The sequence below is a fragment of the Pituophis catenifer genome, unplaced genomic scaffold, assembly GCF_029215685.1.
Source record: "Pituophis catenifer annectens isolate HBS135680 unplaced genomic scaffold, rPitCat1.0.hap2 SCAF_3, whole genome shotgun sequence".
Lineage (NCBI taxonomy): Eukaryota > Metazoa > Chordata > Lepidosauria > Squamata > Colubridae > Pituophis > Pituophis catenifer.
Window position 1 is genome coordinate 43,342,768 of NW_027256883.1, and position 144,179 is coordinate 43,486,946.

Genomic DNA, 144,179 nt, shown 5'->3' on the forward strand with positions numbered 1-144,179 from the left:
TGCTTGCTTCTTTATGTCATTAGTTTTATCGTCTAAAGTGAAGGAGCCTTAATGGTTTGTACCTAGTTGTATGCAGGCTTCTGTAAGATAAGGTGTTCTAATGTACTATAGATTTCAATAGAGTAGAAGAGTAGTTGCCATATTAGAAACTGGGATTCTGGAGTCACTATAGTCAGAGCATTTGCTTTGGAAGTGCCAGAGTCCTCTACAGTTCTCTAGAACTTGTAATATACCGTGTCTTCTCTTTTAAAATGGCTTATATAGAAAAAAATAGTTTTAAAGAAAAATAGGTGAATGCGCCTTCATCAGTGGTGAAATCTAAAATTTGTTACTACCGGTTCCGTCGGCGTGGCTTGGTGGGGAGGTAATGTGACTGGGTGGGCGTGGCCAACTTTTTTTTTTTTACTTTTAAAACCATTTTTTCTACAACCTCTTTGGCTGAAGAGGTTGTAAAAAAAATGCTTTTAAAAGCCTCTGACGATTCCAGCTGAGTTGCCTGATCGTCAGAGGCTTTTAAAAGAAAAAAGCCTCTGCCGATCAGGCAACAAAGATGGGATCGTCAGAGGTTTTTAAAAGCATTTTTTCTACAACCTCTTCGGCTGAATAAGTTGTAGAAAGAAATGCCTTTAAAAGCCTCTGACAATCCCAGCTGAGCCGCGCGATCATCAGAGGCTTTTTTTTTTTTACTTTTAAAAGCATTTTTTCGGCCAAAGAGGTGGTAGAAAAAATGCTTTTATTTTTTTTAAAAAAGCCTCTGATAATTGCGTGGCTCAGCTGGGCATGGGGGGGGGGCAGGGATTTTTCTCCGAACCATCTGCCTCCATCGCTACCGGATCGGGTGATCCGGTCCAAACCAGGAGCATTTCAGTCCTGTCCTTCATGACTACATACTTTGATGACTTCGTTAAATATTAATCCCATTCCTTCCCTTGCTATCTTCATCTTTTTCAGTTAGGAAGTTTAGCATCTTAAATACCAATTTCTTTTACATCTGAGTACTCTGAGCTATTTTAAACTCTCTCTCTCTCTCTCTGTTTGTGTGTGTATGTGTCAGTTTTCAATTTTCAAATCAGTTTTTGAGTTAGTTCCTGCAGTTTTCTTGTCAAGATATTTTTGGGGGGGAAGTTTGCTATTGCGTCTTTTTTAGGGCTGAAAGAGAGTAACTGCCCCATGGACCCCTAGCTGACATTGTGCTTAAGGAGTGACTGAAACTCGGTCTCCTAATATCACCATTAAATAATGCTACCTATACTATGTAACCTATGCATCCTCCTCATTATCTGAAGCTCTGAAAATTTCAAAAAAAATATGGTTTAAAAGTGCCTATTGAAACAATTAATCTTAAATCTTCATATTAAAATAAACAATATTTGCTCTATGTTGTAGCTTTAAAAATAGAAAGGTGACATTTCATTTAAATATACTCTTTTCAAAATAACTCATATATTGCAACCTTAAGCTATCGTTTTCGGTTACCATTACTCTATTACTGGGATCCAGGGTCTTCAAATTTACTATGGGTTTTCTGTCTCGTGCTTTTTCACCCAGGAGCTACCTCGGAGGACTGGAGGCGCCACTGAAACAATATCATAGATACTTCTTCTCTGCCTTGTATAAGTTCTTTAGAACAATGTTTCTAAACCTCAATTACTTTAAGATGTGTGGACTTCAAATATTCATTTTAAATGATAATGCTATATTTTTCAAACATTCTCCATATCAACAAATTATATAATCATTAAATAAATGAAGTAGGACTACATAATTAATCTCTTAATTACATATAACCAGGTATACTGGTCACAACTATAAGAAATTAATATATTACAATTATAATTGTGTAGCATGTAAAGAGTGGCATTTTTAAGGCACAATCAAGATAATTTCCATTAATGAATATTCATTGTTACATGAATTACAAGTTGAATAATAAATGTAACTGTTTTATATGTAATACTTGACTTTTCACTATTTCTATTAAAGTCAATATATTTATTTGTTCTAATTATAAGTATTTAGATTGTTTTCTCCCAAAGATAGCAGTTGTGAATTTATATAATGAGTCAAATTTATATATTGATTCCTTGATTTAGATAATTCACAAAATGGACAAATCCAATGACTTATGGGTCATTCTGTCAGATGTTATCATGAATTCGTAATTCTAAACAATATGGAATAATTTCACTAAATGCTTTGATATACTTCCTACAAATGGCTGTGTTTGCATCAAATGGTAGATGCTAGTGAATCTTGGCTTTGTTTTCCCATATCATAGGCCATCTCTCTTTGTGTTAATATGCTACGTGTACAAGGAGAATATTTTGATATATCACACGTTACATTGCTAAGTAACATCCTGGCAAAATATTATAATATTCCGATTTCACAGAATTTGTATTCTACTATTCAGCATATACAAGAACCATGATACAGTTTCCTGATTATAACATATATTATTTTGTTTAGATAATATCGATAACTCAATCTTTAAACTTTATGCTTTAAAGTATTTTCTTCATTTTGTCCTGTTTTTATATATTTCATGGAGCAGAATAGGAGATTCACCTTGGAAATCTTTCTTCTTGGCTTTACAAAATGTACTGTATCTTTCATGATATGTGGAAATTGTGTAAATGTTGTACACTAGGGTCACTACTAAATAATTTTCCCAATTTTTGAAAAGCAGGCAGATCAGTGCCATTGTGCAAGTGTACCAATTTCATTTGCTATCTCTATTATACAATATAAATTGAAACACAAAAGAAAATTTTCTTTTCTTTGAAAATGGGGAAATGTGGGGTATAGATCCCCTCTAAATTACTGCTATAAATTTCAAACCAAGATATGCTTGTCTAGCTATAATATGAAATGTTGGTGACATTAGGAGTTAAAATATATTTCTTCCTTCCAAATTTAATGATAGCTAGAAATAGTTGGAATGTAAATAACTAATAATAGAATAAAACTTTTTAAAAATAGGCTATTATTTTACATTATAATATATTTGTGCTATGTTTTTACATTTGATCAAAATTCAGAGAGGCAATTTTCTAGGTAGCTGATTTTGTAAAGTGAACTCATTTAAACTGTTTTTGTCCATGCATACTAATATGTTTATTAATCTAAATAACTACTGTGGCTTTGTACAGAATGTGGCACACAGTTTGTGGAAAATCACATCCCATTTTTTGTAGGAAAATATGATGGGGCAAAAGAAGTAGGAGATGAACCACCTTTGGTGGAAAATAAAATAATAAAAAACTTAAGAATGCTCTCGAGAGAACTAAGGTTTTTTTGTGCATTTTTTGATTAATGGCAATAGAGAATTGTACATAAAATTTGGTTACACTGATTTAAATCTTGTTTATGCACCCTAAATTTGTGCATGATGATGCCCAGTGAAAAACTAAGTTATTCAATGAAAAGAAAATCATAATTGTTCGTTGGAACCCTAGCATATTATTGACTCATATAATAGTTCAAAATTTACAATTCCATCTCAGCATTCATCATAAAATAATTTAAAAGGCATGCTTATAACTCCTTTTAGGTATTTTGTGTGTGTGCACATAGTACACAGAAAAGGTTATATCACAGTGGCTGGCTCTTCTAATGCATTTAGGATGATTGCTTTATTGTCAGAGAACTCTCTTCTTATTCATATTATTCAAATGTGTGGAAATACTGTAAGCACTTTCAAATATGAGAGTTGAAGGAGATTTCTCCCTCCCTCCCTCCCTCTCTCTCTCTCTCTCTCTCTCTCTCTCTCACATACACACACACACTCATTAGAGCAGTCATGTCTCTTTTTTCAGATTGACATGCCTGCTCCCTAAACTGCTCTTAGCTACCTCTGAATGTATGAAGAGCCACTTGGCGATGCCTTTTCCTACCATGAATTATGAAACACCTCTTTTGAAGGACCTGCCCAGTCCTTACATTATGAGCAAAAAGGGTTCTTATTGACATACTCAGAAACGTGTTTTTCTAAACACTTAATATTTCACATATAAGGAGTATATTAAAATCAGTCTATAAATATTATAGTTGAAGATGATACTTATTAAAGAACATATCTAGAAAGGGATTATTATATATTTAGGATTAGAATGATAAGAATTCCATCTTAGGTTTTTCTTTTTAGAACTTTTCAATTCTTTTCTTAACTACTGTGAGAATAAAAAAAACCTTGTTTATTGTAGGGTGCTTTTTTAATAATTGTTAGTTAAGCTACAAAAGTGTAAATAAGTTCCTTATGAGAATAAGGGACTTATTTCTTAGTTGCTTTTTGGTAGACAATATGAAAATTGCATTTAAAAATTAAACTTTGTACAAGATTTTATTGTAAATCAGTGAGTTTGGGAATTAAGAACCAAATTTGGCAGATTATAAGAATTTTTTTTATAAAATGTAATAACAGGAGGCATAATGTAACATTATCTTCTAATTAAGTCATATTAAAACCACTCTGAATACTAGATTTCATCAATAAATCAAATCTGTATCTAGAAATACAATACTTTATGGATTTAAGGCAACCTTTCCAAAAGTAATGAACCCAAATGTACTGAGATAGAAACTTTTGGAATTTTTCTACAGAATGCTGTTGGAAGCAGGTGTGCACACAGGAAGGCAAGAGATAGCACAGGTTTTAGGAAGTTGTTATACAAGTCACATGCATTATGTACTTTGCATCAGTATGACCCATGTCATTGGCACAATGATGCATGTCATGTCAGTGTGTCTTAGAATGGACACCTGCATCTGGAAGCTGCTGTCCTTGTATATTAAGAGTTGCCAGGTCAAAGCAATCTGATTTAAAGCTAAGACTTTTAACTATTCTTAATTTAAATTTAAGCTACGGTTTCATTCTAATGCTTCAGTTTCAATATTCTACTCCAGAATAAAATGTTAAGTTTGAGAAAATGTAGATGTTGTAAAAGCTCATATTTTTTAGATTGAATGAGAGGGGACACAATAATTTGCTATAGTAGGAAAAGAGTTCCCATACAGCAGGATTTGCAAACTGTTAGGCCTGAGCTCTTCCAGTTGTGATCATTAAAAAGAGGCAATAGGAAACACTTAAAATGAAACCAGAAAGAAGAAGAAAAGTCTAACCTTTATAAATCCAGGGAAAACCAGAAAATGACACTTCCCATTCCATTGTTTGTAATCCAACATTTTATACAGACAAAAATAAAATATATTGGGGCATTCTGACAAATGCTACAAACATTCAAACGTTTTGTTTTTTTACAACAACTATGTAAGAGGAACACACAATTATGTTAAGTTCCTCCTATCCCCCCATAAGCCCTTTTCTGCTCTCTGTGAACACAAAGTCTAACTGGCTTATATTGTAGGTTTCAACTGTGAATGGCTTCAATATATTTATATTTAATTTTAAAACTGTTGGCCTAATATGGCTATACGTTGATCATTACAATAATGGCTTGAAAGCAAAATAAAAATGAACAAATGAACAAAATTGCAATGATATTTAAGGTGCTTTCTTTTTCTTTTGTTAAGGAGTTATCATTTTTCATGGCCAGTTCATGGGTCTTACACACTCTATGCCTTTTGCTTGTCATTCTTTCATATATAGTCTATCAAGAGAATGTTACTTCAAATAGAGAGCTGAGTAAATTGTCATATAAAAACATTTGGAAACAAGGAAATGATACTGCTCTATTATTATTGAGATTTGAAAATTGTATTAAATGCTTAAGCATGGTGATGTATCAGTTATTTTTGTTTCTTTTTCTTTGAGTGCTGTCAAAGCACAATAAAATTATAGTAAAAAGATATTGTTCCACAATGGGATTTTCCAACTTCATTGTGTACTGCTGCTTTGTAAAATTGAGATTTAATTTATGATCCCATATGACCATATTCTGTAGAAAGATGCCACATGCCTTGAGTCGGTTCTAATGCTTGCTGTTCTTCAAGGAATAAGCTGATAAATATTTATACAGCAGTCTTACATACTTGTGGAAGGATAGAAGTACAGGACTGGGAGTTATCAAGTCATATATTTTAATTTGCAGCTGCCAGATGATGTGGCAGTAGTAGTAGCAGAAGAAGAAGAAGAAGAAGAAGCAACAGAAGCAGAAGTAGGGGCAGTTGTGGCTTGACTGCCAACATAGAGTGGGTCCAAGCATGCCACTTTAGCTGCAAAGAATGAGTGGATGCAATGCAGAACTGCAAATAAATTTGAAAATTCCAATTCCTGAAAGTGAAAGCAAAATGATCAGGTATGAATGACAAGCCCATTTATTTATTTATCTTATATTGTGATAAAAGCACCAAGTAGCGGTTACAGAGACACAAACAGAAAGGCTTAGGAAAATCAAATATATTCATAACACACCCAGTTCTATTATTCATTGTGAAACTAAATGTTTTTCTCTTACTACAAAATTACTTTCTTTGCACCCAGATTACAAAACTCACAGTTTTTATGATTTTAAAATATAAATTTGTAACTATATTTTATATTTTCAAATAATTGGGAAAAGGTAGTTAAATAAAAAAGATACTATGTGATGGGTATAATCCTTGTGGTTTGCTCTTTTAAGAAGTCTAAAATAAATTTTAGTTTACATACATTTTTAATCAATGCAGAAACTCAGAATATTTCTGATCATAAAATTGTAAAAATTTTTAAAATCTCTGTGTTTGTGTATATCAGAAGTACAAAATATCAGAATATTGTATATAAAGAGCCTTTTACCCATTTCTTTGCCAGGCTATTCCTCAAGCACATCCTGATTTTGGTCATTAGAAGTTGAAACAGGAGACCTTACAACATAACCCACTATGACATTACTAATTTTTTGAAATGTAGATTTTATCTTATGTATCCCTACTGAATAGGAAAAATTAGGAAAGAATAAAATTGAGCTTTATGGGATTTTTCCTCCAAGTCTCCAATCTCCAACTTTTCAGCAGCAGAAGTTACTGCCTATATGATGTGATGACACAATGAATGTATCATTATTGGCCCCTATCAGTCCTGATATTTTAAAAGAGAAATAAGTGATTTTTCTACTTTTGTCTGCTACTCCTACTTTGGGTGTGTGTGAGAGAGAAAGCTAACTTAACATCATTGAGTTAGCTTTCACTCCCAGTGACAGTATGGTCAAGTCCCTGCAGTTTTCTTGGAAACATTTTTGAAAGTGGTTGCCCTTGCCTCATTCCTAGGGTTGAGAGAGAGTGACGTCCCATCCAGCTGGTTTCAGGCTGAATATAGGAATAGAATTTATGGTCCATTAGTTACTATCCTGATGCTTTAACCACTACACCAAACTGCTTTGTCTTCTTTTAGTTAACCACAGTCATATTGCTGTGCCAATTCAGTTCTGAACTCAATACGCAATGCTCTGGCTATGCCAGTTTTGGACTCAGACAAATTGGTTAGAAAAGGGTGACAGTAAGTACATCCTGTTACTTAGTTATCAATAATTTGATAATAGGAAAGGAATTTTGTTCTTCTCTTTACCTTTGCTTCAATCTGCTTAGTGTCGGGATTTTGAAATAAAAATTTAATTTTGCTCTTGCCATCATCTGAAGACCCTTTAAGCTGGGAAAACTTGTACCGCCATAGTACAGCCTAAAGGAAACAAACAACAAAAACACATATATACATTAATGTACAAAACTGCTACAGAAGAAAATGCATATCTGAGAAATTTTCAACCTGCCAATATTAGCAAATAAATATATTTTCTCTCATCTGAAGTGAACTTTTTAACTCCAGTGATCCTATTTAATAACAGAAGAGAGACATCGGGAAGAAAAAAAGTTATTTAGTTACATTTTATTAAACAAATGGCCAGTGTAGTAATCTAGCTCTATTTTCTAGTCATCTTTATTACTAAAACAAGGTATCGGTTTCCCATTGTGCAATCAATGATTTGGTAACTACTTCATTTATAGCTGTTGGCAATATAAACTGAGATAATAGGAATGCCATCTACAGGCAATCTGAAGCTATATTAAGAAACTGTAAGTGACTCTTGCTGCTTTTAACTAATAAATGGAAATTTTGAATGAGCATTAAGATGTATAGACCATTTGAAACTAAAATATCATCTATAATGCAAATCTGCACTATGGAACAATTCATCCTTTCTTTTAAACCAAGATTGATGAAGTACTATAAGCGCCATATACCAAACACATATCTTGGATGTCAGGGCGCTGATTAATCCCATTCTGCTTTTGGGATAATTGCACCTTGATTACGAGGGGTGGATCGAGACTTTTCTTTGCAAGCATACTTTAAGAAAACAAAACCCGAAGATATTTCTTCTAAGAAAACTCATTTATTTGTTATAAAGAAAATAAAACATCTCACTAACTAAGAAAATTAATTGTTACATTTTTGCAAAAGTTCGTGCCGGCTATTTCTCAGCCAGACCTTTCTTGGCAAGAGAACAAAGGAAAAAAGTGTGTGAAGGAATGTGGGTGGACATGCGCAGTTTAGCTTACTGATAAGGATTCTTGGCAAGCTACGGAAAGTCTGATAGTCCAGAAATAATGAGCTCAGCTGGTAAATAAAAAAATGCAGTGACATTGGATATATCAAGATATTTACAACTAGATATGCACAGAGTTTTCAATATGCTAAAGTCAGACTGGAACTTATCATGTTTCATACTCCACATGCACTCAATGTACATGTATATGTGTTGAATGTCATTCCCATATAACATAGTTTTGGAATCCTTCTCTGAGATTTAATATTATCCTATGTTAAGCATAGTTTTAGCTTAATACTGCATTTTTTAAAATTGGGGGAATATTGTGGAATGTTCTGTATCTCAATTTGGTTGAGATCACAAAGTATCGAACGTCCTTAAGGGACACAACATAAGAGAAACCATGGATTGACAGGGCTTGTTTCTGTCTTGGAAAAATACAGATTAAGAGCCTTAAACAAAGAGAAAACACTCCTGTTAATTAGATATATAATCCTTTGTGTAGTATACTAGTATACATATTATGAATATACTTGCCCCTGAAGAAAGGCAAAGCAAAATTTAGGATACAACAAAAGTAAAACAGGTATTGTATGTCCATTAATATGGGAAAACAGTAATCAAAATGGTATTGTTTTCTTCAGCAATAATGATAGATATTAAAACTCAGCTATAAAGTCATAACTTAGCCACACTGAGACAATCTATGTTGGCCAATATTCTGTCTATAGTAATATAAAAATGAAAACTTAAGAGGCAGGATAAGATACAGATATCTATCTCCTAGTGTTAATCCTTGAGCTAATATCATATTTCTTCTCTTCCTCACATTCTCCCTCCTGCCTTCCCTCTCTCCTATCTATCTATCTATCTATCTATCTATCTATCTATCTATCTATCCATCCAATCTATATTTCCCCCCACAAGCATACCAAGAAAATAATTACATAAATAATAAAAAGAAAGGGTAATTATGTATATATTGATGTACACACAGATATACCACGTTTCCCCAAAAGTAAGACCCTGTCTTCTATTTTTTTGAACCCTGAAATAAGTGCTTGGCCCAGGGGTGAAATGCTCCCGGTTCGGACCAGATCGCCTGATCCGGTAGTGATGGCGGCAGGTGGTTCAGAGAACCGGTAGCAAAAATCCCTGCTGCCCCCCCGCATGCCCAGCTGAGCCGCGTGATCATCAGAGGCTGGTTTTTTTTACTTTTAAAAGCATTTTTTCTACAACCTCTTCGGCCCAAAGAAGTTGTAGGGAAAAAAATGCCTTTAAAAGCCTCTAACGATACTAGCCTGATCGTCAGAGGCTTCTAAAAGCATTTTTTTCTACAACCTCTGGCTTGGCCTTATTGCCATGCGCTCAAAAGTCCGATTGGGCTTATTATCAGGGAATGTTTTATTTTGGGGGAAAAAGGGTACATGGACAAATTCTATGCTATAGAACTGAGTTCCCCAATCTTTCCGGCTTTGTGAACCAGTGGAGGAGGAGACAATGGTTCAGCGCAAGCAGTGGGCAAGTGCATGCACATGCAGCTGCATTTGCATGAGCAGCGGGCACATGCGCCTGCCACTCATGCAAATGGAGCCTGCACGCATACCTGATGCTCAGGCGAGTGGGGATGCACATGTGCACTTACCCGCCACTTCTGTGGCTCGGTTCCAAAAGGCTCAAGGCCCGGTAGTAGGCCAGGGCCTGAGAATTGTGGACCCCTGCTATAGAAACTCTCTGCCATACATTTTGTTATCACATCTATAAAAAAACAGTTATATCTTTGGTTACACCCACAGTTTTTATGCCATTGGTGGCACCCGTGGAGATCCCTCAGTTTAGATGGGCATTTGGTGGTCAAAAATGTTGGTCTCAGTAACAGGAATAACACATAACACACACATCACAAAACCATGAGATATAAGACTAAAGAAATAGTAATATGAGCAATCTGGGAGTGTTCAACATATGTATGTTGAGGAAAATTTGGAAATATCTGAAAATCTTTAGAAATAAATTTTTGGAAATGAATATGCAATTTCAGTCAAACCAGTTGAATATGTGAATTGTATAAATTTTGGCATATATTAGATTTCTACTAATTTTAAAATAAGTAGTTGCCTTTAAATATAATTATAAATCAACATTAATTAGTGAATGATTATTAAATCAATTGTTATTTCAGAAGGGTTTTCAGAGACAGAACACGGATGCCTTCTCTATACTTCAATATTCCTTCGTTAAACTTTTGGAGCAATACTGCTCCATTAAACTAAAAAGGAGAGACAGAAATAACTTTAGGAGCAAATGTCAAAAGATTGAAAACTCCATCCATTAAAGAATGTTCCTTGCCCCAGTGATCCAACGGAAATTACAGCTTTCATTTCCAGTTTAGCACCACCTGACTTGCTGATATGTTTTCTGCTGCTGTCTTTTTGCTGTGAAGTAGAGATGGGAAATTTGTCTGGTTACTTACAACTTCCAACAAACCTCACTATTGGCTCTGGTGGCTAGAGATTGAGACTTCTGGTGGCTGAGTGAGAGGTGGGACAAAAATGGCTTCCCTGTAGTAAATAGGCTTGAATTTGGTAGAAACTAAGCATTTACAATCCATTTGATTCAAAACTTTTGATATTTTGACATTGAGAAAAAAACACTAATAAATCCATAACTGGGAAAAAAAAATAGGCTTGAATTGGATTTTCAAAGTACGTGTATGACTAAGGAATTATCTACAAGCAATTGCTCAATAGCATTTTTTTTTTTTTGGACAACCCTTTGGTAACTGTTCTGTTGCAACCAAAAGTCCCTGAAAGGGGTAAAAATGGTCAATATGGGCACAGGATCCAAATAAAAGGAATGAATATACACAATGCTGGTCCCAAAATGTTTATATAAACTTTTAGCAAACTTGGAGCAGTAAGGATGCAATTTGACTAAGCTTCCCAGTGTTTGGAATAAGATGTTGGCAAGTTATCCTTTTCTGTGCATGCTGGTGGATATTCTTATGCATTGCTTTATACTTATAAGAAGCATGAAGACCAGAAGATGTGTCGAGTGTCAGCCATTCCCTCGACACATGAGCCCAGGGACTGTGACAAGCCAGAAGAACAGAGACACGGTGAAGGGGGGTGTTGTAGCGTTTAGCAGGGCACGGTGATATCAGGTGGTGGATGGTATAGGGAATCTGGGGACAGGGTCAATAAAATGATGTCAAAGGAAACAAACGCCCTTCAATACGAGGGACAGCGAGATCCGGAAGTAACTGAAGGATTAAATAGCGCGGTCACTTTAAATGCACAATTGAGCAAGGGAGGGGCGCTTGGGGGCGTTCTATAAAGCCAGATAAGCGGAGGGGTCGGGCGTCTCCGACTTTGTTTTTCATCAGAAAACTTCAGCGCTTACTGTATGACCACCGTGTAAGCTACGATTAAACCGGATAGCTTCACCTTTGAGTGTGTGCGTGTGGTGTTTGTTCGGCGGAGCACAGGTGGTTCCAGAGGAGGCTGACAAGATGATGCTAACATGAAGCATATTCTAAATGTAAAAGGATCTGCAACTGTTCAGATTTTAAGATCTTCATATAAGATATTTCTGGGCGGTTCAGTATGGAGATTGTAAAATCTTTGCTCCAAAGGACTTCACCTATTGCTTATTCTGATATCTTTGTGATGCCAATTGACAGTTTCCTTTTTTTTTTTAAGAAAGGGTTTAAATTTGAATATTTTTAAACAGCAGATTATGCATTTTCACAACTTTAAAAAATGACTTTGTTTTATATCTTGCTTACATAAGATGCACAGGAACCATACTTGAAGAACAGAGTGACTTAAAATAAATGAAGTAAACCACTTAATATTCATGAATAAATGCAGACTGCCTGAAGGAAGGAGCCAAAATAAATAAACAAAACACAGAAGTGCTATAACTGCATAACTGAGCAAGATTTGCTAACTTGACTCTATATTAGCATGTAGAAATTGTGCTTATTGATTTATTTGATTCATATCCTACCTTTGCTTTGTACAATTTTGTATATAACACTTCCTCCTATTCTTTTCCCCACAGTTAACCTATGAGGCGGGTTGGGCTGACAGAGAGTAGCTGGCTCAAATTCATTTGGTAGCTTCTGTGCCTAAAGGACGCACATAATTCTTGGTCTCCAGACTTCTACTCTAGCACCTTAATTGCTATTCCATGTGACTTTCCATATAATAATAGCCTAACAAATGCTCCAGTCTTTCTATTATCAGACTGATTTAATGTATCAAGTGTGGCAAATGTTAAGTATGGTAGCAGATAACCTTCCCTTCTAAATAAATTACATTGTAAGAGGAGTTATCATTTGTGAGGCCAGATCCCACAGAATAAAGTAGAAGGAAGTTTGTCCATTGTGGTGTAGGGAAATAATGAAGAATGGAAATGGTTTCTTCTGCATGCTGTTTAACTATTCGCAAGGCATTTTTTCCCCTATTTTTTGTTTTGTTTTGTTTTTACTGCAAATGATCTCATGACAAGTTTCAAAAGAACCCCATTCTTATTCTTTTTTACTGCATCAAATGGGTTTTCTCAGTATGAAAACATTTAAAAAGAAAAAAAAGTAGCTTCAAACATGTGTATTATAAAGCCGTTCTATTTAGTTATGCCTTGAATTACCATCCTTGCATCAGCCACACTTCCTGCAATTTTATACTCATCATGAATAAAAATAGCCTGCAGTATGCTGGATGCTGGGTTTGGCATGGTGAAAAGCTGTAATTATTTCTAGGGCCCTTTTCCTTGCTTGGCACACACATTATTTAATTTTAATTGGAAGCTGCACAATTAGCTTCAATGCCTATTAATAAGACCCAATTTCAGAAAATATGGAACTGCTAAAGCTATTTGAATTCTAGACCCAGCAATATTGAGAAAATAAGACCCATTTAGTGCAGTAATACTTTAGCAGTGGACAGCCCAATGTCTTGCGGAGTCCAAAAAATACAACATGAAAACAAGTGTCTATGTTTGTTTACTGCACAACAAGTGATATTCAGAAGCAAGCTGGTTCTGAATTAAAATAAATTGTGTGACCTGTGGGTGCCCCTTTTCTATATTCAGGATGAAACTTCCTCTAAGCAGTATTCTAGGAGTTTCCTCTGTTGCTTCCTCTCTCCAAATTCCTCAGAGAACCAGGAAGCTGCAGTGGGCCAGTGATTGAAAGATGACCATTCAAGTGTTAGTTACCCCAGCTGCCCTTTATTCCTATGGACAATTAGCCAAAATCCCTACCAGACTCTTGGATAACTCTACAGGAACCATTAGAATAGAATAGAATAGAATAGAATAGAATAGAATAGAATAGAATAGAATAGAATAGAATAGAATAGAATAGAATAGAATAGAATAACAGAATTGGAAGGGACCTTGGAGGTCTTCTAATCCAGCCCCCTGCCCAGGAAGGAAACCCTACACCAGACAAATGGTTATCCAGTATCTTCTTAAAAATTTCCAGTGTTGGAGCATTCACAACTTTGCAGGCAAGTTGTTCCACATCTTAATTGTTCTGTCAGGAAAGTTCTCCTTAGTTCTAAGTTGCTTCTCTCCTTGATTAGTTTCCACCCATTGCTTCTTGTCCTACCCTCAGGTGCTTTGGAGAATAGTTTGACTCCCTCTTCTTTGTGGCAACCCCTGAGATATTGGAACACTGCTATCATGTCTCCCCTAGTCCTTTTCATTAAACTAGACAGATCCAGTTCCTGCAACTGTTCTTCTGCATTAACTGCCTGGTTGGAGTGATCTAATAGGATCTTTTTTTCTGTGGGAGATCATGCTGTATCTATCCTGGGGGAGGGAACAAATCTAGTGCATGACTTCTTTTGTCCAGTACCAACTATTCTAGTTAATCATAAAAGGGATGGATGTTTTAATATGGTATTCGTTGTTCTCTTCTATGTTCTCACCTGTTAGTTATGGGTGAATTTTTACTAATGTGTTTGTATTGGGAGTTTCAGCAGATTAAAAAAATCAAGATGGAAGCTATGACCAATGCAAAACATATAAAAAAGAGTGAGGTATAATTTTCCAGTTGTGCCTATGATTCTATTAAAGAATTATAGATGCCCCTGGTTTTGGGAATCTGTGTGTCTGTGTATTCTATCTCTATTTTACCAAATACATTTGGATATAATAAAGTAATGTCTTTCTAACTTCGTATATTGCATCTAGTTTTGGTTGCTACGATACAAAAAATGTTGAGACTCTAGAAAGAATGCAGAGAAGAGTAAAGAAGATGATTAGGGGACTGGAAGCCAAACATATGAAGAACAGTTGCAGGAATTGGGTATGTCTGGTTTAATGAAAAGAATTACTAGGAGTGACATGATAGTAGTGCTCTAATATCTATGGGGCTGCCACAAAGAAGAGGGCCCACCTATTCTCCAAAGCACCTGAAGGCAGAACAAGAAGCTAATCAAGGATGGAAACTAATCAAGGAGAGAATCAATCTAAAACTAAGGAGAAATTCCATGAAAGAACAATTAATCAGTGGAACAACTTGCCATCAGAAGTTGTGGGTGCGCCAACACTTGAGATTTTTAAGAACAGATTGGACAACCATTTGTCTGAAATTCCTGCTTGAACAGTGGGTTGGACTAGAAAACTCTAAATTTCTTTTCAGCTTTGTTATCCCATTTGTTATCCCTTTGTTATTCTAGTCCAAATTACCTTTCTTGGCTGAGGACTACCTATACTATTTGCAAGGAACTAAATGGCAATTTGTAATTAATCAAGAAGAAATTTTGTTGATGTATTATATTAAGAGAAACAACTTATACTCAATATTATCTGTTCTGATAATATTATTGTAAAATAAAGCTTTTTTTAATAGTATTTTTATTTATATATAAATATTTTGAAAACAGTGTATTGTCCAGTCATTTCATTTTACCAAAAAAGCAACAGATATAGTAATAATGACAACAATAATAATATACATAGTAATTATAGCAATATTGTTATATTAGCTTATTTACGGTCATGTTCATTATACTAGCATACTTATAGTCATAGACAACGTTCATCTTTTACACGCACATAACAATAATCTTTCTTCATCTAACCTCTACCTCTTATATCTAACCATTGATAAAACCTATCCCATGTTAAGTAGTACTCTGTATCTCCTTTATCTTTTATTTTCAATGTCAGTCTATCCATCTCTGCACAATCCAATATTTTCTGAATTATGCTTTCATCTGATGGGGTGTTCTCATAAAGCTTTAATCAATTAAATTGATCATAATCAACCTGTCCTTTGAATGATACCAGAAAGATAATCTATAAATTAGAAGATAAGTGTAAGATCAAGCTTCAGTTTAAGAACATTATTATTTGGGGGAGACTAAGCAATGAGATTTCAAAGTACCCCATAACATGTTCTATAGAAGTAGAAACTCATACATTATTTATTATTTTTATTGCTATGTACATGACTGCACAACTCAGGTTGCTCAGACAACTGAAAATAATTTATATGTACTGGCTAATATCTAGGGTTCAGTAATAAATAAAACTCAGATGCTTGAAATCTGAATGTCCCAAATATTAATAATGATGAAATATCTGGGGGTTTTCAGTGAAAATGCCATAGAAAATAATAACTGATGTACTGTGTTCATGTCAGATTATGAAGATATTGAGTGACACACAGTATTTCTACCTCCAAATTAATATTGGAGGTAGTAATAGTGAGTAAGAAATAATTCTCACATTTATGACGGTTGCAGTGTCCCATGGTCATGTGATCCCCTTTTGCAATCTTCTGACAAGCAAAATCAATGGGGAAGCCAGATTCACTTAACAACCATGTTATTAATTTAACAACTGCAGTGATTTACTTAACAAATGTGGCAAGAAAAGTCGTAAAATGGGGCAAAACTGATTTAACAAATTTCTCACTTAGCAACATAAATTTTGGGCTCAATTGTGGTCGTAAGTTGAGGATTACTCATATTGGTCTGTGACAGCAGACTAGTGAATACAGATCTATATTCTTCCTACACAATTATAGTATTAGATGTATAGAATGGGAGTTCATAAGCTGTGAACTACTTACATTTGAACAAGACCTTTAATTAGCTTTTTTTATTCTTGAAATATAATAATTTAAACCAAAGTGCCTGGAAATTGATTAAAGCTCACTAATAATTAGTATGTTGAAACCCATTAAATAGCTAGTTGAAAATTAATTGAAAGACAATTTTTAAATAATTTGTTGAGCTACTTGTAAGTAATTATGAGATAAATGAAATGATTTGTAAGTAATTGACTTAATTTGATTTAGCGTATAATATGTTAACAGTGAATAATTATTTTTTTCTAATGACTGGGGAAAATACGTAGGAATACAAATATTAAGAAAAATGATGGGTTTAATGTCTAATACATTTACAAGTGGAATAAAGCCATGTTCATTAGAAAAATTGGTCAAAGAGATTTATTATGTTAAACTTGTACTTTGGGAAAAAGTTAATATTGTTTAGATGGAAATGCATGAAAAAATAGAACAGAGGGAAATGAATGAAAAATAAATTGATAATGGCTTTTTACAAATCAAAAGAAAAAAGAAATATATAACAAAAATATGTCATGAGAGAACAGCAATAAATACAATATAAAAATTAACAAATAAGAGTAATATTGCATGGTTAAAATTATTAAACTAGATTAAATAAAATACAAAGAACTCAGTCTGAATACAGATCTAAATCATAACTACTATAATGAAAATGAAACATATGTACAATAAATCATAAATTTTGGACCCTGTAGACAGGATTTATACCAAAATTATAGTAAAAATTGGGAAAACTTTGAATTCAATAAACAGAGTTCCAAATGCAAAAAAGGCTACACCTGCAATTTTTTTAATGAACAGTGTTTTCTAACAAAGATTATACTATTATTATTATACATACACCAAAAAGTAAAATACAAAACATAAATAGCAACATTATATAATATTTTACAACTCTCTGCATTGACAATTATCTTTACTTTTAAATTCAATCTTCCTAATAATTCTCTTATTCTTATATTATTCTTATTCTTATTAAAGTGTAACGCTAGTTTACCTCTTATGGTGCACTGTGGATAGCGCGACAGTGTGAACTAGCCAGACTACTCTGTAGACTTTCCTGGCTCTCAAAATATATGTCCATGTATGTCCATAAAATAAGTCCATGTATAATTAATTAATTAATTAATAGCTTCAAACATAAAATAAAATTTAAAACAAGAATTTTCATATCTATTTTTGAATACTTATTAACTGAATTAACTGAAAAGAATTCTAGCAGTTAGAGAAATGCATTCCTGCTATGGTTGTGTTATTTGTGGGTTGTGTAAAAGAAAATACATTACTGTTGATTGCGTTCTGTTCTCATTCAGCTGTAAATACTTAGCTCTGTTTATAAAGTTTAAATGTTACTAAAATTATAGATCACACTAGCCATTTTTTCTGGGCTGGCTGCTAGGTAGTATTTAGTAGTCTGGTAGATAGTACTTAGGCCTATTTCTGGCACTTGTTTCAAGTGTCCATTGTCTTCTGGGAAAGAAGAATTGAACGATTTTTGAGTTTTATTTCTTTAGAAAAATGTTCAACAATTTGAGTGAAAAATACTTTGCTGAGTGATTTGACAGAAGCACTTACCAAATATGCAGTTTCAGTATTGAAACTGAAATTCTTAAAACTCTTAAGAAAAACTTAATCTGACACAAATGCACACACATGTGTTGTAATGGAATACAGGATGTGCCCCGTGGATAGTTCCAAACCAAATTTAGTCTTCTGATCAGGTAAGTAGTTTGGAAGAATTAGTAGTATTGCCTGACAAGACCTGAAGCATGTTTCTGGACTGGCAAAATCAGCGGAAAAGCACTGATCACCCTTGCAGTAATCATGGTAATGTGAGAATTGAGAGTATGTCATGAACTTGTCAAAACAAATTACTTGCTTCAGGTGAGTAAGCAAAGTATGTTGCCATAAGGCTAGAAAAAATATTTCAAGGACTGAATCTGAATCTAATGGTTATTGTCTGCTAGGGCCTCTGGTATTTCTCTTTGATCAATACGTTGTACCAGTGGGGTATTATGATTAATTCAGTTGTGTTAAGTTTTCTCTGCTACAAAGATATACTTATGAACCCATAATTACATTAATATCCTCTGTTCCTATAGTTTCATATCAGCTGGATTTCATCAAAGAAAACAGTTTCTCTAGGTGGATATTGGTTTACATTTTATAGGAAAGAAGCACAAGAAGACACAAAATATAAGCTGCAGGATCCAATTTGGGTTAGTCACCAGTACCAGAGATTTAATCTTCTGAGTTTTAGGACTCATGCTGGAACCTATCCTTAGGTTAATTTTTCTCTTGCCAGAATGTGACATTTTGGTGAGAGAGAAGTTCCCTGAGGATGAACTCCAGTATGGAAGCTTGGAAGACTACACCTCTGGTCCCGATGATCAGATTGGATCCTACAACATTAACTTGGGACATGTATACTTGCCTTCATTTGTAAAATATAAGCTCTTCCTTGCTTTGCTATTACCATTGCAGAACTACAACCTGATTTATGAGTAATGTGGAAAGTGCAATTTTTTTTTTTGCTATAATAACTAGATCAGAACAATATCATCTAATCCTGAGAGCAATCTATAAATAGAAAGCTATTTCAGCTTGTGTCATTTGTTCTAAGTTGGGGTAGGGAGATGGAACTATTCTAGGCACCTTAGTCTAAAATCCTTAGAAGTTATAACTGTTGTCAGAATAATTAATTGTTAAGGGAAGGCATCTGCTCTGGTTTTGTTTCCCTGGGCAAGTATAGTCTCTACTTAACAAACTTTTGAGTTGCATTTTTTTCCCAATATGAACAAACCTGTCTGTAACTCCAACCTAGAGGGTCTTGGCAGTCAGGAAAAAGCAGGACAGGATTAGTTTATGGTGCACCGCATATATACATTTGGCAGCACAACCGCACAGGTCTCATATCGATGGCTGCATCCTACACCTGAAGACAGTGGAGATAGGTACAGAACCACATGAAAGAGGATCCAAACTCCTCAGGAAGGAAGAGGATTGCCAAAGGCAAACATGAACAGCAATCTGGGAGAGTTAGCCTATGGAGTCTGTGATTAATTGGATGGAGAAGAAAAAAAGTTGAGTCACACCACGTGAGACCATCCAGGATAGTCCAAACCCACATGTACCCTGAACTCCCCAGAGGGGCTCATGGTAGGGGAACTGGGCAGAATGGTCAACAGGACCTGGAGCTATGAGTCTCTGTGCTGTTGAGAAGCCCCCACCAAATTAACCCCTGTTTATCCCCATGGAGAATGGTGTAGTGTGAGCTGTCCACCATTGTTCAAAACTAACCAGTGTACACCTCATCTCTCTGCCTGTGAGTTGTGTTGGGTGGTGGCACCTCATTGTCTTGTTGGTAGGCCTTAGTAAGAGTTCCAATGGCCTGTGGGATGACCAGTACACTCTGGTGCCAGTGGCCAAAGCTGCAGTGGATCAATGTCAGAGAGGTCTTCCAGAACCAAAGCCAGGCTCCTCTACCACTGAAAAAATGTCAACCTTGACCAGTGATGATTAACCTTTTCTGGACCGAGTGCCTAAAGCGTGCATGTGAGCATTTGAACCCCCAAAATGCAATGCATGTATGGCCCCACACACATGCACATGTGGCCCCCCTGCATGCCCCCACCTCTGCACATGCACTCATGCCCCCACATGCTCCCTGCCCCCTTGGCAGAGGCCCAAAGACCAGCTGGTTGGTGGGAGGCGCGCATGCATGCACAGTGGAGCTGAACTGGGGCGATGTCTTGCGTGCCATCAGAGACGGCACTGCGTGCCAATTCTGGCAGGCATGCCATAGGTTCCCCATCATGGACCTAGACCATTCCCCAAGAGCAAGGATTGAGAAGAAGCTGCGGCGCTCACTACTACTTTGAGGGTATGAGGGTTATTCTGCATGTTTTTTTTAAAATGTTGGTTGGATCTATGAAGAAAATGGACTTACAAATAGCTTCTTGAAATGTAGCCTGTTTGTAAGTAGAGCACTGTAATTCAAAAATATTATCTTTTCATGCAGTAGTTTTCATCCCATTACTATATTACAATTTTATAGCAAAGAGTAAACGTGACTGTATGATATATTTGCAACTGATCTTGGTAAACTGCAATAATCAGCAAGATGAGAAATGTAGCTCAATTTAGTTTGACCAAATTACAAACCAAAACCGGTCCATCTCAGACTCCTGGTGATTCAACATGAATGCAATCTTCTATGTTTTTCCTCTTAAATTCATCTTAGGGTCACCAGTACTATGATTAGGAGGCAGTATCCATTCTTTCAGCATAGGAATTTTATATTACTCAGATCCATTGGGTTATGGAGAATGTGGCAGTAGGATTACGGATATAGTCAGTAGTCCAGAAAGAATGGGGAGAAGACCAGAGAAGAGTAGATGTGTACATCAGATACTTTATAGTACAAATACTTTTAGCTATGATCACTTTTTGCATTGTTACCTCTTGTTTTCTACTTATTCAAATATTCTGCTATGGCAGAAGAAAATAAAATCCAGTGCTTCTTTTTAAAAAATTCAGACATGAGAGAAGTCTATAAGTCATAGTCTCAGAAGGCCTATTTTTACTAGAACAAGTTAGATGCTGACATTACAAAAACATAATTTCACAATTCTATTTTTTTCAAAAAAGATCTGCATATGATTTTATAATCTTTTTTTTTCAATCAATCAATTTTTTTGATTTTTTTTCTCCCTGACACATGATTCTCTCACCAGAAGTACTTTCGCCAACATGTTTTACCTTCTTCAGGTACAAATGACCATAGCATCACATGCTGACTATTCACCATTTTCTTATTTATTTTCATTCATCAATCACTGAAATAACTCCATCATGTGATTCTTGGAATTGGAGCACTGATACAAATCTCTTGTCCTTACCTTTGTTGCAGCATCGAAGCATACAAAGCCCATGCCAAAGTCTATGGTAAGCCCCATAAGATGACTTTCCAAAACACAGGCATATGTCTTACACTGGAAAAAAATCAAAACAATACAACAGATTAAATGGCATTTTACAGGCTATATTCAATTTGTAAAATTGTGGTTAAAAGGAAAAATCTGAACATTAGTATACATCTTACAAATGAGTCCAATAAAATGCTTGCAACCATATGTAGTGCAATGTGAGAAATCTCATTTTCCCCCCCCAGAAAGGGTGAAGGAGTCCATCTCCTTGTCGGCTATTGTTCTTAGCTGCAATCATTGGCTTTGCAAAACATGAAACCATCTTTAATGTGCTATTTCATCCAGAGCAACCCCACACTAATCTGAGGGACTTTGTCTGCCAGATAGCATGAACATTTCTCAGGATTCAATTTGAGTCGGTCACCGGAACCAGAGATTTAGTCTTCAAAGCTTTTAGACTCATACTGGAGCTCATCCTCAGGGTACTTCTCAAACCCATTTTGGTAGAGAGAAGATCCCTGAGGATGGGCTCCAGCATGAGTCCAAAAGCTCAGAAGCCAAAACCTCTGGTCCCAGTGACCAAACCAGACTGGATCCTGCAACATTATCTTGGGACACATATATTTGTCTTCATTCATGAACAGTCCTTACCATGGCCAGGAAGATGATCCTGTGCCCTCTCCCCCAAAAGTGAGCAAGTCATTCTATAAACGGATCACACAGTTTTATTAGCAACAATATGAAACAATCCATTGCTGTATTCTGTAATTTTTGTTGTTGTTTTTTTTTACTTTCCAATCATGCTTATCTTCTGAGTCAAGAAAGAAGTTAAGAGAGGAATGCAGAGGATGTCATTCACTTTTTATAAGAACTCTGTTGACCAATGCATAGGATGGGATTATTTCACAGCTGGCCTCACAGTAATTGCTTGTAAATGACCAAAGATGCTTTTTCAAAAGACAACAGGACTTTGTTTTTCCTTGAAGACATTTTGCTTCTCATCCAAAAAGCTTCTTCAGTTCTGATAGTAAATGAACGTCTTCAAAGAAATACAAAGTCCAGTTGCCTTTTGAAAAAGCACCTTTGGGACAACCATAACCTGGATGATTTGAGAGTCTGCATAGACATTTTGCTTGAAAAGGGTCTTCCAAGATATGTACCACTATATCTGTTACTGAGCAAGATAAAGAATAAGATTTAACTCAGATGTTAAGGACTGTGTATAATTCATGCACTTGGCATGTCTCTATAAATGGTGACCACAGGTTTGTATTTTAAAAAACTATGCCTTGTCTCACTGGACGTCTAGCAGTGTTTTCATTTCAGGCCCTTGTGTATCTCCAAAAGTGAAGCCTTGTTGTTTGCAGACCTGCTTCTTTGTAATAGTTTATTTCTGACAACTGACCGAGTTTTTAAAGAAAGTCCTGGAAGTGAATTGGGTATAAGCAAGCACCTTGGCTTGTACTTGAGTTATATGTAGAAAAATATATGCCTTTTACTAAAAGATAACTTGGAACATGCTAAACTAATATCAAAAAGATTGTAGATTTACAAGGCATAGTATTCACATTAAATCACTAACACATTTCTATAACGAGGCTACAATAATTGCTAATAAAGTCTGCATAAAACATATACCAAATTGCTTAAGAGGAAAGGGAGGTTGAAATTGCTTCCACATGAATTCTTTTTTATTCTTCTTAATCAAATTGATTATAGATTCATGTCTTAGTTTGGCAGATATTTATAGAACAAATAGATAATCTGAGACAATCCTATAGTCTTTTCCCAACTTGTAAAATATTTTCTTGGCATTCACCTTTTCAATATGTGCTTTCTTAAGGTAAATTACATAGCCAAGTAATACATTTAGTATCCGGAATATCTTCACTTTGCAACATACCATTATTTCCAAAAGTTTGCTTATATAAGAAACAGACAATGGATTTATCACTTGCACTCTCAACATTTTATGGCTCCTTCTAAACCTGATTTAAACTGATACAATGCCACAGATGCCAGAAAAGAAATTTAAGTTGCTTTCAATCAAAATAGTTGTCATCTTATCTTCCCAGTATTCTTCTTTAATTTGACAAGTGCCTTTTTCCTTAGAGATTTTGTATAGGTGATACATTTGTATTGTCATCTAAATTATGTATTGAAGGTGATGCTTTTTCTATCCTATCCTTAATAAATGAGAAAGTTTTTTCTAAACACACTGGCTACCCACCTCAATTATGCAATATAGTATTTCTGTGAGTACATTCTTCACCTACAAGTCTATCAATGCCAAGCACAATTCCTACCAGGAAACATTGAAAGGTTAAATATTATAATGGCTTTGAGCAATTATTACAAATTGGTAGAAAGAATTTAACGTACATCATAGCTCAAATGGCAAAAGGTCAGTTTTCAGCCTCTTACTTTATGGCTTTTAATCTTAGGCTGCATTTCAAATACAGTCCTCTGCTTATGTTAATTAATCTTTTGCAAAATTAAAATAAGAATGCTGCCAAGACAGTACATAATACCAGAGGTCTTTTCAATATCAGAATCCAATTCAAGGTGATGGCTACCCCCTTTAAGCACTTATATGGTGTGCATGGAAGCAGGTTAACTGATGGACAACCTCTACTGAAAGTATTTGCCCATCCCACCAGAATGGAGAGAGTTCCCTTAAACATTGCCACTTTGTAGGTCCTTAGAAGTGAGCCTTTTCTGTTGTAGCCCCTGGAACAGATAGCCAAATATCCACCCTTTTAATCTTCCACAGAGAATGTAGGATGAAGGATGAGCATGTAATGAGCTGCATCAGTGAAGTGTAGTTGCAGCACCAAGTTTTTCTGTTTTGGATTTTATTGTTTTTGTTTTAGCTGTATATATTGCTTTTATTCCTCGGTTGTAAGCTACCCAAAGTTTGGTTTTAAGATGGGTAGCTAAACAAATGCCATTAATTAGTTAATTTACAATAAACCTTCTGCCATACAGAATGATTTTTTTTTTGCTTTTAATTTATTTATTTATTTATTTATTTATTTATTTATTTATTTATTTATTTATTTATTTATTTTATTTTATTTTATTTTATTTTATTTTATTTTATTTTATTTTATTTTATTTCTATATCGCCCTTCTCCCGAAGGACTCAGGGCGGTGTACAGCCTAATTAAAAACACAAAGACAGACAATATTTAAAATAATTAAAATTATTAAATAATAGGCCTAATTTATAAAACCCCGAATTTAAAAACCCAATTTAAAACCAATTAAAATCATTATATTGATAGCCCAGCCTGGCGGAACAACATGATTTTGAGGGCACAGCGAAATACACGGAGATCAGAGATTTTGCGAATTTCTAGGGGGAGTTCATTCCAAAGGGCAGGGGCTCCCACAGAGAAGGCCTTCCCCCTGGGTGTTGCCAGCCGACATAGTTTGGCCGATGGCTCCCTGAGGAGACCCTCTCTGTGGGAGCGGACTGGCCGGTGGGAGGCTACTGGTGGCAGAAGACGGTCTTGAAGGTACCCAGGTCCAATGCCATGAAGCACTTTAAAGGTGGTAACCAACACCTTGAATCGCACCTGGAAGACCACTGGTAGCCAGTGCAGCTCGCGCAGGAGGGGTGTTACGTGGACACAATGAGTTGTGCCCATAACCACCCGCACGGCCGCATTCTGGACCAGCTGGAGCCTCCGGGTGCTTTTCAAGGGGAGCCCCATGTAGAGAGCATTGCAGTAGTCCAGTCGGGAGGTGACAAGGGTGTGAGTGACTGTGCGTAAGGCGTTGCGATCCAGAAAGGGCCGCAAACGGATCAGGCAAACCTGATAAAAAGCCCCCCTGGCCATGGCCGTCATATGTTCTTTTAAAGACAGCCGTGCGTCCAGGAGGATGCCCAGATTGCGGGCCCTCTCTGTGTGGGGTAAAGACTCACCCCCAATAGTCAGCGATGGTACCAGCTGACTGTATCCCGGCGCCGGAAACCACAGCCACTTGGTCTTGGAGGGGTTGAGTCTGAGCCTATTTCTCCCCATCCAGACCCACACGGCCTCCAGGCAGCGAGACATCACATCAAGGGCATCGTTGGGGTGGTCTGGGGTGGAGATGTACAGCTGAGTATCATCAGCATACAGATGGACTCTCACCCCAAAACCACGGATGATCTCACCCAGCAGCTTCACATAAATGTTGCACAGAAGGGGCGAGAGGACCGACCCCTGCAGCACTCCCCATGCAAGGCACCTAGAAGTCGACCTCTGCCCCCCTGTCAACACGAACTGCGAGCGGTCGGAGAGAAAGGAGGAGAACCACCGCAAAATGGTCCCCCCTATTCCTAACCCCCTCAACCGCTGCAGCATGATACCATGGTCGATGGTATCAAAAGCCGCTGAGAGATCTAATAGGACCAGGACAGAGGAGCAACCCCTATCCCGAGCCCTCCAGAGATCATCCACCAACGCGACCAATACTGTTTCTGTGCTGTACCCTGCCTGAAGCCCGACTGGTACAGGTCCAGATAGATAGCTTCATCCAGGTGCCCGGGCAGTTGTCGTGCCACCACACTCTCAACAACCTTCGCCACAAAACGAAAGTTGGAGACCGGACGGTAGTTGGCTAATTCAGCCGGGTCCAGGGAAGGCTTCTTGAGGAGGGGCCTCACCATCGCCTCTTTCAAGGCAGCGGGAAAGGCACCCTCACTCAGAGAAGCACTTATAATCCCCTGGAGCCAGCCTCGTGTAACCTCCCGGGAGGCCAGTACCAACCAGGAGGGACACGGGTCCAATAAACACGTGGCAGCACTATCCTACCCAGAACCCTGTCCACATCTTCAGGAGCCACAGGATCAAATTCCTCCCAGATAATGTTCTCAAGATCTGCCCTCGTCTCCTCCCCTGGACTCACCCAGTCGGAGTCCAAGCCTTCCCGAATCCGAGTGACTTTATCATGCAGGAATTGCACAAAATCCTCAGCTCGACCCTGTAAGGGATCTTCCCGCACTCCCCCCCCCCCGAAGAAGGGAGTGGGTCACCCTAAACAAAGCGGCTGGGCGGTTCTCTGCAGATGAGATAAGAGCGGAAAAATAGTTAGATTTCGCCGCTTTTATCGCCACTAGGTAGGTCTTGATATAAGACCTCACCAGTGTCCGGTTGGAATCGGAAAGTCCTCCAAATGCTCTCTAGGCGTCTTTTCCAACGCTTCATCTCTCTCAGCTCCTCGGAGAACCAAGGAGCCAATTGTTATTTGACACACTGCAAAACCATAAAAAATTCAACAAAGTGATTATCTGTATGACAGGTAGCATATTTTCTCACTTGTACTCATTATCAAAAATATAGAGTCTTAAAATTGGGTCTCTGAATTGTTCTGCTTGAAGACCAGAGCCTAAAGCATGATTTTTATGGTCAGGATTTGCAATTTGAATTGATTTAGTAAGAAATGTGAAAATTTGAAATAATAATGTATTATACTGCTCAATGAACCTCTTTTCTGAAATTAAAAAATGTAGAGACACTATTAAAAAGCGATCAATGTGAATTAAAAGAAACATGTAATTTGTAATTTGTAATGTGTAATGTGTAAAAAGTCAGGTAATTTGAATATTAAAAGTGTGTAAAGGTCTACAGGGTAAATGAAAACAAGTTTTTCAAAAGTTCCTGGTCAGAATACAAAATAGGGAGTCATAACAGGAATGCATTATGGATTAGAATGATATATTATTTAAAAATGCAATACTATGAACTATATTGATTTCATTGTATGCTGGTCTTTGACCATAATAATAGTTTGATTTGATGGTTTCATTGCCTTTTTGCAATGACTATAATGACTTAGCTAGAAGAACGTTGAGATATTTTTTCATATTTGAGATACACAGAACTATTATAGCTATTTATATCTGAATTCATACAAAAACATTCTAACTTTGCACTTTGTCGATGATTCTTCATTTATTTATTTATTTTAGACACACACATATACACATTTTTTTTTGCAAATTGTAATGTGGAGAGAAAAAAAGGTAAGATATTTTACTAATCAAACAATTCTCTTATTCATTCTGTTTATGTAACCCAGTAGGATTGTATCCATGGAAACCATCCTTCAGTTACTCATGGTTATTTATGGCTTTAATGATCTGCCAGATGCGTAGTTTACCAAGAAGAATCAGTTCAGTAGGAGCCATACCCCTCCCTACTTTTCAAAAAAGAAAAGCAAATCCACATATATATAGTCAAAATTAAATACACACATACCATAAAAAATGATCATCGAATGTAGGTGAGGCATATATGACATAACATTGACTGAATGCATATTAAACAAAAATGTCTATGGAATATATTGATCAGATGGGGCAAAATTTTCTTAGTGATGTTTCCAGATATGATTTGACAATACTCTTATGTAGAGTATTGACCACACAAATACATCCTCTATCCTTGGAGCATATGCTATACTTCTCCAAAGTTTAGGTAAAGAGGAGGTCATTATTCTGTAATTGAAAAAAAAATTTTTTTAAAGGGGTTTCTGTGGGCCCCAGTAGGCTTTTTTACTTGCCATTTCAAAAATGGTCTCTTTAAGTTTATTTGCCCTCTTACACTAAAATCAATTCAATTAAATGATTTCTGTTTCCCAGAAGTCTGTTCTTTTTATTCATTTTTATTGTCTTGAGTTTTATCTGTTACATAATGAGTTCAGAGCAATTACTGTGTTCAAGAACAATCTTGTGAGGTAAGTTATCCTTATAATATCTTGCCCAAGGTCATTCAGTAAGCTTTCAGTAAGTTTCCGAGATTTAAATCTATCACATAATACTTTCCTGAAAATAAAAAGCCTTGATGAATAGTCTGTTTTCCCGTTCTCAATAAAATCTAATAAAACGAACAAAACCCATCATCTCTGCTAGTACCACAACTTGTTGTTTGGTTTGCTTGAGTGTATCAAATAGCCCAATGTCTCTCATTCATCATCTGAAGGCTTGGGATGCAAGAACTAGCTAATGCATATTTGATTTAAACCTTTTTTAACACAAAGCTCATTAATATAACATTAACAATTTAGAGATTTGAAAGAGTTATTTAAATCATCAAGCCCAATTCCCTTACTTAGTGCAGTAATCCAACTTAAAACAACCATGCTCACTTTCTGCCTGAATATATCCAGTGAAGGGGAAACTCACCACCTTCCTTTTAATTTTTTCCCCTATAGATTTCTTACATTTAAGAATGTTTTTACAACTTACTAATTGCCCTGCAGTAACCTAAATAATTATGCTATATCTGGCACTCTGAGATAAAAGGGTACCTTCTACTATGTATTTTCCCTTTCAGGATATTTGAAAAGTATTATCATATCTTCCTTTGTTAGCTATTTTCGAGAGTAAACTTTTCTAATTCCCTCAGTGTCTCCTTATTGAGTTTATATTCTCTTGAACCTATATTGCCTTTTTCTGTACCAGGACTGTGGTCTGAGTACATGAGGTGAGGTCTGACCAACGCAGAATGAAATCTGTGTTGATTTCTGTTTTTCCCCTAATTTCCCAATCTAGTTTACAGCCCTGGAATTCGCTTAGCTGCTTAGTTTTTTGGGATCAGCTAAGGTCAACCAGGTGTGGAATGAGTATTCCCTATTATTTATAAGCTCACTTTTATTGTGTCAATCTATTTTCTCTTTCTTTCATTTTATCTGATTCCCAGAAACTGCTTGGACAAGTCCCTGTAGTTTTCTTGGCATGGTTTTGCAGATGTGGTTTGCCCATTTCCACCTTTCTAGGACTGAGAAAAAGTGACTGGCCCAAGATCTAGCTGGCTTTCTGCCAAGGCAAAATTAGAATTAGCAATCCCTCTAGTTTATAGCCTGATAATTTAGCAACTACACCAAACTGGCTCTCAATCTAAACTTGCATTTGCCTTTTTAACAGCCATGTCACAGTGCCAAATTTTAGTCAATTTGTGATTTCTACAAAGTTTTTATGTGCCACTAGAAAGTTAAGTAGCTCCCATTGTACAGCTTTGCATTTGATTTTTTCCTTTATAAATAACTTCTTAACTATTAAATTAAATTCTGCTGTTTTCAGCCACTTATCTAACCCATGAAGTTCCTTCTAATTCACTGTTTTCTAGAGTTTTCTCTAATTCACTTAGTTCTGTATCATCTGCAAGTTTTATAAACCTTCTATCTACCTTATACAAGTCATGAATGAAAATGTTGAAAAATACAAGGCCAATTACTAATTCCAAAGGCATTCCCTCTAATGACTTATTTCAATTGATGATTAAACTGTCAGTGGACACCCTTTGAATACAAATCCATCTAACAGATATGTAGATCGATCAAACAAATATTTCATCCAGTTCATATTCAACTAGCTTGCTAATCAGAAGGCCATTTTATTAAAGCTTTATGATTACAATATTCCAAAGCTAGTTTTAAGAACAAAACAAAACAAAACCCTATCACAATTGTACTAGCACAGTCACCAATCACATAAGGACATAGTTTTAAAAAATTCTAAATTGAGCATCCTGTATGTCTTACCTGTATTCTCTCCACTTCTAAAAAAGTTGCTGATTGGAAGGCCTTTTCCCATAGTATGAGATCACATTCTAATTCCACAGAGAAGTAGAGATCCTCTCCCATTTCAGATTGTACTCCAAAGCAGTGTTTTCGCCGATCCAGTATATCACTGTCCTGATGAAAACCTGGAGTTATATAATCTTGCATACATCAATTAAAATTTCTTCTAGTATTGATGCACATGTTAGATGCAGAACAAAGTACCTACACAGAGTAATGTACCATGTAAATTAAATGCCTTTATTTTAATTATCTGGGTCTATATAAATTAAATTAAGAATATACTGACTAAAACATATATGGTTCTCTTACACAGCTGAATTTACACTAATAAAATTTAAACATTATATGTTCCAGTTTCAAAGGCAAGTTGTGATGTTCAATTTAGGAATTGTTTCCCAGTCCAAAGAAATGTGGGTATAAATTGTCACTCCTCTCAAAGTTCTGTATCAAATCATGTTCTTCAGTATCAATGCACGTTCTCTCCTAAAAAAATATGAAGGCTCATTTCTTTACTCAAGATGACTTGATCCTTGATTAAATTCCACACATAGATTTCTTACGTTAGATTCCAGCTTCAAGATAATTTTTATACTCTATTCTAATATTGCCTCATTAAGGTTTGTATTTCTTGTTGTTTTGTCCTTTTATTTTGATTACCACTTTGAAATATGTGTGAAAATCTTAGAGGTAACTGTATATCTGTAAGAATTCATTTAAACAGGCAATCTTGCTATGATTCTTTTTTTAAGACAAATTATTATTTAATTGCTAGTCTGAAAAAATTAAAAATTAAAAAGGTCCTCCCTTAAAAAAGGGAGGTTATTAATTAACATTTCTGTGGCTAAAAGTTGTCACCTTGAAAATAACAAAGTGGAAAGAAAGAGATTGAGTAGATTAGATTAGAGTAGATTAGATTAGATTAGATTAGATTAGATTAGATTAGATTAGATTAGATTAGATTCTACTACTATGTATACCTAGACTGGTAAATTCATGTGTTAATTAGAAAAAATGTAATTTGCTTTTGCCTTGGCTGATTGGAGATAATCATAGCCATATTTGAATACATATTATAATAATCAGCCTGTGAATCAAATTAGGAATCAGGAGGAATTAAGAGTAGAAAAAGTCTCAGCTTGTTTAACAGAAATTACTATTGAACCTCAGTCTGTGATCTGTAAATGTTACTGAGCTGCACTTTGCAAGTAAAATGCATACATACTGTACATAAAACTTCTGTTAAAACATTATTAAAAACTTTAATAACAAAACCAGCAATAGTTAAGTACTGTCTGATGCTGGAAAGTAAGGAAATAAACAATCCACATTTATTCACACACAAGGCATTCTCAGTACAAATTTGAAGGTATAGCTACATTGTATAATGTATCTATTATATTTGTTAATAGTCTTAAAATGGGGAACTTCATTCCTCAGCTGTTGGCTAAATTATTCTCATTGCTCAGCAGTTTATTCTTTTACAAAAAATATCATCTCACTGAATTGGATGTGACCTCAAAAGTCACCTGGTGGCTCAGCAGACTGATAGCATTGTGATTAACACCAGCTGTCTGCAATTACTGTAAGTTCGAATCTCATCAGGCTCAAGGTTGACTCCGCCTTCCATCCTTTCTAAGGAAGGAAAATTCTCCGGAGAAGGGCGGCATATAAATCAAATTTTTAAAAAAAGTCATCAAATCCAATCCTCTGTTTGATGCAGGATCCACTGAAGCATTTTGGACAAATATAAAATATTGGACAGATATCCAGCCCCTGTGAAGATCTTTAGTGATGGGCAATTTACCACTTAGGAAGCAAGCTATTCCACTGCCCAATATCAGCTATTATGAAGAAACTTTTCTTAACAACTAACCTGAATCTACTTCCCTGTAGTTTCTCTCCAGGCAATAAAGAGCAAGTCTATTCCTTTCTCTCTCTGACAACACTTTAGATACCCAAAGACTGCTTCATATCTGTCTTCAGTCTTCCCTTGTGCAAGCTGCACATATACAATTCCTTGCAATGTTCCTCAGAGGACTTGGTTTCCAGTCCCCCCCACCTCTGAGATTATTCTCATTTTTTCAATAAACTTGTCAATATCATATTCAATAGTGTTAGCCTCACTGCTGATTCCTAACTTGCCGTTCTTTGAAATCACAGCAGTACTCTGATTTTGTTCCAAGGTAAAGGTTGACAAAAGCGAACTTATTTTTGTTGCATCCGTAGCCACGCCATTGTCCAGCAACAAGGAAACGTTACCTATTGGCTGAGACATGACAGCTCAGCCGGTGGGAAAATAAACGCGTGCCATTAGTTACCCATTTGACAGGTGCTGTATAAATAGCAGCAGCGACAGAAAGTTGCCTGTTGCTGTTCTTGCTGTTCTAGTTGCCTTTTAGTTGTTTGCCCTAATAAAGTGAATTGTCTTAAAGCCGTCTCGCCTCAGTTCCTGGCCTCATTCTCCTGAATAGAAGAATTTTTATACACCTTCAGACTGTCTTTGGATCACATCAGAATAAAGGCAATAACTGCAAATTTAACATCAAAACAGCTAAGAATGATACAGGCCTGCCATTCATGGATTCATCATCGATTCAGGATGAGATGAAGGAATGTGATGGAAACATGGTAAAAAAAATGATACCAAAGCATTTTAATGTTATAATTAAGGCCAATTCCTATCATTTTGACACCCTAGGCAGTCATATTCTGATGTTCCATTATCCATTTTCTGGATATAAATTTGAAAAGCTGATAATCATACAACTCGCTTGATCATTACTTTCCTATTAGCCTTCATCTTGCTTTGGTAATATTATCAGCTTCCTGAAGTACATAGCTGCAATAATAATTTCTTTTTCCTGACTTGCAAATCCTGATTGCGATGCTGTTCACATTCATTCAATTGATTTGGTGGATAGGTGTTTAGAAAAGCATAGAAAGTTCTACAGCAACAAGAAAAGTTTATCAAATTTTATAGTCAAGACGTACATATATTTTTATTGCTGGTACCCCTTAAAGGCAAAAGCTTATATTGTTTTTGTCTAGAATCTTTGGCCAATTCTGGCTAAATGCATGTGAACAACATAACAAGATTTTTCATCTGAATTTTTATTACATACAATTCATCTGGACTTTTTGTTCAATTTTTTAATCTCTGGTTTGAGCTGTAATTCTAAGTAAATTAGCTTTCACTGTCACTGTATAGCCTTCGCTGTTAATTATTTATCCTACCAAAGATAATTTAACAGTTGAAATTCTTTTAAAAAAAGGCAGGATACGTGAGGAAAAAGCTAAAATTCCATGATTAATTTAGCTACCAAAACTCCCCATAGTAGCAGCAGTGTAAGAGAATGAGTGACAAAACCTGAGGATGGAATCAAAAGAGGAATAAGCCTAGAGTCTCTATGTAGCCACAAACATACCAAGTCCAACCCCTCTTGAATTCTATTGACCCTTAACTAACACCAAGATAATGCTTCAGTAGTTTCGTGTACATAGGCGTAATTAGTAATAACTCAGTTTAACTGGAATTTCATGTGTGATCCAGATTTTTCATACCTGACAAGTAGATATGAATGATATTTTCATCAAATGAAATAGTGTAATGCTTGTACTTGTAATATTCTAGAATAATAATATCAATACTTGTCTTCTATTACAAGAACCTTTTGTCAATCTCACATTTGTGAAATATAGATTGAACAGATTGTGAAAGGGAAGGGATAAAATGTTCAAGAATGTTTCTAAACAAAAACATTTAGTAACTACAACCACACAATGTCAAATCTGATAGGTTTAAATTCAACCAGTTAAGATTGCCCACATTTTAAGGCAATGTTTCATTTGTTCCAAAGGCTGCAGCTTTATAATGACTAAGATAATTGATTCCTTCTGTCTAGTGTGGTATCTTTTTAGCTCTTCTAGCAGATAGTAGTTACACAATTAATTAGTATGTGTGTACTCCCACTAAATCTTTTCCATAACTTCATCCCCATGGCAGAAAAAGCTAAAAGCTATCTAAATCAGTCCTAAAATTCAAATTGAACAAAATGCCAAGCAAAGCATTTCATTGAATTGAAAGAGAGAAATCTGTCAGTTGTTGCTCTCTCATTTTTTTAAATTTTTTTTTATTTTTTAATTTGATTTATATGCCGCCCTTCTCCAGAGACTCAGGGCAGCTTACAATGTGTTAAGCAATAGCCTTCATACTTTTGTATATTTTATACAAAGTCAGCTTATTGCCCCCACAAACTGGGTCCTCATTTCACCTACCTTAGAAAGGATGGAAGGCTGAGTCAACCTTGAGCCTCGGAGAGATTCGAACCAGCAGAAATTGCAGGCAGCTGTGTTAATAACAGGGTGCGTATACCACTGTACTATCAAGGCTTTTTCTCTGCTTACAGTTTATTCTGATTTATGTATTGCTACCAAATTCTAATCCTCCCAAATCCATAACCTACATACTGTTAATTCTAAGTCAAATCCTTCTGGTTGTTTTGTATTTGAAGACTTGGTTATGTTGGTTGATGATACCAATGCCATTGCAAATATGTTTGATATTTCCACTTACAATATTCCACCTGCAATTTGGGAGGTTTATGCTATAATAAGAATATTCTTACTCTCAACTCTGATTCTAAGATCAGATATACCAATAGAAGATGCCACTTTCACCCAGTGCTTAGTGATAAATGGACAAACTTAATATTTTAGAGGATCAGATGGGTCAAAGGTAAAGAGTATAATGTGAACAAAACTAAAAATACTATTTATTTCTTCAAGGGATGGGTCACAAAGCTGATTCACACACATATCAGTCTAGATGATATCATGGACACTCTAGGAACGTTATTGACTAAAGCAGTAACAAATTCAGCCACCAAGATATTTGAATAAAAATGCAAAAGAAACATCAGCATATACAATATAAAAATACATATACAAAAACTACAGAAAATATTTTGAATATGATTTAGATTATAACTTTTCTTGATTGAATGTTATCTGTAGGTGTTGTGGAATGCGTTACAATAAAATGGTACACATTGCAAGAGAGGGATACAATATGAGGACAAAATGCATGATGCTTCCAGAATAAGAACCACATCCCCTTTTTTTGAAAAAATAAATTTCTCCGTCTACCATAACCTAAGCTTTAATCTGAGAAGTAACTGAAAAAGGCCTTCTGGGCAAGAGGCCATAGTTATCATCTTGGTTTCTCTGACTCCCTCCAATCCAGATGCTTTTAACCCACACTATAAAAGAGCTATTTGCAAAGACTATATTTATCAGACAAATACTATTTTAAGGTTATACAAAAGGCATACTATATGAATGGTAGTAAGTGATAAAGCCTCTCTGTGTAATTTTTTTACAGAGAGGTTTTATGCACAAATGCATAGTCATAATAAAATAGAGCTTAGAGAAATAAGAAATTAAGAGCTATTAAAATTGAAAGCTTCATTCTATCTTGTTTGTTCATTCTACATTCACTACTACTTTTTAATTTAGCAAAGAAAGTGCTGCTATGTGGGTGATTAGGAGTAAATGTTGATGATCGCAGTGTATACAAGTTCACAAATAAAAACAGCTTTAATTTAAGAAAATAAACTATTCTCCAATCTTAGACCTACATTGGCTTTCCAATTCCAAAACCAATATACATTTTCTCATTTTCATTAAAAATAAGCTTCATTTTTCAAGTTAACAGAGAGTCCTAAAAACACACTTACATCATGAAGGAATAAACTTGGCCTGGGAATTGGAAAAGAATGAGTGAATTGTTAAAGGGTGGGGGTGGGAGTCAGAAAAGATTGCTTAGCTCCTGAGGTAGAGTAAAATACTGTAGAAGGTAAAGGTAAAGGTTTTCCCTGTCTAGTCATTTCCAACTCTAGGAGGTCATGCTCATCTCCATTTATCCACTCGCATTTTCATGCTTTCAAATTGCTAGGTGGGCAGGAGCTGGGGCAAGTAATAGGAGCTCACTTCATCACCTGGTGCTTGGGTCTCAAACCTGGGCTATTAGTTTTCCAGCTGACAAGCTCAGAATCTTTAACCACTGAGCTATTGCGCCCCTACTGTAGAAGATAAAGTCCAACTATCCCAACTTAACGTTGTCTGGTATAAAAAAAATCCAAAATTTAGCCCGGTATTTTTTTTCCTGTTCCAAATCCACAGCAATATTCATTGTATGCTTTCTCTGTATTGTTGTTGTTGTTGTAGTTGTTAGTTGCGAAGTCATGTCCGACCCATCGCGACCCCATGGACAACGTTCCTCCAGGCTTTCCTCTATATTCCTTCTCTGTATTAGATTTCAGTAACTCTCGCATCTGCTCTAAACTAAAAATGGCCAATTCCTGTATTAGGTCAGTTTTCTAAATTAAATAATCAATATTCTGGCCTTTAATTATTTGGGTGAGTTTTTCACAACCCTCCCCAGTACTGGAATATTTATTTTGAAATGTGACTGTTAGGTTCATCTTGTAGCTTACTCCTAACTTGTTGGTCAGGCAATATATCTGTTTCTTTAAGAAACAACTGAGCCACATAATCAGGGTTTGCTGAACCCTGTAATTAGGCTACAGTGCATAAATAAGCAGCGCAGAGAAGCGTTCTTTGTTTCTGATTGATCCTGTTCCTGTTGCTTCCTGCGTCTTTCTGCTGATTGGTGTTAGACTGAATTGTTATATGGTACTGTATATTTTTCTCACACGAGCTGCACGTTTATCTCCTTCCCTGTGTGTTTCTGCTCTGCTCATTGCACAAGCAACAAATACTTTTTACACACACCGTAACAGTGACAATTGAGTTTTAACAGTATTCAAAACATTTACAATAGCATACTTTTGTATAGTTGAGTGAAATTATTATGATCTTGGGTTAATGATGAGAGAATGGCCTCAGTTTTGTACAAGATTTCTTCTATGGCTTTATTTCACTGATCAAAATCACTGGATAGATAGAACCAAGAATTTATAGAATTCCATAGGTTGACTGAATTTTATATTCTTCATTATATGAATAGTTTTGTAATCACTCTTCAAAATGAGATGACATCAGTCTGATAATTTTTAGTTGTAACTTCCATTCCATTTTTCTATATTGGTAATTACATGCAAACTCCAGAACAGAACTGATATATTTTTTTAAGTCATCAATATAAAATTTGACTTGACAGAAGTTACAATGTTCAGTGAAGCAGAGAAATAATGCCATCAGTACAGCTGACTGTGGCTCAAATGGCTATTACCAAGAGGCATCATTAGGGAAAGAAAGACAGATTGTCAAAAAAAGAAAGGACTTGAAAAAGAAAAGACTATCTTTGGAAAGTATGCTAGGGCGTGCAACAAGAAAGCCAAAAGCAGAAACAAAGGAGCAGATTTAGGATATAAGGCACTTATGTCTTCTCCAATAAATTGACATAATTCAAAGGGATTGGATTGGTACTAATTATAGCTTTCATACAACTTTTTATGTGAAAAATATTCTAATGCACACAGTATACCCAGGATCATATCTCATGTTTAAATGACACTCACTAGACACTATTTATAAGATTGGAAAGAATATTAAATTAAGTTTAAAGAAATATGTTGCTGACAAGTAACTTCAGAGCTGAATGACTAATTACCAGGATCCAACTACTCACAAAGATATCTAGCAAAGATATCTATCTTTGTGTAAAGATATCATAACTTGCTATCATGAAGTGACATTTAGCAAAATATTATTCTGAATTCAGCTTTTAGTAAAAGCCATTAGCCAAACAGCAGTTTCTGCATATATAATTCCAGAGATAATATATTGTGAAGCACAGTTGTACTTCAGCATAAACAAATTCCAGAAATATTGTATATGGAAGTACTCTTGCATACGTACACATAAATACTGGCTAATAGTTTAATATCTTCCAAATAAGTTATTATTATTTATTTGCTTGATATATGTCTGTACATTTAACAGTGTAGTTAAATTCTAGTTTACAATGTTTTCACAAAATGCAAAAGCACAGATGGCAAAATATCAAATGAGAATAGTTGAACTTCACAGTTGATACTATTAAAACTTCTTTCACCCACACTATAAGTCAGTTGAACTTCACAGTCAGGGGTGTCAGACTTGCAGCCCGCAGGCTGGATGCATCCATCACATGCTGGCCACTCCCACCCCCATTTTAGCGAAGGGGAGAAAAGTTGTGATACATCCAGTGGTGGGATTCAAATCATTTAACAACCAGTTCTCTGCCCTAATGATTTCTTCCAACAACCAGTTCACCAAACTATTCAGAAAGTTAACAACCAGTTTTCCCGAAGTGGTGCAAGCTGGCTGAATCCCACCACTGGATACATCACATGATGATGTGTCATCACGAGTTTGACACCCCTGCTATAAGTAGTCCTCAACTTACAACCATTCGTTTATTAGCTCTTCAAAGTTACAATGGCAGAGAAAAAGTGATTTATGACCATTTTTCACACTTACGACTGTTGCAGCCTCTTCCTGGTCACATAATCAAAATTTGGGCACTCGGCAACTGGCATTTATTTATGATAGTTGCAATGTCCCTGGGTCAAATGATCATCCTTTGTGAACAAGCAAAGTAAATGGGCAAGCCAGATTCACTTAACAACTGTGTTACTAACTTAAAAACTGCAGTGATTCACTTAACAACTGTGACAAGAAAGGTCATGAAATGGGATAAAACTCACATAACTGTCTTGTTTAGCAATGGAAATTTTTGGCTTAATTGTGGTCAAGGACTACCTGTATGGTACTTTTGAATATTATTAATATGAAAAGCCACCCCTGACCACATACTTAAAAAACTGCTGCTTTGATAGCCTTGAGGAGCAAAAAGTTGGATGGTATGTAGAAATGAGCTACCTACTACCCTGACTTTTGTAACCTTAGGATAAAAATAAAGGAGTAAAAGATTTGCTTTGATTTTTCATTATCCCTCATGGCCATTATCCCTTCAAGGTACTCTAGACAAGAAGCATCAACTATGAATACTAGCTCCGTCTTTATTGTGAAGTTACTTTAACAGGATCTTGCAAGTCTGAAAATATTTCTCCCCTCCTTTTTACTCTCCAGAAAACCAGGGAGGGTCACTTCTGAAATGCTTCCCAGGTCCCCTCTTCTTTTGTGGGATGAAATAGCTCTTTCATGATGATTGTCTGGTCTGTGTTCTTCCTCTGGTTTCCAAAAATCATTCCCACATACCATTACAATGGCAGAGTGCTCAAAATAGTTTTAGGGCCCTCCTCCCCTTGAACTAAGGGTATTTTGCCATGATCTTAAAGAAATTAAGATATTGCATATTGCAATAATTTCTACCCAGTGTTCATTTCTGTGGAAATTCAGCTATGCTTTATATCTAGGCTATTCTTCTTTTTAATTATGTAAATGAAATTTATTTTTATTCTTCGTACCTTGAATATTTTGTACATGATCTCATATACAGAAAATGTTCTTTCAGCCCGGGTCCAGTCCCACGTTGTAACCTTGAATAAAAATGTACACAAAAACTAATTACACTTATTTCCCATACAATTTTGAAAAGCAATTCCACCAACCCACCTACACCTGCATATGCAATGAGATGGCAAGAAGGCATGCTATGATTTATAGAAAAAAAATGGTGATTTTTTTAAAGCTATCTAATTTGAATTATTTCTGGCTTTGAATGTACCCTTCTTGGAAGTTGGTATATAGAAAGAAAGCTATTTTTAAGTTGTTCCTGATGAAAACGGAAGAACTGCAAAAGGAGGAAGACTTTCTTTTAATTTATGAATATAAATTAAATGAGGATCTATTTTCAGATCAGTTTTCCATTAAAGTTGTACTTATAAATCATTTCTCATTACTGCTATCATTATTGACTTTTCACCATTATTATCTTTTCTCTGTCATCCTTTCATACTTTTTTTCCTGATACAATATTGAATGAAAATCTCTGAATTAACATAAAACCTCCAAATCAATGTACCTCCCCCTCCTGATCTCTACATTTAATTATAAAGCAAGATACAGAATGATACTTACTGGAGGTGCTAAAAATTTATAAAATGAAGAACCCCTTAGTGCAAGAAACTTTGGTGTGTACATTCGGTCCTGAAGAGAATCTTGTTCCCGTTCCTCAGTCCAGCCCATGTAGACTATCTGGCATAAAAAACAGCATATTTTTACTTTCTACAGATTATCATTTACAGTAGTGGCCAAAATTGTGGAAACCTTTTGGGAAAAGTGTATTTTTGAGGTTTGATGGGTAATAACACCACTTTTGGGGGGAAGTTTCAAAATAATCATATTCCACTGCTGGAATGGCCTGGGAATAGCCCAGACCTTAACCCAATTGAAAATCTATAGAGTCTACTAAAGAAATTTGTTAGTCAGAAGCAATAAAACCCAGTTAATAGAATCAATCATTCAATCTTGGTTTCACATTATAACAGCTGCAGAACTAAAAGACTTGATTCACTCCATGGGAAGATATTTTAAGGCCGTAATTCATGCTAAAGGTTACCCAATTAAGTATTAACTGACATGGTGATAATTTTTGTATATCTCATTTTTTCTACGTGTTTCACTTTTCTTCTTTATACTGTAACTGCTATTCTAATAGCAAATCCTTTATAAAAGTTATTGCATTACATTCTTGATTAAAGTAACTTTCCACTGATATATAATTTTATGGTACTAATCCAAAAAAAAGTGGTGTTATTAGCTAGTTTTGGAAAATACACTTTTCCTAAAAGGTTTCCACAACTTTGGCCATTACTATATATAAAACACACACACATTGAATATTCAAGAAGACTATAACCCTAACAGACGATTTACATAATCATACAGAAATTGGAGATTCACTGGATAAAATCACATCTTGTGAAAATCCCCAACTGTGCATACAATATTTGATTATGAATATACAGACTCATGCTATATCAGTAAGTAATCACCTTCTGAATTTGCATCAGCTTTGTTTGTAACTATACAGAGATTAGTAGGCATTTTCACCAGAAGAAAAGAAAGAAAAAAGAAAATAAATAAGTATGCTTGGTTTTATGGTATGATGCCATGAGGATGGAGTTGCAATAAATATGCTTAGATAGGATTTAAATTACCGCTTATGTGATTCTTGCAAAGATGACAACTTTGTTATAGGAAACTGATATTGAATCGTTTATATTTGTCATTCATCAAGTTGTTAAATGATAATAATCCTTAAGTACCTATTAACCTTGTAATGAAAACTGAATCTGCTTCTCAATCTTGAGCAAGGCATTTTGAACCATTATATACAAGTAAAATTAACCATGAATGATTAAAATGATTAAAGAGGCTATTTAATACAGTAGTAAGAAATGTTGTTCATTTAAATATGTTTTCTTGAAATAGGTTTATGATACTTGATAAAGATTCTAATACTGTCCAAACAGAACAAAGCAATTTATTCTGTATAAATTCAATGATATTTTGTACAGGATCTAGTACTAAAGCATTCATGAAACTTAACAGCAATTGCCTTTGAAACATTATCCCCTTCTCTGTCTATATGAAATTAGAGTGATTTTACACACAACCCATTCTTTGGTTAAAAATTTATAAACATAAAAAGGCACTTCTGATTCAGACTGCATAACAGCAGTCAAATTATTAATGCAAAATACCAGAAACAGTATTCATTTGCTTCCTCCTAAAGCAAGAGTTCAAATGAGGAATTTAATCCTATACATTTGGTTTAGCTTCTGCTGCTATTCCATAATAACATTCATATTGTTGCCACTCAAGGCAAAGTTTCTGTAAAATTACTTCAAAATGATGAAGCATGATTTTTACAAATCAGTAGGATGTTTTTACAATACTAAAATATAATCTGAGAGGATTATAAATCAGATTGTAAAATGAATGTGGAATATTGAACACAGGCATAGTTATTACTCCATCAATAATATTAAGGTTCAGGTCATTAACCCTTCCATCCTCCATCAAAATAGTCTTTCTTCTATTTTTTTTTTTATTTTTCCATTCTGAATCATCCAAAAAAAATGTTTATGCTGGCAACTTCCATCATAGAATAATTCCATGTCTAAAAATGTATACATTACAGTTCAAAAAGCCATCTTGTGAAACTTCTGGTTTGATGTTTTGATCCTTGTATTTGTGATTCACATTAATTTTGACTTTTATTAAAATGATGAATTTCATTTACTCAGTGATGTATCATGTTATACCAAGAAATTAATGGTAGTACTGAATATTTTGGTCAATGAACAAAATAAATAATGATGATAGCCAGGTATATGTATTAATACAGTTGGTCACACAGTCAGCCAAATGTTTAGACTGGCTTTGTCAAGTCTTTCCCAAGGACCTGAACTAAGCAGATGTTATTGTTTAATAATATTGAAGGTACCACCACAGGATATAAAGTGTTCCAAGTAAGGCTATCTTTTGCAATTAACTGATGTGATTTTGTGACAATGCCAATGGTGTTCAAGTGGTGCTCCAGATGTTTTGGAATTATACTCAAGGGTTTTTTTACTATTGGGACTAACTTTTTTTGCTACAATCATTCTACTTCTATTTACATATCTTTATACTTTGTGATTTTTCTCCAGTTCTTTCTCTTCTATTCTGCTGTCCCCAGATACTGCCATGACCACTATCCATACTTTTTTGTTTTATCAACAATTACTAGGTCTGGACTGTCATGTGGCAGATGCTTGTCTGTTTGAATTTTAAAATCCCAGAGTAGATAAAGATAAGGAGATCTCCTTCTTCTTCTTTGTTTTCTATTGCTTTCTATGTTTTGTGGTCCCAACAGTTCTTATTTGCAGGCAAATAGTATTTCTTGCAGTTATTTCAATGCACCATTGTTGCTGCTTTGTCATGCCATTGTTTGTAGTCAGTCTCTTGCAGCAGCTAATTAGATGGTCCAACTAGGTATTTCTTCAGCTTCTTTGCAGAGAAAGCATTTCCTGTCGCTGTCTTCTCAATGCTGGTTTTGTATGCATTTGTTTGTAAGGCTCTTTTAATGCAGACAGAATTATTTCTTTCTTGCTTTCCTGCTCTTAGCCATTGCCAGGTCTTGTAGTTATCTGCATGGCAGCTAGTATAGTTACTTGCCATGTAATACTTTGCCTTGATATACTTCTCTTTTATTCTTGTTTGGTTTTTCTCATATCTAGTGTAGCCTCTTTATATTCAGTAAGCCTTCACGGCAAAATAGCTTTAGTGCCTCTTCTTCACTATCCTTCAGATAGTGAAGGGTATTCTGCCAATGCCCTTTTTTCTTCTTCAACTGTTGGTGTTCTTGCAAAATTTCATGCCCATCTTATGGTCTTTGGTTGCGTGGATGAAATACATGATTCACTGTCATTATTCTTCTGAACTACCTACCCAAGGCTTTTATTTCTGCTTGAGTCCAATCCACTTATATCTAATGCATATCTGCATATCTAATGACTGGAGTTGTCCAGATGTTAATCAACTCAATGGTATTTCTGCCATTGAGTTTAGATTTTAAGATTTCATTTTTCTGATGTGTCCACTATTAACCTTTTCTGTGATTTCAGTGTGCTTGATTTTGCCTGGGTATTTGTATCTTCATCTAGAGTCTTGATATCATTTTCGTAGGACATCTTGACTTCTTCAGTTTTCACTATTTTTCTCTTGTTAATGGTATGGGTGCACATTGGTCAAGTCCAAACTCAATTGCGATCTTGACTCTATATTTAAACAACGTTAAGAAGCAATTCTATTTCAGATTATGTATTATCTATTCATCTTCAGATTTATTATTTATTTATTTATTTATTTATTTATTTATTTATTTATTTATTTATTTATTTATTTATTTCAATTTATATGCTGCCCTTCTCTGGAGACTCAGGGCGGCTTACAATGCGTTAAGCAATAGCCTTCATACTTTTGTATATACCTGCTTAGTAGGGCTTTTGTCCCCCAAGCAGTGCTCTTTTTTTATACAAAGTCAGCTTATTGCCCCCACAATCTGGGTCCTCATTTTACCTACCTCGAAAGGATGGAAGGCTGAGTCAACTTTGAGCCTGGTGAGATTCGATTTGCCAAACTGCTGGCAGCCAGCAGCCAGTCAGTCAGAAGTAGCCTGCAGTACTGCATTCTAACCACTGAGCTGCCATGGGTCCTGTTGGTAAGCAGGTAATAATTGCTTAGTGCTGCTCCTTTGGATCTTTCATTATCAGGTAGCTTTTACCTGAGGTTAACCAATCTTCAATTTCACCTTCTTGCAGTATGTTACTAAAGTCCTTAGCAATTGTGGATATAGACCAGTCAGATGGTTCAACCAAAAACCATGCAGTTCATCTTCATGTGGTGTTGACCAATTCTTGATCTTCCTTGCCCTTTTCTCGACTGCTGTTAATACAAGTTTTAAATTTCAGCTTCCCTTCCCCCCCCTCCCCCGTTTACCTCCTTTATCCATGATACATTGTTGTTATATTTCTTTGGGTTGTCCCATAGCTTCTCTCAGAACTGTACTGTTTCTTTTTTATCAGGTATTCACTGGTTCCCTGTAGCCTCTTCCTTGATGGATTGGTCAAAATATTTCTGATTTCAGTGAAATTGGAGTGTCTGCGTATAGTATGCAATTCGAGCTTCATAACTACTCATTTTCTTGGCTATCTTTGTCATTTGCTGGTTTATTATTTCCAGTGCTTTTATAAATTTGTACACAATACCTTTTCCCTATCTGATATCTTATTACATGACATAACCCTCAATTTATCTATTTTCTTGTCAGAGACTTTTTCTTCATGACTCATGATTTGCCACTGCTTTAAGGTATCTGAGGGGCCATCTTAGCCAATGTATAATTATCTTTGTCTTGAAGGATTTCACCAGCTGCCTCTTATGAAGGCAGGAATAGGATTGAACATGAGTGCTTTCTGTCACTCCCACTAAAGATCCTTGAGCTTCAGAATTACTGGATGGCAGTATATTCTCACCCCACTAGCTATTGTTGGTGGCAGGAAAACTTTTATGCTTTTCTGGCTGCACAGTTATTTTCTCCAATCATTTGCAGAAGATGAGGGAGGGAGGAGGAGAGAGAGATGAAGAAACTTTACTGAAAAACAGTATCTCCCTTTTGATACTTTTTCTCTTTCTTTCTTTCTTTCTTTCTTTCTTTCTTTCTTTCTTTCTTTCTTTCTTTCTTTCTTTCTTTCTCTGTAGTTCCAAATACACACACACACACACACACACACACATAAACAAACCACCCAAACAATATGAACAGTATACACTATTTATATTTAAACAATGTTCTTATGCTGTACTTGTTATTATCTTCATAAGTTAATATGTGTCTAATTTTAAGCCATCCAACTTTTTTGAAAATGAAATATTTCTCAATTACCTGTCACATGATTTATTTCTAATAAGTAGAAATGTTATCATTCATTTACCACTAGTAGAATTTTATTATGTTTCTTTCAAAATAATTCTATATTTTGTTCAAGGACATAGAACCTTCTTTATCAATCTCAATAGAGTCATTTTACACAGGCCTTTGCTTTGTACTTCTTTAAGTTTTTACTCCAGGATTTATCATATATTAGTGTGTTGCATGCTCCTCTCATTCTCCATTGAGGGTGGAGACAGCAGCCAGACGTGGGTTGTGCTCATTGGTCAGAGGTTGGACTGAGCCTGTAAAATCTTCTTAAATCCTCCCTTGTTGCTAGGGCACCCAGCTTTTTGCTCAGTCGTCAGACTGGACAGTTGTGTGGAAAGTTTGCTCTGTTTGCCTTTTATTGCTGTTAACTTTTGCTATCTGATTCATTAGGTTCCTTTGACTTTGGATTACCTGTGACTATTCTCTAGCCTGCTGGATTGGATTTGGGTAAATTATATCTTGTCAGCTCCTTGTGAGCTGCTGAGTTTTCTCTCCCTCAGCTCCTTCACTCCCGATTAAATTGAGTAATCTTTCCCTCCTTTCATGGAGCTATTCGCTCCCTTTTGGGGAGGAGAGTATTGGTTTGCCTTACTTTCCTTATTAACCAGGCCTTTAAACTGTTTGTGGAGCCTCGCGCCCCCCCCCCCCATAGGCTTCTCCTGGTTGCCTGGGTTTATATTTCATTTTAGTTGCGGAGTCTCGCGCTTCCTTGTATTAACCGCTTGTCGGCTGGCGCTAGGCTTCTCTTTGAAGGAGGTTTGAAGCCCGTTTGTCTCCCCTCGCTGGTGCTAGTCGCCTCAGCTTATTAGCGCCGTTTGTCCTGTCCTCCTCTCGCCGATTCAGAGCTCAGACAATAAACGGAGTTTTCGGCTGCTAATTGGTCTGCCCCTCAGCTGTTCAGCACAAGGAGCGGAGCACCGCGCTCCTAACTGTAGCCGCTTGTCGGCTCTTCTGAAGGGATCCTCATGTCCCTAGCTATACCATCAGGGGCATTTTACCATCAGGGGCATTATTTGAGCTGCTTACCTTTCTGAGCGTCCCTTTGCCTATGTAGAGCCTCATGCTCTCCCTGCAGCTTGCTCGGGTGCCATTTTGTAGCGCCGAGCTTTTTACCTTACTTAATAGAGCTTCGCGCTCTCCTTGCAGTTTGCTCGGGCGCCATTTTGTTGCTCGGTGTTTTTGGCGCCGAGCAGTTTGAACATTACAAGGAGCTGCGCGCCCCTTCTGCACATTCCTGAGCTCCAATTTGAATCACTCCTCTAAGTGAGGGTGCTATCGGCAGTACATAAAAACAAGGAGTTTTTCCTTCCTTGGCTCTTTAAAACATTGAGTTTGGCCATCCTAATTACTGTATTAGATTGCAGTTTACGTTATCTTACCTGGTTGATTGTTGTCTTCAATAATGCCTAAAGCACAGGCCAAGTCCAGACATGGCCGCAAGGCCACAGTGCGCGAACAGTCTGAGGCCTCCCTCCGGGAGAGCCAGGCTCAGGCTCCAAATGAAGGGGTGAGGGCCCCTGCTCCTGCCACCAAGCGTCCCTCGCTTTCCTCCAAAGTGCCTAGGGGTCAGGGTAAGCTTCCCAATGACACTTCTAAGAGGCAGGTTGGCAATGGAACACCTAATTGCAGGACGGCCAGGCTTCCTTCTGGAAATCAGCTGCGGGACATATCTTTGACTCCTGATCAAAGATCTTTACAGGATTTTCCAATATCAGTTCCTTCCACAGAGGTTTGGGGATCAGCTCCCTTAGTGGGGACTCATTCTACGGTGGAGTCTAACGCTCCCAGTCTTCCGATGGTTCATCCTCCTATCTCCTCTGTTCCGGTCCGAGCATCTATGGAAGCCGACCCGGCCCCGGGTCCACCTCCGGTCAATTGGCAGCCGGAAGACATTCAACGAATGATTGCTGTAGCAGTTCATCATTCCTTGTCTACTCATTTCAATCCTGCTCCAGGTCCGGCTCCTACTCGCTTGGTCCTTTCAGAACCTCCAGATTCTCCGAGCAGGTTTGATATGGAGGATGCCATTTCTCTGGCAGGTTCGGATTCTCCATCCATTTCAGGGGTTAGTGATCACTCCAAGGAGGTGTACACGGAATCCCAGGAACCAGAGCTTTCAGAGGATGAGGGATTGCCCCTGACCAACCATCCTTCACGGGCCTTTTTCCCCAGTCTCTCTTTAAGTCACTGCTCTTTAAGGCGGTAAATGCAGCTCAGCTGGGTCCTACTTCTCCGTCAGACCCACCAGCTGCGACCTCCTTGAATCCGTTGTTTGCAGAGCAACCAAAGGCTGTGACAGCCATTCCCACACCTCCACTTTTTATGGAAGTTATCCAGAAGCAGTGGTCTAGCCCCTCTTCTGTTCCAGTTCCTTCTTCCACGGACAAGAGGAACTTCATTGTTTCGTCAGACCTGGAGTCTTTGCTCCAGGTTCCCTCGGTCGACTCCCCTGTGGCGGCGTTGCTCTCTTCTTCCTCCATCCCTGGAGATCCGGAGGAAGGCCTGAGACCTGAGGAACGCAGATCTGAACAGGTTCTTCAGAGGGCTCACCTGGGTGCGGCATGGGCCATTAAATCTGCAACCACCGCATCTTTCTTTAATCGGACAACAATTTTGTGGCTTAAACAATTGCAGGAAAAGATGTCTTCTGAGGACTCTAGAGTGAGGCAGGACTTGAATAAAATTATAGCGGCGGTTCAGTTTTCCGCAGATGCCACATTGCATGCCACACGGTTTGCAGCTAAGTCTCTGGCCTCCTCTATCGCAGCTCGCCGCTTAGTGTGGCTTCGCCATTGGCAGGCCGACGCGAGGCATAAATGGCGTCTGGCTTCGGTGCCTTTCTCAGGAACTAAGTTGTTTTGGCGAAAAACTTGGACAAGTTCCTCATAGAGACCAAGAAAAATCCTGCTGGTTGTCTTCTGTAGGGGGGAACCTCGGGTCTTCCCTTATCCTCCTCGTTCTCATTTTTGTCCGGAGGGGGGAATAGGTCCCCACAGAAACACGGGTAATTTCTACACGGGGTCCCTGAATTCTAGGCAGAGGGCACCACAGGAGAGACCAGCTAGGGGGAGGAATTTTGGTCCCCGACGGCCCTTTTGAGGGGGAGGGGGTCGTTTCATCTGTCGCCGTCGTTAGTAGTACCAGGGATCCTCCCATTGGTGGACGATTGGGCCTTTTTGCCAAAGCTTGGGAGGGTACTACTTCAGATTGCTGGGTCCGGGCCTCTATTTCATCTGGACTGGCCATTGAATTCGTTTCCACCCCTCCTTTGTCTTTTATCTGATGTCCCCTGTCCCACATAGCCGAACGTCGATCCCGCATGGAGTCGGCTATCAACCATCTGCTAGCCATTGAAGCTATTCAACGAGTGCCTCTTGACCAGGTGGGACAGGGGTTCTATTCTAGGGTCTTTTTAGTCCCTAAGTCATCGGGTGGGTGAAGACCTATTCTGGACCTTAAACGTTTGAACCAGTTTGTAGTCTATAGAAGGTTCAAAATGCAATCTTTGTCTTCTATCCTGGACGGCGTACGGAGGGGCGATTTCCTCTGTTCAATAGATCTCACGGAGGCTTATCTCCATATCCCCATTCGTTCTTCTCATAGGCAATTCCTTCGCTTTTGCTATGCTGGGGTTCACTACCAGTATAGGGCCTTGCCCTTCGGTCTTTCCTCTGCTCCCCGTAGTTTCACCAAGATTCTGGCGGCCTTGGCGGCCCACCTCAGGCTTAAGGCAGTTCGTCTCCAGTGCTACCTGGATGACATTCTTATTATGTCATCTTCCCATCAACAGGCCATGTCTGATCTCCGGCTTACTATTCAGACACTGGCATCACACGGCTTCTCCGTTAACTTAGAGAAAAGCCACCTGGAACCCTCTACTAGAATTCTTCACTTGGGGGCTACTATTGATTCAGTACAAGGTAGAGTTTTTCTCTCCCCGGATCGCCAGGCTGGGTTGCGATCTATGGTAGCTAGGGTCCTTAGAGATAAGAGGGCTTCCCCCCTTCTCCTTTCCAAACTGCTAGGGAAGATGGTCTCGGCCATCTCTATTGTTCCATGGGCCAGGTTACACCTTAGAGACCTTCAATGGTTTCTCTTGCCTTTCCAGAGAACAGGCAAGGGATCCTCCTCGACCAAGGTGGCCGTTCCACAGGCGGTACTTTCATCCCTTCGCTGGTGGCTCTCTCCTGCGCTCTCCAAGGGTTGCCTGTTCCTGGAACCCCTGTGGATAACTGTGACTACCGACGCCAGCAAGTCCGGCTGGGGGGCTCACTGCGGTGCCCAATTTGCGCAGGGGACCTGGTCCACTATGGAGGCGGCCCGCAGCATCAATTGGCTGGAGCTGCGGGCGATTTTCCTGGCTCTTCGGGCTTTTCTATGGCTGGTGTCTGGCAAGCACATGTTGGTATTAACCGACAACACCTCGGCCAAGGCGCACATCAATCGCCAAGGCGGCATCCGATCTCCATCGCTAATGCGGGAAGCAAAGAAACTAGGCCTTTGGGCGGAGAGGCATCTGGCCTCCTTGAAAGCGGACCACATATCGGGGGTCTCAAACGTGATGGCAGACTGGCTGAGTCGCCAGCAATTGGACCACGGAGAATGGAGCCTCCATCCTCTCCTCTTTCGGCAGATAACGGCCCATTTCGGAACGCCAGAAGTAGACCTCTTTGCTTCCCCTCAGAACAACAGGTTGCCTCGTTTCTTCTCCCGCTTCCCTTCTCTTCAGGCGGAGGCTGTGGATGCTCTGCGCTCCCCTTGGCCTCAGGGCCTGCTGTACGCCTTTCCCCCGTTTCCCCTCATCCCGAGGGTAATTCGGAAACTGTTACTGGAACGAGCGGAGGTTATTCTTGTGGCCCCACATTGGCCAAGGAGGTCATGGTTCGCAGACCTCATTCATCTGTCAGTGTCCCCTCCTTGGAGGATTCCATGTGCTCCAGATTGCCTCAACCAAGGGACGATTGTACATCCAGAGCCTCAGTGGCTCCAGCTGACCGCTTGGCGGTTGAGTGGGAAGCTCTGCAGCGGGACCACATCCCTTCTGACGTGATCCATACCATCCAGGCATCCCGACGGTCATCTATGGAACGGATTTATTCCGCTACCTGGCGGTCCTTTTCCTCTTGGTGTGAAACCCAGGGGTTTTCCCCCCTTCGAGCGTCAATCTTGCAGGTCCTCCGGTTTTTACAGTCTGGTCTCGTCAAAGGGCTGTCTCCAAACACACTCCGGAGACAGGTGGCTGCAATTTCTTCCATCCTGATGTATAATTCTGTTCATTCGCTATCTCAACAGCCTCTGATTCGCCGTTTTCTACGAGGTGCGACTAATCTCTGCCCACCTGTTCGGCATCGGTATCCCTCTTGGGATCTTTCCTTGGTACTGGACTCTCTTATGGGGCCACCTTACGAACCCCTTGAGTCAGTCTACTTGCACTTGTTGTCTGGCAAGGTAGCCTTTTTGGTTGCAATTACATCGGCGCGTCGAATCTCAGAGCTTGCAGCATTGTCCATTAGAGAGGATTTGTGTGTCTTCCATGAGGATAGGGTGGTCCTCAGACTGGATCCTACCTTTGTGACTAAGATTAACTCTCCTTTTCATCGCTTACAGGAACTGGTTCTACCAGATTTTTATCCTTCTCCTTCCGGTCCGGCGGAGTGTCGTTTGCATATGTTGGATGTCTGTCGAGCACTTAGTGTCTACCTCCAGAGGACTGCTGACATTCGGCGGACAGAATCGCTATTTGTTTCTTTTCTACCGTCTTCTTTAGGACAGAGAGTGACCTCTTCCATGGTGGGTCGTTGGATCCGTGCAACGATTACAACAGTTTACGAACTTAGGTTGTTGCCCCCTCCTTCTTCAGTCACAGCCCACTCAACCAGAAGTGCTGCGACCACGGCGGCTTGGGCTTCGAGGGCTTCCTTGGACAAGATTTGCAGGGCGACAACTTGGACGTCTCCTTCACCCTTTATTAGACACTATAAACTGGATAAGTTCGCCTCTGCGGAGGCTGACTTTGGGAGGTGTGTGTTACAGAGTGTTGATGCTCGGGAGGGGTTTTCTGCCCAGACTGTTCCCACCCGTGAATTGGGACAGTGATCTTTGGTATGTCCCACGTCTGGCTGCTGTCTCCACCCTCAATGGAGAAGGGGCGTTGGTCCTACCTGATACGCCCCTTCTCATTGAGTGGAGACAGCAGCCAGCCCCACCCTGGTTTTTCAGTCTGGTCATTACTATTGTTGGTTTTATCTCATTGTTGTTTTCCTGTTTTCTTTCCACACACCGAGTCTGTTTTCCTCCTTCGACAAAAGCTGGGTGCCCTAGCAACAAGGGAGGATTTAAGAAGATTTTACAGGCTCAGTCCAACCTCTGACCAATGAGCACAACCCACGTCTGGCTGCTGTCTCCACTCAACGAGAAGGGGCGTATCAGGTAGGACCAACGCCCCTCCTCCTCTAAAATCAATAGCAGAATGTTTTCCATTGTAAAAATCATAGCTGCAAAATATAAATTAAACCAGGATTACACAGAAGAGACGCGGTGGTTCAGTGGCTAAGACACTGAGCTTGTCGATTGAAAGGTCGGCAGTTCAATGGTTCGAATCCCTAGTGCTGAGTAATGGGGTGAGCTCCCGTTACTTGTCCCAGTTTCTGCCAACCTAGCAGTTCGAAAGCACGTAAAAAATGCAAGTAGAAAAATAGGGGCCACCTTTGGTGGGAAGGTAACAGCATTCCGTGCGCTTCTGGCACTTAGTCATGCTGGCCACATGACCACGGAGACATCTTCGGATAGCGCTGGCTCTTTGGCTTTGAAACAGAGATGAGCACCGTCCCCTACAGTCAGGAACGACTAGCACATATGTGCAAGTGGAACCTTTACCTTTACACAGAAGCATGGAAGATTTACTGAGCTTGAAATAAATTATTAGTGCTAAGCATTGGATATAAAGTTAGCTTTGGGTGAGTGTTTAATTTCCTGCAGCACTCACTTAAAGCAATAGCTAATGTCTGCATAGCTAAATAATACTGTATCAACCTCTGTAGCTACCAACAATAGCTTGCTATTTAGTCATGAATACTACAAAGCAGTTGAGATCTTTGAAGACCTAAGTATTCTTTTATCTTTTTGTTTATGCACAAATGACTCAGCCATTGCTTGTACTCCGAAAAATTAATCACTGTAACCTATTCTACTTTAACATTCACAATAACTTGTTTCAACTTTTTTTCAGAAGTTACAAATCTTCACTTAAACTATCTAAAGATCCTTTATCTCATGCTTTCGCTATACCTATTAACAGAGTGAATTATTTCATTTAAGCTTAAAATCAAGTTTAAAATCATTTTTATTAATGTTTGAGTGAAGGTGTGTTTTCTGTTATGAAATTACAACTCCCAGAAATCCCAGCTAAATATCCTCAAGTTTAAGTCTAATTAATGCTTAGTTGGAATATGTTCTAGAAATCTCACTTTTATTTTCTTGCATTTTGAGACAGACAAAAGATTCTATGCATTAATTAATGTTTTATGATCTCAAAGGAATATAAAACATATTGCCGGTGATTATTAACAAAAATCTACTGTTTCTGCATCTTATAATATATCACTCTTCAAATATTTTAAAAATTCAAATTTGTGTAAAAAAGAACTAGGTACATAAACATCAAAGTTAATTGAATCTGACAATAAAGATATAAGATAAAAATGACAACATAATTATGCAGTAGAGAAGATATCATTTATCTTACAAAGAGAAATCAGCACTTCTAGCTGAAAGAGGATAAAATAATCAAGAAATATAATTCAATTTTCAAACTTTAGATTATACACACACAAATTTAATTATAATTATGCTGCTATTATGAGATAAAAATATTTTCTCATTTTACTCTTTTATATAAGAGTAAATTATAAACAGCTTAATGACCTATGAGTATCAGCCATCCCAAATAAACCAGAGAGGAAACACAACTAGATAATACTACTTTATTTTTTGTTTATGTTAACAAAACTTGCAAGTCTGAAAGTGCAAATCTCCCACTGTCTCTTTTTACAGCCTGATCAATTATAGTGAAGCAATTGCTGTGTTCCTCCCCCTCTTGTCTGATCATTTCCTAGGCAGCATCTTTTCCACTCATCCCTCAAGGTCATCCCCACAAAGTATTACTATAAATATTTATTTATATATATGCTATATAAATAGCACTACAAGGAACTTGAGTAGCTAATAAGATGTTGAAGAAGAATTTCAAGCATGCTGTTTGCCTATGCATAAGAAAGTTCAATTTCCAATCCAGATAACATTGCTCAAAAAAATTAAAAGCAATCTTCCCAGTTTTTGGTAATGATCATTTCATCTAACAATATAACTAATGTAATATTAGTTACACAATTAGGTGTAAGCCCAGGAGAAAGAAGGATCAATAATCAATTAGAAAACCTCTCAGAAAAACTAGAAGTAAACTGACCAATTCTTTGCTGTGAGGTTTTGATAAGGCGCTGAAATAAGCACACAAAACTGAGCCACTGTCAGTTAATGTTATTTGCAGAGTGCTGATGCCAAAATAAATACTGAACAAGAATTTCTTCAAAATTGCAAGTAGTAGTACTATTATTTATACCAAAAGAGATTTGGATATATTATTGACATCACATTGGTCATTATTTCTTTTGATAATGCATGTTTTCATGGGTAAACTAACACATTTTACATACATGCATGCATGCATACATACATACATACATACATACATACATTTCTTCTTGCTTACACCTGAAAATTTCTTTTTTAAATTAAAGAAGCTTACTGTAATGCAGTTAAGAATACCCATATTGTAAATAGCACATCAAAACTTTGTAAGCATGTTTTCTCAACTATTTAATTGTTCCTTATTTATATTATGCACACTGACTCCTAATTGTTCACAATGTCTCTGGTTTGTCTTTAGGAGAGCTCTGATTTTGTAAATCCCTAATGTACACTTATGCTTCTCTATGTATTCTTTAAAAACTATGCTAGTTTTTGAAACAGCTCCACAGCTACAGATGTACAAAAAATAAATAAATAAATTGGGATGTGGGGGGTGGGCAGGATACTGAAAAAGAAAATATTTAAAAAATATTTGTAGAGTAAAGCTCTGGTCCCGCTGACTGACTCAGATTGGATTTTGCAACATTATCCCAGGACACCTATATTTGCCTTTATTCATGAAAGAAAATACTGTTCTAATGCTTGAGCTAAATTCTCCTCTCCCTAAAATATTGCTTTCATTTCTTATTGATTATTTTTTCCAAATTCCTGATGATATCTGACAGCTAAACATTTCATAATATCTTTCCTCTTCAGAATCAATAATTTAAAAATATACTTCAGATTTATATTTGAAAGATAGAACCTGACATACACTGAACTATACTAAATTAGTATTAACATTGAGGGCATAAGGGCAGATATGGACTCAGAAAGAAAACTACTGTAAGATTTTGGGCAGGATAATATATATTTCCTCTCAGGTTTTTTTTTTTTTTTTAATTAAACTTACAATAGGAGACCATATTTCCTCTTACGACAGAAGTCCATCACCTGAAGCCTGATGAATAACCAATGACACAGTTGTGGAACTGATTCTTTTAAATAAAAACAAAGCTAAATTAAACTAAATACTATCACGTTTCCTTCCCAGATAACTAATATATTCCATTTTCTATTAGATAAAGCATATTTTCTCCCAAAGAGAAATGCAAATTCAGATATTAATGTTTCAATTTTTTAAATACTAAAGTAATTATACCCAGCACAAAGTTTTGTTGGAATCCAAGGATAAAGGAACTTCCCTAAACTATCACCCACATACAGACACCAGTGATATTTTTATGGGCTGAAAATGTTCAAAATATAACCTCTATAAAAAGTCAACGGAAGCCTTTAAGCAGAGCAAAGGGGATTTGATTTGGAAGGACAGAAAATCAGCAGGAACGCTACATTGTTAAATTTAAGAAAAATAACCTAGCTTGGTTTCTGTGAAGAATATATACCATGGAGAGGTAGAGACAATACAATCTGCCTTGGAAAAGCATGTCTCTGAATGCATGAGGTATAGTGCAAGGAACCTTTATTTTCACCAGGAACAAATGCATAGACTACTTTCTGTTCTATTGTCACAAACAAAAGCTAAAGGAGGTTATTTACTCTAGTTGTGGATACTGCAAGGAATAAACTCTGAATAACGTTTCTTTTGATCAATATTTTCCTTAAGTAGAAAAATATATATCTCTGTTCACCTTTTCCACCAGCACAAAAATTGGAAGAGACTTATGTACAGATGCTACACAGATATAGAAATCTCTTCCACTCTTGGAATGCCACATTATGTGATGACAGCTGCAAACAGCCCAGAGGAAACCAACTTGGGTGATTCTCCTAGCATGGTTGAATAAAAAAACCCACATTGCTTCAGAAATCAGCTTTGAGGGGAATGCTTCTTTGATTCTTTGCTGAAGTGAACAATCTTTGAAGATTTGAACTGCCTAATTGTGTATCTCAAGTAAAGTAAAGTTCTTAAAATGCATAGATAGAGGAGTCTGCAATATTTAACTATATTTATCAAAATAATTATTGTTGGTTCTTTAATCGTAAATACTTCTTACATCTACTGTCAGTAAGAAAATCTGCCTCAGCAGAAATATGGACCAAACGTAAATATTAAGAAATTTAAAGTCCATAATTTCTATAAGCTAGATGAAACTATAAGATGCATGTATACCATATTTCACAGATTGGTCAATAAGTAAGACTTTAAATTGCTTCGACGCAAGGCACTGATAGTTTTTCTATCCTGCAGCTCCTACAATAAACAGCATGGCTGTTATTTTAGGCTATATATTTGGAGGTTTGTGGCACTGGGTTGAATGTATTCATTATTATTTGACAGGATTTCAATACTCTAATATAGGGAGAAAGCAAAATAATGCCAGATTGCTTTCAAACTATATTAAGAATGTCAAAAGTATCTTTCTTCACTAATGTCTTCTAAAAGCTTAACTATACAGCAATAAAATAATTTTCCACATAACATTTTTTATTGGAACTTATCCTTCAATATCTATCTATCTATCTATCTATCTATCTATCTATCTATCTATCTATCTATCTATCTATCTATCTATAACATTTCACCATATAAGACATATGCCTTACAAAGAGCAACAGTCTAAAGGAGACAATTCACTGTTAGTTTTGCCTGATTTGAAATTCTACCCCAATATTTTAAGTCATCTTAAAGAACAAATAAGAATCTATTATTTGGTTTTATAGATAAACTCAGTGTCTAATGGATAATCAAAGATGACCAATAATCAGATGTTTCTAAAAATCTTTTTTTATATATATTATCATGAAAAATATATTATCATGAAAAACAATACAACTTGTATGTATGAAAACCTATAATACTTTCAGTAACCCATGACCTAAAATTAGTTCTACAGCTCTCATTGCAGCTCCTACAGCATTTCTATGTTCCAGTACTGAAATCTTCAGATGTGGAGAACCTATTTCCCAAGTATGTTTAGAAATGTCCAATTAGGAAACTGACTATCAATGTTATGTCTATGCTGCACATATTTTAGTAAGAGTAATGGAGACAGCAATATAGAGAAATGCCTAAAGATGTTTAGAACTTTTGTCATTATGCCTACATACTAGTCTGGAAAAGCAACAATGCAGGTAACAATCCTCCAGAAATCCCACAGAGAATCACAGACTGATGTCCTATGGCTTTTCAAGAGAATTTAAAGTGGTAATGATTTTTTTCTATTTGTTCTACTCCCAAATCTCTTGCAGAAATCCTATTGTTTCATAAACAAAGCCTTTATAACAAATGCAGTCCAAGCTCCCATCTATGCAAAACAATCAATGTTTAGTTGCAGACAGCTGACAATGCAATATGCAGGAATTATCACTGCATAATTGACACCCTGGTGTGCATTTCTGCTTAATTTAACAGCAAGAATCCAACTCCCCTATGTGTTTTTATACATACTTAGCATTGTTGTTTCAGCTTTGTGCCTTCCTCTTCATAATGAGGCTGATCACTGTGTTCTTTGATAACAGATGGTTGCAGGACAAATGTATTTTTAGATGTAGATGTTCAATACATATCAGTCTGGGAATGCAGAATTTGAATTTTGAACATCAACAGTTATAAAAAATTAAAATTATTTTTATCTAGTAAAATACCTAAAGAGTATTTTATGAATGTGTTCTCTGTTTTTTCAGTCTATTCCCTCTTGACACATTCTCCTCTCCACCCCAACACTTCCCGATGCTGCAGGCCTAATTAATTAATTGACTTGTAACGCTGGCTACCAGCTTCACTAGCTTCAAAAAAGGTTGGACCAATTCATGAAGTCAGAGTGATCAATAATCTTGATGCAGCATGGCTCCCTCTCAGATCCATCTTCTGGGACAATAGGACAGTTTGTTGGCCACTGTTAGAACAAACTTTTAGTATATTTGCTTGTTCAGCTTTCCTGTTATTTTCCAGTATACCTGTTTTTCCTTTGATAAATAAATACCAGGAAAATAAAAGTGCTATTACAGTTGTTATAATTAAGCCACTGCCTTATTCTAAAGACAAACCTTTTTTAAACATGTTTTGAGATTATCAGCATAAATCTTCTGATAGTGTGAATGTGAAAACCTACAAAAACAAATTTTCAGTTCAGAAAAGAAATTTGGAAGTTCTATTTTCTTTCTCCCTTTTTAAGAGCATGAAATAAAGTTAGGAAATAAAACATACTTCAGTCATATCTCAGACACTGAAATTTAAACGATGTAAAAATATTGACTGTCTTTTGATCAGAGTTAAAGTTAGAACTTTACCACCAATTTCAAGATGCTGGAACAGCATTAAACATTATTTGAAGTTCTACAAAGTGCAAAAAAGAACTTTACGCAGAGATAATTCAAAACCTAGGCTTGATGCTGTTGTGAGTCTCTTTATTCTGAAGGGCCTCTTACATAAATATGGCTAATTGTTGAAAATGTACTGCTTTTCCAACTACTTCCATCTCTCCCATGTGCTGACCTTTTTAGTTACTGATAAACAGCTGTTCAGGAGTGATGTATTCCAAGAAAACTAACACACCTGTGCTTTGTGTCCTAACTTGTCAAGCCAAATATAGAAGCCAGGGGTGGGTTCTAAATTTTTTTACTACCGGTTCTGTGGGTGTGGCTTATTTTGTGGGCATGGCTTGATGGTCATGTGACAATTCTTTAGGATTTAGCAGAGGTACTGGTCTACCAGGCTTTTAACTGCTTGCAGAGCTGTACCAGTCTACTCATTTGTTTTTGGAGGCACCGGTCTACCCATTTGTTTTTGGAGGCACCAGTCTACTCATTTATTTTTGGAGGCACCAGTCTACTCATTTTTTTTGCAGGCACCGGTCTACTCATTTGTTTTTGGAGCACCGGTCTACCACCACACTGCCTTTTAACACTGATCAGCTGTAGGGCGGCTCTTTGAAGCCCCATGGCAAGAGTTTAAACAGCTTTTTTCCTTCTAGCCAATCAGCTGGGACTCAGGAGGCAGCAGTAGATTGAGGGTGGGGCCAAATAAAAGGTAAGAATAATGCAGGGGGCGGCGGGGCAGGGGGCCAGAACCAGTTCGGTGATGTCATATCGTTACCGTTACTGGTATGGTGGAATCGGGCGGAGCCGGGAGGAACCCACCACTGATAGAAGCCCTCATATATTACTCTCTTGTTGTCTAATAAAGCCTTTTCCCTTCAGAATACAATAGAAATTTTCTTTTTAAACTGGCCTTTTTTTAAACTGGCCTTTCACACACACACACACACACACACACACATATGCACCCTCTCATTATTATGATCTTTAGCTGGGTGAAACGATGCCTCATAGATCTTTTTTTCGAACCAAGGTACCTCAAATCTTTTAGAATGTTCCCAAAATCTGGGAACCATAACTCCAGGGGAAGGAACTTTGGGAAAGTTTAGGCTGCTTCAGTGTTACAGGTTTCAATGGTGGGCCACTACTATGATCATGTGATCTTCATTTTCAATATTCCATGACATCTCAGTCAGATTTTCAATCTCTCTCTCCCTTCTCTACCCAACAACAGCCATATTGCATGCCTGCTGGAAAGGAAAGGAATTGAGCCCAAATTTTCTGTTGCTCAGTGAGACATTTATTAAGTGAGTTTTGCCCCATTTTACAACCTTGCTTGCCACAGTTAAGTGAATCACTGCAGATGTTAAATTGGTAACATGGTTGTTAAGTGAATCTGGCTTCCCCATTGACTTTGCTTATCAGAAGGTCAGAAAAGGTGATCACATGACCCCAGGACACTGCAATCATCATAAATCTGAGTCAGTTGCCAAGCATCTGGATTTGATCACATGATCACAGAGACGCTGCAACAATTGTAAGTATGAAAAATGGTCATAAGTCACTTTTTTCAGTGCCATTGTAACTTTGAATGGTTACTAAATGAACTGTTGTAAGTCGAGAATTACCTGTATTTTACCAGATATAGAACAACTGTGAATTAAAGTTTCAAAACATATATTCATTCCTTACCTGCTGGTTTACGGGAAAATTCCTGTTGATTTTTTTAATCTATAAAAGTAAAAAGAAAAATGGATTAATAAATAAATTGATTCAATTATGATTCAGTCACATGGAACAAAATGGCATTATTACATACTTCCTCTGTGAAACTGACATATATATATATTAATAGGTTGTTTGTTTTAAAAATAATTTTAAGGTGTGTAAAGGGCAGAAGGAATAACCTTGGGGAACAGGGGAAAGAGCTACATTCAAGACAACAGTGAGATAAAAGGTATCTGAGTCTGGACCAAAACTGAAACCTGAATAAGTGTCTGAAGACCACCATCAACCTCTGTTCTCATGAAGCCAAGGGGGAAGTTCATTCAGACTTGCAACACTCTGTTACTATAATCTTATAATAAAAATTAACATGCAGATGCTTGGCTTCCTACTCTGGTCTATCTTGGTGGATTGACAAAGTGCCATTCTTGAATTTTGTACTTAAATGTCCTATTTTCAAATGTAACATTATTATTGCTCATATTATTATTATTCTATTAAAGTATCATTTCAGTTTACTTGATTTTATATGAATTTAATTTTGTAAATGTCTGCTAAATAATCTTTTTTCTAAACATCTCATATTTTGTATGGCAATAATCAGAAGAAAATCTATTTTTTATTCAGAGAAAAAATAAATACTGAATAGATGAATGCTAACAAAACGCTATCACATAACAGACGTGACCCAGCTTCCTGCTTCCAGAAACTATTTAAAAAAGAGAAAAATAACAAATCTCCAAAGGATGATATTCACCTAGCTTTTGAGATCTAAAATAGATCTGAACTCATTCTAGGTCAATATGTATTTTCTATACCGTCTCTATTGAGCTCACAATGCAATTCTACTCCACATTATTCTCTGGTTAAAAATATACTGTCTTCTTGGAGAAAACTGTAAAATACTTCTGAATACATTCACCTTAGGCACTTCCAGAGAAAGGCAGAATACAGATAGAACAAAACAAAACTAAGAGTACAAAGTAAACAACTCAAATATATAACACACACAAAAAAGAAAAGACACTAAGCCGAACCTAACTCTATGTATTTTTAGACGATTGCCTATTTCTAAATATCCAGCTTTTGTACAAAGATTGGGGCGGGGGTGGGGGTTGTTACATGGAGCAATCCAGATTGGTAAACCATATATCTCTGTGTGATATAAGGCAAAAGGACAAAAGCAAAATGTGCCCCAAATAACCTTGTTATCTTCTGCAACCCATTATTGCATAAAATTGGGGGGGGGGGGATTTAGCATTGTTTCAATTCACATATCTTCTTCTTAGTTAGTTTACACACACACACATACGTTTACAAGTGCATCATTGATCTGGCAACAATTTATGAGCATACCTTTTTAAAATAGGTCATAGAACACCAGGAAAATTATTTTTTCCTAGAAATTTATTATTGTTCTTAGACTTTATATAGTTTAGGAGCTTAATAAATGCTTTAAAGGAAGAGTTTTCATGTTCAAAGGACAACTATAAAAAATGTCATTTATTTATTTATTAGTTAGGCATAAACATTTATTTCCACAATTAAAGTTAAGTAACAGTTCTTTCCCATAAAAAAGAATGTACAGTGGACAGCATGAACGTTCCTTTTGGAATGCTATTTCTAAACAACTAAACATTAAAACAACAAAAACAGATTATTCTGTTTAAATGCTTTGATTATAGGAATGTGTGTGTGCACGCATGCACATATATTTCTCTTTCTCTGTGTATTTACACACACATACACACACTGTATATGGTGCTGTGCAGTGGTGGGTTGCCCCCGGTTCGCACTGGTTCTATAGAACCGGTAGTAAAATCAGCAGGAGGCCCCGCCACTGACCCCAACATTATTAAAATGCTTCTGCGCATGCGCAGAAGAGCGCGCACGTACACGAGTGAAGCAAGCACACACGCGTGGCCCCGCTGTGAACTGGTAGTAAAGGTATGTAGAACCCAACCCTGGTGCTGTGGTCAGAATGCAGTATTGCAAGCTAACTCTGCCCACAGCCAAGAGTTCAATCCTGACAGCCTCAAAGTTGACTCAGGCTTCCATTCTTCCAAAGTCAGTAAAATGAGGATCCAGATTGTTGGGGTAAAATGCTGTCAGTGTAAACAGCTCATAGGTGCTGTAAAGCACTATGAGGCAGTATATAAGTCTAAGTGCCATTGCTATATATGTAAAACAGTGTCCTTTTAGCTGGAAGTAGAAATGGAAACCATTATATTAAAAGTTGGTCCTTTGTCAACCATAATGGTATCTTTCCACAATGTTGCAACAATCTGCATTCCTTGCTGTGTTGTAAAGTATACAAGCTCTGAATTTTATCTAAAGTATGGTGTATTCATTTCTCAGAATTTCATATATTTTTACCAATACCTGTTTGAACTGAACTCAATATTTAAAAGATCCACTAGTGTGTCATTGTGATAATTCTTTGTTTTCCAAAGACTAGTCACATCACACAGTAGCTGGTAATTGTACACAATTTATTATTGTAGCTCACATCTCTCCTAGCATTAGGTTGTTGTTCTGGGCTAACTCCATCTTCCTAATCCTAACCCTTGCAACATAATACAGCTACATAAATACTTAGTCCATAGCTCGTGGCCCTAGCAGTTCACCAATACCCTTCTTGCTTTCTATAATACACTAATTGTGCATTCCAGACATTGCTTCCTGATTTCTCATCTACTTGTTTTGTTCCTCCTTTTCTCTTGTACATACCCAAGGCTTTTGTAAGCTAAGGGCCTGGGTGGGTTGAGTCTGTCTATGGACATCACCGTGTTTCCCAAAATGCCGGTATGGCTCAATTAGCCAGATATCTGCAACAGTACCCTGCATGCTTGTGTCTTGGGGAAGGGAATGATTGACTGACTGAGCCATCTTCTCTCAAATTTCTGAGATTGTAAACTTTTACTGTCCTTTAAGAAAAGCAATGAGCTGAAGATATCCTTGGGGACGTGGGAGTGGAATGCATTTCTTCCTGGCTGCAGCTGCTTTTCTCAGCTGCAGGCAGCAACCCAAGTTTCATACCTTTATATCCCTCCACACTTTTAGAAAAGCAACATTATTTTCTTCTTCCCTCTAACATTCTTTTATCTGCCCAGGCAACTGACAATCTTTAGCTAAGTTTCCTACCTTGCCACATTCATAACAGAACCTATTCTCCCTGTGGTTTGTTTGATCACCCTTGATGGAAAAAATGTTGCCTTTCCTCAGGTACTTCCCTTTTTCTTTCCTTTTTCAATCTCACTGTCTCTGTGTAGTCCTTCCAGGTACATTGGTAAATGTAGCGTTGAAGATCTTGCTGTGAAGAAGAATCTTTTTCTCAGAGCATGGCATTGACAAGAGGTGAGATGTTGAAGGAAGGTAGAAATTAATTTAAAATGACAAGCCTAAGACAGTGGGGGCACATCTATCTGCTTCATGCAGTACCACAGCTTGCAACTACATTTTGTGCCAAGATTGTTTCAAACTGAAAATCCTTAGACTAATGATTGAGAAATATACAAATCCTATGCTTTAATATCAGTTACATTGCAATAATTGTGAGGCTAATTAAAAGCTTCACTAAAACGTTTGTTCTTTCACAAACAGAAATAATAATTAAGATAAAGCTATTAGACTATACGTATAGATATACATCTGATTACAATTGATATTTTACAATAACTTTCCCTTTTGCTTCAAAATAAGCATTTAATCTTTCACCCATACTAATAATTGATCAAAGTTGAGGGAATTTGTGGTTTATATTTTTAAGGCATTCATTTTAGGTTTATATTTTTAATGCACTTCATAATATATATGAATATACATTACTGGCCTGCAAGACTAATCAGAGCTAGATTGGAGATAAACAATTTCTACATACATTATGCACAATGTCCTTGCTATGGCTAGTCATAATAGTGCCTAGTATGTCAGTACTATCTACGTTTGGAAGTCTGCACTGAGGTAAACTTATTTGGTTTGCATTCATATAATACCTGCAGAGGAATCTGTAAACTTCTTAGAAACGAGTATGGCCATTAAATAATACAGAAGATAGAAAATCAGAGACTGACAGCCAACCTCTCTCTGACATCACAATCTAGTACTTTATTGCTTCTGCTGTCCTTCCCCTGAGGTTGCTGCAATTATTTCTTTCTACTCTACACTTCTTTCAGATTCAGATGTTCAGATTATCTAGATGAAAGCACCATTACGATTTTGTGCTGCTTATCTCTTAAAAATAACAGCAGCTTCTGGAATCATGTAGCTGAACAATAAAGAGAGAGAAGAAATTCTGTCTGACAGACTTTTCTTATCCTATTATTTTTTTGGCCATCATTAGAAATGTTATGAAGTAAAGCAGAATCAACCGGCAGATAATCACTCACCATGACTCTGTACATCAGCAAGCTAAAATATTCTCGGAGTCAAGCTAAGTGGTAATTTATAAACTTTATCCCAGACCAATATGTTGTCATGGCTTTTGAGCAACATATCTGCTGAGACTATTCAATCCTACAAAAGCTTGGTTTATTTATTCTGAAATTCTCAATAGAACAAGAATCCATAAATTTATGGTGTTTATACTTCTGAAATACTGAAAAAAGGTATTATTGCCAACATCAAATAAGGATGAAATTCAAATATAGTTCATCCTGTTTTGTACCTCAACTTATTTGAATAGCTACAGAAGTACTTCTAACTGCATATCAAGTGAAACCACAATCGATGACCTAAACCAAATTATCTTATACTAACAAAAAATATAAAAATGGTTAAGGTGAACAGTGCTAACATTACCGTGTGAAAATGAGATGAATACAAAATATATCTAATCATATCTGATTCTCTCTCCTTGATTGGGCAGCCCTTCAGAAAGTCACTTATCCCCTGGTCATCTCACTGGTCTACATGAGGCTGTTTTCATAGACCACCCAGAACCTTCAAATTGTCTGGTACATAGCAGCATGGACAGTGAGGTGCATGCTTCAGCATGTCTATGTAACATCTCTGTTTCACAAACTACAATAGGTGCCAGGCTTCTACTGAGATTAATTATTTGGGCCTGGTTACTTGAGGGACCACTTGTCTCTGTTAATATTTGCCTGCACAATTCAATTGGACAGGTTAATGTACTCTGAATTCCTTTGACTAAACAATTCAAATTTGAATTGATCTATAGGGTGATTCAAAACAATCACCCTATAGATGGGAGTGCACCTTCTCTGTAGCAGCATCTGACATGAAATTCTTTCTGAGGTTTTTATTTGTGAGCCCAGTGTTATTGGGAATCTGGCTCCCCTTGAAGAGCACTCGGAGGCTCCAACTGGTTCAGAATGCGGCCGCGCGGGTATTTATGGGCGCAACTCGTTGTGCCCATGTGACACCCCTCCTGCGCGAGCTGCACTGGCTCCCAGTGGTCTTCCGGGTGCGATTCAAGGTGCTGGTTACCACCTTTAAAGCACTCCATGGCATAGGACCCGGGTACCTTCGAGACCAACTTCTGCCACCAATAGCCTCCCACCGGCCAGTTCGCTCCCACAGAGAGGGTCTCCTCAGGGTGCAATCGGCCAAGTTATGTCGGCTGGCAACACCCAGGGGGAGGGCCTTCTCTGTGGGAGCCCCAGCCTTGTGGAATGAACTTCCCCCGGAAATACGTAAGATCCCCGACCTCCAGGTATTTCGCTGTGCACTGAAGACCCTGTTGTTCCGCCAGGCCGGGCTATCGACATGATAATTTTAAATTGGGGTATTTTAAATTTCTGGGGTTTTAAATGGAGCCAAATTTATTTAATAATTTTAAATTTTAAATTGATGTTTGTCTTGTGTTTTTAAATAGGCTGTACACCGCCCTGAGTCCTTCGGGAGAAGGGCGGTATAGAAATAAAATAAAATAATAATAATAATAATAATAATAATAATAATAATAATAATAATAATTAGCCAAAGATAATTTAATTTCGTTTTAATGTATTTTAATATTTGTATTGGGTGTTTTTAATTCTGGCTGTTCACCGCCCCGAGTCCTTCGGGAGAGGGGGCAGTATAAAAATTTAATAAATAAAATAAATAAATAAATTATATATAGCAGGGGTGAGATCCAGCAGGTTCTGACAGGTTCTGGAGAATGAGTAGAGGAAATTTTGAGTAATTCGGAGAACGGCAAATACCACCTCTGGCTGGCCCCAGAGTAGGGTAGGAATGAAGATTTTGTAATATCCTTCCCCTGCCATGCCCAAGCCACACCTCACCCACCAAGCCACGCCCACAGAACCGGTAGTAAAAAAAATCGGATTTTATCACTGCCTAGAAGTCATTTCATTTTGGCAGATCTCTACTGATAGGTATTTCAGTATTATCAAGTATTATACTACTAAATGCATTCAAGTGTATAGTCACTATAGTAATATAAATGCATTCGAGAAATTGTGGGTGTTCCAACATTAGAGGTTTTTAAAAAGAAATTGGGGAACCATTTGTCTGAAATGGTATTGGTTTTCACACTTGAGCAGGGGGTTGGATTAGAAGACCTCCAAGGTCCCTTCCAAGTCTGTTATTCTGTTAAGAAATTACTAGTCATTCCTAACTTTTGGCCCATTTGATTGTGATACTGTCTAGCAAAACAAGGGAACAAAACAAAAACTATTGGTGTAAGGAGAAAAAGAACATTTATCCTCATATTGCTATAAACACTCATGTTTGATTTCACCTCAGGATTTTGGTTGACACCTACAAAAGCAAACAAGCATTTTGGAGGGAAACAGGAAAATATTCTAAAGTAGAGTTCATCCATGACATCCAATAGACGTCATGGTTTGTATATTTATTGCTAATTGGGATCCAAAGTATAAAAGAAAACAGAGAGATACAGGTCTCTTTCTTCCATTGTTTATATTTTTGTAGCTCAAATCTGGTAATCCTGCACCAAAGAGAAGTTGTTATCCAGGAAAAAATAAGACGTTAACATTCCGTATTTCATATACTTTAATCCCAGTCTTACAATTGGGATAGTGTTATCCATTACATTTGAGAAAATAAGCTAATGTAGGGTACATAGTACAGATGTTATGGCATGAATCTCTAACAGAGAAGAAAAGTTAGGGGGAATTCAGGAGAACCATCTGTCACCTAAACCAATTGCCTAATATTTTTTCCTAAATATATGATTTATTGTATCCTATCTTTACTGGTTTATTGTAAGGAAGATAATCATTACTTGTTTCTTAACAGTTAAACTCCTATGCTTAGTGTAATGGTATCAAAGTGAATTGTCTCCCTTCTCTCCTCCCATTTTTTTTTTTTTTAACCAGTGAGACTATACTGGTCGTATGCTGAATTTATGTTAGTTTACTAAATAAGTTATGTTCTTGCAAAAATAAACCCTCTAGGACCAATATGATAATCATCATCATTTCAGCTGGCAGTTATAATTACAGAGTTAATCAGAGGCAATTGTAATTTGGTTTAAAATGCTGGATTCAACTGAGAGAGTTATTATTATGAATATCAAAAATAGCCCGGAACACAAGTTAAAATTAATAACATAAAATTATTTAGCATAAGCATAAAGGTTAGAATTATTCCCATTTGTCAAGGTTATAGAGAAATGTATAGTCAGATATAGAGGCAGCATTATATGGATGAATAAGTAATAATGTAACTGGCTTGCATAGCATAAACTCTGCATATGGTAGACAAATTATATGCTTGTGATGTTTCTACAACACACCAAATTTTCAGTATTAATAAAGTGCTTTGTAAGAGAATATATATTTCCATGAAATACATATTTTCTCAATGGATTCCCAGCATTACAGCTAAAATTAATTCTAAATACTTTCAGATAGAGAACATTTGATAATAAATAAAGTAAAATATAGAAAATAATACTTCCCTTTATACAGACTTAGTAGACTTCATTTTTAAAAGATTATAACAAGAAAGACTGGGGAAAATAAATATTTGAAACTCAGTTAGTTTAGACTCTAAATTTCTGGTTTGTGAATATTGAACAAGACCTAAAGAGGTAGGGAATTAGTGAAGTGAAGGGATTGAAAAGGATAAAAATAAATAAATAGGGATGACACTGAAGAGAGATCAGAAATATTTACAGACCCCTCACATCCTGGACATAAACTATTTCAACTCCTACCCTCAAAACGATGCTATAGAGCACTGCACACCAGAACAACTAGATACAAGAACAGTTTTTTCCCCGAACGCCATCACTCTGCTAAACAAATAATTCCCTCAACACTGTCACACTATTTACTAAATCTGCACTACTATTAATCTTCGCATTGTTCCTATCACCCATCTCCTTCCGCTAATGACTATATGACTGTAACTTTGTTGCTTGTATCCTTACAATTTATACTGACTGTTTTCTAATATGATTTGATTGCTTATTTGTACCCTATGACTATCATTAAGTGCTGTACCTTATGATTCTTGATGAACATATCTTTTCTTTTATGTCTACTGAGAGCATATGCACCAAGACAAATTCCTTGTGTGTCCAATCACACTTGGCTAATAATATTCTATTCTATTCTAAAGAGAAACCAAGATAAGTTTGACCAATAGTTGACTATTTACATTATAATGTATCTGATCTAATGGATCAAATGCAACCATTTGATTTCAATTGGTGATTCCATAGTATTGACTGAAAAAGTTTATACAGATATGAACTTCCTCATCTGGTTTTTAAATTTATTCCATTATTCTGAATTTACAATGTAAAGGAAATAAATCTAGGAATCTATCTCATGTAGTGTTGTACTTTACTAGCAGAGACAGTCTCCTATTACTACAAAATAAAGAAGCAAAATTTGATCTAGTTTTATTTTCAGCTCTAGTTTGGAATTGTGAAAAAGGAAGCAATACTAATAATCATAAAATAGATTGTGAAGATAAGATTTGTTTTGCAATGAATTTTCACAGAATTTAGTTGGTAATAGACTTGAGTAGGCTTCTCTGAGGAAGTTTTAAGCAGAGTTGATGCACATAAAACTCGGCACTTGGCCTGTGAGGCACTTATGAGAATTGGGATCAAACATATGTGGGAAATATGATAAACCTCTAAGAAATATACTTACATTGTGCTTTGTGAGATTGGAGATATTAATCGCTATTGCTTGCAGCCAGTCAATACAGTCTTCAGCAGACAAACACTGAATTATTCCACTGCAAATGCCATCCACCGCAACTACTTGGAATGCATTTTGCCTGTAAACATGAAATAGATTAACTTGGGATCTAATCCAACACTGCCAATTTAATATTACCAATTTAATAATATTGCAGAACAAATCCATCTCACTTATATACTTTCACAATACAAGTTAGCCACCAAACTCTTGCTGTTTTTTAAACTATTATTATCATATGATTCTATCTATATTTAGCACTTTTACATGGCATATGATGAGATAAAACTTGGCAAATCATGTAGGACCAGCTGAATACAAATTGCTTATAGTGTTGCTTTTCTTACACAAAAAGCTTGAAAATGTAGGAGTTTGGCAGATTGTAGAAGCTGTAACGGCTGGTACAAGGTGCTTTTCAGACATTGTGGTATAGTTTGAGTCTGCTGATTCTGGCTCAGAGTTACCTGTGACATTTTGGGGGGAATTTTATAGATCTATACAGCGTCAGTGATATATTTCTCCACAGGTAAAGAGGCATACTTTTTGCAAGGATCTTAATTATGACTAAGACCACAACTTTTCTACATAAATATTACGTAGATTTCTGAATAACAAATGTTCATTTCTAAAATTAAAACATATCAAATTACTTCTTAAGCAAGAATGAAGTATGGTTGGCAAGTTTGCTTATATTTATTTATAGTTATATTTTATTTGTATTTATTTTCTTCTATTTACATTTGAATTATGTGGCTTTTTTAATTCTTTGTCTTATCTTTCGTTCCCGTTGAAGGATTCCAAACCATCTATAATCACTAAGCATATTTCATCCATCCATCCATTTATATGACTCAAACAGTGGTTCATACATGAGCCATAACCTGGCCAGCTGACAAAACAATAAAAATGTTTTAAGAAACAGATAACCACAATAAAAACTATTGGCACCCTGAGGCAACATTCTCCCATACATGATTGTTTTGTCTTGCTGGGGTCCAGCCTCATTTTGCCCCAATGCTTGCAGCTCTTCAAGGGGCTTCAATAAAATAAAAAATATTACCTAATATTACTGAATATTACCTAATATTCCTAATATTACTGAAAATGCAATTGGTGATAGAAGGCAACTAAAAATAATATTTAAATTCTATACACTCTACATAGATAAAAGTTGCACTGAGTTTAGTGTTACCCCTTATTGCTCTCTAGTTTTCTAATTCTATTCTGTAGTGGCCATACAAATAGAATTTTAAAGTCACTACTATTGTCTGAGCTTCAGCCTGGATACAATAGTAAATCTCTTTGTAGAGCATAATCAGCACTCAGGAGCTAGCAGTGGAAAGAGTGAAGGACAAGGTTCAGGTAGAAATAGTGCTTTTATTGCAGGCACAAGAAACCCCACTAATAAAGATCAGCTGCTGGAGAATCCAGCAATTCAGCCAGCTATATATAATTGCTCCAGGGTTTAAATCTATCTTTTCCTTTTGTGGCCCTTATATAGTAATGGACTTCTCATTTCTCAACTTTGGAGAGCACTTGACCTGTGTCTTGATAATAGCTCTGTGTGATATCAATCTTTTTGGTTCCAGCCTTGGAACTTTATCCTTTACACCAATTGTGCCTCATGTTCATTCTATCAGTGCACGAGCTGCACTGGCTCCCAGTGGTCTTCCGGGTGCGATTCAAGGTTTTGGTTACCACCTTTAAAGCACTCCATGGCATTGGACCTGGGTACCTTCGAGACCGTCTTCTGCCACCAGTAGCCTCCCACCGGCCAGTCCGCTCCCACAGAGAGGGTCTCCTCAGGTTGCCATCGGCCAAATTATGTCAGCTGGCGACACCCAGGGGGAGGGCCTTCTCTGTGGGAGCCCCTGCCCTTTGGAATGAACTGCCCCAGAAATGCGTAAGATCTCCGACCTCCGTGTATTTCGCTGTGCCCTCAAAACTTTGTTGTTCCGCCAGGCTGGGCTATCAATGTAAAGATTTTAATTGGTTTTAAATGTGGGATTTTAAATTTGGGGGTTTATAATTGAGCCAATTATTTAATAATTTTAATTATTTTTCAATTTTGTCTGTCTTTGTGCTTTTAATCAGGCTGTATACTGCCCTGAGTCCTTCGGGACAAGGGCGGTATAGAAATATTATTATTATTATTATTATTATTATTATTATTATTATTATTATTATTATTATTATTATTATTATATTTCTATACCGCCCTTCTCCCGAAGGACTCAGGGCGGTGTACAGCCTTTTAAAAGGACAAAGACAGACATCAATTTAAAAATAATTAAAATTATTAAATAATTTCGGCTCAGATTTAAAACCCCAAATTTAAAACACCCAATTTAAAATCATTACATTGATAGCCCGGCCTGGCGGAACAGCAGGGTCTTGAGGGCACAGCAGAATACACGGAGGTCGGAGATCTTACGTATTTCCGGGGGCAGTTCATTCCACAGGGCAGGGGCTCCCACAGAGAAGGCCCTCCCCCTGGGTGTTGCCAGCTGACATAACTTGGCCGATGGCACCCTTAGGAGACCCTCGCTGTGGGAGCGGACTGGCAGAAAAATGGCAATGTTTCAGGATTAGTGAGGATAAGCCGTGAAATGTCAAAATCAATATAAATTATGGAATGCCTGTGATGTTTTACCAAATATGCAAAGACTGCATCTTTACCTGGCAACTGGAAGAATGCCATTGCTGTTCCCCTATAACAGGTGTGGGAAATGATGGCCCTTTTATGACTTGTGGACTTCAAATCCCAGAATTCCTGAGCCAGCCATGCCAGCTCAGGAATTCTGGGAGTTGAAGTCCACAAGTCATAAAGGGACCATCATTCCTCACCTCTGCTCTATACAAAGGAAAAAGTAGCAAGGTACGCAAAAGCTACAGGCCTATGTATCCAGGGGAGATGTAACATTAGAATTTTTTATATTGTTCCTTACTCATTATCTGTATTCTTATAATATTGCTTACTCCACGCCCCCCAAAGAAATAAAGTGATGAGCATGTATGTAAGTTTACAATTACAAAATTCAATACAAGTATAGATAAAACAGGAAAATAATAATACATCAATGACAAAAACAAAGCGATTACTATATTTTATATGAAAAAATAGTACTTTAATAAAATAAATCACAAGAATTGTCTCTTACCCAATCCAGCCTGAATAATGTAAAACAACTAAAGCTTTCATATTGGCTGGCAGAACTGAATTTTGTTTCATGAGGACGATGATGATGACAATTTTTTTCAAAAATTTATCAGGGAAAGAGTTAGAGGATTTGAAGTTTAGCTCCATAATTTTATGATTCCTGTATTACAATATTTGATCAAAGTGAAATTAAAGGATAACCTGTGACATATCCATCAATGTAAGGGAATGGGAAAGTCACCCAAGTGTTCCATATCACTATGTCTGGCACATCTATGCTGACTGCTAGAATACGCTGTGGATTGATTTAGTGGCACAAAGTAATAAGTAATTATGAATTCTACAGAAAATCTTTATATGCTGAAGCAAAATGAATGTAGAGTCTTCAGCTAATAGTCTTTTTGGCACTTAGCCTAAAAAAAATATAATGGATCTAAGTAGCCATAGAGGAAGACCATGTTTCAAGATCTCAACCTGTCTTTAACTTTGCCAACTGGAAATTTTGCAACTTGTCCATCCATTCAATTTAATTGATGTACAGACTAAAAACAGGAAATGTAGAACTTGTTAATCCAAATCAACCAACCACTCATAACAAGTGTATCACAGAATAGCAGATGTATCATCATCATCAACCATCATCACCACTAAGTGATACCTACTTACCTGCACATATCTGATCCTGGGAGATACTGAGAAAATCTTGAATGAAGAAGGGGAATTAATCGGAGGTCACACCACCTCTTTTCCCACCTAATACCTGACGATGTCGGCCATGAAGAACATGAAAGTGTATCCTGAAAACAGATGTGAAATATCTTTGATGTTTTAGTTCATAATAAGTATTTATAATTAATAAATATTTAGTCTGCTTTAGTCAACATGCATGGCCATTAGATTTTCCTTTCAACTGAAATATCATTAAATTTTGTCAAGTTGTGTTTCATTGTACCCTACTGAAGTTAAGTACACCCTGATAAATTAAATTCTAGCACTTTTTGAAACCACATAACTGAGTGATAGTAAATATTTTTTACTTTTTTCAAGCAGACTCCTGAGAATACTGTGGACAGTCAAGAAAACAAACAAATGTATCATCAAACAAATCATCCCAGAATTCTCACTTGAGAAACAAATGACCAGGTTCAAATTATCCTACTTTTGACATATTATGAAAAAATCTAGTCCCCAAAAGAAAGATCTATTACTGATAAAGGTGGAAAGAAAGAGAAGATAACAATCAATAAGGTAGATGGACTCAGATGCAGTAGTGATTTAAGTTTAGGGACATGATGGAGGTATCTATTTATATAGCTGTAAAGAGTCAACGCCAAGAATCAACCAATCCATCTATATTTCATTATGAATAAATAATGTTGTTTAATATTTTAATGGAATCCAAAACTCATTCTGGCTTAATCTCAGCATTGTCTTAGTTTTGAATCATATCAAAATCTTTGTTTTCCGTTTTAAGCTTAACTATATATAATGGTGCTTAAAAGTATGTGTATCCTTTTGAATTTTCAATATTTCCACATAAATATTACCTAAACAAGTCCTAAAACTAGATAAAGATAACCCAATAAACAAATGAGATCCAAAGCTAAATGTTTGTACATGGCAAAGGCATGAGAACATCTAGGATGATAGTTAATTTGAATGGAAAATTAGAGCCAGGTGTTTCAATCAATGGGATGATATTCAGGTCTGAGTGTCAGAGGTCCTTCCTTATTTAAAAAAGAAAATTCTGAGTATTCCCCATGAAAGAAACACATCACACACTTGCGCACCTTCTGGTTTCTGGTTTCACAAAGTGTGAAAAAAATGCAAAGGCTCCAGGAAAAGATACATTAGTATCTTTCACAGTCATAATCCTCTGGATCCCATCCAATTAGCACAGTTAAGGGGGAAGACTTACTTATATTGGCTTTACAAATTATTGTGTTTCCTATTGTATATTAACAAACAGTAAAAACACTACTCATTATTAATTATTTTACTGAATACTTCCAGTACTGGGATAAAAACATTTCCAATCGTATTCATATATTAAGCAACCTCCGTTTCATTCATGTAAAGTAAAATGTTAACACGCTCTTAGATTGTGTTCATACTTCTTAATCAAAAACATTTTCAAGTTCCTGACAGCCTCATAAATCATTCTCTTACCGTATTATTGGGATGATAGTTAAGATGTAAACCACTGTCACACAGAGGTGAGGATGTGCCACTACTTTGATCACTAGGGACACCTAATAAAAAATATAATCTATTTAAATACATGTCTGAGTTATAAAGACTTTCTAGTCAAAACTGACATTTATCTAGCATGGTTAGAAGTCAGCAACAGCAGACAAAGGAAGAGTATTTTCTCTGTTTTGTGGAATGTTGTAAAGTATTGTAATGATAACAATCTTAGATGTGAGAATTTCATGTAAGACACTCATGTAACTTACTGCAATATTCATTTTAACCATTGCTTTTTTTTAAAAAAAAAAAAATTACAATTACCCGTATTTTTCAGAGTATAAGATGCACCTTTTCCCCCCAAAAAAGAGGGTGACAATCTGGATGCATCTTATACTCCAAATGTAACCCCCCCCCAGCCTCGCAAACAGAGATTCCAGAGGCTGAAAGAAGTCTCTGAAAAAAAGCCTCTGAAAGAGTTTTATCTAAAATAATATGGCAAGCAACAAAAGAAGAATCAGTAAAGGTTCTAACCAAACTATGCTAACCAATATGGAGGATGACACAATAACCAACAGATTGGAAGAGGTTAATCTACATAGCAATATCAAAGAAAGGAAATTGACAGAGTACAGATAGTTCTTCAGAATAAAAGCCTCTGAAAGAAGCTTCAGAAAAAAAGCTTTTTTCTGAAGCTGTTTCGGAGGCTTTCAGAGGCTGAAAAAAAAGCAAGACACAGAGCTCACAACCAACGAACCTGTTGCTAAAATTCACCTCTGAAACAGCTGATTGGGGGTATTCCAGCCAATCCTCTCACCAATCAGCCTTTTTCTTATTTTCCTCCAAAAAACTAAGGTGTGTCTTATACTCCGGTGCATTTAAACTCCGAAAAATTCAGTATATGATGTTGGAAGGCCCAGTATTTTATCTGCTTGCAAAATCTCTGATCTGCTAAATTTCCCCTCCCCCCAAATAACCAACTCAGGAAAGTAAAATGCATTAAGAGCATGAAGTAGCCATATAAGTAGTCATATGTGTATCCTGAAGAAAGCCTTTATTTGTTTTATATGTAAGACTTATTTTGATTGGTATACTATCATGTTATATGTAATAAAAATGGAGTGGCTTTATTTGTAAAGACCAGCAAATTTTGATTTAGTATGTAAGAATAACCGGCAGTAAATTTCATTCTTGTCTTGCCAGAAAATATTTGGAAATGTTGACATTCCATTTTAGATTAGTTATCATTAATTGCAAAGTCCATATGCTGACAAAATGTGTTTCAGATAAAATCCAATTTATTGTTATGATCAAAGATCAGTAATGTCAAAAGAACTTGAACAAGGAGAATAAAATAAAATAAGTTTAATTTATATTAATAAGACAGCAAAATTGATAAAATAAGTCCGGAGTGGAAAATTTATCACATTTGCACTAAATTTTGCCACATTTTCACTGCAGAAATTAGAATTTGGCTACTGTATTGGTAATAGCATAGCTGGAACCTGAATGAAGATTGGTATAGCCTTCTTTTGTGTATATATAATATATATGCAGATCCATGTAAAATTTGCAGTGAAACCGCACAAGTTGGGTGGTTTCCATTTCTCCAGAGGCACATGGGCAGATATGTTCTATTGTAGAATGTTAGTAAACCTGACCTGTAATTGTGCCAATAGTAGCATATGGTGACTGGCTTTGAAGAAATACTTCCTCAGCCTGGGAAACGTCATGTAGTATAGATAACTTGCGAGTTGCCTTTCAGTATCAGGGTTCTGGTATTCTGGGAGAAGATGCTAGCTTCAGTTTGTCATTTTACTCAAGCAAAATATGGTTAATTTTAACTAGGGTTTGCTGATATTTGCCAACTTCAAACAACCCAACTTTAAATTACCCAAGACATCTATATACTACTGGAACGCTTATGACTGTAATCTTTAGCTGGAAGAAGCAGTGCATCATTGGGCAACAATTTTTGAACCATGGTATCTTAAATGGACTAATTTCAAAATGCTTCCAATATCCAGGACCCATGACTCCCATGGGACTGAAATTTAGTAAATTTGATAGCTTCAGTACTGCTATTCTGCCAAACCCAACACCCAGAAGTTCAGTAGACTAATCCTGCTTTAACCTTCCATAGGCCGGTAGAGCAGCCCCTCTTTTGGGCACTGGAAATCAAGTAGACCAGACCCACCATAGATGCCAGAGGTATGTCGGCCATGGTCAAGCTTGCAGGGAAGTCAGAAGTTATTCCCAGTCCCATTGATTTTTTGTCCTTGGTCATTCTATTTAGCTATTATAGTTCTTAAACAAAGATCATGAGTTGTCTAGTAGGCTATACAGTTGGCTTGCATGAGCAAACATAATTAAGCTTAAACATAATTTGATATTCCGTATATGCTAATTGATTAATTAATTAGGTTCTACTGGGAGGTTATTTAGATAAATGTCTGTATCAACCCATTTTAGTAATACCTGTAAGTCTTTGAATGATATTCCAGTGACTGCCTTCAACCATCTTATCCATTTTTTTTAATGTATCAAGAATATTTTTCTAGTCCACTATCCACTTATGTCCAGATACAGTATGCTAATAAGTATTTACAAGTTTCTGAACTTGCATATGCTGTTTGGAGCGGTGTTATGTTTGGAACAAAATACTCAGTATTCTGGAGTTTATGCCATTCCAGGATAAAAGGAGCATTTTGCTTTACCCCTTTGTTACAAATGTTTCCTGATCCTATAATCTTTTTCTCAGGGCATAAAAATATGAAGCATGCATTAATCAATAAAACAGCAGGTACTAATTTTCTGGTTGATGTGCAGATAAATCACAGACTTAAATCATGCTGTAGTTCTTTGTTTCTACTGGTTCAGTCTCAGAGATAAATACTAAGTACTAGAAACCTGAAAAAATTTCACTTGAACAGAACTATATCTTAAAATACCCAACTATTCACATTGAAAATTTTTCAAGATAGCCTTGCTTGCAGAATGGAGAAAACCCAGTTCAACTTCCCCATGAGTATATATAGCAACAGCAATAGCGCTTAGATCAGTGGTGAAATCATCCGCGGGTTGCCATTTGTTCTCTGCCCATGCATGTGTGGTGGATGCCAAAAGCACACTGCACATGGGCATGTGCAGTGTGCGCCAAACGCATGCTGCACATGCATGCACAGTGCACACCAAACATATGCTTCACATAGAAAAATGAGGCTTAAGAAGGTAAGTAGAACAGCAGGGGGAACAGCTGTACTGCGCGATTTAGATTTGTTAGAAAGCAGGATTTCCTGCTTTCTAGCGAATATAAATCGAATGGCACAGCTGATAGTTGAAAACCAGTAGCTTTTTTTTACTACAGGTTCACCCAAACCGGTGCGAACCAATATTATTTATTTATTTATTTGTCGCATTTCTATGCCGCCCAACTCCCTGGGTACTCTGGGCGGCTTACAACAAAAAATAATGCGAACAATATACCATAAAAGTTGTTTTAAAAAAACATTAAAAACCCATACACTCCATTCATGGCCGGGTCTCGCAAGATTGCAGCAGCGACTCCCATAGCATTTCACCCCTGGTTTAGACATATATACTGCTTCATAGTGCTTTACAACATACTCTAATTTGTTTGTAACCCAACAATCTGGGTCCTCATTTCACCAATCTCAGAAAGATGGAAGTCTGAGTCAACTTTGAGCCAGTCAGATTTCGAACTCCTGGCAGTGGAAAGAGTTTGCCTAAAATACTGCATTCTAACCACTGTGGCATCAGGGCTCCCACCACACCACCCCAGCTGCATATAAAGTGCAAGAACTCTAGACAAATGATAAAGTCTAACCATCCTCACAGCAAGTTTTAATCACACAAAAAGACATACTTTTCAAGCAAAGATTACATTTCATGTTGTAAAAAAGTATAGGTGATAGAAAGAAAAGCTCCTTCTAAAATATTTTCAGGAGAGACAAAAAAAATCTACTGAGAATAGCTATGGCTGCATAGATGTCAAATCTAGCAAAAGAAGGCCAGAGACTGGATCATTTTTTTATGAACATTGTTTGTTTATACTGCTTTTCAAAAGAAAGGGTAATAAATTTTGTACTGTGACAACTGACACGTATCAATGACTATTGAGAACAGTCTTTAAAGTAGGATTGCAAACAGGGGTTCCTAAGAACAGCAGATACTTGTTTCAAAATCTTTTTTATGCTTACATGCACAATCTTCATTAAGGGGCAGTTTCAGAAATGCAGGCGCTCTTTTGAGAAAGGACACAGTTAGGGTTACCTCTTCTCCAGCATTCCGAAGAACTTGGACCTAAGGAATAAATGAAAAGAACTGAAACAACTTGGCACAATATTGGGATTTAGCTTTCCTTTCTTGCTTATTTAACTGAAGAAGAAAATTGTAAAGTAAGATTGATTAACATCTTTGCTATCTTTAGACTTTCTTTTGAATTCTTCAATGATTTTTTTTAAAAAAAAGCCTTTGTCCAACCTAAATTTCTGCTTGACCAAAGAAACCCCACACTTCATTGCACATAGATTTGAACTACTGTCAGTAATTAGGAAAGAATCAGGGGTGAAATTCAGCAGGTGCTGACACGTTCTGGAGAACCAGTACCTGAAATTTTGAGTAGTTCGGAGAACCGGCAAATACCACCTCTGGCTGGTCCCAGAGTGGGGTGGGCATGGTGATTCTGCAGTATCCTTCTCCTGGAGTGGGGAGGGAATGGAGATTTTGCAGTATCCTTCCCCTGGAGTGGGGAGGGAATGTGGATTTTGCAATATCCTTCCCCTGGAGTTGGGAGGGAATGTGGATTTTGCAATATCCTTCCCCTGGAGTGGGGAGAGAATGGAGATTTTTTAGGATCCTTCCCCTGGAGTGGGGAGGGAATGGGGATTTTGCAGGATCTTTCCCCTGGAGAGGGGAAGGAATGGGGATTTTGCAATATCCTTCCCCTGGAGTGGGGAGAGAATGGAGATTTTTCAGGATCCTTCCCCTGGAGTGGGGAGAGAATGGAGATTTTGCCGTATCCTTCCCTTGGAAAGGGGAGGAAATGGTGATTTTGCAATATCCTTCCCCTGGAGTGGGGTGGGAATGGAGATTTTTCAGTATCCTTCCCCTGCCATGCCCACCAAGCCAAGCCCGCCAAGCCATGTCCACAGAACCGGTAGTAAAAAAAAATTGAATTCCACCACTGGAAAGAATGGGATTTTTTAAAAAAATGGAGTTTAAATCAACAAAACTCCCTAAGATCTAGAAAGCTAGATCCTGGAACCAAGCAAAATAAACATCTTGTCTGCAAGATGTTTCTAATCTGAAACAACAAAACTCAAAACAAGGACAAAGTAATATCAATCATTCAAGACGCTCCAAGCAGACCTCAAAGGGACTGTTTTAGAAACATAGGACCTTTACACCACCACTGGGTGAGAAATAGTTGAAATCACACACTTGCTGGCAATCTCAGGTCTGAATAGTGGGTTTTAACATGTTATAATTGTTAAGTGATATGTTACTTGTAATCTGTCTCACATATAATCCTGTGTCTATATATCCAATCTACCCTCCCTTCCCTTTTACCCCCACCCACTCTAATTTGAATCCTACATCAGCTTAGCATTCTACTTCTGGTGGAGTAAACTGCAGCTCACAAAAATATATTTTATTAAAATGTGTTAGAAAAGATGCTATCAGATTCCTTCTGGTTTTGTTTTGTTTTTTGCCATCATAGATTAATGTGCAAAATCTGTATCCCATAGTAAATCAGTTCACTGCCATATTCCTAGACCATTTCAGAGTCTGTATTTATAGCTCTCATTAATGTTCTCCCTCTTCTGTCACTGTCTCATTTTCCCTTAGGCCTGACCTTCCATGGTTTAACATTGTTTTCTTCTTTTTGCTGATTGCATATCTTGCACAATCCTTTTAGCTCATTTAATCTTATTTTGTGTTTTGTGAGACTACGGCTATATTTTCCATGCACACAATGGAGGGTAGTTGTCTTAGCATGAATACTATTATTTGTAGCTGCAGCATTCCCTTGCGATCAAGTCAAGTCCTCTATCTCAGATATTTGCATATCTAACCACACTGGACTAGCAACACAGTATGAATTTCTGCTGTTTGATTGGAAGGGACTTAGTGAAAAGACAATCTCCAAACTTGACTGACAGCAGCTTTTAATGGTTGGTAGGAAAGATAGATCAACCGGACATGATTTACTTATAAGTTAATTGCTACTTTTCTTTAAAACTAGGATACAACTTTTCCTCTGGTGCTTTGTATTTGTATTAATAATTACTTTTCATGATATACTTTAAAACATTTAAACTCTGTTACAAGATGTTTAATACCCTGTTTCCCCCAAAATAAGACATCCCCTGATAATAAGCCCAGTTGGACTTTTGAGAGCATGGCAATAAGGCCAAGTGCTTATTTCAGAGTTCAAAAAAATATAAAACAGGGTCTTATTTTCGGGGAAACATAGTATATATCTCCATAGCTCTCAACCAACAAGAATGCTTTTTAGAAATAGTACATATATCTTCTATAAAATGTAAAATGAGAAGTGCATTACCAGTTAATATTTTATCTAGTTTAGCTTCTCCCTCTCAGAAATAAGAGTTTAAAGGCCAAATTTTTTTCAGTTAATTAAGTTCACAATTTGTATGTTTTATTTATTTATTTATTTATTTATTTATTTATTTATTTATTTATTTATTTATTTATTTATTTATTTATTTATTTTATTAAATTTTTAGACCACCCTTCTCCTGCTGGACTCAGGGCGGTGCACAGCCAAGAATAAAAAACATCCCAATACAAAATTTTAAATTTTAAAAGAATTAAACAAATTTTGGCCCAAAATTTAAAACTCCTGACTAAAATCCATTTACAATTAAAAATTTCTAAGGGGGTGGGGGTGGGGGTTATGCCAGCCCAGCTTGATGAAATAGAAAAGTTTTGAGGGCACGGTGAAAAGCACGAAGATCTGGTATCCTATGTATCTCCGGGGGCAGGTCATTCCAGAGGGCAGGTGCTGCCACAGAGAAGGCCCTCCCCCTGGGGGTTGCCAGATGACATTGCCTGGCTGACGGCACCCTGAGGAGTCCCTCTCTGTGGGAGCAAACTGGCCAGTGGGAGGCTATCAGCGGCAGAAGGCGGTCCCGTAAGTACCCAGGCCCTATGCCATGGAGCGCTTTAAATGTGGTAACCAACACCTTGAAGCACACCCGGAAGACCACCGGAAGCCAATGCAGCTCACACAGGAGGGGTGTCACATGGGAGCACCCCATTGCTCCCATAATCCCCCGCACAGCCGCATTCTGCACCAGTTGGAGCCTCCGGGTGCTCCTCAAGGGGAGCCCCATGTAGAGAGCATTGCAGTAGTCCAGGCGGGAAGTGACGAGTGCCTGAGTGACTGTGTGTAAGGAGTCCTTATCCAGAAAGGGACGCAACTGGCAAATCAGGCGAACCTGATAAAAAGCTCCCCTGGCCATGGCCGTCATATGCTCTTCTAAAGACAGCCGTGCATCCAGGAGGACGCCCAAGTTGCGAGCCCTTTCCGTGGGGGCCAGTAACTCGCCCCCAATAGCCAGCGATGGCACCAGCTGGCTATATCGGGATGCCAGAAGCCACAGCCACTCAGTCTTGGAAGGGTTGAGTTGAAGCCTATTTCTCACCATCCAGACCCGCACAGCCTCTAGGCACCGGGACATCACTTCAAGGGCATCGTTGGGATGGCGTTCTGGTGTTTTGCAATACACATCACATTAAATAAAGCAAAGAAAGCAATCTGTGATCTAGGTAGTTACTGCCTACACAAACTATTCAATAGCACTTCTTTCCTTGCATTTTTCTGAGAAGCAGTAAATTAAACACATGTGAATCATTCATTATTATGAATGAAATAACCTTTGCAGTTGAGTGTCCGTGACAAAAAGCAAAATACTGTTAGAGTCATACTATATATACTACCACACCGGGGGGGGGGGAGAGGATCAAGATTAATTAGCAATACAATACAGCATTCCATTGGGTTACTTAAGAAACGAATCTGGAAGTGAAAATAAAAGATAAAAAAATAAAAAATAAATAAAAAGAAAGTTCTGAACTTTGAAGATTTGTCCTTCATCTCCCTGGAATCCCGAATGATTTGAGTAAGAAGGAATTCTTACTCATACTAATGAAGAATATCATCCTAGTATCTATAAATATTAAATTTAGGTATCATGTCAAGGCTTACGCTGCAATTAGGCATATATAATTTACTTTCCAGGTAACCATGAACAAGATAGCAACTATTTCTTATTTTGTCATAAGCTGGAAATGCAGTGTCTCAAGGAGCATCTAGAATGAACTTAAATGTGCCTCATATCTCTTAAATAATCTTTGCATTCCAATGTCTCTTTCTAATAAGTTTACTCTGCCTGTTTTGAAGCTGATGTTGAGTTATAACTGTCCCAGGTTAATTTTTACTTGCTCCTTCAATAGCAGCACTTGCAGTTTCTGGGTCAAAGACTCCAATAACTGGCACTTTCATAAACAACCACACCGTACAGATTTTTCATCAGCTCACAGATAGGGTGCAATATATCCCTATCTTAGACTAAACTCCATCCTGGCCATAAGTGAGAAATCACCATGATAGCTCACACACAAACATATGCACACACTTCCTCAATCACAAGAAAAGATGGGTGGTACATACAGAAACATGACATTGAAAAACTCAGGAGAATATATATGGCTCCTGGTCAGATAAAAGAAGCAAAAAGACATTATCATGCTTTCTGCCAGATAATTTATCCAGAATTAGATAGATAAAGTTTATCTGGGATTCCCTATAGAGAATAGCGATCCTAGTTATGAAGCTGCTCTCAAACTATCTGGAAATAGTTTTCTCATTCTTTGGACACTGGAATGAATATGAATACATTTAAAATATTTAATAATGTCTCTCAGCAGTTATCATACAGTGAAACATTGGTTATCACTGTTCTCAAAATGGGATTGCTTGGATTAACATATATTAGTCAGTTTTATTTTAAGCCACTTCCTATACTAATCTCGAAATTCAGTTTTACAAATTCAAAAAGTTCTTATTGAGAAGCAACTTAATTGGTAAAACAAAACCCTTCTAGAACATCAATGAACTTTTCCTTCATCCCCAGCTTAGTTCTTCAGAACTTGACAATAGCATAAACCCAAATCCTTTGACAGATCTGTTTCTGATAAATATTTGAAGCTATCTTGGTTCATACTGGAGGCCATTCTGCCTTCAGAATCTGCTGAGAAAGATATTTCTGTACTGCAGTAAAAAAAATACTCTATCACTTTCAAACCATATGAAATTTGCTTTCCTGATTACTTAAGTCCATCCACATAATGATAGCCTTTCATATACAGATGAATAATTGTGCTGCATGGATGGTAAATCTCTTGAAAGTAGATTTTGCTTCCTCTCATATACATTTTTGCACATTTGTAAGCAGTTATATCAGCAACACATTGAATCTCATGAATGTATTTTTAGCTCCATTTCGATTAGGCAAAACACTAAAGATGAACTGAACTGCAGTTTAAAACATTCAATGTATATCAAGGAAAAGCAACTTGTCGAAGTACTTTCTACTAACTTGTACCTTTAGAGTGAAACTTACAATGTCATTTTTCAATCAACCTGTTCTATTTATCTGAACGAAGAATCACTTTTCTTCTGTGTGTGCAGGATTAATCATAACTGGTAGTATTTATAGAGTATAATGCCCATGATCATATTTAACAGAATGATGGCATCTGCAATTCAGAAACTATTGTAATCTGGGGATATGATTATTAGCCTGCATAGAGCATAGCATAAATTTTTCTGTAGTGTTAATATGAATAGATTTAATAAAGTACTTGTATAATTTATTTGGGTATATGTATGTGCATGTATCTGTGTGTGTTTATATAATTTAACATTCAACAAATATATTTATTTTTTTCCCTAAATTAGATTTTTTGTTTAAGACACATGTGGAGAGAAAAAACCCTGCTTAATAGATGATGTTTCTAGATTTGCCTATTGACAAATAATTATAAAAATGCAAGCTATCAGTTCAGCATTTTAGAGCTATTTACAATAAATGTAACTAGCATTTATTGATCAGAACATTTGAGGACAAAGCAGGGCATATGACATTTGCATGGCATTTTGCACTCTTTGGAGATTATAGTTTTTTCTTACGATTTGTCTTTAATTTTGTCCCACTGTGGCTTTTCTTTTACTTCCATTTCATATTCCTAATTAGAAAATAATGTTAGTAAAAGATACCCTTGACAGCACTTAATTAATATTCAGGCTATGATTTCTATTGGAGGCATGTTTTTATAGATAAAATCATTTCAGCTATCATTTTACCCTAGACAAGGATCTACGGTTTCAAAAATTGTACAAAAATTGCTAGCATGATATTTGAAATGCTGTTGCAATAATCAACAAATGCTTCCATAGACCAGTTTTGGCTGCCTTGATACTCTTTACATGCATTATGAGAGTAGTTCCAAAATTTTTCAGCAAGCATGGTCAGAAGCCAGATTTAGGAGCTGAAGTCCCAGGTTCTAGGTATATCTGGAGTTTAGCATCTCAGAAGAGTTATTTATTTAACCATTTTATCAGAATAATCATTAGTCTATGAAAGACTAAAAGAATAGCCATTAACTATAAAAGGAAACCTTACAAATGCCCAGGTAAACCCAATTGTGTAAATTCTATGTAAATCCTAAATATGTAAACACATATTTAGGATTGTTTTTATTGAAAAAATATGAAAGTAACTCAGTGATATAGAAATATTTCATGTTGAAACAGAATATGCAAAAAAACAACAACACAATACTGTGCATAGCTTTCAAAACCAATTGGAACTATCTATAACTTTATTTATTAAATATTAAATTTATTTGCTGCCCACAATGCTATCCCAAGCAGCTCTGGGCAGTTTACAATGCAGCAGCTTTAACTAACTTTACATTTTGCAGTGATATTCAGAGGTGTGTGTGTGTGTGTGTGTGTGTGTGTGTGTGTGCTGTTCTGTAAAGAGAACAAAAGCAACATTCTGAGTGGTTTTGTGAAGCCTTACTCTTTATTTATTTAGATTTTCTTTATCATGCCTTTATTATTTTTACAAATAACTCAAACACATCTTCCTCCTCCCATTTTCCCCAAAACAACAACCCTGTGAGATGAGTTGTGCTGAGAGAGAGTGACTGGCCCAAGATCATCCAGTTGAACTAACTCACAGTGTCCCGTTTTCTAGCCTGGTGCCTTAATCAGACCAGACCAAACTGGTTGTCTTTTATGTAAAGCTCTCTTTATGCAATATATTGACTTAATTAGTGGTGGGTTTCTACCAGTGAACCAGTAGCCAAGGCAGGAGGCTCCGCCCACCCGCCCGGACATCATCATGGATGCTCTGCACACACGCACGCTCACAGTTCCTAACCAGTAGCGAAGGTAAGTGAAAACCACTACTGATCTTAATGTGCTCTGTCACCATTCTATGCAAAACAGCTATTTTTCTTTTATGAGACTTGGATTAATTTAAATAATTCCTTTTACATATCAAGCTATAATTCGTCACAAAATTCTCTGTGTTTAGCTAGTTTTTCAAGGTAGAGTAACCACTTACTGTACATTTTTCTTGATGTAACTATCACTATATTAATTTATAAGGGACAGATATGACAAATTATTTAATATCCATATGGGTTTCTAGTGCGAGATGACTAACTTAGTGTTGACAAACAGGCATCAAAATGACAGAACTATGTTATGTTAGCCTTGTATTGGAGAAGTAACAGATGGCTTATCAGAAGGAAGCTATGCATTTGTTTGAGACAAAAATTGAAAACAAGGCAACTATGTGGAAATCAGATTGAAACAAGAAAAAGGTACTGAAAAATACACAAACCTATTTACTCTGCTGATTATATATATATATATATATATATATATATATATATATATATATATATATATATATATATATATATAAACCCCAACAGAAACATCAAAACAAAAGAATGCAACAATACTGTAACATAATATAACATTTCTCAAAATGTGGATCACAGTCTCTTGCAAGGAGACCCAGGAAATGCCTTCCTTACATGTATTTTTGGGCAGTTTGATTGAAAAAGTATAAATGCAAGACATGCAATAGTTCCAAAGCTCTATATGAAACCCAAGTGTTGTTTTTGGGGTTTTTCTCCCCAGAAAACTACATTCTTCTCTTAAAGAAAGAACAATCATGCCTGAAGGGCATGATGCTTTTATGCAAAGCTCTAACCATCTGACCTGACATTGACTGCCCTGAAAAAAATTACACTGGATGGGGAAAAAAGAGCAGATGGAAAGAAAATAGGCTTTGATTATTCCAGTAAGCCGAGAGACAAGTCGCAAGCAATTTACATTCTGCCATTGTTCTGCAAGTTGTAGCATTTTAACAGAAGATGGTTTAAGACAAACAAATACCATTTTTTCCTAATTTACTAGAATAGTATTACCTTCAAAGTGAAAGTCAAATTTAGGAATTTCATAAAAGTAAGCAGCCTTATACTTCCAATTAAATATACAGCTTTAAATGTTATCCTATTGCTTGCTTCTAAAGAAATAATTTTACTTTGTAAACTTATACATTTATATCATAGTTTTATTTGACATATAGATTAAAGTACAGGTCCTTGACTTATGACCAAAATGGACCCTGCTTATGATGGTTGTACGGCATGATGGTCATAAAATGGGTTATTATGGCACCAACCTTTTTTTAATGAGGGTTTTTTGCAACAGTTGTTAAGTGAATCATAGTGGTTGTTAAGTAAAGCCATGATCATTAGACAAACCCATTATTCACTATAGGACATTTTTTGCTGAAAACTAGAAATAAACACTGCTTTTCATCAAAAACGTAAGTCATGGTCACGTGACAGTGAGTTGCTGCAAAAGGCTGGGTGACCACATGGTGGTGGTAGTTGTCAGAATTCCAGAATCATAAGGTCATAAGCATCTTGGGAGGGGTTCATTATAATTTCAAATTTGAGGGGTACATTGTAAATTTTGTTTCTACTGAGTCTAGTTCCAATGAAATAATTTATTTTCAGTGGGTAGGGTACTTATAAACTAATTGTATCCCTGTATAGGACTGTAGTATAGTAGCAATAACAATAGTACTTAGGCCTATATACCGCCCCATAGCGCTTTACAGGAAAAAAATGTTACTTTTTGTAATTTGCATTCCATTGTAAAGTGTTTCCCTGAAAATAAGACCCTGTCTTATATTTTTTTGAACCCCGAAATAAGCGCTTGGCCTTATTTTTGGGGAGGTCTTATTATTTTGGGGACTGTGGAGCAAGATGGGGCTCCTCTTGCCATCTTACCTGATTTCCATCTCTGCATTTAAATATTTTCGGGGAGGGCTTATTTTAGCGCATGCACTCAAAAGCCCAATTGGGCTTATTATCGGGGATGTCTTATTTTCAGGGAAACAGGGTATATTCTGCCTGTCTACATTTAAAATTATTACATTACTGTACAATAAACATAAACAAATATTTAAGTGCATCAAAAAAATGTAGGTCACAAGAAAAACAGAATGTTGCTGATGCTATGAAATGACAGCATTGAAATTATAGTTCTTTTCACATCAGTTTCAGATGATAACTGGTCAAACCCTTTCAAATCACAGCTGACATAAATGCTAAGCAATTAAAACCTCTTTATATTCTTCTAAAAGTTCCCTTGGTCCTCTCTTTCAAAAACAAGCAATGCTGCTTTTAAAAAATAGACCTTTAGCAAAATGAAACATAAAGTTGATAAACACAACTCTATGCTGCTAGGTCACTTGGAGACTGCATGCATTTGCCACCTTCATTAGGAAAAAGTGTAGCCATGATGAAAGCTGTAAAAAGCTTTTCATGAAGGTGTGGGTGAATACTATCTCTGTGGAACAACAAGCAAAGCCTTTCTTATTTATGATATGATTATTCCATCTGACAGTTGTAGTGAAAGAAACTGATGCTTTATTCCAGAAATGAATTAAGATATCTCAAAACAGAATCACATTATGCTCTTTTAATGGCCTGAACAAAAGCTTTCAGAACTTTCTGAAAATTTAGCCAAGATTTGAAAACTAATCCAAATAGTAAAGAAGTCATCTGTCAACATTTATGCTATTTCCTCCACTTCTTTATAATAAACTTTAAAAACAGAATTTATTTATGTTTCTTTGAATAGGGTACCATCTCAGAAGACTCAAAATCCAATCTTGCTTCTTTCTGTTCTCAAAGAGATATAACAGAATAATAGAATAATAGAATTGGGAGGGACCTTGGAAGTCTTCTAGAGTAACCCCATGCTCAGGCAAGACACCCTATACCATTTCAGACAAATGGTTGTCCAATCTCTTCTTAAAAACTTCCCTTGTTGGAGCATCTACAACTTCTGGAGGCAAATCATTCCACCAATTAATTGTTCTGTCGGGAAATTTTTCCTTCATTCTAGGTTGCTTCTCTCCTTAATTAGTTTACATTCATTGCTTCTTGTTTTTCCTTCCAAGTGCTTTGGAGAATAGGTTGACCACATCTGCTTTGTGGTAGCCCTTTGCGTATTGGAACACTGCTATCATGTCACTGTAGTCCTTCTTTTCATCAAACTAGACGTATCCAATTCAGTGGTGGGTTTCACTTACCTTTGCTATCAGTTCGCTCGCATTTGATGTCGTCCAGGCGGGTGGGTGGAGCCTCCCACTTCCGCTACTACCAGTTTGCACAAACTGGGGTGAACCAGTAGCTACCCACCACTGAACCAATTCCTGCAACTATTCTTCATATGTTTTAGCCTCCAGCAAAAATACGATTTTTTCATTTAAAAATGTAAACTATATATGGAGCCTTGAAAATTGAAAAAGGTATCTTTTGAGAGGTTTTCAATAAGTCTTCTCATGGCTTTTTGTCAGACTAAACAATCTTCACCTTATGGTTAACTTTAATTTTATTGGGGGACAGGGGGAAAAATGTGAAAGGAAATAGATTGAAGCATTGCTGGATACAAAAATATATGTGCTGTAATATTTTAAAACCTAATATTTAAAATAAAATTATGGGATATTCCCCTAAAGACTTTCAAACTATTCTGGCTTTAAAAATAGCTATTGTCAACTAAATAAAAATGAATTGTTCTATCAGGAAAATCCATCAGGGATTTTGAAATTATTAAAATGAGATATTTGACAAGTTTTATAGTTGGTACTGAAAGAAAACTATAATGTGATACCAATTTAAAAAATCACCATGAAGAATATCTTCAGTTTAAAAGATTTGATGAAAACAGCATCTTGTTCTTATATCCAACAGCTATTATTTAACAGATCCATATTAATAGAGTCAAAGCTTTATTGATCAAGAAAATTAAAGCAGACAGAGAATAAAATTACATTCCTTGGGGATATCAAAATCTGTAAGCCATCAAGCTGCTTTACAGTTAGGTCTCTATTTCCTTCCCATGTATTCTTATCTAGATTCCTAAAATAGAATTCTCTGAAATTCTTACAAATTATATTTAAAAAATGAACTTGTTCCTCTACATGGGAAGAGGCAACGATAACCTATAGTTATCTGTCTCTATAAAATATATTAAATTACATATTGTTTGTCTCATAGAAGAAGGAAGATCTTATTTAATGATTCTCATATTACTGTTCTCAGATAGTCCTTGACCTACAACAGTTGCTTAACAACCATTCAGAGTTACAATAGACCCCTCCCAAAAACTACTAATGACTGGATTTTGAAGTTATAATGTTTGCACACACACCCTCACAATAGTGGTCATGTGATTGTGTGTTGGATGCTTGGCAATCAGGTCACCTTTATGGCCATTTTCAGCATTCCACAGTCGCATGATTGCAATTTTTGACATTTTTTGTCAATTTCTGTCATTTATTTTTAGTTTCCAGCAAAAAAAAAAAAAATCCCTCCCACTGGACAGAATGGATTTGTTTAACAACCATGGCATTTGCTTAATAACTTCTGCAAAAAATGTCAAAATCGGCTCTTATCATGCGATGCCTTGACATATAATTTCAATTACTTAAAATCACAATTTGACTTAAACCACATAAGTTGAAGACTACCTGGAATAATATATTCAAAGCAGTGGAAACAAAGCAAATGTATCCCTGTAACTTTTTTAAAAAAATATTACAATTTTAGGGTGTATCTGTTTGTTTTAAAAGATTATTCCCTACAGTACTGTATATTTACTGTATATCATCATCAAATAATGGTTTTACTGAACAAATGAACCAGACATCAAAAGAAATGCTAAAGAAATTTGCTGGGCAAAATCCTAAATCCTGGGATACTTGGCTACTATACTTATTATTTGCCTATAGAAAAGTACCCCAAATGGACATAGTCCATTTGAACTATATGGTAGGTCACCTCATGGTATTCTAGATGTTATAAAAGAAGGGTGAGTTAATAGAACTGAAGGTGATAGAATTGATTTCGTAGCCAAATAACATATATCCGTGTTTGTGTGTGTATGTGTTTGTTGTGCATGCTTGTGTACATTCTTATACCAAACTTCTTTCTTCTTAAGAATTTAGATTATGTGTAGAATAAATACTAAACTAGGAAGTACCAGATAATTTTTAGTTGAATGTTGTGTAGAAAGGTATAGTTTACAGGGGATAGTATACTAGAATCTCGGGAAGAAATGTATATCACACAGGGGGTAGAGTAGATGGGCGGTAAAGTATTATATAATATGATTTGGATTTGGATTTCATCCTGGGGAAGCCATGGGGGGAGCGGAGGGCAAGGGAGGGCTAGGGAGGGAAGGGGGGGGAAGGGGGAAAATTTGTATTTGTAAAACTTTTTCAATTAAAAAAAAAAGAATTTAGATGAATATATATTAGAATGGTTGGAAAATTTTTTAAAAAATTCTCAATGGGTTCAGGAAAATTTAAAAATCAACTCAAGAATCTCAAACCTGAGTTTCTCAACTTGACTGATTATCAGATTGAACCTCCTGAATACTTTCTTAAATTCCTTGATCATACACTGCCTCTAATTTTTAAAGATAGCTACCGGTAACTAAAATAGACCTTAGTTTATTTTAGTTACCAGTAATAAGACCTTAACAAGAACAAGTACTATGACCTGAATCAATAGTTTGATGGGATAAGAGAGACTTTAACATTTTTAACTCCCATTATGATAGCAATCTGGACCAGAGGTAGACTTCCATGCCAGCTATTTACATTGAACTAAATTTCCTATTGACACAAGTGAGAATTTTATTTATTTATTTAGTTCAAATAGTTATAATGAGGTGCAAAAATAAAATCTTCACATCAAGCTTGTGATTTTTATATGTATCTTATATCTGTAATAACTTAATGGAAACTGTGTATTCTTGATTTTGTCTTGTCTCTCTGACCCTTTTATCTTGTATATCATATGTTCTGAAGATAAAGCATGAGGAAAGATTTTTAATGTCCTTGTAACGCCTGAAGGTTTAAAATAACATCTAAAAAATCCTTCAAAATAAATTGCTGTCCTGTAAGTGACACTTCATTTGTCTTATTAAAGTGAGAACTGTATGAGAAATAGTATAGTCTTACAATATTCCAAGCCTACATAGAGAGCTTCTCAAACTAGGCAAGTAGTCTCAAATGTTACAGGCAACAGAAAAATTGCATTTTCCCTCTTCCTAGAGGACTGTAAATAAAATATGTTCAAGAAAAATTTTCATTTCTATTTTTTTTAATTGGGGAGAATACACTAACAAAAGTCAGTGTTTTCCCACAACTTTGTGCCTACAAAATATCTCCAGAAAAAAATGGAATGGCAAAATCCTAATGTAATATGAGTGATGTCACATCAGTGAAGAAGGTACACTATCTAAATATTATAATCATTTAACAACCTCAGAGTAAAATAGAGTTAAATTATGTAGGAGCATAATGAACAATTAATAAAAGTGCAGCAACATCAATTTATATTAGAAACTGTAATGGATTAGAAAAGGTTATAAAAGCTCACCACTTCTTCATGCCTGCATTTTCTTACATTAATTCCATTAATCTGTTGAGGAAGAAATAATAATTTGAGAAAAGGGTCTTCTACTCTGCATGCAGGAAGAATAAATAAATAGGATTTGACTAACAGACAACTTGTTTACCTACCTGTAGAATTGCATCTCCTATGAACAGTAGGCCTGAGAGTTCCGCTGAAAGAAAGACAGAAAGAAAGAAAGAAAGGAGGGAGGGAGGGAGGGAGGGAGGGAGGAAGGAAGGAAGGAAGGAAGGAAGGAAGGAAGGAAGGAAGGAAGGAAGGAAGGAAGGAAGGAAGGACATTTTTCATTTCAGTCTTCTCTATAATTTTCCACTGGCAGCATCAGTGGGGCAAAATATAAATAAAACAATGAAAAATAATTGAAAAATAAACTGCAGGTTTATCCCATACCCAAACAGAGTGCCTTAACTAATTTCCCTAAAAATCTAAAAGAAAAATCTGACCATATATGTTCACAAATGGAAAAAAAAAAAAACCTTCACAGTGAATAAAAAGTGGACTGTCTCCAGTTATCTCTGTCCAACTTAAAAATCTGCAAAGACTTCAGATGCCCCACATCCAAGCAATTAAACAATGTCTGATCTGATGGGATCCAGGTATTCATCTAGTTCATTTTCAAGAGATGGATCAGCATATTATATAGACTCAGTGTAATTTTATGAAGTGCATGTTTTGCTCGTTCGGTCTATGTTATACTTTTATTGTTGTTGTTTTTAATACTACTGCTTTTAATCTTTGTTAGTATTCTGAGTCACTTGGTGAACGGTGAACATTGAAAATGTTGTGCTCACATTTATAATGAAATTCCCTCTCCCAAAAAACAGACTGTGAATCAGGAAATAAAAAATAAAAGAAGAAAGAAAAACATAGTTAATTTATTAAAGAAACTGAGTAACAACTTACTTCTTTGTTCTTTGGAAATTTTGGAAACAACCACAGGAATATTATGCTCTGCTCCTCCCTATAAAAGAAAGAGATCATACTTCATTGAATCTACTGTTAACTTATAAATACTCTATTACTACATTTCTTTAGCTTTAGCTTCTTTTTTGAAAATTCAAAATGAGTAAAGTAACTTTCATCATTCTTTTTGCTAGTGACCGCATGAATGCAATCAGTCCTTTTGTAAAGAAGGAAAAAAAAATGCTGCCAATATTATGATATTCTGCATACACAAAAAAGAAATGATTGACAAAGGAATACAAATTCATATAGCTTTTCCCAGATTTCTCATATTATGGCATCAAATCCACTTCATAAAAAGCAAATGGACCTAATTCTGAAACATGGATGGTGCTGTGAGCAATTTCTTGTCCGGCTGGCAAAGAAAATACAAACAAAAGCATACAATTGAAGGATTGAATGGAATGTAAAGTTTTCCCTGGTTTCTTTTGATTTTCTATTCTCCATTCTTACACACATGAAAGTCAATAAGAAAATGAATAGAAAATCTGGCACAAAATAAAATAAGAATTCAAAGATAGTTAACAAATTACTGTTTCACATTGAAGGGTAAAAAAGAAATGAAAAGCAAAATAAATTGGAGGCACATTTTTCTATTTTTTAAACAGGCCATTGATTCATGTTGCCAGGAAGGAAAGAAAGATGAAGGATTTCAAAGTATAAATTATTTTTTAAACAGTCCTATTTGGTTTTTCTATACCAAAATTCACTATTCAAGAATCAGAACCTTTGGAGTTATTTTTTTTAAAAAAGTTTTATCTTAATATTTATTGGCTTTTTGAGATTTTTTTAATGTGTAAAAATAAAACTATTCTGTGTGCGTTGCATGAAATACATAATCAAACCTACAATCAATAGTCATGGGAATTTCTTTGTGTTAGAGATAGCTCTGAAAGTGAATACTATTTACCACTTTAGAAAAACAGATTTAGAAGTACTGGTATATTTTGATTGACCAATTTTGATAACACAGAATCTTAAAATGATAGTGTGAGTTAAGCGGAAGCTCAAAGCAACAATCGAGACAGCAATAAATGAACTCCCTCTAAATTTAAAAAAGGTAGATTTTGATGGAGGCTTTCAGAGAAAGAGTCACTGAGGTAATTCTGAAGCCAGGAAGAAGATAATGCATCTCTGGGGGTTGAGGAAAGTGATTCGTAGGCTTGAGAGGAACAAGAAGAGAGAAGCTAATCAGATAAGCCCATTCAGTCATTCTTTGTACATTCAATGTGACAATGTGACAGAAAAGATGTGAAAACAGCTCTTGGTGCAGTGGTTAGAGTGCAGTACTGCAGACTACTTCTGCTGACAGCCGGCTGCCTGCAATTGGGCAGATTGAATCTCACCAGGCTCAGTCTTGACTCAGTCTTCCATGCTTCTGAGGTCGATAAAATGTGGACTCAAATTGTTGGGGGCAAAATGCTGACTCTGTAAATTGCTTAGAGAGGTCTGTAAAAGCACTGTGAAGCAGTATATAAATCTAATTGCTATTGCTATTGCTCCCTACTTCTGATTATAGTAATGGTATAAATGAAGATACAACCTTCATACTTAAAGTGCTGTCATCTGTACGAAGTAGCCTTATTATTACCATGTGAACTGGAACTCTAATGGTAAAGCACTCATCCATACACAAAATCTCTCTGCTGCAGAGAAAAACCCTCAATGCATAGAGACTAGCTCTTTGTGATGTCACCAGTGTGATTGTCTCACATGGAATGCAGACAACAGAGAAGGAGCTGCTTGCAATTTCTTGTTGTTGGATTAAAGAAACAAGGGTAACCCCTAAAAAACAAGTCTTCAGATCATGGCCTGTTCCAAAGAGTGACAAGGGTAAGACAAAACTTTTGCATCAGACCCTTAGCTGCCATTTTGAGATAGTCAGCTATTCACATCACAAGTTTCGGTTTGGAAAATATAATGGTGGAAAATGATTAGAAGAACTCAAGAAGCAGAAACAAAGCAACTATAAAAGTTAATTTGCTAATTTACTAAAAACATCCATAAATATGGATGTTTTGACTGAAACTTTTAGTAACGAAAGATGACTATCAAAAGCATTATATCACAAACTATTAATACATTTTCTATTTCAGGCTTTATGCAATTATTTCAGGGGAAAATACTTTCATGATTTATATTTATCTCTCACTGCATGAAAGGACAGTAAATTGTAATTTTGGGCAGCGCTCTATTTTATTACATACTTTTTTATATAATAATGGAATAAGGAAGTGCCCATTGAATTATCTATCTGGTATTCTCAACATATTTTTCAACCTTATCATCATAAGAAAATTGGATAATTTTATATATCTAACATGCGTACAGCAAAATTGATAATACCAAAATAATATTTTCTGTTTTATTAACAAGCAAGTTTCAAAGAATGCAGAATTGCAGATTTATTCATTGGTTGTAATGTGATAGCTATTTTAACTCTTTTATTGACCCATTTTAAGTGCCACTTAAGACCACACTTTGAGTGACTGTCTAAAGTTTTGTAAAAGTAAATAAACCTCTAATAAAAGCTTTCATGATACACTGAATGGACAAAGAAGAATATAATACAATGGCAACCCATTAATCTTATTAAACATATTCCCCAAAATATAAAATCCATGCTTGATACAATCAGACATACACACACACACACACACACACACACACCCAATAGAAAGAATATCATACTACCTTTATACTTAATCCAAATCCTCCTACAGTTTGTCTTCTAATTGTTACAGTTCTTTCCTGAAAATAAATCAGATTGAAACATTTCCTTAAAAACAACCACAATCACACTGCATTGTCTCTTTTTGGCTTTGTGCTATATAACCATTATCAAGTTTTGAATTCCATATATGTATTGTCATATGAAATTGCAAAACATATATACCTAAAGTGGCAATCTGAATGACAATACACAAATACAGGTAGCCCTTGGTTTAATGACCATTTTTCAATGACAGTTCAAAGTTACAACAGTGCTGAAAGTGAGGTAGTTATGACTGGCCCTCAAAGTTCCAGCCATCATTCCCTCATATGATGGAGATTTGGTTGCTTGGCAACTGGCTTTCACTTATATGGTTGCAGTGAGTTTGTTCCCATAGCTTTTCATGGATCACCATGAAACCTTCCCTGCTAGCTTCCCACAAGCAAAGTCAATGGGGAAACTATAGCAAAGAAGGTTGCAAATTGTTTGGATACGTCTCCTCTACATTGCAGCAGCCACCCTCAGCCCCTTGCATCATGTCTCGCTGGCCCATTGTGCACTTTCATATATTCTGCAGTAGCCACAAGAGATGCCATGCTTATATCATGCCATGCTTATACCATGCCAGCATCTTGTACTCTGCAGCAAGCAATTCTGTCTCCACCCACATGTGACACTCTGGACTCTCCTGCATCCTGCAGCAGCCACAAGTTTCATTATGTTTGCACTGTGCCACTTGGCCACTCTCACACCCTCCTGCAGCCAGCAGCAGCTACTTACTTGACCACCAGCCTGCTTGCCCATCACCACTGCTTGTGAGCAGGCTGGGAGTTTTAATTTCCTACCAACTTTGCTTGTTGAAAGCCAGTAGGAAATTGCCAGGAGATACCCACCAAATGACCTGTGATCCTTGCCTAACAATAGCAATTGGAAGTTCCAGAATTACCATCCCTAAGCAATGTGGTCACATAATGTCATGCTTTATAACTGCATCATTTAGCAATGGAAATTCCAGTTTCATTAACTGAGAAGTACTGCACTTAAGTTGTATTTGTTTATTTTCTGGGTGATTCAACTATAAACGCATAACACAAAGCTATATATGCAGTCATTTTTCAACATCTAAATCTCTGTAATTAGGCATTAGGTCTTCTCAAATGTTCTATTGACCAACGTAAGGCAATGTTTTTTTAAAATCAGCACTATGAACAGCCTTGTTGCGTTGGGCCAGAATCTGCATAAATTCAGCATTTTGTTTCTCATAGGAGCAAACTAGGTGTATACAGGAATAATTAACTTGAGGCATTGGCCATTAACATTGTTAGCTTTAAAAGGAAATTGAACAAAATCACAGAAAGTAGCTCTTACATTTTAACACTGTTCTCATGTAGCAGGCATTTGTAGACAATTTGCTGCAGTCCAAGTATAATACACTTCAAGATGATAGACCTGCATTCTGTGAATTTAGGTAATCCTCTTTAAAGTTATCCAATTTAATACCCATCACCACAGATTAATTATATTCTGTACGGAGAACAATGTAAAACATCTCTTTTAAATATTCCCAGCAGCTTCCTGGAGTCATTTCTTCTCCTAGTATTTTGAGAGATCAATTCACTGTCTTCATACTATCTATGATGTTATATAGCTTGACCACTCTACAATTTTCTCTGTTAAGAGATCCAAATGGTCTAATCTTTCATAATGAGGGAGATATTCAAGCTTCCTAAGCATTTTGTTTTCCTGTTCTGAATTTAGCTTTCATTATGCTGAATAATTTGATAATAATCTGTGGCCAAATTGCCGGTGTTATGTTGGCAACTAATAAGAATAAGGGTGAACATTGTGTTTTTTAAGGAACTGATGTTAATGGAAAAAAAAACATAAAGAGGTGTGACAAATTCAATATTTTGATTTGGCATAACAGCCTATTTAATGATTTATTTTATTTTATTTTATTATTTTTTCAGGCATCCAAAACTGAATGTTTTGACCGAATTGTTCAAACACGGATATGTCACCCACAACAAGGTCTTCTATACATCATTAGATTATAGCTCTACAGGAAAAATGTTAAAGAAGAAATAAGGGAAAACAAGCTGAATTAATAATCTTCCAGCAAAAAAATTCTTTGGAGCCATCCTCACTCAGTGAGCCTTGCCTATATTTTGGGGTCCAAGATCTGTGGAACTTGTTAGATCGACATTGAAGATTTTGTTTGGAATTCTGTGTGTACTGGTTGTTTTTTCCAGTTCTTCTTATATCTCAATACATTTCTAACCAGAGTTTTATTTTAAAGAAATTTCTCCTTCAAACTTCCCCATGTTAAAGCCTACATGATGGGAGTGCTACCTCTGGTATTTCAGATTTGTTGTAATGTTTATTTCTAGGTTTTTTGGATAAGGAAACCCAAAGTGCCTTTTCTGATTTTCCTTAAGAGACTGGTCCTTTACGGAATGATGAAGAACTTTCCAGCTGGAACATAGCCAAAGATTTAACCTGAATAGTGCCAGTTTATCTTCATTTTAAAAAAAGAAAAAAGAAAGCAAAAGCAAAGCCTTGGTACTACAGTGGTTTAAAGCACCCTGTTATTAACACAGCTGCCTGCAATTTACTGCTGGTTCGAATCTCTCCAAGGCTCAAGGTTGACTCAGCCTTCCATCCTTTCTAAGGTAGGTTAAATGAGGACCCAGTTTGTGGGGGCAATAAGCTGACTTTGTATAAATATACAAAAGTATGAAGGCTATTGCTTATTGCTTAATGCACTGTAAGCCGCCCTGAGTCTCCGGAGAAGGGCGGCATATAAATCAAATTTAAAAAAAAAAAAAAAAAAAAAAAGCAAAACAAAACAAAACTGGGAAGCCATTGGAAGAAGTATCGTGGTGAAGTTTGAAATTATTCCCCCTACCTCGTACATGTAAAAAAGCTTCTTCAGAGGAAAAAAATCCTGGAGCTATTTCTCTGGTAAAAATAGTAAATTCCATTATCCAATGGATATAAACTAGGTAATGAATTGCACATAACGTTAACCTGTACATAATGTTCCAAGAAATATATCAAGTAGATGTTCCAGCTTATTAGATAAAATTGTGAAACTTTTAATATGTAAAATCAGATATAATTCGATAATAGGTTTTTATTGGTATATTACATAGGATAATTCATAAGGTGAAGCCATGAATTCTCTTCCTAAATTCTCCTCATTTATCTTTACTTGCTTAATCAATTTTTTAACCTCAATCATCCAGTGCTGTTCAGTGTATTCTTAATAAAACATTTTTTCTCTGGCTTCTTTATCTTAAAGCAATTTATTTATTATCCCATTACACCATTCCATTCTTACAAAAGGTGCTTGAAATGACTTATTCTGAATGACATTATGCTATTAATATATTACAGTGGTGGGATTCAGCCGGTTCGGGCCGGTTTGAGTGAATCGGTAGTTAAATTGCTGGTTGGCCCCTCTCCTTCCCTTCCAGGAGTCTCCACGCACCACATTTTGGCTCCCAGGTAAGTGCAGGGAGGCCTACTAGGCTAAAAATGGGGTGCAGGGGGAGCGGTATGCTCCCCCATGGCCCATTTTTGCTCCTAGGAGGCTTCAGGGAGGCCTCCTAGGCCCAAAATGAGGCATGAGGGGTGCGATGCATTACCCTCCCCCGTGGCCCATTTTTGCTCCCAGGGTGCAGGAGGCTGAGTGCTGCCTGTCACACCCCCTGGTCATGCCCACCATGGCCACGCCCACCCAGCCAGTCATTAGGGCAGAGAACTGGTTGTTAAATTATTTGAATCCCACCACTGTATTTTTATACTATTTATCTGCACTCATCAAATTAAGAAGAAGTCATGGAACAAGATGTTAATCAGAACCAAAATGGAAGCCAGAGGCAAGCCTGAAACCAAAGATCAAGAGATCTTATTCCAGAAGAAAGAAACAGGAAGTCTTCCTAGTTTATCTCCCTGGGTGCTGTTTTTTTAAAGACACAATATTCATTCTGAATTCAGTATATATCACTTCATCTACTTTGCTATTTCTATGTGGAAAAACAACTCTGAAAGTTCAAAATGTATAACAGCTTTAATCTGGAAGATACTATGAATCATGTTACTTACTCCAGAATAAAATGGTTCACCAGACACACAGATGACATCTTGTTCTTGAATTGTCAAAATATCTTTGGCTAAGTGCAGCCGCACTTTGAAAGGCTCCTGATTACCATCCTGTAGCAAACAAATCCCTGTCTTTGACTTTAAAAGGCAGAAGAAGAAAAAAGTTTTATTAGTTGTCTAATTGTTTATGGACTATTTATTCTAAGGATCAAAAATAGTTTCCTTTAGTTTTTAACTGGAATATTCAGTAAAACCAATAAAATAAGGTATATCTCAAACGATCCATTAAAATTCTCCCAATTATCAGAAATATTGAAACATGCAAGGCAAAAATTACTAATAAAAGTTTGGAAACTCAGACATTAAGTAACATTTAAATATTGAAAGTATCTGGGCTTCGTACATGGATGAAGGACTAAAACTTTTAAAATGTGATCATAAACTAAAAAACCCTTTTGTAATAGCAGGGCTTATGTTTCAGTATCCTACATAGGCATATAAAATACAACTTGCACATTATTTGATAGAGTAGCAACCTGATAATTTTTTGTTAAAGTTACAGCATTTGATTAATTAAAATTATTAGGATTACTCAATAGCCAAGACCTTAATTGGGATCACAGAAACACTATAAAAAGTTCCACTAATGATCCCTCTGTTTTATTATTATAATCCAGTAAATAACTCTTCAATGTCCAAAAACAAATTCAATACAAGTGCTTTTCAGATTGTAGCCTAGATTTGTGAATTTATTAATTAATTAAAATTAATCCACAGCTATTCTAGAAAGACCAAGGCCCATATGGCTATTAGAAATGTTGTATAACCTACAAGGAAAGAGCCTGGATAGCTCAACAGATAGAAGCACTGTAATTTAACACCAGCTGTCTGCAATTAAATTAAGATCGAATCTTGCCAGGCTCAAGGTTGCCTCAGCCTTCCATCCTTTCTAAGGTAGGTAAATTGAGGACCCAGTTTGTGGGGGCAATAAGCTGACTTTGTATAAATATACAAAAGTATGAAGGCTATTGCTTAACGCACTGTAAGCTGCCCTGAGTCTCCGGAGAAGGGCGGCATATAAATCAAATAAAAAAAAAAAAAAACAGGTTGTAAACTTTCTATTTCAAAACTTTTCTAATTTCTTTTTCTAAAAAAAATAAATTGACTCATTATTTTGCTGATGTTCATCTTCTTTTCATTGGAATTTAAGGGTATGTGGGATTTTCTGGATGGACAGTTTATATGCTTGGAGGGTGCAATGATCTCTGACTTCATCGTCCTTTTCCTCTTTTGAATTTCTGACAGAGATATTCTGACAGAGATATTCAACATCTTACAACCTCTTTGTAGAGTAGCCAGGTGCATAAACATCCAATTATGGAAATCCCATTGGAAGCGAACTGTTTCTTGAAATAAGGAACAAGTTTGTACACCTATTCAGTACATTATAGACTCTAATACTCTTCCTCAACCAGATCAGCCTTCAGTTGTACTGGTTTTAAATACAAGGAAAAGTAGTCCAGTACCCCTGGACTATAAAACCTGCAGTCATTATGTCAGCCAATAAATGTTAAATATTAAGAGTAAATGTTACATTTTATCCATTCCAGCAAATTCATGTCTGAGCATTGTGTGCAGACCTGGAATCAATGTCATGTTCTCAATTTTAGAACTTTATGACTGACGCTGGTTCTTCACACCCCTCTCTCTAAATTTCTTGCTTCTTTCAATTTGAACTTCATGATAGCAACTTAGAAAACAAATATGGCTTTCAGGAAACAGAAAAAAAACAACAACCAGGAATGATGGAAAACAAATACAGACTGACAGTTTAATTCTGTTAATCTCCACCAAATAAGGTTAGCTGGATGACAGAAATGTGTGTTGATCTGTATTTTGGAAGAACAGTTCCTAATTCATATGATGATTTTTTGGCATAACATTTCTTTAAAAAAAAATGTATATAGTTATGTTGTGTTGACTGTATATTCGTCTCCTAGCTAATTACCTTATAAAATCTCCCAAGCAGCTTGATGAAAAAAGCTAGGGGCAAGAATTAAATAACATCTAACTATACAGTAGGCCTAATTAAGCATCACAGTGAAATTAAAATAAGAGTGAGCAATGGGATGCACACAGGCAAAACCTATTCGGAATGAATAAGGAAATCAAGCATGAGAAAAGCAAAAACAAAACACATCTCAGCAAACACAAAAACACAATTCATTGATATGAACCCCCTAGTGTTATTTCACAGTACAATAGCTGCGGCTATACAATACATCCTTAAACTATTATTCCAGTTCTGACTTTAAAAAGCAGTGATTTATATAAATAAGACATGTTTTAGCCTTTAGAAGGAATAGAATTCTAATTTATTTCAGATCTACAATAATTCATGCTGATTATATTTATATAATCTGAAATTTTTCTGGCAGAAATTTTTCTGGCAGCCAGCAGAGTGTTTGCTGGCAGCCAGAAATAATAGCCTAGAAACTAGTGGATTGTGATTTTACTGAACTAGGGCTGCATAAAAATCTTGGTTTACGTAGGAAGAACCTGGCTAAAGAGAAATACACATAAAGGCCTATGAAAACAAAAGAAAACATATATGCATGCATGGAGCTTGACCTTGACATTTAATTATCAGTAGCATCGATTTCTGATCCCACTTTGCAGACACACTAATTTAATTTAATTTAATTTAATTTAATTTAATTTAATTTATTACATTTCTATGCCGCTCAACTCCCAAGGGACTCTGGGCGGCTTACAGCAAAAATAATGCGAACAATGAACATAGAAAAATTATTTAAAAACATTATAAAAACATTTTAAAAAACATTAAAAGCCCATGCACACCGTTCATGGCCAGATCTCGCAAGATTGCAACAGCGAGATCAACGGCCCCAGGCCTGCCGGAAAAGCCAGGTCTTCACCGCTTTCCGGAAGGCCAATAGGGTGGGGTAGTCCGGATCTCAGGAGGTAACTGGTTCCAGAGAGCTGGGGCAGCCACAGAGAAGGCCCTCTCCCGCGAGCCCGCCAGCAGACACTGTTTAGCTGACAGGACCCGGAAGAGACCAACTCTGTGGGATCTTACCGGATGCTGGGAGCTACTTCAGGGATATTTAGAAGAACACATCCTGGGCTTTTGTCTTTTTTCACTTTTTATAGTAGCTTGCTAATTCAAAACTGTTTGTAATTATCTGAATAGTTTCTAATCATCTTATTCCATTCTTATTCAAATTTATCCATTATTCTAAGTCTACTTCCTTTTACTTACACTCTCAAACTAGAGAGATATGGAAGTTGCATTACATCATGTCCTCATGTATGCGGTTTTATGAGTTCTGTCCTTTATTGGTGATGGAAAGGAATTTCTCTATACATGTACCTCATACATGAAAGCATGACCTAATATAATACCTGTATCTCCAGTCTGGGAGTTTAAGAAAAAAAGTATGCTATATCGAGTATTTTAAAGATGGCCTCTATATATTCCACCTACCAACACTCCTGAGTTCCAGAGCCTGAAGACCTTCTAAAACTAATGCACTGCCTATAATCACATAAAAAATGCAATGACCCATGAGTTCAATTCCTCATACAGGGAACTGACAGATGAGCCTCATATAAATTAAAGCTCATATTCTTTTGTTTTGGGTTAATGCTAATAAATTCATTATTAGTCATACTTAACACTTTTTTAAAAAAAAATTCTAGCATTATTTATAATTAGTTCTTAATGATGCTAGAATATGGAAAAGAAGGAAGTGGAAGATTAGGAGATAAATGTAAAAAAAGCTAGGTAAAGAAAATGAAAAATAAAGGCTTTGCATACCACATTCATAGTCCAATGGTCAGCATGGAATTAAAGGGGATAAAAAGAATGCATGCATAAACGTGTCCATGAACACATAAAGAGATTTTTTTTATGGTTCATTGTTTTCTTATATATATATATATGGTTATAATTGTAGATATGATATTAAGTGAAGTGTAGCCCTATTAAAATCATCTTTGCATTTGTATGAAGCTTGATTTTGTAAACACAAAAGCATTCAAAGAATGGAAGTTTGAGAAGTCGCTTGTCCCTGCCCTGGCTATGAAGCTGACAAAGTTTTGCTTTATTTTTAAATATGCAAATCTCCATTTAATAATTCATATAATACCCCACACAATGTTTTTTTAATGAGAATAAGCGAGATAAAATAAGTACATATGTACATGCTTAAGTTAGAAAAATTTGCACTACCTCTTCACATGCAGTCCTGAAATCCATGTGCTATGGCACCAAGAGATAATTGTCTAAAAGAAGGGGAAAAAGATATTTAATAATAATAATAATAATAATAATAATAATAATAATAATAATAATAATAATAATAATAATAAATGAAGACAGCAAAGGAGAAATATGCCCAAATTTGAGGTATTCTAACAGTTATACATTAAATACCATTTAAGGCTAGCTAAATGTCTATTCTCAATCATCCAGGTCAGGGCTGTCCCAAAGATGCTTTTCAAAAGGCAACTGGACTTTCTTGGTTTTTTCCTTGAAAACATTTCACTTCTCATCCAAGAAGCTCCTCCAGAACTGAAGAAGCTTCTTGGATGAGAAGCGAAATGTTTTCAAGGAAAAAAAAAGAAGAAAATCTAACTGCCTTTTAAAAAGCACCTTTGGGTTAAGGTAGCTAATTTAAAACTACCTCCAAATGAATTTGCATACGAAATATCATCCCACATTCTAATTTTGCTTATAAATGTAAGCATACAGGGTTATTCTATTTCAGTACAAAATAATTTTTAATAATGTAAATGCCTAGAAGAAAATCTGAAATATTAGTAAAAAACTGAATGGTATTAAAAAGAAAAAAGGAAAGGATAATAGAAATAACCTTTTTGTATATCTGTGTACTGGAAAAGCCAAAACAGTGCATCTATTTCCATCTGCATACTTAGTGTAAACGAGTGAGGTTTGTATTTATGGAAATATCTGCCACATTATTTAATTTTGCACACAGTTTTCATAATCAAGAAACAGTGTGAGCATATAAAACCTCCAGACATGGCTAACAAATAAACCCTTTGTATTATTATTTTTATTTGTTTTGTTTTATTGTTATTTTAATGGTTTTAACTGGTTGCTTATTGTACATCACCCAGAGTTAACATTTGTGAGACATCGAAAAAATAAATCAAAATACTATGAAATCGGTTACTATGAAATAAGTGTGAAAATGATAGCACCACCAGACAAATTTATTGAGAAAAAAAGTTATATCATGAAATAAAGCTTGTCATTCAAACAGTTGAGGCTATTCAAAGATTGTGTTCGGAAATGAATTAATCTGTAAAGTTCCTTTGATTGCAGTTTTCTGGAGCTGAACCCTGCTTTCTATCTGAAATTTCATCAGATTACAGAGGAATTTCCTGTACTTTTCAGCCAGTGACTTTAATCTTTAGGACTGGGATCACACCTATCAGCTTCCCATCCTAAATTGAAATTCACTATTACATTATTTATATTTAATTAAAAATGGAAATAATGCAATTTTTAAAAAAGCAAACTAATAATACAAATACATTATATTTCAGAGTATCAGTTTAACAAATATTGAAATAGTTTAATTATCAATCTTTTACTTTTCAAGCCATATACACTAAAGTAAAATACTTTGAGTAAAATACAAATCACATGCTAGAAAGCTTGCTTCTGAGCTAAAAACATCAAAAAAGGAATGTACACCAGATTACTGCAATGCCATAGCTAAAACACATGCACAATGCACAGTGCATCTTTCAAAGTCTACACATTTTGCAGATACTGTAATTATTTTGAATACATACAAGTGTAAAATTTTGAAGCTATAGTATAAAAAAATAAAAACAGAACAATACAAAATATTCATTTTTGTAGCATATTATACTGATCTAATTCACTATACTACATTAAGAATATATGTGGCCATATGCCCCAGTCATACAGATAGTCCTTACTTAACAACCATTTGTTCAGTGACCATTTGCATATACTGTAATTATTTTGAATACATACAAGTGTAAAATTTTGAAGCTATAGTATAAAAAAATAAAAACAGAACAATACAAAATATTCATTTTTGTAGCATATTATACTGATCTAATTCACTATACTACATTAAGAATATATGGGGCCATATGCCCCAGTCATACAGGTAGTCCTTACTTAACAACCATTTGTTCAGTGACCATTTTAATATAAGTGCTGAACCACAAGCGGTCCTTGTTTAATACAAGTGCTGAACAACTGTGGCAGCATACCAATGTTCATGTGATTACAATTGGCCACCTGGTGACCATCTTAAAATTATAATGTCACAACATCCTGCAGTGACATCATAATTTCTGATCGCCTTTTCTGACCTTCATTGCCAGCTTCCAACAAGCTAAGTATTTGGGGAATCAGAAGGAGGTAGGAAATGGTGACTATGTGACAGTGTGCTTAATGGCATTGCAAAATTTGCTTAATAACAGCAACTGGAAATGCAGGAACTGCTGTCTCTAAGCAGCACAGTCACATAATGCTGTGTTTTTACGACCCTGTAACTCAGTAACCAAAATTACAACTGTTAAGTTGGACTACCTGTAATATTATATATACCATATTTTCCGGCGTATAAGACAACTGGGCGTATAAGACGACCCCCTACTTTTCCTGTTAAAATATAGGGTTTGGGCTATACTCGCCGTATAAGACTACCCCTCTTCCAACGCACACCAAATAAAAATTAAAAAACATCAGATTTGATTTCAATATGGTAATTTTAATTCAAATGCTTATGACACGCAGGTACTTAGCAGGAAATCTGTCACTTATAAACATAAGGCTGTTTGTCATCAAACGTCAACATAAAACAGTGCAATTGGATTAAACTTTTCCTAATTCACTCTAAAGCTGAAAGGAAGGATAAGACAATAAACCCATGGGAGCTGTTTTCTAAGCTGTCAACCAAACTGGAACTGATGATGATAGGAGGAAGATAACAAACAATAGAGAGCCAGTGCCGGGCAAGTCCCTGGCGAGTCAGCAACGCCCATCATAATTGCAAGCTATTTTTACAGGTTTTGCTGGCGTGACAGTTTCCCTTTAAAAGCCTTCAAAATCCTCCTGTTCGTCATCTGATATCATAAGAACATCAATGACATCTTGTGATACATTTGTAAGGCAGTCATCATATGGATCTAATTCCGTATCAGATGGTGTGGTCTCAGCTTCGACTTCCTCTTCATCTTGCCACAAGTAGTCGTCCTCCATACCATCTAATGAATTTGATATGCCACACTTCTTGAAAGACTTGATTACTGTTTCTGCATCAATATCATTCCAGGCTTTTATGACAAACTTGCACAAAACATCCAACTGTGGAGCACGCATGTTTCCTCCTTTTGTGAATGACTTTTCACCGCTAACCATCCACTCATTCCACTGTTCTCGAATGCGATCTTTAAATGGCTTGTTTAGGCACACATCCAGTGGCTGTACCAACGATGTCAATCCTGCAGGAATAACTGCCGCATCTGTGTTTATTCTTGCAAGCCTTTGCTTGGTGCTGGAAGTTAAATGAGCCCTGAACATATCCCACACCAGTAGACTACGTTTTTGAATAAGTCCACCTGGTCGCCTGCTCCATACATTATCAAGCCATAGCTTTACCCCTTCTTCATCCATCCAGCCTTTTTCATTCACATGTACAAAACAACCAACAGGGAACTTTAGTTTCGGCATTGTTTTTCTTTTAAAAATAATCATTGGTCTCAGTTTGGAGCCATCAGCTGTGCATGCTAGTACCACTGTAAAACTGGACTTCTCATGTCCTGTTGTTTTAATTAAAATTGTTTTTTCACCTTTTGGATGGACAGTTTTATTTCCAATCATATCAAAATTCATTGGAGTTTCATCCATATTTCCGATACTACTTAATGCATAGCCATGTTTCTTGCGCTGTTTTATTACATATCAATGGAAACTATTTACTTTGGCATCTGTAGGTAATTTTTGTGCAATTTTTGTCTTTTGCCTCAGAACCAAATTATGCCTTTCCAAGAATCTAGTACACCAGGATACAGTGGCCTTAAATCTGTTGCTGTGATCTGGGTTAGATTTGGCCCACTGAAGTGCAAACAAACGTATTTTATTTCGTGTCACTACATAACCGTTTTGGCGATGCTCATTCACCATGTCTGCTACATGTTTTTCGAGTTCTGGCCAATGTGGGGTGCCTCTTCTTAATGCACACTTACCCCTTGGCATACTCTTTAATGCTTTTACATTTGCTTTCCAGTCCCGAACCATCTTTTCTGTTACTCCATATTGTCTTGCAGCAGCACAGTTATTATGTTCCATGGCAAAGTCTACAACTTTGACTGATGATGCTACAGGAGCGCCGACAACATTGACAGGAAGCTGTGCCGATCTAGTCAAGGCTGCATGCTGCTGAATGCTGGAACCAGCTGGTTGCTGAGCGGAGCTTCTCCCAGGCATCTAGGGGGATATTACCGATGCTCCGACTTCCCCAGCTGACCCCCACTGATGGCGAGCCCCACCGGTCTGGGGAAGTCAGAGCGTCGGTAATATCCCCCTGGATGCCTGGGGGAAGCTCCGCGCAACAACCAGCTGGTTCCAGCATTCCAAGGCGATTCCAGCGAGGTCCACGGTGAAAGCGGCGCCGCGGTCGACCTGGGCCAGCGCCTTGCACACCTGGCTCTGCGTCTCCATTATGAGAAGCTCCATGCGACTTCACATGTCTCCGCCCCAGTCGCGCAGCTCTCGCAATCCGCTCACCGGAGGAGCCATGAAGCGCTCGCACCGCCTTGCCAGATCTTCATCGTCCTCCTTTCCCCACGGCTTTTCCGGTTGTAATTGCTGCTGCTGGTGGTGACCCGAATTCCGGGATAGAGTGGGGACGCATTCCTTTCTCTGGGCCGCGCACTGCCTGGCATCTCTTGTAGGTTGGAACTAATTTGGAGTACAGCTTCCCCTCAACGTTGCCGGTGCTCCCAAAGTGTCATCGGTCAGCGCCAGCAACTCAGATTCAGGTACCCGGCGTATAAGACGACCCCCGACTTTTGAGATGATTTTCCTGGGTTAGTTGTCTTATACGCCGGAAAATACGGTATTTGGTATCGTTAACACAGATTAAACTATATTTTTGTCAGGCAATAATATATACTAACTGAACTCACTTTAAAAAAGGTCTTCATTATTATCTGTTAATTCTGTATACTGAAAAGAAATAAAAGCTGGAAGACAGAATAATCCATCAGTCTAAAAATAAAATTAAGTCATATAGTCTGACCTTTAACTTTTCCAAGGTCCCTCTTTTAGTAAAAGAACTAAGAAAAAACAGAAAAAAAGTTGCAATATGACAAATAGACTTACACATTGCTATTTCAGTTTCATTTTCTTAGCTATCACTACTGTGTACAGATTCTATTTCTTCCAAGATGGAAAGTTCATTTTTATCCTCTTGGTAGACTTCCAATCAGAAAAATAAAGGTTTGCTCAGATTGAGTCAAACTTTCTGCTCAAATAAATCCCCTCTGGTGAGGATTGTGATACTGTGATACTGTAGATAAAAAAATTATGTTATGAGTTGTTAGAAAACATTTTGGAAGAATCAAAGGTCAGCAATATATGAGCACTCTGTCTTGTGGCATTTATTATTCTAAAAGAAAGTATTTCATTGGCAGGTTGTTTTTTTGAAATTCAATTTTTCAGTCCATCCAAGGTATTTTTCCAACTGTAGTGCAATAAACCCACTAACAGTACAACCACCACCAACAAAAACTGAACAGTATTGTAAGAACATTTGTAAAAAAGAGAAGACAAATATCAGTGCAAACTGGCTGCAGGATCTGGAGCAGATCCCAGAAATCTTCCAGAACAGAAAGCAGTCACCATCACAGTAGCAGAAATGCAACAGTGAGTCACAAACTTGAAGAGCTGGACATTACCTGACCCAGACTTGATCCAGACCTACTGGCTAACAGCAGTACATGAATGGCTAGCAGCACAGATGAACCAACTGCTAGTAGAAGGCTTCCACCAGAAGGCTAACACAAAGAAGGTGCTGATCATAAAAGAGCCTCATAAGGGAATCCCCACCATTCAACTACTGGTAATAACTTGCTTCCCCACCACACGGAAAGTCCTATCGGCACTAAAGCTGCCAATTTGCATGTGGGCTAGCAGATGAACCCAATTCAGAAGTGCAAAGGGAACAACGCCAAAGGCTCAGAACAATTATATCACCTTCCCAAAATATGCACCTATTTATTTCTTATATTTTTAAGAATTCTTATATTTTTAAAACATTTTTACCCATTTATTATTTTATGTAATGTATTTAAAATATGCACCCTCATTTAGTGTTCTGAGACACCAAGAGAAATAGCCAAAACCAACACGATACTTATGTAGCCAGGTAGCTACAGTAGTCAAAAAGCTATACTGTATTGCAATTTTACAATTACACTTCACATATTTTGATTATGTTTGGATAGAGATTGTTCAGAAAAGCCAACATATTACTGTATAAAGCTGTATAGCAACAGCTTTCAAAGCCAAGAATATAAAATTGCTTCATGCAAAAATATTTACATTGAGGACATATTGCTGACTACTGGGGGTTAGTTGTGAAATAATATTATACTGCAACTATCTCATGTCAATTGTGTCTGCTGTTTTATTAGTTAATGAACTCTCCAAATCTTCATGGTTTGGTGAAATTATTTTTTAAACAGGTGAGTCACAATATGTTATGTAGGAATGTGGAAAGAATTGGCTCTCTTCTCAGCCCCAACTTAGTACCAACTTTCAAGTCATCAAAAGGAGAATATTACAAATGGAATATACAAAATTTGAGATTTTTGAGGCAGAATTTTTAGACAGTGGTAGCAGCATATGGCAATTCCTAAATAAAAATGAACTGCTGTATTCTCATTTTTCTTCTGTCTTCCATCTGACAGACACTCAAGTTTTCAAGAATAGCAGAATCATTTAACTCATCTCAGATGGGATGTGCAAATAAACAACACCGAATAGGCAGCTTGATAATTATACTTGACAGTCCCTTGGCAGACAACTTTTATATAACACTGAAAAAGCATTTTAAAATACACAATTAAATCATTTTTGTTGCAAAGGGAAATCAATGGCATGCTACTGTGTGCTCCTGGAAGCAAAGCTTTTTTAATTATTATTCACTTATATAAATAGACTTGTATCTAGATTTCTGTAAAGATCAAAGTTTCTTGTAGTCAAAAGGAGAACTGGGATGAGATTGAAGTTTCCCAATGGAGGAAAGGATGAGATTGTGTGGTTCCTTCTTCCTCCTATGGGTTATCCCAGTACCGATTTCCACACTGTTCAAATGTCTTATAGACATTTGGAAAAGCAGCATCTATGCTATATAGCAAAGAAAAGCCTTTGCCCTAAAGATACAGTGTGCAACACAAGTAAGTCATTAAGATCATGTAATTATGAATTTGACCTTAAAACTGCTTTGCTATGAAGGTCACATTACTTAAAAGCAGGATAATGTATCAACTCTATTTTGGTGAAGTTGCATTGCTGTTGTTGTTTATTGGATATTGGCTATACAGAAATCTTACATGCAGTTCTAAGGGTTCTTTCTTTTCATTATTGCACAAGAAAATAGCACAAAAGAACTTCCCAATAGATTAATGCTTTCACATATTCCTATCCTGTAAATTGGAGCATAATACAAATGAAATACTGTCAGTGGTTAAACCTTGTCAGCACAACCCAAACAAGCAAAACTAAATTCTGAATTTTCACCCTCAAAGGGTGAACTGAATTATTGAATAACATATATATTATTAAGAGAGGCTAAGCAAATGAGAACACTGAACACTTGACAGAAATATATTCTTGTAAAAAGACTACATATAGACAACTTTCATTATTTGTTTTTAAAAGCTTGAAATGCAAAAATGCAAGCAGTCTGCAATCTGTTTTGTGTTATATTCACGGTATGCCTAGAAATAGTACAATATATCTTATAGAGTGGTTCACAAGCAGATTTGCCAAGCCTTTGTTTTTGCTGTCAGTCTGATCTCTATTATTTTCAGTCTTTCTGTCATCACTGCTCAGATTTTTTGCTTCCTGTTTGTATGGCCTGGCATGGTGGCTCAGTGGACATGGATAAAAAGGTATCTTTGCTGCTGCTGTTGCTGCTGTCATGGCTTTTTTATTGTTACCATCTTTGGTTTGTACTCAGTCTGTTTTCTGATGCTTCTCTTGTGTTAAATGCAAGATTGGGGTAAAATAGACCCTAACAGACTAGAATAAAAGCAGATGTGAAATCCAGCAGGTTCTGACAGTTTCTGGAGAACCAGTAGCGGAAATTTTGAGCAGTTCGGAGAACTGGCAAATACCACCTCTGGCTGGCCCCAGAGTGGAGTGGGAATGGAAATTTTGCAATATCCTTCCCCCAGGAGTGGGCAAAGAATGGAGATTTTGCAGTATCCTTCCCCTGCCACGCCCACCAAGCCATGCCCACCAAGCCACACCACAGCCACCAAGCCATGTCCACAGAACTGGTAGTAAAAAAAAATTGGATTTCACTACTGAAACACACGTGTGTGTGTGTGTGTGTGTGTGTGTGTGTGTGTGTGTGTGTGTGTCACAGATACCTTGTTTGGAAAGATGAATAGTACCATCTGGTCTCAGGTTCTCCCAAGGTTTCTTTGTTCAGAAGTAGAGATATAAAGGATATGGAGACACAGGACACAAGTAGCAATTTGTCTCACCAAAACAAAGATTTCTAAATGTGTGCCTCAAGTTGGGTGATTAAAACAGAAATAGGATCCTGATAGTATAGAATCACCAATGGCCTTTCTAACTAAGCTGAGAAGGACCCTACAATTGTTTTATGTGAGGGCTTAAATATTTTTGTTGACAACCGTTTTTTGAGGAAAAGTTCAGAAGGTCATGTCCCCCATGCTTAGTTATAAATTTATCTCAAATAATATCTCCCCCCACTTGTTACACATTGAATTTGCTTTTCTGCACTGATGAAGGTGCTCCTTGAGTGAAGTAACCAGTTTTGGTTCATTTGTCATGGATGGATCATCAGCTGGTTAGCTACAGTAGATAAATATTTCCTTCTTCTGCAGAGGTACAGGATTGTTTTTTTTAAAAAAAAATTATTGAAAGTTATTAAAAATTACAGAAAAAAAAGTATAACAATATGGATAGAATTACTCTGATTTCTCTTCAGATCGTATAAATCTTTCACCTTTTATAGGATTGGTTTTTCAGGACTGGCTGCAATGACTTATTGCTGTTGGGGGAAGAGGAATTTTCAAAATTCAATGTAGGAAAGCTTGCTGATGTGCCAGACCTTGCAGTTAAGGCACTGCTGGAATATCAAGCTATCCTGGGCAATTAATCAATTGGCTCCTAAAGATATTATGTCAACTCACTGGTCATAGGTCTGCTGAAGAACTGCAGGGAATGAGGAGTGTACATTTTTGATTTTATAATGGTGGCATAAAACCAAAAGGAGAAATGAACACCACGAAACACATAGAGCAACCTATGCCATGGCAGTGAAGGAACAGAAAAATATTCCCCCCTCTTCCCCTGTTTTTTAACAGAAAATAATCCAAGCAGGTTTTTCCAGGTAGTTCAAAGATTGACATAGTCTTTTAAGAGCCTTTGAACTGTTGAAAATGTCACTAAGGTACTGAATGAGTTATGGCCATGACCTGCATTTTAAATTCCATTTGCCAGGTACCGGCTGAGAACAATCATGTTAAGGAGACACTGTTTGATATTCATGCCTTCCTTCCAAAGGTAGTGCCACCTGCCTTGAAGAAATCCCCATGTGAAAATAGTCATCACCCATCTCAATACATGTACAATTCTACATAGCAGTTAAATCCAGGTTTGTGATATATAATTCAAAAATGCATTCACATATTTAAACCACAATGTTAGTTGCAACACTATATTAATAAAAATAAGGATGCTGAACTAAAATAAGGGCAACAAGGCCATATCATTTGAGTTAGTGTTCTCCTCACCCATTTTACACTTCTAACTTAATGAGATGTCTGGTGACATTTAAAAAAAGACTGTGCATGTGGGAAAATCAAAGCATCATCTGTAATCTACATGTCAGGCTTGACGGATGCATATTTTTACATTAACCTTTAACAGGGAAATTGGACAATATCTTACACAGTCAACAGGATCTTCAGCAGCCTTCAAAATCATAGTTATATAAACCTCAGTGAAGGAGGGTGAAAATATCTTATTTCAAAAGACTTCATTGTGGAGCTCCAACATTATTAGGGCAAAGAACTACAATACATGTCTTCTGCTTTTTCATGAGATAAGCATTTTGGGTTTTTTTCTATACCATATAGTTTTGGTATCTATTAAATCTTGTAGAATTAAGGTACAACCAAATAGTTGAATGATTTATGATTTTATGGAACATTTGCATTTTACTGTATTTAAATGGATCTTCTCTTGCAATCTTGCGTTATTTTTTAAGTATTTTAAAATTGTTTTAATTGTTAGTTGTATGCCACCCAGACAACACATAGTCTGAACATGATCCACAACTAATGGTTAAAAAAACTAAAAGCAATGCATGAATGCCTAGCATCAGAAATGAACCAGCTGCCAGCAACAGGCTCTTACCCACACTTGCTAATACCAGGAAGGACAGTGCTCATTATACAAGATCTCCACAAGGGAACAGTAGCATCCAACTTCTGATAATAACCTACTTCCCCAACACATGGAAAGTCCTATCAGCATGAAAGAACGTAAGGACTAGCACATGAACCCAACTCAGAAATGCAAAGGGAACACCACCAGAGGTTCAAAACACAAGATGCTCTTAAATAGAGCAGTCATCCAACACTCAAGGTCTAGGAACACCAATCTGACCACAGACTGCATTGATTTCAAGAAACCCTACCAATTCTTAGAAGGACTAAAAGACAGCACTGAGGCACTGATTGTAACAGCACAAGAAAAGGCACAATATCAACAGAAGCAGAGGTCTACAAGTCTGGAAATAGACCCAAGATGCAGAATGTGCGTGCAGAGACACCTCAGAGACAATCTAACATATAGTGGCAGGGAGTAAGATGCAGGCAGGTGCAAGATTCACTAAACTGCACAAAGAAGTAGCTGGCTTTATATATAGGAACATTTGCACAGAATATGGGCTAGAACTCTTCCACAAGTCCAGATAGGGGAGTCCACAATAAGTCATGAGAATAAGAGGGCTAAGATCCTGTGAAGATTTGCTAAAATATTTCTCTCCATTTACCCTGAAAATTGGGGAATATGGTTCTATTTCATTTATTCTGATAAAGCTTTGTTCATTAACAGTTGAAAGATACCACTACAAAGAGTAAACTATATTTTTAGCTAGAGATAAATTTCACTCTGTCTTGGTTTGCAAGAACAAAGTAATAATTGATTTATGAGTAAGAACATATGGATGATTAGTCTTATTTACTTCTTGGTGATATAGAAGAAATTTTTGTGCCCTTATGAAGAACTCAGATTAGTCTATTAACCTTTGTTTTCACTTTTTCAAGAAAGAAAACCTAGACATTGAATTATGCACAGATCCCTAATGCTCGTCTATCCATTTAAGATTAGTATATACATCCATTATGAATTAAAAGCCCTTGCCATTATTAAAAATTATGTTGAGCATAATTTCTACTGACAAAATGGAAACGAGCATTATGAGCAAGTCACATTTAAGGCACATTTAAGACTAGATTATCTATTTATGTTATTTGAAAAATATGTTGTCAAGCTACATAAGGGCACATGTCAAAATGTCAAACAACATTATTAAGAAGGTAATGACCCTTTGAATCAGAGCAATATCAGCATCCGTCAAATTGTAACTGCACATGTTCATGCCTGAAACAAATAAAATTCAGTTCAAGATACAAATATAAACATATTCAACAGTAGAGATCAAACATTAGACAAGGTGATAAATGTGAAATACAGCTATACATAATTCAAACTACCGACCACTATGCAGTGATTGCTAGTAGAGGAAGACCATACAAAGCTATTTCCAAAGGTCTCTAGCACTTTCATAGGACTGGAACTAACACAGGTACTGAAAAGAGTTTACAAAAGAACACAAGGTATTTTATACTGTATGCTTAGTAAATGTATGCCCACCGTTCTCCCAAAGTAAAATGAAGCTTCCCTTAAATTATATATAAATTCAAGGTCATGTATAATCTAAATTTAAACAAAACACATGGAAACATGGAAAACAAATCAATTTATATTTGGAATCCAACCCTAAACTTTCACAAAATAATAAAATCAAAATAAAACCAAAATATAATCTTGATCAGCACTCTGGTACAAAATAAAATTGCCTATACAGTATTTTAAGAAACATAAAATACAAACAAACAAAACAAAACAGATAATACAGTAGAAAGATGTGAATCAGCATCCTTTCAACTTTCAAAAACTTCTTGGTCAGATTTTGCTGCCTTTTCATTTTACAGTATCTCATAAATTACTCTCCTCTAATGTAATTATTCTGATTCTTCTCCATGATGATTGATTCTTTTCTTTTCTTTTGGTTCTTATTTCAAAGCACTGAATATTTCTGTGGCAGATTTCATTCTATTTATTTCCTCCATTTAAAATAATACCTTCCTTACAATCTTACTTGCCTCTTCTGATTGAATCTCTCTTTTTTTGTCATAGTTTTAATGAAATCAGCCAGAATTGAGGTCATCCATGTTGATTTGTGTCCACCACCACCCCAAAAAAACCCTTCACATTCTTCACATTAAATTTATGAACCATGAAATAACTATTTGTGTTTATGGTGAACACTTTAAGTAAGCTATTATTAATACAAATTATTTTGAAAACAATTACTTTGTAATGTTCTACATTCACCAATCTTTTTTGATCCCAAGGTCAATTCTTGACTTCCTTCTGTATTTGTATCATGAAATTGATTCGTGTTTTACTGAAAATGCTGTATCTTCCTGCTCTTGATTTAATTGTTATCATAAGATTTCACTTTGCAAAAATCAAGGCAAATAAATTAACTAGTAGCAATAAACTGATGCTTTCAGCTTCAGGGACATGATACTTAAATACTACACACCCAGTCCAAGCTATTCTTTGCAGGAGATCTACTAACACAATGAACTGTAACATACCACTTGAAGATTAGGTAAAGCAGGACCAACAGGAAAGCTGGCAGCCATTCACAGACTCTTTCAATCATGATTCTTGATGACTTTTTATGGGCAAGCTGAAAAAAAGGATAGAAAAAAACCAAGGATGTATTAGTTAATTATCACAGGAAATAAGAAAACAGAAAAGAACTGATGTTTTGTATATTGAAGAAAATGTTACATCCCATTGCATGGGAGGAAAAAATGATGTGTCAATTGTGTTAAGAAAAAAATGGATCTATACTGTAACACAATGCCCGATATTGTTTTGGCGAGTTATCATCAAATTCAGAGAAGCAATGCTGAACAGTTTAAGACAATATTATATTTAAGTCTGTAATAAAATGCACTACTTCACTTAGAATTACCTCTCCTGGCCAGATGTTTGATCTATCTAGGGCACTTCACTGATGAATGACACTCTTTTTTCAGGCAGGCTTTTTTCAGCTGGAGATGCACAGGAGTTCCCAAACAGATTGCACGTAGCTCATCACTTTTCAAGGTAAATAATACACATTATGTTCAGAGTCTAAAATTACCTAATTGTACCACTGACACTGTTTGCTTATTAATCAGCTCCATTTTCATATGTTTCACTGCTAGGACTTTACTTTAATTGCTCCTCTGCCTATCCTCTCAACTTCACTATAACTATGATTTTTTTTCTGATAAATAACTAATTGCTTTTGCTTGGTGTTATAAGGAATACATTGTTAGCAAGTTACTTCTTTTAGTATTTTTAGAAGAAAACTAAAAATTAATTTTTTTCTCAGCAGTATGACCTTAGAATTTAAAAAATTAGAAACATTTTTCTTTTAATGCTTTAGACTCATTAATAACAGTTTATCTCATATCAGTTATTATATTTGTTATCTTCTATTTTTAACTTCACAGTGCGTGTTTGCGCATGTCTCTGTGTTTGCATCTTTGAATTAGTCTTGACTCCTAGCAACTATCTTGACAATTCTCTGCTGTTTTCTTGGCAACATTTTTGGAAATGTTTTGCTCCTGCTTTTGCTGAAAGTTGAAAGGGAATGACTGGACCAAAGTTAATCAGCTGGTTTACATACGTAGGGCAGGACTATAACTTACACTCTCCCAGATTCTAAACCAGTGCCCTTAACCACTAAGCCAAACTGGTTCTCAATTTTACCTAAGGCCTCAATTCATTTACATACCCATCAATTTATTCTTTTTTAGAGGAAATAATATTATGCAAATGAGTAAGGTATAGTAACACAAGGAAATTAGGAAATAAGAAACAGAAAAGGAAAGCTACCAACACTATTACCTATATATCCCCATACATTTTTAACCTTGCAAACCATCACTGTTTCTGACATGCCTATATTCTGATTCATACATTGTGTAATATTATTTAAACTTCTCCCATTTTTCCAAGAATCTCATAAATTCCATGTAGCTTTGATTTGTTTGATCTTCCCTTTCTTTTTCTTCTTTTGATATTTCATTCACTTGTTCTATATTTATTTCTTCATTATATCTTAGTCTTAGTCCAAAACACCAGAATAGCAAAGGTGAGAATGTATCAGAACCAAATTATAGAACCAAGGCAAGGAAGATTTTGAAGACAATAATACTGCCCTGCTTCTATTTATTTAGCCAAAAGCTTAATGCCAAGGAATAGATAGTAAACTCCCTTGATACCATAGAATATAAAGTATATTTCCTCTACCTGCCAAATATGAGAGGAAATTTACTATCTGTTACTTGGTATATGCTCTGTCTTTTCATTTGGAGGTCGACTTCATTTGGAGGACAGAGCCATGGTGGCACAGTGGTTACAATGTAGTATTGAAGGCTAACTCAGCCGACTGCCAGCAGTTTGATCCTGACTGCCTCAACGTTGACCCAGCCTTCCATCCTTCCAGGGTCAGTAAAATGAGGACCCAGACTGTTGGGGGCAATATGCTGACCTTGCAAACTGCTTAGGGCTGTAAAGCACTATGAGGAGGTATATAAGTCTAAGTGCTATTGCTATTGCTACTTTCCTTTATCATCTATCACATCTTCTAGCTTTCCACCCAAGCCTCCAAATCAGGGGTGAAATGCTACCAGTTTGCACCGGTTCAGGCAAACCGGTAGTGGTAAAAGCTACCGGTTCGGGAAAACTGGCAGTAAAAAAACTCTACCAGTTCGGGCGAAGCGGTAATAAAAAAAAAGCTACCAGTTCATCCAAACCAGTATTTCCGACAATCAGCTGTGCCATGTAGTTTATATTCTAAACTGTATGGCACAGCTGTTTACTCGCTCGCTGTTCTACTTACCTTGTTAAGCCTTTTTTTTCTTCGCAATGAGCGCATTTGGTGTGCCCTGCGCATGCGTGCACACAGCATGTATTTGGTACACGCTGTGCATGCGTTCTCGGCATGCTTTTGGCGCATGCACAGGCAGCAAACCAGTGGCAATCCACAGAAGATTTCGCCACTGCTCCAAATCAATGGACATCAAGCATGCAACTCATATCCATATAAACTCTTTTCTCATCTAAGTATATTCTTATGCTTGTAAGTTTTTCCTTGTTATTTTTCTTAAGAAATCTCAAATAAAAATGACCTAAATGTTTCATTTGCTTATGTTTTGCCATATAAAGCTGCACCAATCTATTCAAAGGTTTTATCTACTAGGTAGAGAAGTTCTACCTACTGCTATTCAAATGTGTTGTAAGCCTGAATAGATAGGATTGGTTAAGGGATTCACACCACCTGGAAAAATATATGAGCTGGAAACACCCAAATATGAGCTTTGGACACTAGGAATTCCAGTTGAATTTCATAAACTATTTTAAGTTGCATTGACAGTTTCTCATGTATATAGACAGAAAAACTGCTAGGCTATTGTTGGACAGATTTTTTCACATTTTTTTGCTCATTTCACCAGAGAGCAAATTCCAAGTTTTATCAAACAATATCATCTTGTTGGATTGGGGACTTCTGCTTTTTCAGTTGTAATGTTCTTGCTTTTTCCTCTCAAATTCTACGTTTTGATTTCTTGTTAAATGAATTTTGACATTAATATGACCTTTGCTGAGGTTTAGGTCAGTTTTCTACTGTTTTTATTGTATTTTTCTCTACCGTGCATGTATTCTACAAAAAGGCAGATTAGAAATGTGGTCAAATTAAGAATCTTTTTTGTTTTGAAACAAATTACAGTCATACTAGATGTAAAGCATTTCAGACTGAGTCATCATTATTCAAGGTGATGCTTTTGATGCCCTTCACAACTAAATGTTTTCCTAATGTTTTATTTATTTACTGGAACAAAAGCTTGATGTTCAGTTTCATTTCAAAGCTGCAAGCCTCATTCATGCTACGTGAAATAAAAGGTAAAGGTTCAATAGTAACTTCTTTGACCATTTAGTCTTGTACTATAGCCTAATATGTATTCAGTCACAGTGACAAGCAGCTCTCCTGACAGTTACAAGCACTGAACTAAATGAAAGAATCTTCTAATGGACTTATCAGTCCTAGATCTCTTATCATGTTGTATTTCCCTCTTCATTACACTCATGATGCCATATGTTCAATAAGTGCATTTCCAGTACATTCAAAACAATTGATTAAAGACTAGTAGGCCAGGATTTGATGTAATAAAAATTAAAAGTATTGTCCAAATTGTTGAAAAAGCTATTTGAAACTGCTTTCTTCATTCATGCATTTTTAATACAATATTTTAGTCATTTCTTTCAACTAATTCATCTCCAGAAATTCTTAATTATTTAATCAAGAAGAGATATACCAAAAAGGGAATGTAGAATTTTATAAGACATATATAAATATATTAATGATTTAATGATCTCCCCTAAGTGTATTATCTCAAGACAGCTGTGGTTGCACAATTCCTAAAATGCAGACTCTAGAAGTCACTCTTTCACTGGTTAGACTGTCTTCTATAGAATTCACCAAAGAGTTTCAACACAAATGGTCTGCTACAAAATAGTAGCATGTTCAAAAAGAAAAGGTATATAAACATACTCTCAGTAAGTTTTTACCACTATGTTTGAGAAGACTCCTCAAATGGACAAAAAAACCCATTGCTTTTTAGAATAAGTGTCTATTTTATGAGCTGGTTTCCAACATTGTGATTCTTGGACTATATTCCCTAATAATGTGATGGTTAAGAACTTCAGCAAATAGCATTTGAAACGGCACAAGAAACTACCAGTTTGAGCTACAGAAAAATTGTACATGTATCTTCCTTTAGTTTTCATGAAGAAATGGCTCAAAATCAAAACAGTGACATACAAGACTGATCTCTTCAATTGCCATACAAGTATTTGGTTACAATTATTGCAGCTAAAGATGAAGGTATCAGTTATTATATGTAATCAGCATTTCACATACTGACATTGGTTAAGAAAGAAAAGAAACAAGCACTCATATTCCTTTATACAGCTACATAAGAGGAGCTACTGTACATAATATATTGTGGCAGTGATACACAAAAATTCAGAAAATATAACAGAGATGAATATTTCTTTCCTCAGAACTGTAATTTTTAAAAATGAAATGTATTCTAATGACCCACTGTGAGACTGTAGCAAAGCATTTATGGACAAGGCTTTGTGAACATTTAGAATGACATTTTCTATGTTACAATAATTTCATCTTCCAGATTGCCTTGCCAGATAGAGCTACTGAAACATGAATATAGCTCTACCCTGTTGAAACAGATAATACTATTCTTTGTTTCTAATTACAATAGCCCTTTGTAATTTAATAAAGTAAAGAAATAAAACACCAATGAGGATCAAACTTTCAAGGATAGCCTCCAGAACCCATCTCTTTCTTAAACATAATCAATATGCTGCTGGTTTAAGGACAAAATATTAAGTCAATCGTACTTGGTTCAAGCTCCAAAATGTCATGACATTCAAACGTAAAGCAGGTATTTTAACAGTTGTTCAATTCTTAAAAAATAAAAATCACAAGAAAAAGACAAGAAGCTTTAAAGTAAACACAATTATTGGACACTTTTTTTGATCCTAGGAACACCATGCTCTCCATGCAAATATGGCCTTGGAGTCCCAAAAATGAAGGTGGGTATATGAAGGTAAGTTGAAGAGCTGTGCAAACCTTTCTACAATAGGTTGCACTTTGATGGCAATCTCAGTGGAAGTGTTCTCCTTGGAAGTACACACACACACACACACACACACACACACACACAGAGAGAGAGAGAGAGAGAGAGAGAGAGAGAGAGAGAGAGAGAGAGAGAGAACAAACATATAAAAGTTCTTGAAGCATCTAACCCAAACATTTGAGAGAATGCAGCATCTCAAAAGCTTTAATTAGTGAGTTGCAAGGATTGCATCAGACATAATCCCAAAGCATCCCTACAACAGATTGGCCAGTCCTATTAAGTTAAAATCAAGCACAATGTGTAAAAATTGATAATGGGGCATGTCTACTAACCCATTAAAATCACTGGCTAGTGTTTGAGGAAAGGGTCTGAAACGCTTCTCATCTAGTAGAAAACAGGATTGTATGCACTTCTAATAGCGAGGATGCCTTGTTGTAAAAATTCACATTTGGGAGTCATCAATGTAATGATGTAAATTCTGTTTGAAATTAAACAAGGACTCTCCATGTAGATATTACACTGCATCAGTACAAAAGAACTTGTTAGTGCTAAATTCTTTACAGTTGTCTTTTCAGGTTGATTCAAAACAGGTTGTTTTCTTTTATGTTGATTGGTATCAATTTGGCTTCATCTGATTTTCCGCGATGAACTTCCATCAAAATGCGCAAATTCAACTATTAAACAGATCCTTACTGACGCTGGGATCAGGCTTCTTTCTTCAGCTACTTCATACGTGGCTCATTAACCTCTAAAATGATTTACTACCAAAGTTCAGGATGCTGCCAATTTAAAGAAAGTCTTTATGCCAAGGCATCTCAGTCCTGGCAGCAGTTTATTTGTACCGAGGTGGCTTAATATGAAGGAAGCAATTACCTATGATGATATGATAGCACATTACTCATTTACTAAGTTCTCATTTACTAAGAGTGAATCCAACTCACTAAGCCAATCTTCACATGCTTTCTGGTTACTAACTTATGCCATAAAATCCCTGTAATTGTTTCAAAATGTTATTCATCATTTCAGCCATAAAATAAAATGTTAATAAAGATTTGGATTGCTACCAGTTGAAAACTAAACTATGGGATTTATGAAAAGTCCAAATAGAAATCCAAGGTTTGAAATTCAAGCCAAGCTTTTACTTAATTAAGCACCAAACCTCTTCGTAATAGGTTTCCACACGGGTCGAGTACATACTTCATTGACTATATATGAAATGTATATATGACAATATATGAAAATGGAGGATATGCACTGAAATTTCTAATATGACAAAAATGGGTCTTGTGTTTTTTATAACATTCTGAATTTTTCCAATTTAGTATTTCTCTCACAGGTATGGAAATCACGTATATGGAAACAACAAAGCTGCAATGTTGAATGTTAGAAAAATTTAACAATCCATCTCAAAGAAACATGTTGATTAAGTCAACTCAAGAGAGCAAGAGAATTGTGAAAGCTATCATCTTCCAAGAACTTTTATTGAGAAATCACAATCCCAATAGCAGTGATTGTATTGGCCAGGAATTCTTGGGATACTACTTTTAGCATCTCTAAGCTGGAGGAAATGATCAGTTGGAATAGACATGTACAGAAGATCATACCAAGGGTTGAGGTTGTTTCCAACTCCACCCTGTTAATTTTAAGAATTACTGGGATATTAAGAAGCTCAAATCTCAGCTTTCTAACAAACTAAAATTTTATGTGATATTAGCTTCAGTCTCTTCCTTCCATTTGTATTATAGGTACAATTCCAATCAATCTATTTAAGCGTGTATATTTTTATTTTCTTCATTTTAAAACATTTGTATGACTGCCCATATTGTAATAACAATCATTAACACCTACTAAACAATAAAAATAATACAAGACCAAAAATAAAATCAGCAAATACTGTATAAAAATTCATGGAATCCCAGAATGTGGTATTGATATGGATGATTAATACATTTTAGCATTAAGGAAATCAGAGTAAATGTATATTCTTACTGAAGTAGAACAGATCATTTTGGAAAAATATTCTGAAATGCATTACTAAAAATCACAACTCTGTGTACTGTGCTCTGAGTTTCTATGCACACTAAATGACTTTTTGTTATTATGCTGTCCCCCAAGTAAGATAATAATAATAGGAATACAATGGTTTGTTCTAGCATTATCTGGCTTTATCTTAATAGGAACCATGTCAATCCAACTCTTTTGATAAACATATAAGTTCTTGCAGAGCTTATTTAATATATTTGGGGTTTTTAGGGTGAAGGTCTCTTCTTTATTCCTCCTGCATTTCCTATAACATATAGTTGTTTCCTAAAATTGACAAATTAATGTTTCCCATTTGCACAAATGATTAAAAGGAGAAGGCATAGAAAATGTGATAGGAAAGAAATTAATGAGCTGATCCACGAATCATTAATATTTATGGCTAGTTTAAATGCATCCTCATATAAAACATTGCACTGGTATTAAGTATCATATCATATGCTGCACATGCACATATATCTCTATTGATGCACTAAAATCATCAAAAGCACTATATTTTCTTTATGAGACAGTATTGCACAGTTCAGCAATGCAAAAAGAAATAAGAAAGCATTAGTGACATTTTCCTCTTGTTAAAACATTGTAGATAAGGTTTTTTTTACTGATGGAAATGATACTCTATTATCTCTGATGTGTTGAATATACTAGCAGAGTATATTGTTTTTAATCTTTTTTGTTGCCTGCCTTTAGCTGAAGATATTTCAGAATACTTAGAATTTTTCATTATTGACAAACTAAGAAATGAAATTAAGATTGCAGTTTCTTATGATCCTCGTAAACATAGTATAAGTGTAAAGATTTAACAAAAAATTAGGTGAATTATTTGAAGACATTTTTAACGAAATGTCAAGAAAGATAAAAATGGAAGAATGGAAGACATTAGCATAAGTTTTAATGAGCTGAAAAAGTGAAGGATATTGCTTCACTTTTGGCAGGATATGTCAGAAGGAAAGACCTTTTTTTGAGCTCATCAGAGCCATGGAAAGTTTCTCCTGGTCTCCAAAGCAAAAGCAAATAATAAAACAAGGCAGGTTTCATTGATCAGGTGAACTCTTCATAGGAACTATAACCCTCCCCCACCAAATGGGTAAGGAGGGCACCTTGTCAAATACTGAAAATCCATTGTCAGATACTAAAAATAGGTACAATCTCTCTGAAGATCAGCAAATAATCGTTGAGTTGCAGGAGCAGCTAAAAACATCCAAAGCTGTTATTGCAGTGGGGGAACATTATGCCTCCCCTACACACACAATTGACTTCTTATAGGTAGAGAAGTGACTGCTATATGACTTGGAAAATTATAAACTTCAAATCATTAAAAGCTGTGGGGATAAAGTACAAAGAAGCAAAAGCTGAGGTTCCGTAATGTGACTGATGAAGCAAACTTTCAAAATAATGTTTGCCATACAAAATAATTCTGCATGGTGGAAAAACTAAGGCATTCCAAATATATAATAAGCTCAGAAGAGTGGAAAATTGTAGAGACAAGTATTTAAAAAGACAAATATTTTCCTTCTAAACTTTAAAGCTGTTCTCATCTTATTATTCCAATGGCTGCTCAATCAGCAACTCAATGTCCCCCCCCCCCCATATTACTCTGTCTACATAAGTGGCCTTGTGAACTCAGATAATCCCTGTGCTTCTTAAAAGCACAATTTGTAAACCTTTAACATGAGCTATATTGATTCTCTTAGATAGAAGAATGGGGATGCTACAGATTCCTTCAATAGCATTCTAGAATTCTTAAAAGTACTTGGTGCCAAATATAATTAATTGTAGAAATAGAGAATTGAAAGCTTTCTTGGCTGGCAAAAGCAATGGTGACCTGGTGAGTAGCTAAAAATAGGATAAATTAACTGGCAGGTTAATAAGAAATCTTTTTACTGTCACTTCCTCCTAGCTTCTCTTTTTACAATCTGTACTGTACAACCTATGAGAAAGCACCTAAAATTCTGTTCAATATACAGCTATATTGGGTTATACCAAAAGTTCCATCCAGGAAACAGTCCACACATGGAACTGGTCATGGATCAAGTGGAGTGATCCATGACCAGACAACATGCGTATTTTATCCAAATACAGATCTGAGAGACATGAGAATTAACACACACATGTTTGGGGCAATTCAAATACATGTACAGTTGGGGAAGAACCCCCATCCCTACTGGACTGGATATGTTTCATTTTGGTGGCAGCAGGTCATCTAGATACACAATTGTTAAACAAGAGGGATAGTCAAGCTCCATATGCCATCCTTAGATTATAATGATAGTCATGGGGGGATGACAGCCACATGCAGGGTGAATACAGCATATCTAGGTGGCAATAGAAGACAGAATAGAAATGTCCTGCTTACATGGTAGAAGCAACAAGTAGGATATATATGCCATGTTTTCTTGCTGTCATCATTGTTACTTTCCAATTTAAATGAAGTTTCTTTACAAAAATTCAAAAGAGGCATAAGTGTCCCTTATGAATAGCTTTCTCCCAGAATTATGCAAACTTCTTAGTATTTTTACAAAGATTTCACAGTTCACAAAAGTACTGACATCCCGTTATATAATACAGCAGGCAAAACCTCTTTTCTGAAACCTGGTAAATGGTCAATAGCTTCTGTCAGGCCAGCTGCCACAATGTACACAGAGCACCTTCCTCTGTTCTTGAACAAGATATGTCAGCTAGGATAAAGTCCCCTTCTTTTAGTGAATATTGCTTTTTGTTTTAAAACCTAAAAACAGCTTCAGTTTAAAGGCTGAAATCAAGACAACTTTGTGAAATTAAACATACCTTCAAATACAGAATTATTAACTGTAGATCTTTAGTAGGCAATCACCTCTGTGATAATGAAGTTAATAAATTTATTTGACAATTTACTTGTCACAACTTACAAAAGAGAGGGGAGAATCTCTGTAGTCTCACTGCTTTTTTTTTTTTGTCTTGAGATCTGACTGAATGAACAAGCCTATGGCATTTTCTAAGCCAGATTTTCCATTAGCCCCAACTGGCTGAATCCTACCTCTGCCTTTGAGGTGAGTGGCCAGGAGGCGGGACTGGGTGTGATGAGTGATGTCACCCACCCAGTCACATGACTAACTGGCCACATCTACCCAGCCAGAGAACCAGTTGTTAATTTATTCAAGTCCCACCACTGGGGCAATATGCTGATTTAGAGAAGACCGTCAAGAATTATGAAGCAGTAGATAACTCTAGGTGCTATTGCTATGCTAATAAAGGAAAAAATGACTTCTTTGGCAAACTTGTTTTGTGCGGTCTTGATGATTAAGAAAGCAAATAGGATAATGGCTAAGGATAAAGAGCCTGTCTGTGAGAGAGAAAGAAGAGCCAAGGAGATGTGGATAAACAGAAACATGTACCAGGTAGAAGGTAGAGGGTAGAAACAGAAACATGTACCAGGTAGAGGGTATATTTTCAGTAAGTATTGCGTCTCTATTAAAAAAATCACCTGAAGAGTATAGAACTTCTGCATTTTTTGTTGGTTTGGTTTATTTGCATCTTTGCCAGAAAGAGGTTCTAAGCAGAAGGCTTTTTAGCTTAGTTCAATTAAACTGCTGTGACTACTCATAAGCTGTAAGTCTTCAGATCAGCCACATTGGTAGATAAATTGGGCCATCTGGTCTTCACTGCAATGAGATGACTTTTCCATGTTTCTTTCACCGGGTGTAGAACAAATTGGCTCCATATTGACATGGTCAAGCAACCTTATGTTTGTCTCCAAAATGTACATTTTGAGCATAAAAATGAACCACTAACATTTTTTTGGCAAACCTAAGTGCTGATTTAATGCTGAAAAGATACATTAATAGCCTTCCACTACACATTACATGATGTCCTTTTCTCCAAAGACTGAATAATCTAATGATGTAATGCTAATATTTCTTAACTGGACCAATGAACCCTATTTTCCACTATAAACACATGAATCCAGGTAGGCTAAGGTAAAACATCCAGGTAGGCTAAGGTAATCCAAGTAAAACATCTGAAGAAATGATTAAGAAACAATTAAAAAGTGTATTTTGTACATGTATAAGCATCAATGAAACAATCATCAGATCCAATATCTAGAACCAATGCTCAGGGGAAGAGTCAAGTCTTTAGCACCTTAAAAAGGGTGGCAAGTTTACAGCCATAGTAGGAGATATGCTATTTTGTAGACACTGCTACAGAAGAACCATATTTCCTGGGTCCCATTAGATGACACTCTTTAATAGAAGTGACCCAGAATATGCCTACCTCGCCATAAGTAACAAGTTTCTATATCATAAATTTTGAATTGCATCTAGAAATGCACTGGGAGCCAGTGCAACAAATGGAGTAAATGCATTACAGGGAGAACTAAGGTACTGTATATCATAACTAACTGCACCATTGCATTATGGGACAACTGCAGTACTCTTCAAGAGCAACATACGTAGAGAGCTTGTAATAGTCTAAATGGAAGGTGGTTTAAAGCAACAGTGACAATAAATAACTCCTATTCCAGGAAGAGCTAAAAATGATACACCAAATGGAGTTATGAATGTCTTAAGCCAAGGATGCCATCTACTTCTGTAGCACGACAGAAGAGTCTAGCAGGATCACATCAGCTTTGTCTGTCAGAGTGCTACCTTTTCTAGAGCCAATATACCTAGTCCCAAATCAATAATCATTCAGTCATGTTAGGGATTAGCCTGACCCTCTTTCTCATCCGAGCCGTTAAACCCTCCAGAATCTGAGAAAGCATTGAAATGATATAATTTGGCTGGCATGAGAGCATCATGTATAATGGGGTGCTGTCAATATATTGACCACTCATCCAGTGGCCTTATATAAATGTTAAACAGGAGTGGAGACAGTAGAGCCCAATGCAATCATACACATTAGAAGTTTATGGCCAAGTTATCACCACATTAGCAATAAAGAGGAATATTTGTAACTCAGGGTTGAAATGAGGGTCCTAGGTGCTCTTTCATTGTTTAATCTCAGAAAAGAGCACAAAATGTAGTTGCCTTATTTCTGTAATCCACACATATTAGGAATTAGATAACATATGCTTCTGGAAGGTAGTGATAGGAGGAATAACCAAGCTCTTCCAAAGCAAGATATGGGACAAATGTGTGAATATCTAGAGAGCTTTTATAATATGGACCTTCAAACAACCTCAGTAATTTATTATAAGGATCAAGACCATCCCTCCCTTCCTCCCTCCCTCCCTCCCTCCCTCCCTCCCCCCGTCTCTCTCTCTCTATCTATCTATCTATCTATCTATCTATCTATCTATCTATCTATCTATCTATAATGTTTTTGTAGATTTTCATGGGTACAGGTATGCAAGTCTTGGCATTTTCGGGTCTTTTCCCATGTAAGATTGAGAGTATCTTGGCGACTTGGGACCTCATTGAAATATCACCAAGATACTCTCAATCTTACATGGGAAAAGACCCGAATACGCCGTGTGTGTGTGTGTGTGTGTGTGTGTGTGTGTGTGTGTGTGTGTTCCAGCATAACTCTGGAATGCCTAGAGCAATTTCAACCAAACTTGGTACACAGATGATTTACCCTCTTGAAAAAAATACTGTAGGGGTAAGACACCCCTAACACCCCTTGGGGTGTGTGTTCTGTTAAGATACAGCCTGTTGTGCCTTCAAATGGCTTCTACCATATTGCCTTAAAATGGCTTGAAGTTGCTCTTCCTATCTATTACAGGAGTGGGATAAATAAATACCTGGGCAATGCTGGATTATTAGCTAGTTATTTAGAAACATGTACATTTCTGAATGTCCTGTCTCTTAATCACTGAGCAAGTGATAGCATTTATTCAAAGTTGTTTGAATGATACAGGTAGTCCTTGTCTTAATGTCCACAATTGAGCCCAGAATTTTAGTCATGAGTCATTGTGGTCATAAGGTAAATTACAACATGATCAGGCTAGACTTTATCACAATGTTTAGGCTTCACTTTCATGAGTCATTGCATCTGTTAAGCAAATCACATAGTTGTAAATTCTAATCCAATTTATTCAATGGGTGGGTTTTGACAATTTTTGCTGAAAAATGGCAGAAAACATTGCAAAACACAATCATGTGACCAAAGGACTCTGTGGACAGTTATAAATGTGAGCCAGTTGCCAAGTGCTAGAAATGCAATCACATGACCACAAAGGTGGAATAGCAGTTGTAACTTCTAGAACAGGTCAAATTTTTTCGAGTCCGTCATAATTTTGAACAGTCATTAAGCAACTGGTCATAAGGAAGACCAATGATATGTAAAATCTAAGAATGTTTTGATCTCTGTGCTTGTGTAATACAATTTATTTATGCTGAAAATATTTTGTACATTTCTGCAGCTATCAAGTCTTTTGAATGTATGTCTAATTTATTGGGAGGAGCATCCATCTTCTTTTTATTCCCAGTTTTGCACATTTCAAACTAATCTATCATATTATCTGGAGAAACTTTGGCATCATGTGCTAACCAAACATTAAAAGTATTATAACTGAACAGAAAGCAGAAGAATGCATATCTATTTTGACTTTACAACATTTACAGCTCATTTTGAACTGGACATAATGACTGAGTTTTTGAAATCCTTTTTGGATTAAACAGAAATAATCCAACTCTTTATGGAAAGTTATAACTTGGTTATAAATGGTTATATTACTTCAGCATTAATAATACTACTTAAAAATTATTCTTGATTCAAAGTTTATATAAATGTGGATTTTGACTGATTGTTCTAACTTTTGTGAGGACAGATCTTTCTCTAAAGAACACAATTACTTTTTTTTCCATTTACAGAGATTTTGTCTATGCTTTCAATTACAGAACACACAGTACAATTGGCACTTGCCCTAGAGGCTCGAATGTCATATGGGTTCATCCATAAATCTTCCATTTAATTTTCTGTTCCAACAGAGACCACAAAATTTATCAGAAGGGATTCTGGTTTGCATATCCTTTTTTTTATACATTTATTGAATCAGAAGTAGTCCTGATGCAATCAAGGTTATTCTATTCATACTGCACCAAGCTAGTTAGGAATTTTCGTCTCAACAAACACAAGAATTATCAAGCAAATCAAACAGTCTTACATAAGATTTCCATGTGTCTCCCCCCCCCCCGAACCCCTTTCCCCTTGAATAATCTCTCTACTTTTACATCTTATGGCAGTTAATATAGCAACTAATTGAAAAGTCAAAATTCATACAGAAGAAACACCAGATTGATTATGATTATTAATTCATTTATTCAGGATTCTGTCACTGAATACAAAAGTATCATAGTGTTTCTACAAAAGCATTATTGTATCTTCCATCTAAGCAAAATAAATGTATAAAAAGAATTAGTTAGCAGCTGCCTCCTCTCACAATACCCATTACATTACTGGAATTTCTGTTTAAAAAAAACCAAGTAAGTAAAAATAAACTCATTCCCACTTTAAGGTCCCTAATAAAAAGATATAAAATGGTAATGAAATTAAAATGAAACCTTTATATCCAAATATATGATTATCTGGACATTTTCAGTCTCCTCCCTGAACCTCATTGGTTGAACTGATATTGTTGGTCCAATAAAAACAATATTTGAAACTGACCTGTACTTGTAACACCAACAATGCCTGAGCTATAAGCAAGATAATTGTCTGCATTCCTGCATTGTCTACTTTTCATTTTAATACATTGTACCAGTCTATGTTTATTTCATGCACCTAAATTGTTAAGTCCAATGCTAATATTTTGAGGCATAACTATTTAGATACCAAATTTATCTCTCTCATTCTCATACATGATAATCCATAAATGTAACTATTACTTTATAAATAGACTAAATTTAAAGATACTAAAATTATTGAAGTCACACATAGCCCTAAACAAATTCAAACCAATTACATTGTGTATTTTTACACAAACAACAGAGAGAGTTTTTATTGGCTATTATCAAATTTTATACAATATTCCATTTTCTTCCATTATTCTATCCTAAATAAAAAAAAATCAATTTGTTCACTTTAATTATTTTTTAGCCAATCCTTTTGGATTGAAGCAATGAATTTAGTCATAAACATATGAGTCATTCTGAGAATGTCACACAATATAGAAAAAAATATAATTTATGGTTTTGTGAAAGAAATAGTGATGGAATGAAGTCTGCATATCAGAAAAAATTGATATACTCTATAACCGTGATGACGAACCTATGGCACGTGTGCCAGAGGTGGCACACAGCACCCTGTCTGATGAGACGCGCGCTGTCGCCTCAGTTCAGCTCTGCTGTGCATCCACATGCTTCTCCCACTGGCCAACTGTTCTTTCGGTCTCTGTTGCACATGCGTGGGGGCCGGGACAAGTGTGTGGAGGCTGCGCGTGCATGTGTGAGGGGGCAGGGCTCGTGTAGTGGCGGCATGCGCATGTGCAGGGGGGTGCATGTGGGGGGTGCATTCACGGGGGTGGGGGTATGCACAGGGCCATGCATGCATTGCATTTGGGGGGTTGGGTGCGCATATGCGCATTCGTGCATGTGGACGCATTCTTTGAGCACTCGGTCCGAAAAAGGTTAGCCATCACTGCTCTATAGATTCTTAGGGGAAAAAATTTTTATTGTATTTTAATTGGATTTTTAGAAAAATAATGTAATGAGAGAGTAGCTACTGTAAAGCCATTTATTCTCAAAATTAGATACTACCCCAAAAAAGTTAACTAATGCAAAAATTCCTTCCTTAAAACACACACAGAGCTCATAACATCAACAACAGACTAATTCAAATGAAAAAGTATTCCAAACTGCATGCCATTTTGAGAAAGTTTTGTTAGCTTCCAATTTTTTTTCACCAAAAATGTTTCTCTGAGAGCCTATGACAAACCACTTTTATAGAATAATACATTTGTTTAAACTTGGTAAATAGAAAATTGCCAAACAATATGTTTCAGATTACTTATTTTACATTTAGTCATAATTAGGTAAATTTATTTTTACATCACATTGTTATTTCGTTAATATGCAGAAAAAGGAAGGAGCAATGAAGAATTTATTTAATTTATTAATTTATTATTCTTTAAAATTACTCTGAATTACATATTTTGAGGCTTTTATTCACTTAGAATCAGACTGATCTTTTTTTTATTAAGTTCTGAAGATATACTTTGGAGAGAAAAATAGTGTATATTCAAGTTGCTGTCAGGAAATATACACAGCATGTGGCTAAGAGGATAACTCCTGTCTCTTTTATTTTTCATCATGATTCAATTTTATTGCTAAGTGAAGTTTTAGATCTTGACTGTTTCAAGTATGATTTTCAGATCAAATGTGTTGCATGAATTATATAACTGAATCACTCTTTGTAATATGGATAAATAATCACTAATTAATGATCTGTCATCTTGACACAAAAGTAATTACTATAGCTTCAAAACATACTTACTTACTTTGCATCCAAAGTAAGTTTCAGATCACAATTCTACCAAATCCCAAGTGGTTTGTTTGATTTTGGCTTAGTGTATTGAGGAGCCATGTTTTTTTTTTTAAAAAAAAAAATGGCTAAAACAAACCATAGCATAGCGAGATACCTAAGCATATCCTAAGCTACAGTTTATTTAGTTTCCACTGAATTCATTTCACATTTCACATTGATTTTAATAGGGATAACTTTATCTGTTTTTTTATCTTTATCTTTTTATAATCATGTCATGTCCACAACCTTCCCATAGCAATAGCAATAGCAATAGCACTTAGACTTATATACTGCTTTAAAGTGCTTTACAGCCCTCTCTAAGTGGTTTTACAAAGTCAGCATATTGCCCCCAACAATTTGGGGGATCAATTACCCACCTCAGAAGGCTGGAAGGCTGAGTCAACCTAGAGCCTGGTGAGATTTGAATTGCCAAATTGTAGGCAGCCGGCAGTCAGCAGAAGTAGCCTGTAGTACTGCACTCTAACCACTGCGCCACCATGGCTCATATCATAGTAAAACATAACCTTATATAATTTTGGCTTGCTGCATTAAGCAAAACAGACATTGTGATTTCTGAATCAAGTTTTAACTCAAAACGTCTCAAGTCACCCACCCCTGCCAGCAAATTATGCATTTCTCAAGAAACCATGAATTAAAAAAAGCATGGCTTAATGAAATATGTGAGAACCAGTGCAAAGCACAAGGCCTAACTCAATCATAGAGCTCCCTGGCTGATTTTGGTCAGTCTCTTTTACCTTAATCTATTCTATACAAGAATGTATAACAACAACAACAAAAAAAAATGAGGTCTCAAAGAAAATACAGTGTATCTTTACAATAAATAAAAAATAAATAAATAATTCAAATTTATTCCTTTGATTTGCTAATGCCTTAATTTCATTCAAAGCCTTTAGCCTGATTAAAAAATATATTCTTATTTCAAACCACTAAGAGTTATAAATGCCAATGACCCTTACTTGAACTGTTTTTTCTACAATGCTTTACCAGAATTTCCTGGTTGCATTTATTAGAAAAAATGCAAGAAAGCCAAGCATTGCTGAATGTCTTAAATTTGTACAATTGTTTCCGGCAGTCTTTCCATTTGACCATCTTGATCCTGGCCTTAGCAGTCTTTCAGTGTGTCTGGGATTTGCTGCTTTAATGCATGAAGGCCCTGGATTTTGAGTGAAATAGCTGACAGATGAAATTGTTTCATTAAATACAGACCGGATTTTTACAAGAATGATGAAGGTAAAACTTATATTCATTTGGGAAAACAGATAAAAAAGAGTATTAAGAGGATGAGAACAGATATATTCTGCTAAATGGCTCAGAAGAAATGAGAATTCATCCACCTTGCTGCTGTAGTTATATAGCTATAATCCGTTCATAAACGTTCTGTGAAACACAGGTAGCAACAGTCTGTTCAGGTACCACACTGTTAACACATCTGTGAGCAACTGCATCAGGAGAAAGCATAATTAAATCCTTATCATTTCCGGTAATTCAATAGAGTAAATTACAAAGAAACAAGCTTTATTCAATGTATTATTTTCTTATGCGGTCATTTCTTCATGAGAAGAGTAGAGAAAATGACACCGAAGCAAAAGTACAGATTTCTCAGCAGAAAAGAATGGAAATAGGAATGGCATAAAGAATGGAACAATTACCAATGTACAATACAATTTAGACCAAGCTGGAAAGAAAGGGCAATTACTCTTTGAAAAACAGAGACAAAGAAACGGGACCAAGAGAAACAGACTTCCTTTCAGGAATGGGGGCAAGTTCTCTCAAGAAATCTCAAGTTTTGATCTGTCCCCGTCCACACACACACACAAACACAGCCAGCCGAGGGTTAAGGAAACACTTTGGCACACACCCAGGTCTTTATCTCCAACTTGGCAGCGATTTACACACCGTCTGCCAAGTGCGTTTATTTCCACAAAACAGAAAGATAAGATACTTAGCGTACAAAAGTCCAATCAGAATAATATTTCTCTCAGCAGTTTCCGGACGAGGCTTTAGTGACTATCCAAGGTTTACTTTTGTTCATCACAAGGATCACTGGCCACCACCCTTTATTATATAGTCTCTGGGGTGTGGTCCAGTGACTCAGTTCTAATCCCTAGCACGCCTCCTGAGCTGCTGCAATCGTTTATCACGCCTTGGGAGGCGTGCGTCCAGGAATGATGTCTCTCCCTCACTCTCATCCGAGCCACCTGTCTCCCTGTTAATCTCCTCTCCCTCGGCCGGCACCTGAGACAGTGCCAGAGGGGAGGGGCCTGGAGAGGGAGGCCTGGCTGACTCCTCTTCCTCATGCTCGGAGCTTTCTTCCTCCAATGGAACAGGCTCAGAGGGCGGGGCCACAACAAGTTTTTCCTCTTTCCACTATGTATTCAAGAAGGACAGTGATATATATATATATATATACACACACATACATACATACATACATATATGCATGTTGCAGGTATATATTTATGTATGTATATAGCATATGTATATGTGTGTTATATATGTGTGTGGATAAATATATACTTTCTCTTGAGAGCAGGCAACAGAATTTTATTTTTAATGTGGGCCAGTGTGATCACAGTAAAAAAAAAATGACAATAAAAATTATCTTATCTTGGGCTTCCGGTTGGCACCGCCAGCGTCGCGGACGGTCTTTTCGGACCACCAGCCCCGCGATTCCATTGGGGCCATTCTGACAGCGCTAATCAGCTGTCAGACGGCTTGAAAACCTCTCCTTCAGGAGAAGAAGGAGAGGAGAGCCGGTGGGCGAGGGTAGAGCTCCCTGGGAGCCCCTGGAGCAATTCCAGGGGCTTGGAGGGTGAGAGCTCCCCGTTCAGCCCACTGAAGCTCCGGATCTGTGGCGACTCCGTGTTAAACAGAGCCAGACGCCGGCGACTGACTCTGCTCTCAACAAGGAGATTAATTGATTCCAAAAGCAGACAGAATGGAAGCAGGAGAACAAGCCTTTGCAAGTATGTTGCTTAACTCCTGGGATACATTGTTTCTACTTGATTTTGCTGAGCTGGAGGAGGAAATGGAGTCTTCATTGTGGCTGGAAAAGTGAAAGTTAAGTGCTTGTTAATAGATTTGTGCTTAAAGACTGGACTTAAGATGCTGGGATTTGAGAGCTGGGTGTAGAAAAGACTATCTTTCTTGATAAACTACAAATAAATCTGAGAAAGCTCAAGAGATTTTATGGCTTTGAAAAGAAAAATTCTTTTAAAATAATATGGCTTCCAAGCAAGGAGTTCCTGAAAGTGGTGGAAGCTCTCTAATGGCATCAGAAATGACACAGAGAACTGACTCACAGAGCCAGGAGGATTTTTTTAGAGACTTTACAGAATTTATAAAGGAAGCCATGAACAACCAAACTGCAATTATTAATAACTTTACAGCAATCATGGAACGAAAATTTATAGAACGGTGGAGGATATAAAAGCAAATGAGGATGTTTTTGAAGGAAAGCACAATGACAATGTAGGAGACATTTTGACTAAAACAGAGAAGCTGGATTTGGCTGATTCTCAAGAATCTTCAAACTTTCTTCCTGCTCTTTTGGAATTAACTGACAGAACTTTTCAAAAATATAATTTGGAGCAGAAAGAAGAAGAAACTGACCAGCCCTATGAGGTTTCGGAAGATTTGGCAGAGGCTTTCACACAATTAATTGAAATGCAACAACTAGACTTTTCCTTGCAAACTCATCGAGTTAACTCTTCATTCTATGAACTGATTGATTATATAAGCAAGAAGAGTTGATATGGGGGCTCCAAATCAGAGGAAATGGTTCCAAGAAAAGGACAAGTTTTAAAGATACATCAACCCCCAGTTGAAATTCAAACCTCCTCAAAATAAAAGTAAGAGAAAGGAAGAAAGATTGGAAAAAATACAGAAAGAAAGGAAGACAAAAAGCCTACCAAGGTCATGAAGAAAATGCAGGATCTAATCTGGGTCAGTCACTGGGACCAGAGGTTTAGTCTTCCAAGCTTTTGAACTCGTGCTGGAGCCCATGTTCAGGGAGCTTCTCTCTAGTAAAATGTGCACACACTCTGCTAGAGAGAAGTTCCCTGAAGATGGGCTCCAGCATGAATCTGAAAGCTCAGAAAACTAAACCTCTAGTCCCAGTGACCGAGCCAGATTGGATTCTGCAACATTATCTTGGGACACATATATTCATCTTCATTCATGAAGAAAATGGCTCAATTGTCCAATATAATCTGGACAAATTTCCGTGGAAAGAACTTTGGAAAGTTTGGAGTGCCTTCCAAACACAAAGACTTTGTTAACATATGGGAATACTTGTTACTTGAACAAAGCACCTTTGATGCAGATGTACTCGTCCACCTTTGTAGACAAAGAGGTAAAGAAGACATTTTTCGGAGAGGAAGGCATAAAGAGAACATTGATGGAGAGATTGGATCAGCTGCCAGCATAAGATTCCTTAATATATGATAGATCTGAAAGGTGAGCTCTTATATCCCTGCCTCATGTTTAGTCCTAAGGAAAATTGGGGAGGGGCGGGTAATGACAACACTTTTCAAATATCTAGAATGATTTGCCAGGAAAATGTCTGCTTTTTATTCCAAAGAGTAAAACGTAGTAGAATAGGTTAGGCAATCAGATTCCAAATGAATCTTAGGAAAGCTTTTCTAATGATAACAACAATTTGATAGTAAAAGCAATTACTAGAGATAATTACTGGCAGGTTTCCATTCATTGGCTGTATTCAAAAAGAGGCTGAACAACCGTTCAGCATGGGTATTTTAATTTTAAATTCTGCATGGAATAAGGGATTAGATTTTGAGGCAAATTCCCCTTTCAAATATAAAATTTTAGGTATTGCTTTTTATTTAGCCCCAGTTTAATCATTGCCTAAATAAACCGAGCAAATTATAGTAAATTAATCTTGATTATTACCTGTTTAAATCAAACTAAGATGTGCATATAGCTTTTCAAAATTTAATCACTCTACACAGTTTGAACACAATACTACTGTACTGTAAGATAAATTGAAATAGGAAAGTACAGCTTTTAAGTTTCTCTTCATAACTGCACTGGGAAAGGAAATTATGGGAGTCATAGCTGGCTTGGTTGCCCCTATTATGATACATTATTATAAATGAAGTGGGTATAAATGATGTACCTTGACTTCAGTCTAGGTTCTTAATGTCACCTCTGCAGATAAGGAGTTTTTCCTTCTTTTGAGGATTTCAGCTGCTCCTTATTTATGCTAGTCAATTTTCTTCTGGATACTTGAAAGAAAATTATAGTAATAAAAAGAATGGGGATTTTTAAAATGGTTTTCTGAGACTTGGCAAACTGTTTTGAAACATCTTTCCTAATTCATAAAATGTTCATAAACTTGGAGATTTCATTAATGCAAAATAACTAACTTTGATTAGCAGGAGTTGGGGACTTCTTTTTTTTTTTTTTTTTAATAGACTTTATTGAGATTTTTTACAGAACAAAAATAAATGAGAAAAACAAACAAACAAACAAACAAACAAAACAATCATTCAAACAATAACATAGAACACATAAATATAATAAACATTTTCAATTTGTATCGGATATGCAGTGTTTAAACTATTTACATAAATAATACTTGTTGATATTTTGACTCACTTTTTACCAATATTTAACACACCTTTGATCTTTCTTCCATTTTGTCATGCAACCACTTGTACCACCTTTCCCACACCATATAGTATACTGACTTTTCATCATTTAATTCATAAGTTAATTTAGTCATCTCTGCGCACTCGAGTATTTTCTTAATTGTAAGCTCTTCTGGTGGTTGAATTTTCTCTTTCCAAAACTGTGCGTATGCCAATCTAGCGGCTGTGATTATGTGGATCATTAAATGTGTCATTTCCTTTCTATATGGCTTCTTTATTATTCCCAGGAGGAAAATCTCTGGTGTTAGTTCAATATCTTCCCCAATTATTTCGTGTAACCATCTCCTGATCTTACTCCAATATCCTTTCGCTTCCGGGCATGTCCACCACATGTGAAAGAAGGTGCCTTGGCCATGGCCGCATTTCCAACAATTGGGATGTATATTAAGATATATCTTCGCTAGTCTGGCCGGGGCTAGGTACCACCTATGAAACATTTTGTAATGATTTTCCTTATATGCCACCGCTCTGGTCAATTTAAGATTTCTATTCCATGCCTCCTCCCATTCCCCGAAATTTATATTGCACCCTATATTTTTCTCCCATGCAATTATTTGATTCTTTGTAACATCTTCAAACTTCTCATCGCTTAACAGATAATTGTATAATTTTGCCAGAATCTTTTTATTTGTTCCCATCAGAACTTTATCCAATCCATTTGGTCCCGGTTCTAGACCATATTGTTCTTTGTCCCTCTGATATCTGGATTTTACTTGTGAGTAGGTCCACCAATCTAAGGTTATTCCTTGCTCTCGTAAGGTATCATTTGGTTTAAGCCTCCCTCCTTCGTCTAGAATATCTTTATATCTGGCCATTTTCTCCCTCTCCCACCTGTTTGGGTGAGTCAGGGCCTCCATCGTTGAGAGCCAATTTGGGATTTTCTTGTAATGTTTTTGTCTGATCTGGGTCCATGTTTGTATCAAGGAATCTCTAATTTTATGTCTATGGAAATATGTCTTCTTTTTCCTCTCCATTTCCCAAATGTGGGCGTGCCAGCCTTTTTGCAAGTCATGGCCTTCTAGAGTAAGAATTCTCGCATTTTCCAGGGTGATCCAATCTCTTATCCAAACTAGCTTGGCTGACCTATAATATGTTTCCCAATCCGGGAGTCCAAATCCACCTATATCTCTTTTGCCTCTTAAAATTTTAATGGAAAATCTCGGTTTTTTCCCCTCCCATATAAATTCTCTAATGATTTTGTCTAATTCTAGAAAGAATTTTTTATCTAAATTTATTGGTATATTTTGGAATAGGAATAATATTCTGGGGATAACTAACTTTGATTAGCAGGAGTTGGGGACTTCTAAGTAGAGATTTGCCAACAAAATATATTCTTCATAAACCTTGCCTACAGGACATTGGGTGTTATATATCCTCTTTCTATATATTATACAGTATCTCCTGGCACTAGAATGACAGGAACTAGTAAGTAAAAAAATTATTACGAAATAAATATATTGTAAATCATCTTTGAGTTTTGGTGGTTATTAGCACTTTTTATTAATACAGGATTACTGCAGTGGCATTAGTTTTTAATCAATAATTATGACATTACAGAAATATTCATTTACGTAGAACAACTTTCCTAAAAATAAAAACAATTTGGGCTGGGCTTACAAACTCCAGAAGTAACAGTGGATTGATAGCCAATTGATGACCACTGTAGTCCCGGATGCATGTATGGGAAAATCTGCACAAGAAGCATAGAATTGCGAACGTAAATATATTGTTTTTTTTTATAAAAAAATCCTTGTAGTTCTCCACTTACAACAATTCATTTAGTGACCATTCAAAGTTACATGGCACTGAGAAAATGGCTTATAATTGTTTTTTACAATGGTTTTTTATAATGGTTTTACACAACTATTGCAGCATCCCCATGATCACATGATCAAAATTCAAAATTCACTTGGCAACTGATTTATATTTATGACAGTTGTAATCACCTGTCAAGTAAAGTCTTTGGGAAGCCAGATTCATTTAACAACTCTGTCACTGACTTAATAACTGCCATAATTCACTTAACCACTGTGGCAAGAAAAGTTGTAAAATGGGGCAAAAATCAATTAACAAATGTTTCACTTAGCAACAGAAATTTTGGCCTCAATTGGGGTCATAAGTCATGAACTACATATGAAGACTTAATCAGTAGAGTCAGACATTTTGGAAAGTGAAGTTAAATCAAAATAATAAAATGCTGCTATGAAGACAACTGCAGGAATTGATAAAAAAAAAAAAAAACCAGCCAAACCATTTAAAATCTCACAGGATAGTGAATTTAAAGTGTTACTTGTAGCTTTAAAGTGTTATATAAAACAGAGCATCAGTCAAGGGAATGGAAAGTATAATTTCATTTTCTAATAGGAAAACCAAGCAGTATTCAACAAACTACTAAAGAATTGCACTTATTTTACATACTAGTAAGGTTAATGCTCAAGACTGGATAGTCCAGACTACAATTATAAATGGAAAGAGCACTGCCATATATACAAGCTGGGATCAGATAGAGGCAGAAGTACCTGGGTTCATACTATTAACATCTAGTGTATAATGAAAAAAATAAGAGAGTTCTCAAAAGTTGTATATTTTTGCTTTATTGATTATACAAAGCTATTTGGTTGTTATACACCAGAACAAATTGAAGATCATCCTAAAAATATAAGTGCAGTGAGTCACCTTATTAGCCTATTGAAAAATTTGTATGATGACAACAAGCAACAGTTATAAAGACACATGAAACAATAAATAGTTCTAAATCAGGAAAAGAATATGCTAAAGGAGCATACTGTCATCTTATTTATTTAATTTAAATGCAGAATACAGTGGTATCTTGGTAATCAACTGCCTTGAAAATCATTAAATTTGGTACTCAACACATTTTGACATGAAAATTTTTCTGGTACCCATCATTTGTTTGTTGTTCAACACACGAGTTAGATGTCAGCTGCCTTGTGATATATAGTTAAAATATTATTTCTTATGGGAAAAAATTGTTTGATACTCATCATTTTTGGTACTGATCTCAACTCCCAGAGCCAATTAATGATGAGAAGGTACCACTGTATACCCTGAAAAATGCTGAACTAAAAACAAATAGAACTAAAACTAAATTCAACATAGATTAAAGTAAGGTTTTACACTTAGGCAAGAAAAAACAACTACATAGGTACGGCCTCCGGACCTTGAGTTTGACACCTCTGATCTAATCTAATGAAAAGACTAGGGGAGACAAGATAGCAGTGTTCCAATATTTGGAACAAAGATGAGGGCGTCAAACTATTTTTCGAAGCACCAAAAGACAAGACAAGAAACAATGAATTGAAACTATCCAAGGAGAGAAGCAACCTAGAACCAAGGAGAAATTTCCTAACAGTGAGAGCAATCAACCAATGGAATAGCTTGCCTTCAGAAGTTGTGGGTGCTCCATCACTGGAGCTTTCAAAAAGAGACTGGGCAACCATTCATCTGAAATGGTATAGGGTCTCCTGGTCAAGCAGGGGGTTGAACGAGAAGACCTCCAAGGTCTCTTCCAACTTTATTATTCTATGTTCTAGAATTAAACTTTGAGAAAACATTAACATATATGCTTATATGACATGACAGCTAGAAATAAGAAGACTTAAGAAGTTTCCTGTTGAAGGTGTAAGAAAGTAAGTAAAAAAAATTTGCTCAGTATTAAACAACAACAAAAATTATGCCAACAAGCAATCTAACTCAATGCAAGCAGGCAGAGAAGATACTGAATAGTAACAGACTTTATCTTTCTAGGCTCCAAATTTGTATTTAAATTTTTAAATAAGGTCTTTAATTTAAACATTAAAGTTAAATAAATGACAGTCTAACTTTACGATGTCTGCTATTTGTGAAACAGACTATGACAAGTGTAGGCAAGATATTAAAATACGAGATAGCACATTGATAATAAAGCTATGCATTATGAAAACTATGGTTTACAATAAATAACATATGGCTGTGAAAATAGAATTATTATAAAATCTAAGCAAAGAAAAATTAATGCCTTGGAATGT

At 36.3% G+C, this 144,179-nt stretch overlaps 1 protein-coding gene across 1 annotated transcript; it reads right to left on the minus strand.

The window, feature by feature from the left end:
* Positions 1-6,025: 6,025 nt before the first annotated feature.
* SNTG1 (syntrophin gamma 1) lies at positions 6,026-104,879 on the minus strand. The gene is made up of 17 exons (XM_070942308.1): positions 104,853-104,879; positions 100,601-100,735; positions 96,472-96,528; positions 93,718-93,775; positions 92,925-92,968; positions 92,782-92,823; positions 78,894-78,996; positions 74,656-74,738; positions 73,153-73,283; positions 69,276-69,405; positions 60,142-60,180; positions 40,152-40,268; positions 39,539-39,610; positions 30,063-30,215; positions 21,501-21,593; positions 7,505-7,615; positions 6,026-6,232 (listed from the first exon to the last, which is right to left on the minus strand). The coding sequence occupies exons 1-17, from the start codon at positions 104,877-104,879 to the stop codon at positions 6,026-6,028; spliced, it is 1,602 nt and encodes a 533-aa protein (XP_070798409.1).
* Positions 104,880-144,179: the final 39,300 nt, after the last annotated feature.

Bases quoted from the DNA above. Each gene is read 5' to 3' on its own strand.
- SNTG1 (XM_070942308.1), bottom strand. From the start codon at position 104,879: ATGGATTTCAGGACTGCATGTGAAGAG. The intron at 93,776-96,471 runs GTAGTATGATAT...TTTCTTTTATAG, and splicing joins GATTTGGATTAAGTATAAAG to GGAGGAGCAGAGCATAATAT. The intron at 39,611-40,151 runs GTAAGTATCATT...TTTTTATTCAAG, and splicing joins ATAAATTTTTAGCACCTCCA to GTTACAACGTGGGACTGGAC.